Here is a 137,599-nt window from a genome sequence, read left to right as displayed (position 1 = left end):
CCATTTCCTAACTCCCCCACTTCCCCATTTCCCTCTTTATAATCTTCCCACCATCACCACCACCACCTCTCTCTAGCTCTCTAGGCCTCACCGATATTAGAGTTCTTTCAAGAGAGAGGGGAGTGGAGAGCAGAGACGAGGGAGTGAAGAACCTCCCTCCCTCTCTCGCTCTCTCTCTCTCTCTCTCTCACTCTCTCATCGACACGCTTGATTTGGCAAGAGAATGATGTGGTCTCATGAGCCGGCAACCGAGGAGCCGAAGGTCTCGCCGGCTGGACGGAGCTCCGTCGCCAAGCTGACGACGGCTTCCTCGTCCTTGGCCAACCTCCTCTCCGTCTTCCTCGGGGCCACCTCCCCGGAGCCCAGGCCGAGGCGGAGCTTCGACGCCGGCGGGGTCGGGCTCGGCATCGTTGCAGACATGAGCCGACCCTGTCTGGCCGGAGCCGAGCCGATCGCCATCGGCCCCGCGGCCAGGCGCCGTGCGCGCGAGGAAGACGAGCTCTCCGAGAGCTACACTTGTGTCATCACGCACGTGGCCGGCGCCGGCGGCGGCAGCGTCCGCAAGCGTGTTTACTTCGGGTTCGGCGACAGCGGCGGCGGCGGCTGGCTTGTGAAAGCCGATGATGAGATGCCTGCGGAGAGGGCCGACTTCCTGAGCCGATGCTACCTGTGTGACAAGAGGCTTGATGGGCTCGACATCTACATGTACAGGTGAGTGCAGTTCCGTTAATTAGTCTTACAAGAACAAGGCATTACCGTAACGAGAACACAAATAAGTGCCCATCTATTATTTCTTAAAACTTACGAGTAGTTTAGCACTCATTAGCTCTTAGAACTCAGTATTACTTTTAGGGAAAAGGAGCTCTAAAAATCTGTTGTTTATTGCTTCTATGGATAAGGTGTGCGATCGACCTTTTAACTGTTGAGTACTATGCATTCAGTCATGAATCCATGACGTTTTGGACAAACTAAAACATCATGTAATCATGACTACTGGAGGTAGTAGTATCGTAATTAAGTTAGTTAGATATTACCGACAAAAAAAATAAGTTAGTTAGATATGAAGTGTTGAAAATGGAATAACCATATACAACGAGGGCAATGGGTTGTGGTGCAGTTTTTTTAATTTAAAACTGTCCCTTTTCAGTTAGCAAAGATGAAAAAATATAGTTCTATCTAGGTGGTGTGTTATATAAGACAGCCAAGCTGCAACACAAGTATCAAATTTGTATTAATCTAGCAAACCAGATAAATTTGTAATCCTCAGCTGTTAGCCTGAAAATATATTTTCCCCTCGTAGCTCAACTCAACAAGAATGTAAATTGTAATTTTGCCACAAATGTAGCCCCAGATATATTTTAGAAATCTCAAGTCTCAAGATTTTTTATCACAAGCAGCGGTTGAAAATATCAGTTCCTTAAATACTGATTACATATTTGTTCTTGACCTCAAATGGTAGGGGAGAGAATGCCTTCTGCAGCTCAGAGTGTCGATGCCACCAGATGCTAATGGATGACCGTCCTGAGAACTGCAGATCTGAAGTGCATAGAGCTAGTGACTGTTCAGTGTCACCGCACACTGCCCCGATGGCCTACTCACCAAGTGTTGCAGCGGCGTAGTCCACTGGCCCATAATGTCACCAAGCTGCTCCCCAACTAGCAAAGAGTATAGAGATGAAACATACCATTTAAACGAATCGAACATATAGGGTAGTTTCTAAAATGCTTCTTAATTATGACATAAATAAAAGGGAGGAAGAAAATTTTGAGATACTACTCGATGCTAAGTTCTTTTGAGTGTGCTCCCTCTGTACGAAATGGAAGTGATTAGCAAAGAAATTTAATACCATGTTTCAACTGATACCATGCTTTGAGAACTTTGTATTATCTCATGTTCATCGTTGAAGTTCTAGAAAGATAGTATTGGTGCTTGAAAAATGGTTAACTACCTCAGTTATATATTCCCCGTTCTCAATTAAAGTTTCCTACAACATGGCAAATTGATAAAGTGATTTTTCTAAGCAAAGTTTCAAGCTGCACAAATTTATATAGTGTAGGAGCTCATTTGAGAAGCACAGTTCTCAATCTATCAAAATAACTATTGCGACTATTGCGACTATCCACTTACAAAACATGATTGGCATGAAAGAAAGATATGCAATTCTCAAACATAAATATTTTTCTCGATCTTCAATATTTTTGCCCAGGTTTCAAAGGTGTTTACTAGTTTACCATGCACAGTATCAAATAAAAGTAGCTACGATAACAATGGTGCCCTAAACGGTTAAATGTCTTGGCAGAAGGTTACTAAATTTAGATAGACTACTCTGATATCGACTCGCAACAAAATAAGTGTAGGTTATAATATTAGATGGATTCAATATATGAGCAGTGTACCATCTACTGAATCAAATTATATCACACCTCCCAATGTTACTGTCTTGCCATGAATCTTGACCTATGTCCATAGGCAAGTAAAAGCTTAGTACCAACAGAAGAGCATAGTATGGTACGAAATTATTCATTTCTATGCTCAGAAATTTTCTTTGCATTATGGACGACAAATATCTGAAACAAATCCAAATTTTTATCATTTATTTCTGCAAAAAATGAAATTCAGCAAAATTTAGAAAAAAAATAGAGTAAAATAGCTCACGTGGTCAATATAATAAATTACACACAATATGTGCATATTCTGATACATTAAATTGTTCTACGCGCTTGCGGTAAACAGAAATTAATACCATAACAGAACTATGAAGACACATCAATTTGCTTATGAGGTTAATGATTAGATGAATGGGAACCATTATAGCTATCAATTCATCATCAAGGATAAAATATCCACCAATAGATTTTTTTTGAACGTATCAACCGATGGATATGGCTCTCTCATAAAATCAAAATGTCAAAGTTTATGACCTAAAGCAATGAATTCAAAGAAAAACATCCATTTCCTATGATTTGAATGTTAAATGAAACAAATCAACCGATGAGCAAATTACATAAGTTATATGCAGCACAAAATAAAACCAACCATTTTTTCTTAATATAATGATGTGCGGTTCTCCAACGTATCCGAGAAATAAATGAAGAATGAAAAATGAAACAAACAACAAATCACTCACTCAATTGAATTGTATGCAACACAAAATGATAGGTACAACCATTCATTAAAATAAATAGCAAATTTAACCTAGCCCTCATAAAAAGTATATGCTCTGGTGGACCAGCCATATAAAGTATTCCAAAGAATCTATACCATATCAAGATCAAAGAATTAATTCTACTAAAGATCTAGAGCAGTCTTGTCCATTGTTCTAACAAAAGTAAAGATTACCTTATTATCATCATGGCCACTATGGAGACTGCCCATGAAACCATATGAAAGGAAAGTACATGTTGCTTCATGTACCAGAGATGATTCGTGCAGGCAATCCATAATGTAGTCATATAGATATATGAACCCAAATGTTTAATACTTTATATGTATTGAAATAGTTGGTGAAATTCTTACTACTAATCATTTGCCAATAGTTTTGATCAAAATTTGGGCAAGCTGTGTGCAAAAAATGGAAAAAAATAAGTATCCTTATTTTCATTTGGGGGGAGCGCACATAAAATTACTAAATTACTAACCATCATGTTTCATAATCTACCCTCCCCCCTAATAGAAAGGAAATATCAACCGCATCCACAACAAATGGCATAGCATCTACTGAGCCTTCCCATCTGGTGGTCTCAAGAGTTTAGTTAAAAGGTACTTGACATTAATCATCTCAACAAATAACTTATCAAAGTTGCCATAAATGGTATTTGTACAACGATGGTAAAATTGTATATGTGTAAAAACAAATTTAGTGATGAGAATGAAAAAAAAGGTATTTACATTGAAGTCCTAAATGTTTCATATGAAACACTAAAGTGTATATTTATCATAACGATACACATCATATAGCTTGGTCATAAAGATGAACATACATAGATGCTTAAATAAAGAACATGGTTTGGAACGGGAGAAGAAAGCATGTGTCATATGAAGCATGTACTGCAGGTACAAAACATAAGCTTTTTAGTGTGTGAACATATATTATCAAAAATCCTATAGAGAATATAATCTCTTGACATGTTGCCTTATAATACACACTAACAAGCTATCCAGAATTTTTGAAGTGGTCATGATTCTTCAGTCATCATGACCCACATCTTATCCAGAGAAGTTTGAAATAGAGTCTACGTATCAAAACAGCATATGTGAACATTAAAAGCGGATGTGTTTCTATATAAATGTACGCTCATCACCCAAGAGCCCTCTTAAAGCATTCTGCTTAGCTCCACACACAACCCATACAGATGGTTCGTAGTCTTTTGGTGTCCCTAAAAAGACTCAGAATATATTCTGCATTTTTAGCCAGCAAGTTGCTTTCTTTTCCAAAATTAGCACAACAGACCATGAAATACTCCTACCAGTTCATCCGTCAAAGTAATCCACTCTTTGTCCAAATCATATATTTTACATCAATTTCATTTGGTGGATATGCAGCTCTCAAGATCCTCAAGTCACAAGAAAATCCACATACTCTTAAAGACTTAGATTTATTATTTACTTCTATATCTGCATCCACTGTCTCAAGCATGGCTACAGTTGAAATGGAGGATTTCTCAAATAGTCAACTTTGGATGTTGACTATTTTAATGCTAATTAGTGGAGAGGTATTCACTTCAATGCTTGGTCTTTACTTCATGAAGGCCAAATTTGATGCAAAAGGATCCGTCAACAAAACAGGTTACTCATTTTATGCTGATGTTGAATCTGCTAGTTCTGAAAACCCTGGTCCAAACAGCACCCAGGGAACCAAAGTTATGGTGCCAATTTCCGAACTCCGCTTGGAAGACAAAGATCGTGTTGATCACGAGACAATGAAATCATTAGGTTATGAATTGATGGTCTATCTTCTTGTGACAAATTTAGGCGGCTCACTAGCTATTTACCTTTACCTTATCCTCGTGCCAGATGCACAAGAAGTTCTAAAGAGAAAGGACATTGGGTATGTCATATTCTCTATATTTACAGCCATCTCTTCAATTGGCAATTGTGGCTTTACTCCAGTAAATGAGAACATGGTCATATTTCAAAAGAACACCATCTTGTTACTACTACTTATTCCACAGATTCTATTAGGAAATACATTATTTGCCCCATGCTTGAGATTTATGATGTGGTCACTTGAGAAGATTACTACAAAAAAAGAATACCATTTCATTCTTCAACATCCAAAGGCAGTTGGATACAAACACCTTATGAATGGCAGGGAGTGTGTTTATTTGATGGTAACAGTTATCGTGTTCATTATCATGCAAACCATATTGTTTTGCTCTTTGGAATGGAACTCGAATGCTTTGCAAGAAATGAACAGCTACCAAAAGATAGTGGGTGCTCTGTTTCAGTCAGTCAATGCAAGGCATGCTGGTGAAAATATTGTTGATCTCTCGAGCCTATCTTCATCAATACTAGTGTTATACACCATCATGATGTAAGTTCATTACTTAACAGAGCCCCTGCAGACATAAAAATTGTAACCAAGTTCTCATTTACCAACATATTAATATACGGAAGTAGCCCAGTAGTGGTTCTTATTTACTATATTCACCAACCTCCGAATATACCATAATTAAACTAAAATCTAGATCTCATATAGTAGGAATTTAACCTACATATCACCTGGTCATGTCATTTATAAGTTATGATCATTTTTTTAGTTGTGCAGTTACTCCATATTTACACCAACTTGTTGCAGGTATCTCCCTAGTTACACCTCTTTTTTACCTAAAGATAATGATCAGGATTCTAATGAGGGGATGAAATATAAAAGGAGAAGTAGGTGTGAGAATTGGATCCTCTCGCAGCTATCTTATTTGGCTATCTTTGTGCTGCTAATTTGCATTACTGAGAAAGAAGCAATGGCCACTGATCCACTCAATTTCAATATTTTCAGCATAACATTTGAAGTTATCAGGCAAGTCTCTAAATTAACTCTATGATTAGGAGCTCATGATTACTATTACTAACTAGATGTTGATTGCCGCAGCGCATATGGAAACGTGGGTTTCTCACTTGGTTATAGCTGTCAGAGGTTACTAAATCATAATATACACTGCAAGGATGCTTCATATGGGTTTGTAGGAAGATGGAGTGACAAGGGGAAAATGATTCTGATTATTGTCATGGTTTTTGGCAGGATTAAATCATTGAATATGCATGGAGGGAGAGCTTGGAAGCTTAGATAGCATCAACTGAGTGTTGCCCTAAATTTCCTGCACCCTGTAGTCGATAAGTTACATGCAACAAACTACCAAAAAATTGTACGGCGTAGCATAGCTTAACTATGTAATTGCATAAGGAAGATGGTAGGCTATTATTAGCATTGACCGTTTGAATTATATTTACATAAGTAGCTCATATGTATCACCATGGTTTTACATAAAGATGGCCAATCATCATAGTTGTGCGTGATGTTTACTAGCCACAACGAATTGAAAAGGAAGAGAGAGAGAGAGAGAGACAGAGAGAGAGGCCTTCTTTGCTTATTCAAGCACGAATATTGCAAACAACGAGCATTGTTACAAAACTTGAGGACATCAAAGATCCGAGTCTCAATAGATTCTCTAAAAAGGCAACAAAAACCTTAGTGGTAAGGCCAGGCTCCTTATTTGAGACCAGCAAGAGCAGTATTGGAATATCCTGATTTAGCTTTGTGATCGTTTGACACATGCATAACTTAGCTATCTTTTTTATTTAGCAAAGATGACCAAATACAGTTTTCTCTAGGTGATGTGTTATATAAAACAGCTAAGCTGCAATATAGATATAAAATATGTCAAATATCACGAACTAGATAAATTTGTAATCCTAAGTGCTTGCAACTATTAGCCTCAAAAGATATTTTCCCCTCTTATCTCAACTGACCAAGAATGTAATTTTTTTTACCACAAATATAGCTCCAGTCATCTTACTTTTAGAAATCTCAACTTTCAAGAATTTTTTGCCACAAATATAGCTCCAATCATCTTACTGACTCCATAATGTTGCCAAGTTGCTCCCAATTAGCACCGGGTATGGAGATAGAACAGATCATTTAAACGACACAAACATACGGTATGTTTGGTTTGTGCCCCATCTAGCCCTACCAAATTTTGGTCATGACCAAATCATGGGTATTACCAAATCGTTGGCAATGTTGTGTTTGGATTGTAGCCTTACCAAATTTTGCCAATCCAATTTAACTTCTTAATATGACATGTGGGACCTACATGTTATTATTTTTTTATAGCTCAAAATATAGTCAAGTGAACTCTTGTTTTGTAGATTTAATTGCCAGGGATATTAATATGCAAACTGATTCAAGATTAGAAGAGTCATTTGTGAGATATTAGCACATGAACCTAACTCATCTAGCAACATTGGTTGCCATGCGGCCTCTAGTAACTTGCCACATATCTCTTCCTTCCGGCTGTTGGCTGCCAGTTCAGGGGCGAGTGTTTTGCCTGCCCAGATCCGCCCGCGATGCATGTTGATTTTACTTTGGCGCATATTGGCAGGCCAATCATTGGTCGTGAAGCAAATAGAAGCCAAATATTATGGGCAAGCCAAAAAATTGGTTTGGCAAGCATAGGCTCCAAACCAAATGTGCTCATACTCCATCTATCCAAAAAAATAAGTCATTCTAGGTTTATCCTAAGTCAATTTTTTTTTAAATTTGACCATGTTTATAATTTCTTTTAAATTGACCATGTTTATATAAAAAAAGCTACAAATATTTATAGTACGAAATAAGTGTTATTAGATTCATCATGAGATATATCTTCATAATATAACTATTTGAGTCATAAACATTGTTACTTTTCTCTATAAATTTGATCAAAGTTAAGAGAGTTTGAATAAAATAAACTTAGAATGACTTTTTTTTGGGAAGGAGGGAGTATAGGGTAGTTTCTATAATACTTCTTACTCCCTCTATTTCAAATTGTAGAACATTTTGCTTTTCTAGATACATGATTTTTTTGCTTTTCTAGGTGTACATTATGTCTAGATAAATAGTAAAAATTATCTATCTAGAAAAGACAAAATGGAAAATAATTTGGAATGGAGGGAGTAATTATGAAATGAATAAAAGAGAGTAAGAAGAAAATGAGATATTGCTTCTTGCCAAGTTCCTTTGAGTACACTCACTCTTTTCTGTATAAAGAGGAAGTGATTAGTAAAGAAATTTAATACCCTATCTCAAGTGATACCATGCTTCAAGAACTTTTTATTACATCATGTTCTTCTCTGAAGTTCTAGAAAGATGCTTTTGGTGTCGAAAAAATAATAAGTACCATAGTTAGATATTCATGGTTCATTTGAGGTACACATTTGTATATTGTAAGAGCTTATTTGAGGAGTTTAGTTCTCACATAGATATCCAAATAATAAGTGCTTCATAGATGTAATATATTTATATGAATCCGAGTACATTGGATGTTTAAACTTGAATCTTTATTTCTTGATGATGATATTCTGTTGTGACTATCCAGTTACAAAGCATAATTAACATGAAGGAAAGGTCGACAAGTTGTCAAACATGGATATTTTTTTCTCTTTTGTCAATTTTATTGCACAAGTTTTTAGTGGTATTTACCAATGTCAGTTAAAAGTAACTATGATAACACTAGTACCCTCAACGGTTAAATGTATGAGCAGAAGGTACTAATTTTATATATGATAATTTCATACCGACTTGCAACACAATAAGTGTAGGTTATATTATTAGATGGATCAAATATATGAGGAGTGTATCATCGATTGGATCAAATTCTATCACATCTCCCAACATTACTATCTCACTCTAAGTCTTGATTTATGACCATTGGCAAGCAAAATCATGAGTATGGTACAATGTGCTTCAGTTGCATGCTCAAGAATTTTCTTTGCATCAAGAAGAACGAATATCCGGAAGAAAACATGATTTTCATCATTTATTTCTATATGTAATGAAACTCAATAAGAATAAAAGGTAGAGTAGAACAATTCATTAGATCAATATTGTAAATTACACACAATATGTACATAACTTAATATGTTAAACTTTTCACATGATTTTGCAAATAGAAATTAATACCATATATAATAGAACTACAAAGACAAATCAATTCACTTATGAGGTTAATGATGATGAGATTAAGAGAAGCCATTACAGCTATCATATGTTGCAGGCTCAGTAAATTCATTGCCTGGCATGGAAGTTCTACCAAAGAATGTTTTGTTTTGGAACCCATATCAATTGATGGATATGACCTTCCAAGAAAATGAAATATCAAATTTTATCACTTGAAACAATAAGTTAAAAAAGAATATATTTGCTATTATTTGAATGTTGAATGAAACAAAATAATTAATATGAAAAGCACTTGAGTTGTATGCAACACAAAATGAAATCAAACCATTTTATTCTTACAATAATGTTGCGCAGTTCTCTTGTGTGTTCAAGAAAAGAATGAAGAATGTAACACGAAACAAATGGCAAAATAACTCATTCAATTAAATTGTATGCAACACGAACTGATGGGCAACACAAGATAAAACGAAACAATTTTGTTACTATAATGTTGTGCAATTCTACTGTGCATTCATGAAAAGGATGAAGAATGCAACACGAAACAAATGGCAAAACGACTCATTCAGTTGAACTATATGCAACAGGAATGCTAGGTTCAACTAGTCATTCAATTAAAATAGCACATATAAGCTAGCCCTCATAAAAAGTATATGCTCTGGTGGATCATTGCATAAAGTATTCCAAAGAATTTATACCATACTAGCTCAAAGAATTAATTCTATAAAGATCTAGAGTAGTATTGTCCATTGATCTAACAAAAAATACCTTATTATCATCATGTCCACTATGGAGACTTCCCATGAAACCATACAAAAAGGAGATACATGATGCTACATGTACCAGAAAAGGTTCATGCAGTTAATCCCATAGTGTAATAATATGGATATAAGAAACCCAACGCTTTAACACTTTATACGTATTGAAATAGTTGGTGAAATTGTTGCTACTCATTTGACAATAGTTTTGTTCAGAATTTGGGCAAGTTGTGTGTGAACAATTGAAAAATACTACTTTAACAATATCCTTAAATATTTTCAGGAGGGAAAAAGAAAATAATATTATCAAATTACTAACCATCATGTTTTGTACAGCATTGATGGGATGAATTATATTTCCATAAGCATCTTACTTGTATCACCATGTTGTGTATTTTCATAAGTTGCGTGTGAAGAATGAAGCCTAGAGAACGTCGGGCGTTGTTGCCAACTTTGCCATCTCGTGACGGATGAAAAACAGTCTGTGTCCCATGCTCCTTTTTCACTTTCAGGTTCAATCAAATTAGACCACAGAATTCACCACACCGGCACATCCTTTGTGGGCCTGCGTAATGGTGTAAGCAGGAGCCCAGCAAGGGAAAACTCCACCACCCACTTTGCACGTCGATCCTTTTTACGCCTTTAGGAACTGCGAGCCCGACATATTCATGCTGACCCATTTTTTAAAAAAAAAGAAAGAAAGATAGCCAAATCTATTCACCCACTAGTTTTTCTTGCCACACGCTTGTTCCCTCCTGTCTCAATTCTGTCCCGTTTACTACAGCTTCTACTTGAAAGGCTCTAATTAAAGGTTGAGGTATCAAGGTCTGTTTAGTTTCACCTTACTAAAGTTACTTTAGGAATTAAAGTTTAATCTCTTGTAATCTCTAAAGTGCTAAACAGACTTGCTTACGGGGATTAAATTTTAGTCCTAAACTTTAATCATAAGTCATCAAGGGGTTACTTATGAGGACTAAAGTGTACCCTGGACACCCTGCCCTCATTTATGACATGTTCGTGACCCCCTCCCCCCTCACCCCTCCGCACATGCCTGTCCTGATCCGTTTCTGCCTCCCATTTCATTCCCCACCGCCGTCGCACCCTCTGTCCTCCCAGTTGCCGCACCCACTGCTCCCGCCGACGTCCCCGCTCCTCCCCACGCCTCCACTGCCGCGCCCCCGCTCCTCTTCCCCCCCCCCCCCGATTCGTCTTGCGGTTGTCGGCGTCGTCGTCCGCGGCAGCAGCTCCGGTCTGGCGTCGTCGTCCGCGGCAGCAGCTCCGGTCTGGCGTCGTCCTCTTTCCCCGGCTCCATCTCTCCTCTGCTCGCTCCCTCTTCTTCTTTCTTGCTAGTGCTACAGACCGCGGGGGTGGAGGCGAGCGTGGCCAGGAGTGGGAGCGGCGAGGCGCGCGGCCAGGCGCGGGTGGTGCAGGAGGCAGGCAGCGGTGGGTGAACGGGCCAGGGCCAAGCGGCACAGGTAGGAGGCAGGGTGCAGCGCAGGAGGAGGCCAGGCAACGAGCGAACAGGCGTGAGGCGGCGCAGAGACTCGTGTGGTGCAAGGAGGCTAGGGCCTGCTCGTGCGGAAGAAGAAAGGAACAGGGAGAAGGATGCGGTGGCGCTCGGGAGGAAGGAGCAGCAGCTGGGGAGGGAAAAGGGCAGGGGCAGTATTGATTAGGGATACTGAGATCATTGTTCAAGTTATTTAATGCTCTTTAGTCCATACAACCAAATAGGAGGACTAAACTTTAGTCCTAACTAAAGGAGAGTTTAGTCTCTAAAAATAAGAAAGGAGAAACAAAACGCAGCATAAAAAAGATCCCTTTCTTTTTCAAGATATTAGTACAAAGCTTTACACTACACTAAGCTCACAGAATCCGGAACGTTCGTGCACTCACAGCGCTAGTTCTGCATCTTTTGAATATAAAGCTAGTTCTGTATTTTCAAAAGCCCAAATCCAAACTACGTAGAAAGGTAGAGCGGAAATTTGCCCTGTCCTCCCCAAGTCCCCATCTCTGGCAGTCGTCGAGTTGGATCCAGCCTTTTATGCGCAGAGTCATCGACACGCCAACACAGACACACAGTGTGGGCGCGAAAGGAACTTAACCAATAAACAAAGGGGGGATTCGGGGCAGGAAGGGTGGTGGGGCGTGCGGCGCGGCCGCAAGCGGACAACGCCGCCGGCGCGGCCAAGTGCGTCACCTGACTCGGACCGTCCCCTCCCCGTCGCAGGGGCGCGCGCAGCACCATTTCCCCCCCTCCCCGCCGGATCCTCTGCGCCCACCGTCGCGCCTCCGTTTCTCAGGTCCCAGCGCCGCCAGCCGCGCGTGGGCGGTGGCCACTGGGGTCGCGAAGCGTGCGGGCCGCAGCGGCGGGCCTCGTCCCGTGGCCGCTGCAGGGGATCCCGATACGCTGACGCGGACGGGGCTTTCTCCGTAGGTGGCGGCCACGCGACGGTGAGCGAGCCACCGTCCCGCTCGACCTGATCCACATGGGCTCGCTGACGCCGCTGGCCCACGAGGGTGTGGTCCTACGAGTCGGTGGGATGGGGGGTGGAGGTTCGGTGCCTGGAGTGGCGTTGCCCACGTGTTGCCGCGCTGCGTGCCCAGAGGTCGGTGCGGATCCGAATCAGCTGCCATTACTAAGAGCGGCGAGTTGCCCGAAATGCCATCGCTGGTGGCGCGAGGTTGGTTTTGGGGACGCCGCCCCCGCTCCTCGCGCTGTCAGTTTCGCGCCGGCCTCATCGTCTCCCGTTGGGCCCATGACGACGCGAGGCCGTGAAATGCGATAGCATACGTGGGGCCAAGCATGTTCCCGGAAATTCCCCCCGTGTCGATGGATGCTTCCAGAGACGCCTTCCGTGGGTGTCGCGCCAACCTTAACACGCCACCCGCAGATGCCAAATTGCAAATAGGTGGATTTCTTTTGCTAAACTAAAATTGGATGATAATTAAGTTTACCTTAACCGGTCTTTATTTTATTTGCTAATATAGTGGCACCTTTTTGTCCACGATAACAATTATATTTCCTGTATTTTCGCTGCAATGTTGTTGCTACATCCTGTATTTACCTATTGAAGAAAGTCATCGTCTACATCTCGTGCCACTGTTAGACCCATGTCGGGGATAGATCTCAGTAACCGCAAGGAAGGAAGGAAGAAGATAGACTCCAACTAAGATTCTATAATCCTACTACAACTCGTACCATGTAATCTTACTACAACTTCTCCTTGCAACCGACTAGTTATCTTGCTCCCTAGAGTATATAAAGGAGTGTAGGTGTACCTAGATCGGCAGAACCACAACAGGGGACCAAATCCTCAATACCAAACAACACCCAAGCGTAGGGTGCAATTACAACACCCCAAATAGGATGTAGGGTATTACGCTACTCTGGTGGTCCGAACCTGTATAAATCCTTATCTTGTATCCTCGCTTTTACCTTCGAGTTTCAGGTCCAACAATTCCCCACCAAACAATCTACTACCTCGGGATATCCCTCGGTAGGTTGCCGGGTATAAAACATCGACATCTAGTGCGCCAGGTAGGGGTGATCATCGAGATCATTAGGTGAGCTTGAAGGACCTCATCTTCAAAATCAATCTACTCGACGAGAAGCAAGTCATCGAGTTCCGATTCGAAGTGGATACGAGAAGCTTGCAGGAGATCAATCGGTTGTCAGCGTATCTGCATGCAAAAAGCTACAACACTGGTCGCACTGCTATAGCTGATCATCCTCCGTGGCTCCGTACGTCGCTCAAGACTGATGATCCACTACTGCTCCACGCCCATGAGAACGAAAAATACCAACGGAATTATTTTTCTATCTTCGAGTCGAAGTCACCGACAATGCATCTTAAGCTAATTACCTCCAGTTGTCGAATCCTATACTAAAGCAATGGAGGCCAATCAATATTCCATCTACTGCTCGTGTGCGGATCAAGAAAACTATCAGCTCGAGTACTCTTCGTGCAAGGCTACTTTTTGGAATTTCAGTACACGTACCAGGAAGGCCACCAGGAGATCTGTTTCTTTTCACTACACATACTCAAGAAAAACACGTGGGACTTCAACATGCATAACTGCGTTGGCTTCACCAGAACGCTCGGCGACATAATAGCAACTACCTAAAACTTCTCGTCTCGACTACAAACTAGTCGAGGGTGGGTTCCACGTGATCAACAACTAGTCGGCTTCATCAACAACAATTGCGGCTTCACGACGACCGCCATGGCTTCATCGACAATCGTCCACGAATCAAAGCGAAGTTACTTTTTTTAATTATTTTATATAAATTTTTCGGCTTGTTTTCCGCATGCAGGGTAACGTGTCGAGTACTTTTTTTGTGTACGCCTCTCGATGGAAATTACCCTCCAGAGCTACACTTTGCATTCCTAGGGCATGTTAACCGACAGCCATGGGCTTGGTACACCGAATTATGGAGGCTATAGCCACGAGTTTTGTGCACTGAGTTCCGGAAGCTCCGCCAACATGCTTGGTACATCGAATTTCGGAGGCTATGGCCACGGGTTTGGTGCACTTAGTGCTAGAGGCTCGCAGCGGCTACACCCTAAGTAGGCACAAATACTATGCGTGGCAACACACGCTCTCCTCACCAAAAAGGCAGAAAAGTCTCAATGACTACTTTACGTGCAATCGTGCAGTCCTTTTGTCGCAATGCCAACTATTTATTTTAAATGTCTTCTCTTAGCGGTCACTAATCTCCTCAAGCAGAACACGCCTTAATTCGTGAAAGTCTCGAATCTTCTATCATACCTAAACGCTAGGACGCGAGAAAAAGATCTATGTAGCAGTAGTGCCAGTACGCATACACGAGACAAAGATCTCATACGCAATGGTAATGGCTAAACAGAGGCTGAGAGTCTAAATGTAACAATCTAACTACTCGGGAGAAATATGGCTGAAACAAGAGCATGACACACAACATTTACATTCATCACTGAATAAATTTTGGTAGTATCTTCAAAATTCTATAAATATGCTACATAATGTATGCATCTCTTTTTGAAGGTCAAGCTTCAATGACGACTTTCCAGGACGCTCAGCGCACCTCCAGTGGATCCGCTAGCTCCCAGGCTCGGGGGCTAAGCACCAATTACTACTCGAAATATTTTCAATGGCTAAGCTAGCTTCCAAGCTTGAGGGCTAAACACCAAATAACTACTCGATGTGACTCCTATAGTTCACCTGGCTTATTTAATCATTACAAGACTTGGGGGTTGATAAGCTACACCCAATAGTTGATTTTTTTCGAGATGAAAAAAAAAGATTCAAGATTTTATTGACTCTCAGCCTGATTCTTCGATTCAACCTAAGGTTCGGGGGCTTCTCCATATGGAGTGCGACTTTCATCGCCCTCCATATTACATTCCAAATAAGAAGATTACAAAATCAAGACAATCAAGGGCTTGAGCACCTCATAGCCTCGTGGCATCCTTGAAGCACTTTGAAGATTCAGCCAAACAAAGTACTCGAAGAGCACCAGAACTACTCGGTGAGAATCTAAAAAGTACTTAAGGATTGCTACACTCGACTACGAAGCGCTCAGAGCCTTGTCGGGGATAGATCCCCAGTACCCGCAAGGAAGGAAGAAGATGAACTTCTACTAGGATTCCTCTGTAATCCTTCTAGGACTCATACCATGTAATCCTATTAGGACTCCTACCTTATAACCGACTAGCAATCCCACCCCCTGGAGTATATAAAGGAGGGCAGGGGTCCCTAAATCGGTAGGCTAAGGCCTCATAGAACCACAACAGAGGACCAAATCCTTAACACCAAACAACACCCAAGCGCAGGGCGCAATATACAACAACCCAAACAGGACGTAGAGCATTACGCTACTCTGACGGTCCGAGCCTGTATAAATCTGTGTCTTGTGTCCTCGCTTTTACCATCAAGTTTCAAATTCGACGATCCCCCACCAACCAATCTACTACCTTAGGACACCCCTCGGTATGTTTTCGGGTATAAAACACCGACAAAACAACAAAGGAAAAAGTGTATTTTTTGTCCCTCAAGTATTGCAAAAGTGTGACATTCATCCCTCATTTTTCATTAGATGCAAATCAACCCCTTAACTAACTAAATTGGTACATTTATCATCCCCATATTAGTTTAACAATGGCTTAGTGTCATATAGCATCGAGTTAGGTCATGTAATCATTTTACTAATCACTACTTAGCCATACTTAGCCATGTCTAGAGTTGAGTAAATTGCTATAATAGTTCAGTGAGAGTCGATTTCGTTAATTTTTCGGATAAATTTTTATGGGATAGGCAATTTAGATGATTTACTATTTTTTGGGCTCTATATATTCGACTCAGCGTATTACATCGCTAATTAGAGATTAGTCTGATGATTACATGGCATAAACCACCATTAAATGGCACTAAACCATTGTTAAACTAAGGTAGGATAATAAATGCACCAGTTTAATTAGTTAAGAGGTTGATTTGCACCAAATGAAACATGAGGGATGAATGCTACACTTTTGCAATACTTGAGATGAAAAATATTTTTTTTCTTAGACAAATGACAAAATAGAGCTTAAGTCAGGCCAAAGAGGGCAGGAGTAGATTCGTGCATGGCCCCTCTCAACTTTCAAGTTTACTAAGAAATCATTTCGAAAACGGGGAGAAATTTTGATCGAATAAAGAGTGATTATTGCATTTCTCATCAAGTTTTGTCAACCAATCGTGCAGAGCACTTTGCTCGCTTTCTAGTGTTTGGCTACATGGGTAATAGGACAACTAGCATGGTTCATTTTTTCCACCCAAAACCAAAACATTTGCTATGCAGCCTTTTTAGTTTAGATATATACGTACCTTTATAGCGTAATCATTCTTTTCACGTGCAATGTATATTTGCAATTGTGAGAATTTACCCAACAAACGGTAACTAAAATCCATTCTCCTTCGTTTTATTGTTTTATTTATCTTCCTTCCGCTTCTCCCCGAGAAAAAATGATGTACTTTCTTGATGAGGCACATTCCATATTCTTTTTTCTTTTGGACAAAATTTTTACAACAATCACCAACAAATTCAGAATGAAGGTACGAGGCTCATCAACCCAAAGTACAAGAATCTCTCAAAGAAAAAGCTCTCCTACCAAGCTCATGAGCTATCTGATTGGCTTCCCTACTCCAAATTCTTTGTGCACGATATTCTAACTCCCACCCTTCTTCTCCTTCGTTTTCCCATAGCTAGAGGCGAAGCTTCTTGATACCAAAGGGGCGGTGCCCCCCCCCCTCCCCATGCTCATTTTACTTATCTCTTCATTAATTTTGTGCCACATCATAAAAACACAAACATGTCACTATATTTAATTCTCTGTGGATGAAATCCCATAATAACAGACAGGATATAAGTTTATATTTAAATAATACGTAGAACTTTCGATGCCTTAATAAACTTATTGTATACTGATAAGTATTATGTATCATCTAAATGTTGACATGTATTTTGAGTGTCCCATCAATTATGAATCATCCCAGTATACTATTGAGACGCCTGTACTATATATATTACTCAATCCGTCCTAAATTGTAGATCTTTTTAATATTTTCGGATGTATAATTTTTAATATGCATCTATATATATCTAAATATACAAATAAATTTAAAAATTTAGAAAATCTAAAACAATTTAGAATTTTAAACGGAGGGAGGTTGGGATCTCCCACCCAAACAACACAAAAGCCTACAGCAACTTCTCTCTCCTACGCAACCAGCACGGACCGCACTACTGCCGTACGGGCGACACGGCGGCGCCGCGGAGTGGCAAACTCGTAGATACCTCGCGAAAGCAGGCCCCGAAGTCACCGCAATCTGCTTTCCACGCCGGACTCCGCTCCCTCCTTCCTTTGCTTTCGCTTCCGATCACCAAAAAAGACCTTTCTTTCCCGTCGCCCCTCGGTGCCCTGCGTCGCTGCGGCGCCCGTCTCTAAAAGCTAGGCCTTGTGGGCGCCGACGCGGCCGCAGCAGCACCCACGGGAGAGTAGAGGAGATCGGTCGATCGCTAGCTACCTGCGGTGGGACGGCCGGGATGAAGAAGTGCGCGTCGGAGTTGGAGCTGGAGGCCTTCATCCGCAGCCGGGAGGACGCGGCCGCGGCGGCGGTGGCGGCGGCCGAGCACAAGCCCGGGCACGACATCGCCGCGCAGGCGGCGTTCGGTGCGGGCGTGTTCTCCCCCGGCGACCTCTCCGGCTTCAGCTTCGCCGACTCGGTGAGTATACGAAGGAGAGTGCAGAGGAACCTGACGTTGTCTTGATTATAAGCGAACTGGTGACCAAGAGGAGTATTGAATTCTGTGGTTTGTGATTAGAAGTTCCTTTCGCAGATTTCGTTTGTAGGGAGTGTTAGAATTTCGTCTGCTTGTGACATGCGAATGAGATCTTGTTAAGTTAGGGTGAATTTTTCTCACTGGTACATCTCTTCTTGCCACTAACTGATTTTGGCCTAGTTTTGTTTTGTTAGCAGCATGCTTAGCGTTCTTAACTCTGAATAATCTGATCGAGATTGAATATTGATCCATAAACATGTGAAAGCAAAGTCGGAGGCTTAGCATAAATACATAGTATCACGCCAAGGTTCTAAGAACTGAGCGTTTTGTTCTAAAATTTGCATGGAAAATCGGTGTGAGATCTTCAAATATTTTAAGCAACAGAAGTTATAGGTTTCTCCAACACAAAACAGTCACATAGCTAGGGTGTCACTTTATCTTTCATTGCTGTAGACCTTGATATGTGCGGATGAAGATGACTCCATTAAGTTTGCTTTTGTTTTGTCCGAGCAGAACACCCTCAACGGAAGCATTCCTAATCACGTATGGTCCCATAACCACAACGTGAGGCATCCTGCAGTCTCCACGACAATCGAGTCGCAGTCATCAATCTGTGGTATATATTTGCTGCACACGGCTCCTCTTCCATATTTTCAGCCTCTTCACAACCAGTAGTCCAAAGCAAGAAAAATCATTCAGGACTTTGCACAATGCTTCTGTGCTACATTTTTACTGCCTGATAAAATCAGCTGCAGTTGCTAGGCAACTTGGAGAATTGACTATTGACTAGTTAAATAGATGGAATTTGGGCAATTATAGATTTGACAATTGGCTAATCATATAGATGGGATAGAATTTGGGCAAATGGAGATTTGAATAATAAGCCAGTGACAGAAATGTTGCAACAAACAAATTGAGCTTAAATAATAATATTTAAGTTCTTTCACTGTTCTAGCTAGCTCACACTACATTCGATCATTGGCAGCAGCAGCAAGTCCAACATCAGCGACTAACCTATATCTGAAAGAGAGCCAAACTTTGGGGGGCACAAGTGGTTCAGATTCCGATAGCGAATCGCTGTTGGATATCGAGGGTGGTCCATGCGAGCAAAGCACAAACCCACAGGACGTGAAGAGAATGCGACGGTATACCAAGAGCCAGAACAATGCTCTGTCCAACATTTTTTTATTCATTATTTGCATGCCATAATTGTATCAAGAACTGGAAATCGTTTTTTTCCAATGCATGTTGAGCAAAAAAACTTATATATAAGACCAGGATAACCTAAACTCAAATCACAGGATGGTGTCGAACCGTGAGTCCGCTCGACGGTCGAGGAAGAGAAAGCAAGCCCACTTAGCTGACCTTGAGACACAGGTAAACACTACTGCATCGTATTACTATTTTACTACTTGTGTTGTTTTTTCATAATGCTGCTGCAAGTGTCTTAGTACTATTTTACTACATGTGTTGTTTTTTCAAAATGCTGGTGCAAATGTAAATTGTGGTACGTTCCTTGAGTTCCATTCAAACTTACAAGTTATGTCCCTGGAAACAGGTTGACCAGCTGCGAGGCGAAAATGCATCACTCTTCAAGCAGCTGACAGACGCCAACCAGCAATTCACAACTGCAGTCACCGACAACCGGATCCTGAAATCAGATGTCGAGGCCCTCAGAGTCAAGGTGATCATTGTTCATCGCAGAACCTCGCTGAATGTTCAGTTCCACTTCTCTGAAACCATTGCGTTTCTGCCTGTCGTGCAGGTGAAGCTGGCGGAGGACATGGTGGCACGCGGCGCGCTGACATGCGGGCTGGGCAGCCTCGGGCTGTCGCCGGTGCTCAACCCGCGGCAGGCGTGCCGGGGCCCCGACGTGCTGTCCGGCCTGGACTTCGCCGGCGACGACCCGTGCTTCGCGGGGCTGTCCCCGACGGAGCAGGTGCAGAACTCGCCGCTGCAGAGCATCGCCAGCCTCGAGAGCCTCGAGAACCGGATCGCCAGCGAGGTGACGAGCTGCGGCGGCCCCGGCGTCGACGTCTGGCCGTGGGACGGCGGCCTGTCCAAGTGAAGAGGAGCCGAAGCCGGAGCCTGGAGTTCGCACGCCGATGGCAGCTACTGCCCTGTATGCGTATCTATATATATGCACGGTACTACGACCTGCAAGTGTATGTCAGCTGCCATTGCTGTGTTAGCTGGAGTTGTGAACTGAACGGACTTGAGTTTTTCAGAGTCCCTGTCTCGGTCGCTATATTGCCTAGTTCTGTAATACTAGAACTGAGTGGCTAACTAGCTACTCATATATGATTATAGTATGTGCTAAGGGTCTAAGAGACTGAACTCCGAAGCATAATTAGTACTGTGATGAGATATCATGTCATTATATGTTTCTAATCTGATTGCAGTAGGTGTTCTGATGGATTAGATTACCCTGTTACCTTCTGATTCTTCTGATGAACAGAGAGTAATTGTGAGTTCAGGTAAGCTCTCGTACTCCTAATTGCTTTTGTAATTGTGATTTGTGAGTTCTGTACATATACATTTACAGATCCTTTGCACGTCTTGCAGGTTCACAACCGCAGGATTTTAGTTTTGGATCGATTCCTCGTCCCTTCCCGCCATCTCCCTCTCCCGGTCCCTCCCTTCCATCTCCATCTCCAGCACCAGCTCGTCGTACGCGACGACGGCCAAGCCGCCGGCCTCCGCGATGGCGGCCAGCGCGGCGGTGATCCCTTGGCAGACCATCTTCTTCGCCTCCTCCTCGTTGAACCACTCCTCGCCGCCGCCGCGCTGCCGTTTCGCGGCCGTCGCGATGGCGGCCGCCTCCGCCGCGACGGCGTCCACGGCCCTGGCCGCCGCGTCCACGTCCACGGACTCCACCGCGCGCGCCCACCCCACGATCAGGCGCGGCATGTCCTCGCCGTCCTTGACGCAGCTCCGCGCCCAGCCCCAGAGCGCCGCCGCGTACGCACGCTGCGACTCGGCCCAGGCCTCCAGCGCCGCGCGCCAGCCGCGGAGCTCCGCGCCGAGCGCGCCCGCGCCGGCGGCCGCCCGCGTCGAGCTCGGAGGCGGCGGCGGACCCCTGATGCCTCCTTCGCCTGCCAGAGCCGGCCGGTCGGCGGCGGCGGCGGCTGACGACGACGTGAGCAGCGCGGTCGCCTCGTCGGCCGTCCGCCTCATCACCCGGTGCGCGTCGGCGATGACCCTCCACATCCTTGCCAACCTGAGCAACGAACAGGAATGAAACAAAATTTCCGCCGTGATTGCCCTGTTCTTGCGAGATCGAGCACACGTACCCTCGGACGAGCTGCATGAGCTGCGGCAGGAGCTCGTCGTCGCGCACCGCGGTGATCCTCTTCGACACGGCGTCGACGGAGGTGAGGGAGATGTCGAGCTTGGTCCGGAGGTCCCTGATGGCGGCCCTCGTCTTCTCGATGGCGTACGGCTCGGCGCCATTGGCGTCCTGGCTCCTCAGCAGCGCGCACTTCTTCTCGTACGCCAGACGCACTCGCTCCCCTGCCTTACGTTCGCATCACGAAATTCTCAGCTCGTTGATTAATTTCAGCAGAGGAGTTGAATCGAATCAATCCATGGAGAAGAATGCGGGTACCCTGACTTCCTCGTACAGCCTCTTCTCCCACTCGTAGAGCCTGTCAAGGCTCTCCTTGTGGCTCTGGAACAACTCGAATGGCTCCGGGGGAACCTCGGGGGCGCCCTGCTCCTCGCCGTCCTCCCTCGGGGCAGGTGGTTGAACTGTCTAGAAAAGAGCAATGGTCAATGCAAACGGTTTTCCGTCACAGAAACTCTGTGCAATTCCTTGACAGTAACTGTTCTTCAGATAAGAGAGGTTTGCAATGCAGAGAAAGAGCACGTACCTCTCCTATGGTAGGGGACAACCTCCAGCAACAGAGACACCTCACTGGCAGTGTCAACGATCTTCATGAAGTGGCCCTGGATGTCCTTCATGGCCTCCGCCATGCTCGTCGGAGGCCGGTCGACGAAGACGGTGAAGCCAGGGGTGCCATGCTGCTCGACCTCACCACTTACCATCACTCTTAACTCATTGTTCACATGATCCACCTTTCCATCTTCCTCCCTCGGCGGCGCAACCTCCGGTGCTGATGCATCCTCCTGTTCACTCTCCTCTTCGTCTTCCTCTTCCTCCTCTTCCTCTTCCTCCTCTTCCTCCTCTTCCTCTTCCTCCTCCTCTGCTTTGCCTTCTCGGTGACCGTCGCCATCGTCGTCATCGCTCTCCTCCTCCAGCTCCGGTATCTGCTCGTCTTCCTGACCGACCTTTATGCCTTCGACGCCGTAATCCGCATACAGGTGATGATCGGTCGTCGAAGAGAAAGGGTCCCAAGAGAGGTCCCATCTCGGCGGCTGCGGCGATACCGGCGTGCCGATCATCGGATCCATGGATGGGGGACGGAAGAACTGGTGATCGAGCCCGAAGAATCTGTCGATCGTGGCGTTCTCGACGGCTTCTGGGTCCCACTGCTCCACCACCGGATGCACCGGAGCCCCCGCCGGCCTCAGGCGGTTGACGACAAGAACCTTCTTCTCCGGCGAGCTCGGGCGGTGCAGGCACGACGACGATTGCTCCTGCAGGAAGTAGAGGTGCTCGTCCTCGGCGAAGTAGTAGAAGAGGGCCATGGAGACGCGGCGGAGCGACTGGACGTAGGCGACGTGGGAGGAGGCCAGGAGGCCCCGCTGCGCGATCGCCTTCTTCACGAAGCTCTTCCGGTCGTGGCAGGTCTTCACGGCCGCCTCCTCGTCCAGCTTCGACGAGGAGCAGCCCATCGCGGCAGCCTGCTCCTCCTCCTCCTGCTGGATCGGAGCAGGATGCACACGAGGAGAAACTGGGAGTCGTGTGGTGGCTTTCGTTTCGTATCAGATGCATATGGATCAGAGGTATTGGGCGGCGATCCATGGGGTAAAGGTTCGGATGCTTGTTTTGTGTTGGGTTCTGAAGAAAAGAACACTTCTTGGGAGAGGTAACTGGAAGTGCTTGCTTATCAAGAGCTCCTTTCTGACTTGTGGATTACGAACAATGGAAGGCTGCAAGTTTTATCAGATTCTGAACTTTTTTTTTGAGAAACCTACGGCGGATCAGATTCTCAACTTCACCGATGAGGTAGGGGAATTAGAAGAGCTCTCAAGCTGCAAGGAATCTTGACACTGCTGTCTTGACACTCTTTCGTTATATGGTCTGTGCAGTAGTATGAAGATAATTATAAAAAGAAAGACGTTGAGATCATATGATTTTTGTGAGTTATAATTTGTGTGATTGCTAGTTGCTACAAGGTAACAAGCAACTCCAGCAATAGCTCTTGAATCAAAGTTCCTAAAGGTCAAATAGAGGTTCTCTATTTTTTTTGGCTAAAAAATGCTTCACTCCAGCAATAGCCCGTGAATAGAGCTGGAGCCCCGTGAACAGAGGGCTCTGTAGAGACCCAGAAAATAGAGGGTGGATAGAGAAATTTGGAGGCCTCCCAAAATAGGGAGACAAGCAGAGGGTCTGCCGGAATGTGTTTTTTACTTGGCCCTCTAAACTTGGGATAGGGGACTGTTTAGAGGATTGACTGGAGTTGCTCTTAGAGCAACTTCAACAATGAATGACTCCTAAACCAGGACCCCTACAGCAATGACCCCTACTTTGTAGTCCTCATTTTCTTTTGGCTGTGGGACCCCTTTGTCAATCTCTCTCTCTTTCTTCTCCATGCATCCTTTGTCCTTCTCTCCCCTCCCTCTGCATGGAGCACGACAGGCGATGGATCTTCCATGATTCCATCCATGAAGGCCGGCCGCAGTGAGTACGCAAGGCCGCAGGGACAAGGGCCGTCTATCCTTGGAGCAGCTGTCCGTGAGCTCACCTGATGCGTCGAGAAAACATCAGAGAAAAGCTATCATGACAAGTTGAATGGAAGATCAAGAACGCATACATAAAACGATGACACTTTGAGTTAGAAACAGGCACACTCAGCTAAAGAACTCAAATCTTGACGTATGGACGCGGCTCCAAATCACACAAGTTTTCAGCTTGGGAGTTTCACCAAGCAGCTGAGATTGAGTTTAATCTGAACTAGAACACGCACGCAAGCAAAGGCAGAATATGAGTGGTGGCTCGCTGGCGTAGACGTGCACCAGAGCAAAGTGTCGCACCCATTATGCCGAGCAACATTCTCAGGTCGTTCTACCGTGCGCCCGCGTCCACCCTCGCTACCGCTGCCAATGCTAGCGTGCGCGAGATGGAGCTGGCCATGACGGGGACCACCCTTCCCTCCGCGCACTGCCGCCGCTGTGGCCCGATTCGGACGCGAAGCGGCGAGCTCGCGTCCTCTTTTGACGGTAGGGGGACGGGGAAGGCAGCGGACTAGACCCAGCAGCGGCGTGGAGGCAGATGCAGAAGGGAGGCGTGGGCGGGAAGAAGGGGCAAGAGGGAGAACGGTAGGTTGTGGGACCCACGGATGGCGACCCTCTACAGACCTCGTGCCTGGGGCCCGTGGAGATGAATTTGGAGCCCTCCCCAAAGTAGGGGTTACAGTAGATGGTATGCTGGAGTTCGTTTTTTAGTCAGTGGCCTCTAAATTTGGACTTGTTTAGAGGGTCTACTGGAGTTGCCGGAGATCAAGTTGTCATGGAGAAGAGGAAAAAAATACTATTTTTTACCGGATTTGATATAATCATGTTTTTTATAAAAAAAATAATCTGAACCGAATGCTTTGGCATGAATCAAAAGGCCTGTTTTTAAAAATTGATCTCCAGAAAAAGGTAGGATCAAATTCAACCATGAAATTGAGAAATACTAAGTTTTAGATATGCGCTTCTCCTTTATCTAAAAGAAGGATCAGTCGCGTCATGGGGCGACCCTTGCTCGTTTCGAATGGCCATGATGCTCTCAGCCTCTCAGGTAATGGAATTTGTTCGGTCCACCATGGCACCATTACCGCGAATAAACCTCGTCAATGTGGAATAACAACTAAAAAATTGCAATTTAATGTCATCCGTGGATTATTTTTATTTCGAATATTGACCTATGACAACTCATGCGGCTTGTTGTATTTGGCATGGTGCATATACATATATAAAAGATAGTTCATGTAAGAAACCACACAACTTTTTCTTTTTTAGCCAGGTCGCCTTAGCAAAAAAAAAAAGAAAAGGCAATGGAATTCAGAATCTCGCAGTTGCAGGAAACCATATGGAATTTTGGTTACAAGTTGAGACCATGTTAAATATTCCAATCAGGAATGCTTTAGACATAATCTTGCAAATCTGAAACGCTGTCCTTGTCACTGCTTAAGTCAAATCGAACTTTGAGGTAATGTCCCATGCAAGCATCCTCATTCATGCCAATGTAGAACATATAATATATTTGAAGGGTAAACGAGACATATCTCACAACATTGTGAAAAATCTTAGATTATCGTGGGAGCATACATGTTGCCAACGAAAGCGTGAGCCACCCATGTTGTCAGGCAGAGGAAACCACAAAAGGTAAAAGAACAAGTAAAATAAGGTCACTTTGTCTAGTCCCATGCATAGCCACACAGACAGGCACATCATGCTTATATATATGCAGAATGCGCCATCTTCTTGGGCCACGGAAACAAAAAAAAAGGTGCAAATTGAGATGGTTTTTGGCCTTTGCCGGCCACCGAGAAGCTGCCGAGGCCTGAAAATTGAGGACGTCCGTGGATGATGGCCCTGCGTGAAAGGAGGCGGAGAGCGGAATGCAGCCAAGGATGACTTGCCGGAGCGCCGCCCGCCGGCCGGCAAGCGTGCGTTTCAGAATTCAGAGAGAGTTTGTTACTTTGTTTTGTTGAGTGACTCTCTGATGGGGACTTGGTGTTGGTGATCCCGGCAAGTTTGTCCATGGCTACGTTTCGCTCTCCTCCTCTCACGCCAGGCCTTTTCTTCACATGGCATGAGTTTCAACTCCGAAGCTTCAGGTAAGATATCACCATGTTCGATTTGTCCGATGTTTTTGCCAATTGTTACTGGTGTTTGTAGTGGTCGAGGATTTGGGCTGGCAGGGAAGCAGTTACTGTCAGAAGATTTGCAATGTGGAATCATGGGGCTTAAGATTAGGTTAGCTAGCTTCTAAACTACTGAAGAAGTGAAAGAAGGGGGCAGTTAAACTTAGCAAAGTACTCAGTAATACAGTAAGTATGTCATAGTTTTTTTTTAGGGATGGAAACTATTGCAAGCTGTTGACAAGGAAACAAAGTTGGAATACTTGGGCTGGATTGGAACTGGGCCTGATCTGTTGCCAGTTGTATAGGCAGGCCAGCTATACTTTGGGCTGCCTCTCAAAAAAAAACTATACTTTGGGCTGAAATGTGTCGTTCTTCATAGGTTCCCATGTGATGATTTGCTAGAGAAAAATCATGAAAGGTACCCCCGAGGTCATGTCACACTGGACGGTGAAGAATCTTTTTTATTATTTTTTCTCGCGTCTACATGATAATTTGAGCAAGGAGATCGCAAATCCTACAGGTACATATCACGGGCATCATGTCTAAACTTTAAGCAGTTGGGATGATTGAATGGGAGATTGTGACCTGCACATGATGACAAATCAAATTACGCAATTCATTATTTATCCGCATAATTTTGTTCCCTCTGTGATTTGCGTAGAGAAAGCCAACCGTGTTTCCACAAGATTTATATTCCACTAAAACACAAATAATTTGTTAGGAAGGACAGACAACAAAAAGACTGTCGCCCCATTACACTTGCATGCTCAATGGACTCAATTGACAACTCTTACCGTAGCAAAGTGAGGAAAGAACTGTTTTTGAAGAACTTGAGGAGTCATAATAGCTTGTCTTTAACTTCCCCGCAAAAAAAGAAGGGTGGTACCCAACAACTCAATCAAAGATGAAGCTTTGCATTTTGATGTGGAACTCGATTTGGAACTGAGTTCAAACAAAAGTTCCATATCTTAGGCTCCGTTTGTATCCGCTTATAAGCGGCTTATCGGTGGAAATAAGCGAGAATCCCGCCAAACACTTTGCTTATTTCCACCGATTCTCGCTTATGTGGTAAGCCGCTTCAACGATTTGAACTACGAGAAGCGAAAAGCGAGAAAATCTTCACTTAGATTATAATCCAAGCGTGGCTAGGAAAAGCGTATACAAACAACACCTTAGTCAAACAGGTAACCCAATTGGCTTACAGTTCCTACAGGATCCCATCCACAAAACCATATTCCAAACTAATCATATACTTATATAAGCAATACAACTAAAATTTCAACCTTGAACACCCCCAGTTTTACTTTTTAAAACTAGTATATACCACAACATCATTATAGAGCTATAATAACTTTTGAAAAAATTGCTCTTTAAACGCCGTGTCCCCACATGCCAGCGTCCACGTCAGCCACTCCAGCTGCAACACGAAGTAACCGTACCAAGGCATCGTCCAACGGGATCCGATCAGCGATCACAACACATCACGATTTGCTCCATAAAAAAAACAGAGCGAAATAAAAATCGAGGACGACATCTATTTAAAGGCTGAATCCACCTCACCTGCGTGGCCCTCCTCCCCATCGCTTCCTCTCCGCTACTCCCCTCCCCCGACCAGATCGCGACGAGGCGCCGCGCGATCCGACCCAGGCCGAGGCCGACGACCCAACTCGCCGCCGGCGGCCATGGCGTACGGCGACCGCGTCACCACCTTCGAGGACTCCGAGAAGGAGAGCGAGTACGGCTATGTCCGCAAGGTCCGCGCCTCCTCCGCCCTCCCTCCCCCCTCCCGCTCGCATTGCTTCCGTCTAGATCCCGCTGCTCGATTCCGCGCGATCTCTGGTGGGCGCGGGCTGTACCGTGTGGCGGCTGAGTCCGCCGCGCCTCGCGTGCTCGGATCGAGCTGAATTGCTGCCAGATTTGGTTTGCCTGCGAGGTGTCGTTGGGGATTTGGGTGGTGCTGACGGTTACCTTAGTGGATCTCTCGGGCGTGACTGGCCCTGTCAAGGTGGCGCTGGGATCTAGCCCGCATTGGTGGGGAGTCAGCTTGGCCCGGTAGTTTTGGAGATTCGTGGAGTGGTGTTTTGATCGCGGTTGCGCTATCGTTTGATCCGTGGTGTGTGGTTGCTGACAGGTTATATTCTTTCGATTAGTAGATTCTGATGGATTTTGACTAGGTGCACGCTTATGAATTGTAGGTCTTTGGTTTGCATCGCCATGTAATTAGTTGAGTTAGTGTGAGTACATAAGTTTACCGTTTTTGTGGAAGCCGGATGCGTGTTTTGAGCTTCTGATGCCATAATGCACTTGCTTGTACCTCTGATAGTCTGATGCCATAACCTCCTTTCTAGCTTGGCTATTTGCTACCTGTTCGCAAGACATGGCATCTTCTGCTAATGTTCTGCACTACAGTTTCATGTATAACAGCTCTTACTCTGTTTATTATGTTTTGACTGATCTTGTGGCTGGTTTGTTGTAGGTCTCTGGACCTGTGGTCGTGGCTGATGGAATGGCGGGTGCTGCCATGTATGAGCTTGTTCGTGTTGGCCACGATAACCTCATTGGGGAAATTATCCGTCTCGAGGGTGATTCAGCTACAATCCAAGGTATGCAACAGGGTGGATCATCTCTCTAATATATTGTTCAACATGATAGGTTTCTTTCCAGTTGAACAATGTAAAGTAAACTGACCTTGCAAATGCTGTCACTTGTGTGTAGTTTATGAGGAAACAGCTGGACTTATGGTTAATGATCCTGTTTTGAGAACAAGAAAGGTGCATTTTAGTTATCTTCTGATCTTACTATATCTTTTAGTGCCATTGTTTTGCTATCTTTTAACATTGTAACTATTCCCTTGCAGCCTCTTTCTGTTGAGTTGGGACCTGGAATTCTAGGAAACATTTTTGATGGTATCCAGGTAAGCTGAACAAGGCTCATTTATCTGGTCATTTACTTTTGTTACTTCGTATATGTTATCCTCATCCTTCCTGTATTATGTTTGCAGCGCCCTCTAAAAACCATTGCTATTAAATCAGGAGATGTGTACATTCCTCGTGGTGTTTCAGTTCCTGCCCTTGACAAAGATACATTGTGGGAGTTTCAGCCAAATAAACTAGGTAATGCCTTAGTGTAGAATTTATATTATCCAAATGATCTTCCGTGCTGTTTTTGTTACTTCTAAGCTCGTGATGCTATCTAAATACATTTTCTTGTGTTGTGTCTAGGTGTTGGAGATGCCATCACAGGTGGAGATCTATATGCTGTAAGTTCCTATGATGTTGAATTCCATTTATGGCTATTATTCTGAACAATAATAGCTGTTTGTGATATCTAGATGCATGTCATTGGCCCTCATTTATACCCTAATGATTGCCTATTATATTGCAGACTGTCTTTGAGAACACATTGATGCAGCACCATGTTGCTCTTCCACCTGGTGCTATGGGGAAAGTAAGTTACATTGCACCAGCTGGTCAGTACAGCCTGCAGGTTAGTCAGCTCTTGCCTTATACTAAGTCTTATTGATTTAATGTGTTCTACATTTGCTCAATTTTATTTGAAACCTTGCTATTGCTTTTTATGCAGGATACAGTGCTAGAATTGGAATTTCAGGGCATAAAAAAGCAATTTACCATGCTTCAGGTAAAAAACTAATTCTTTTTAGGAAAAGGTCTATTTTACTCCCCTCACCCATTTACTTTGTCCACTTAACCCCCTAAGCAAAATTTAGGCTCACTTTACTCCCCCAAACTATTTCATTTGGTCCAATCTACCCCCTAATTAGATTTCTCTTTTTCGTTTCTTCGCGTACAAATTGAATTTTAATTTCAGATTTTGTCAGTTCACTTATAACATGATGCTCCATGTTAGAAAAATATATTAGAATTTTTTCATGATTACTTTTCGTACAGTTTTGTATATCTAAGATCAATTTCGTATTAAATGTTCCTAACCTATGAAAATAACCATGAAAAATTCGTAGTATAATTTCTAACATGAGGCATCATGTTTTGTATATGCTCACAAAATTTGAACTCAAAAGTCAACTCATACATGAAGAAACAAAAAAGAGAAATCTAATTAGGGGGTAGATTGGACCAAATGAAATAGTTCAGGAGAGTAAAGTGAGCCAAAACTTTGTTCAGGGTTTAAGCGGACAAAGTGGATAGGTGAGGGGAGTAAAATGGACTTTTTCCTTCTTTTTATGAAGATGGAACTCTATAAGGATTGAAGAATTAGTTTAATATTCTTCATTCATTGCCTTGCAGACATGGCCTGTGCGATCACCAAGGCCTGTTGCGTCGAAGATTGCTGCAGATACACCTCTTCTGACAGGGCAGGTTTGTATAGAAGTTACCTTGAGCTTTGTTGTCATAACAAAATGTTTAATACATTTTAATCAATCCTAGTGAAAAGCTTGAAGTCACAACATTTTCAGATGTCTTTTCCTTTTATATCTTACTCCTCCACTTTTGAATGGTTCCAGCGTGTACTTGATGCATTGTTCCCCTCAGTTCTGGGAGGAACTTGTGCTATTCCAGGAGCTTTTGGTTGTGGGAAAACTGTCATTAGTCAGGCACTTTCAAAGGTGATTTCCCCCCACCTTTACTACTACTATTACTATTGCCCCTGCTACCATATAGCAGATTCCTCCTATTGTCTTGATGGTCTCATCTTGAAACTTTGCCAATTGATATCTGCAGTACTCCAATTCCCAAGCTGTGGTTTACGTGGGCTGTGGTGAAAGAGGAAATGAGATGGCTGAGGTTCTCATGGACTTTCCCCAGTTGACAATGACATTGGAAGATGGCCGTGAGGAGTCAGTCATGAAGAGAACAACACTGGTGGCTAACACATCTAACATGCCTGTCGCTGCTCGTGAAGCCTCCATCTATACAGGTAAAACTAAAACCCTGTTGCTTTGATAGAGGGTAGGAAGATAGTCTTGATGGTAGAGGCACATCTCTGTCAGCCTGTCAGATATATCTCTGCTTGGTCCAGTGTAGAGTTTCTGAAAGTCTTATATTGTATCTTTTCCTCTCAGGAATTACAATTGCTGAGTATTTCCGTGACATGGGTTACAACGTCAGCATGATGGCTGATTCCACCTCCCGATGGGCTGAGGCATTGCGTGAAATCTCAGGGCGTTTGGTAGGTTACTCATCTTATATCCTAAAATTGGTGTCTTTCAAAACAATTAAAGGAGAATGAGAGCAAAAAATCAGTTTCTCCAGTTCGTCAAGTGTTGTGCCAACATGATCCTTTAGTGAAGTTGTATTTTCTCATTCTACATTTGTCACTAGCAAATTTGACTTAGGATTTTGATGCTATGCTAATCTGTTGTTAAGAGATAAGAATGACTCTGATGACCAACATTAAGTTGTGAACAAGCATATATCGTTAGAGCGGCTGAGTTCTAAGATATCATTTGGAAATACTTTGAACTCTTGCTTCACTATGTTGATCATTGATCTTTTTTTTCACATCCTGTCTATTTGACTTTATAACTGATGATGCACTTTTTTTTGGTCCAGGCTGAAATGCCTGCTGATAGTGGTTACCCAGCTTATTTGGCTGCACGATTGGCATCCTTTTATGAACGTGCTGGTAAGGTGAAATGTCTAGGAAGTCCAGACAGGACTGGCAGTGTCACAATTGTTGGAGCTGTCTCTCCTCCTGGTGGTGATTTTTCAGACCCTGTTACCTCCGCAACCCTCAGTATTGTTCAGGTAAGGAAGTTGCAAATAACTCCACAACTTGTTCCATCCTGATTGACAGTGTTTACTGTTTCATTATTGTTAAATCATGCCTTGATCTTGTTTGCAGGTCTTCTGGGGTTTAGATAAAAAGCTTGCTCAAAGGAAGCATTTCCCATCTGTGAATTGGCTCATTTCCTACTCAAAATACTCTCAGGTTATTCCCTAACTTGCTTAAACTGTTCTCTCTATTGGTTTCACTCAAAATATGGAGCATAAGAGAAGAAACAAAAAGGTTGCTGAAAATGTCACATTGTTGTGTTAATTGGGCAAGGGTGTTCTATTAGTTACATTTATCCTGAGGAGATGTTTGTCTGCAGGTCTTAGTTTCTCCTGTTAGTGTTCTCCATTGTTGATGTCTTGTGACAATGCCGTTTTCTGCCTTGCAGGCCCTTGAGTCCTTCTATGAGAAATTTGATCCAGATTTCATTGATATTAGGACAAAAGCACGTGAGGTGTTGCAGAGGGAGGATGATCTAAATGAAATTGTGCAGGTATATTTTGTTTATGGATACTCACATGGAATACTGTGATGTTTCGACTTTTGACCTTTTTTTCTTTATTATGTTGCCTTGTTATGCATGCTCTTCTGTCATGCAACCTGCTAATGACTAAAATTCTATATGCGTGAATATACTTTTCATGTCCTAAACATTATAGATAATTGCCATGCGCAACTGCGTTAAATATTTTGTCTGTATACAGTAGTCCTGCTAAATCCTTTCCAAAGGACTCATTTGCCCTCCATGGTATTGATTTTGACTTCTTAATCCATATATCCAGCTTGTTGGTAAAGATGCGCTGGCAGAATCCGACAAGATCACGCTGGAGACAGCAAAGCTTCTGAGAGAAGATTATTTGGCACAAAATGCGTTTACCCCGTGAGTGCCCTAGTTAATTCTACACATTTTGTTGCTCGTTTTCCTCCATGCTGATTCTGACCATGTTATTGTGCTGCTTAATATAGATATGATAAGTACTGCCCATTCTACAAATCTGTTTGGATGATGCGCAACATTATTCACTTCAACACATTGGCAAATCAGGTAAGCTCTTGGTGGCAGTACTAATATGGTTTCCAATTTATTTTTCCGCTGGTGGTTTTGGCATGACCTAGAAAATCATATCACACTTCTGAATATTTTCAAATCATGTAACGTCACTGATGTATGTTATTGTTCCACCTTCTGGTATCCTTGTTTTTTGTTTGTCGAGATTTTTAATGATAATTGCATTTGAATGCAAGAATGGTAAATGAATAATTAGAGCTAAATTAATATATAACTTGTGAAATTGCATATTTATATGTTTGTGTCATTTGTAGGCTGTGGAGCGGGCAGCTGGTACTGATGGCCATAAGATAACATACAGTGTCATAAAGCATCGCTTGGGCGATCTATTCTATCGCTTAGTGTAAGCATTTTTAATTTATTTTCAATACTACTTTTGATGGCATCATCACTAACAGTTCTTTATGTACATTACAGATCTCAAAAGTTTGAGGATCCTGCGGAAGGCGAAGACGCATTGGTTGCCAAATTTAAGAAACTATATGATGACCTTACCGCTGGGTTCCGCAATCTAGAGGATGAGGCACGGTGAACTGTTGTAGATTTTGTGTAAACAATAAGGACTGCCAGATGTTTCATAAGATACGGAAGTTGTAGATTGAGATCATGTATGAGATTTTTCCGCGCCGCTACTTCGCCATATCACTGTTTTGGCCATCTGTGCTCGACGGACACCCTGTTTATTTCTATGTATCATTTATTGCCATCATCATTGTAATAAGCGATGGGCATGCGTGTAGTTGAATAAGTACAATGTCCATGTATTTAAACCATCAATGCCATCTTTATTTGTTTGTTGAAAAATTATGCTTCTTACTTTTTTGGGTATTCATTTGTGCTGATTAAACATATTACGTGAGGAGCGACAGCCGACAGGTAATTATCATCTGACTTTATGGCAGATGCTTCTATCATCTAGAGCCTTGTACAAGAGGTAAATAAGCGAAGATGCGTTTACACATCCTGATCGTAACTTGTACAACCTCTGGCTGCACAGATTGAGACATCAACGTTAACTCCTTTTTAAGACTCATCTTTTGTTAAACATAAAAATTAAGGTGTTTACTTACAAAATGTTGAACAGAGGTGGTATACTTTTCTTTACGATGTATCACCATGCATCAATGTATCATTTCATGAGCTTTTAGATGTCCAAGCGTGGTCATGGAGTTTACAGTCCCTTTATGACTTTATCTCCAACTACAATTGCATAGGATGGTTAGATAAGACACTATACAAGTGAAATTAATCTGAGTGGTTGACCAGGATGGCCTGTCCTTTAACTCTTCTGCTCTCTAGTTTTCTAATCGTGTTTAGGAAACTACCTTTAATATGCCTAATCATTGGACCTTTTTAATACAGTGCACATAGACGCGTTCGACCTGTTCTGACGTGTTTTTGTTTGTATGGACAGGATGTTGTTGGACTCGATCCATGTGAAGGATTTCCAAAAGAATTCCGCACCAAATATACAGAAGGAAAAAAAGTAAGATCCCTTTAGGAGGTGTGTGTAGAGTTAATATAAAGAAGGGAAAAGGAAGCAAGATCCCTTTTAGGATGTATTATAGAGTTAGTAGCTTCCTTATCCATTGCCCAATTGACAATTGTTGTATTATAACTACATTCCTTGATTCCTTCCACCATTCCTGTTTCGTTGGATTCTTCTTTAGTTATGCGCATTGTTTGAGGACTCATGAATTGAAATCACATTTGTTTACGGCTTTTGTGTTCACCAAAGAGCACCTGTTTTGCTGTTTTTTGTTAAAAAAACAAAATGCATGTAAGTAATGTTTGGACTCGACCAAGCATGAATTCACCAAAGAGCACTCTGGTTGACCATCATTATGTTACTTACCAAGGTGATTCCTCAAATTTGCACATTGATGTCAACATCTAAGGGGAACTGAAAAAATATTTTTATAATTACCATATTTTATCATCCACGGACAAAACAAAGGTCAAATATAGTGAGTGGTTGTCAGATCAAGTAATCCAACTATAAATTTCTCCAACCGAAGTCAAGACCAAACATCCGGCACTATTTTATGGGCATGACCTTAGTAATTAGGGATTATATAGAATACGAATACGTAAAGCTATTGTACTAGTTTTTATTTTATTTTGAAAAATTTATTGTACTAGTTTTTATAGAATAATAACATGGTCATGTATGCAATGTTACAAATACGGGTTCTTCAAGTTTAGAAGATTAGAAGAAATCTAATTAGTCACTCTCAAGCTTATCAATTTTTGTCTAATTTAGTTCCCACTCTTAATTAGAGTTTTCCAAGATAAGTATGTTATTAGGTGTTTTTGACAACGTATTACGTTCGTGACATCAATGTATATCAGATTAATTTTTTTGAAAGGTATATCAAATTAATTTTGTAAAACTTCTATAGTCCGAAGATCTAAAATACTCCTATATGAATATTCAATTTAAAAAAAAACACATTTTCCTATAACTTTTTGTGATACCCCTCGACAACCCATCGTCATCCGCCCGCTCCTCTCGACTCTCGAGTTATGCGGAAGGTGGAAGAGAGAATTCTCTATTTGACCCGTTCCTTTCTTGACCCTCAAATTTTTTTCCTTCCTTATTTGATACTGACTTCAACTTTTATTCCCAAATTGACACTCCGTTCGACTTTCCATCCGACCACCGTTAAATTCCCGTGAAAAGACCATTTTCCCCTGGGAAGAACGTGGGCCCCATCGCAACCACCCTTCTCCTTCCTCCCTCCGCTTGTCTCACCATCGCATCAGCTCGCGCCCGCCACTGCACCCGCTCCGGTCGACGCCCCAGCTTCTACGCTCGCAGCTCTTGTTGTGGTAGCAGCAACGGGGCCTGGAGCTGTTGCTCCTTGGCCTGCCGACGCAGCCCATGAAGTAGGCTGGGGCGGCGCCGCTGCCATCAACCGTCGCAAAGCTGTACCGCAGTGTGCGGCAGTGGCACTGGGGCAAGTGGCGGAGATCTACCTGCCCAGGAATCGGACGCAGCTGTGGCTCGGCACCTTCGACTCTGCCGAGGACGCGACGCTCGCCTACGACAAGGCGGCCTTCCGCCTCCGCGGCGACACGGCACGCCTCAACTTCTCGTCCCTCCACCGCGGCGGCGCGCACCTTGCGGGTCCGCTCAACGCCTCCGTCGACACCAAGCTCACCGTCATCTCCAGGGCCTCGCCGCCACGTCGGATTCCAAATCCGCCACCGCTACCTCGAATTCGCCCGAGGCCTTGGCGTCCACGACCACAATGGAGGGCGACGAGTCGGTGCACTCCACCGGCTCGGCTCCTCCTCTCGTGGCGTTCCAGAAGCAACAACAGCAAGTGGTGCCACTCCCGAAGATGGTGAGCTTGGACTTCACGGAGGCGCCATGGGACGAGTCCGCCGCCTTGCACCTCAACCAGTACCTATCATGGGAGATCGACTGGGACTCCATCCTCTCGTGATCAAGCCAATAAGCAGATTGCTCAATCACGTGCCGGGTCGACGCGAGGTATGGCGACGACGGCATAAGGACGCCTGGCGGGGCGCGTGGTGACATCAAGCGGGCGGCGGTGTTGCACAGGGACGCCCTGGGCTGTTCAAGCCATGAGATGGGGAGGAAGGAAGAGAAGGGTGGTTGCAGTGGGGTCCACGTTCTTCATAGGGGCAAAATGGTCTTTTCATATGGAATTTAACGGTGGTCGGATGGAAAGTTGAACAGAGTGTCAATTTGGAAATGAAAGTTGAAGTCGGTATCAAATAAGGAAGAAAAAAATTTTAAGAACCAAGAAAGAAATGATTAATTTTTTGATGTTAAATAGGGAGTCCTCTCGGGTGTGGAAAGCCAAAGCCAGAGCCAAAACCCCCACGGTCAGATGCTAAAAACAGTGGAGGCCTTGCGGTAAACCCACCCGTGTGGAGGCCTTGCCGTAAACGCCTTAACAAAATAATTAACCCCACTCCGGCGTTAATTTAATCCCACTGCTTAAATCCCTCTCCTTCCTCTCCCCTTCGCCTCCACCACCTCCAGCTCCACCTCGTCTCCCACCACCGCCGCGCGCGAGCCCTAGCCCGATCTCGCCGGCACCACGCCTCAGATCCCGCCGCCCGTGCCGCCCAGGGACGCGCGCCGCCGGATTCGCCGCTCCTCGCGCCGCAGCGCGCCCTGACCGGACCAGGGTAAGTCCTCCGCGCCGGTTGAGCTCGACCAGGCCCCCCTGCTACCCTCCTCGCATTGGGCTGGGGTTGCTCCGGGGATGGGCTCGTCCTGCAGCGGCTTGATGCTTGCTCGTGTTTGTCGGGGTCGTGCTGTTACGGTTTCCGTGTGAATTATCGGGGCGATTTTGGTGTGGGCGTGTGATTTGCTGTGTTTGCGAGTGCTCGTGCGTCGGTTTCGATTCGGAATGCGGTGCCGGCTGCGGTTGGGGGCGTGAGATTTGGTTAATAGTTGACTTTTGGATGCCACCTGTTTCGACTCTTCCACCGTCTTTGGTGGGCATGATTTGATTTAGGCAAGAGGGATCGCCAGCTGTTTTCGTTGTTCTGATCGATGAGACAGTTGGACGATTCAGAATCATTTGTTTGTAGCCCGCCCAGTAGTCACACAGCCAAGCAAGTAGGAGCATGGGGGAGTAGTTACAGAAGTAAGACAAGTAGCAGATCTCGTAGGTTAGCCTTTGGATTAGTAGGGGGTGATTAGCTATAGACTTGTAGTGTTTCATCTTGCTCAAATTGCTTACTGTTCATGATGGCAGTGTGATTTGTAGCTTTCTCAGTCCGTAGACTAATACTGTGGTTACCTTGCATTGCAGCAAAGAAGGCAACTCTGGAGGCATAGCACAATTCATCCTGGCTGGAGGTTCCTGCGTGGCATGCAGTATTGCAGTACTGGTGGAGGCTGTCATCACAAGGCATATATTGTTGTGATTTGGCGATGGCAAGGAGATGAAACAGGTGTGGCAGCGGAGCAGCAAGGACATGACAGCCATGCCCCCTCCGCGCCACCGAGGCGCTGCTAAGAAGCCCATGTGGATCATCGTGCTATTGTCTTTGGTTTGCGTCGCACTTATGGGGGCCTACGTCTACCCACCACGGCGCTACTCTGCATGCTACTTCTTTGCTTCAAGTGTCTGTACTCCGTTCAAGGATTGGCTACCTAATGTTGCTCGGGAGAGAACTGATGAAGAGATTGTTTCATCTGTGGTTAATAGGGACCTCCTTTCAATGCCTATGCCTGTGTCAAAAAATCCAAAGATTGCCTTTATGTTCTTGACACCAGGTTCATTGCCTTTTGAGAAATTATGGGAGAAATTTTTACAGGTTTAGTGCTTATATACACCCATCATCTAATTTTTTAGTTTAAAGTATCAGTTTGTCTTATGTCTGCCTGTACCATCATCATGTAATGGTTCATTTAATTTGTTCGAATTTTTGTGCACAGGGTCACGATGGGCGATATTCCATCTATATCCACGCATCTCGTGAGAAACCTGTACATTCTAGCTCTCTGTTTGTTGGCCGTGAAATTCGCAGTGAAAAGGTACTCCTTCCCACCCCACTTTATATATGCTTTTCTTGGTTAATGCCTTGGTTTCAGTCAGTAAAAATAGCATCATATCTTGACCATTTATGTGATTATTGAGAAAGAAGAAAACTGTGTTACAGCTTTTCTGTTTTGTGCCTTTTTAGTGAATATCTTGCAACACTAGATCAACTGTTTTGTTGCCTGAAATTTTATTAGAGCCTATCTGTCTAGGGATGCCATTAGGTACGATATGGATAACTCTAAGCAGAAGGAGACGCACTGATGACAGTTAAAATTCGGTGTGATTTCAATTGATGTCTATTCAATAGTTGAGCATAATTATCTAAGTTGTGAATAATAGTAACTCAAATCAAACAGATAGTTTCTGATATTGAATCAAGTAACTATCAAGGGTATAATTTGAACTGTTCAGAGGTACTAAGAAAAATAGGTTTTATGCCGCCCATCGTAGTAGCCAAGTTTCTTAGCATGAAACTAACCATATATGACATGTATAGCGTAAAGGTTTCTTTTTTGAGTTCGTACTATTAGGTGTTTGTCTTCCATGCTTTATAGAGCTACATTGGGATTTAAATGAAATAATGGATCTGGTTCTGCGAGACAGGGGAAGATTATGTAGTATAACACTGGGAGTTGGCACACATAGAGAAACAAAATTACTTTGCAAAGGCCAATATGAGAGTGGAAACTGGAAAATCTAAAAACAGTTGTTAGTTTTCAATGGCTATAAGTGAAATTACTTTTGCAGTGAATGAATTGAAATACGGGGTTAGCTTTTAATATAGCTTTGACTTTTGTTTTAGTCTTTATGGAATGTAAACCTATTAAACTATGTCTTCTAAAGTTTCACTAATTTACATCTAGCTTTCCCTTTTCCTGAAACACCATTCTATTGATTTGTGTTTCATTTTTTGTTTATATGGAACTAAAACATTAGAATGACCCTGAATTGCAGGTAGTATGGGGGAGGATTTCAATGGTTGATGCAGAGAAGAGGCTATTAGCAAATGCATTGGAAGATGTTGATAATCAATTTTTCATCTTGCTTTCTGACAGGTTCTAAATGATTTTACATGCAAAAGATTTTTTTTTCAATTCTTTTGCTAGTGATTTTAATTAAAAAAAATTCTTTGTATGACAGCTGTGTTCCACTACATACATTTGATTACATATATAATTATCTGATGGGAACCAATGTCAGCTTCATTGATTGGTAAGAACTCTGTAAGTGATATTTCAGTTCTTATGTAAAGAATAAGCAGATACATGAAACTAGTGTTAAGAGGACATAGTTCTTCGTAACTCCCCATGTATTGAGGACTAGACATCTATGTCAAATTCAATTGGAATCCTATTTTTGTGGTAATAGTTGTGAATCTGGTAATTAGGAATGCTTCTATGATGCCCATAAATTTTTCAGGGACAATGGTGTTCCTGGCATATGTTACTATAAATATAGTAAGGATAGTCTGGATAAGATATGTATTTTGTTCTGAAAAAAATAGATCAAGGAGTTATCCCAGTTTTATTAACTTATAACTGGAGTGAAAAAAAGAGCTTATGTGTTCTTCTGATTTTGTCATATCAGTTTCCTAGATCCTGGCCCGCATGGAACTGGAAGGTATTCCACGGAAATGCTTCCTGAAATAGAACAGAGGGACTTCAGGAAGGGTGCCCAGGTAAATGTTTGCTATACTAGTTCTCTATTTTTCAGAACATATGATGCTCCATAGTATAGGCACTCATATATATCCATAATACTGTCGTGTCGTATAGGCCATCTTACAATCAGGACATGGAGTTTTTATTGATGTATGATTATCATATTTTTTTTTCATGATTTTGCTGAGTATTTTTTTTTTTGTGCTTGCTGCAGTGGTTTGCTATAACACGAAGGCATGCTTTACTGATTCTGGCAGACAACCTTTACTACAATAAGTTCAAGCTATATTGCAAGGTATGTTCCCCTCACATACGTGTTTTTCAATTGAATGTAACTGGACTCAAGTTACGCCTTCCAAATAACATGCTTATGTTCTTTAGGTCTGTGATTTATACCTATCATCATGAAACTTAAGTACAATAATATTTAGAAATGACCTAAAATTTGGAAAATCAGGGAAAAGACTTTTGTCTCATAGCTCCAAATGTGTCAGGCCATAAACCTTTTGGCAGAATGCTATGAGCGTTCCCTCACAAATCCTTTTCATTTCTTCTCAGTGTGAGACTACAGCACACAGGCTTGATTTATAACCGACAAAGCTTGAGCATGTTACATTACATCTCATACAAATAGTCACATGACAGTCTGTTAGCATTATGTCCATGTTACATAATAGCTGTTTCCAGAACAAATGATCATGGGTTTATTTAACCTTATTAGAACAATTCATGGTTTCTTAAAACTTGGTTTTAGCTAAGCAATGCTTTGCTTTTGTGATTTGCAGCCAGCAGAGGGACGCAACTGTATTGCTGATGAGCATTATTTGCCAACCCTCTTCAATGTCAGTAATTGTTTTGAACTGATATTTGTCTTTGCTTTATTCTTGGTCCCTTGCTTTTCATTTTTGATATATTTGGCTTCAACCTTCAGATGGTGGATCCTGGTGGAATTGCCAACTGGTCACTTACTCATGTTGATTGGTCTGAGGGAAAATGGCATCCAAGGTCATATAGGGCTGCAGATGTTACCTATGAACTCTTAAAGAACATAACGGTGTGTTTTTATCTTGCTAAATGGAAAACATATTTTTGCCACTTGTCGTTTTCATACTGATTTGTTTGCTTTACTTTTTGCAGTCTGTCAGTGAGAATTTCCACATTACAAGTGATGATAAGGTAAGCATATTAATTCCTCCCTGTCTCCCAAACAGAACTTAGGAATGTGCTATTACTTCTTTGCTGGGATTTGGTCGTGGTTACTGTCTTACTTTGTACCGTACTTGTCTGAAAACACCTGAAAATATTTTTTTCCCTCGTGTGCCTTTCGCTCAAGGTATCAGTCTTGACCTTAGTTTTTGGATTGTTAAGCAAGGCAACTGTGACCTGTTTCATGTAAACTCTTTTCTGATAGTGTGTTAAGATACTTTGTTCTAACCACTAGCTGGCATGCTGAAGAATGTCCCACGCCAATAATTCTTTGAAGTTGAAAAATACTGTGTTGTAGCATCTGTCTGGATTAACACGTATTTCTTTATCTCCATTGCAGAAAGTTGTGACGGTGGCCCCATGTATGTGGAACGGAACAAAAAGACCGTGCTACCTTTTTGCTAGAAAGTTTTACCCAGAAACTCTGAACAACCTATTGAAGCTATTCTCCAGTTACACATCAGCTTGAGTTCTACATGATTTTTTGTCTTTGGCCTAGGAGATTCACCTAGGATTTCTTTCCTTTTTTCTCTCTCTGTTTCATGTAAATTGTGAAATTGATACTTAGCGGCTTAACACAGAGTCACAGATCCAGGGCCAGAGACATCTTGTAATTCTGAGTCCCTTGGTAGGGCTGAGGTGCTCTTTGTTTAGTATTGACACTGCCCTCCCTGTAATTCGTGGTGCCCTCTGTATGTTTCTGTTAGCCCTTCACTTCACCTTTCACCTCCTCTCTCATATTCTTAGATTCCTAGCTACCATTTCCTGAGTAACAGGGGTTTTGTCAGCACGAACTGTTATTATATGATTAATTCTTTTGTAGACACCAAGTGATTATGAAATGAGTTACACTTTATAGTTTAATCCTGTCTTGTTTTGAGTTTCCATGACACTTTTACCATTCTGGCATGCATGATCATTGCGGATTGGTGGATATTAATTTCATGTAGTTATGAGTGTTCCGTTAACTGATGCAGTTTTATCAGCTTGATTAAGGGCCTGTTTTCTTCCACTTGCTAAACTTTAGCACCCGTCACATCGAATATTTAGATACTAATTAGGAGTATTAAACGTAGACTATTTACAAAACCCATTACATAAGACGAATCTAAACGGCGAGACGAATCTATTAAGCCTAATTAGTCCATGATTTGACAATGTGTTGCTACAGTAAATATTTGCTAATGATGGATTAATTAGGCTTAATTATGCTTAATAGATTCGTCTCGCCGTTTAGATTCCACTTATGTAATTGGTTTTGTAAATAATCTACGTTTACTACTCCTAATTAGTATCTAAACATTCGATGTGACACGTGCTAAAAATAAGACACGGGAAGAAAACGCCCCTAAAAGCTACTGGACTTTGCTCTCCTCCCCGCACTCCACGACGAAAACTGGACGCGTGGCGATCAGCCGCGAGTCCTGGTTGTTTTTCAAAAAAGTTCCTTAGCTTTTCTAGGAATCACAACTCAGCCTAGCTCGTCCAGAACGCACACTAATTGCGTTCATATTTTTTTCAAATAAGCCCTCAAACTAAACTTTATTTCGACACGAAGGAGGAAAAATTCGATAATACTGTCGTATTTGCAAAGAACCCCCCGCCAGGCAGTTTTTCGTAAAACCCGCCGCACCCCGAACGCTAGCTCCCTCACTTCCTCCCAGCCGCCCTCTCGCTCTCCCTCTCTCCTCCTCCCCGCCGCCGCCCTCTCTCTCTCCTGTGTCTCGTGATGCGGCCGCCGCTGATTTCTCTCTCCTTCTCGGTTCTTGCTTGCAGGGGTTCCAGGGAGGGCGGGCAGCTGGGCATGGGCGGGAATGAGAAGGCCCATACGGCCCACATCCCAGCCGCGATCCAAATTCTCGGTGGCTACCCTGTGCTCTCGGCGAGCTCGGACGGCCGCGGCAGCAGCGACCCGTCGGCGCCGGCGACCTACTGCCTCCGCCCCGCGGCCTCATCTCCCTCAACTACCGCCCCTCTGCCTGAGCCCAATCTCGCATCGCCCCCGACCAGCTCGCTAGCCATGGACGCCGGCGGCGGCGGCAGCGGCAGCGGCCAGCTCTTCTCCGTTGACCCCTTGGAGCGCCAGGCCGCGCGGGGCCACGGCGTCGTCACCTCCATGGCCGCCGGCAGCGACGTCATCGTCCTCGGCACCTCCCCCGGCTGGCTCGTCCGCCACGACTACACCTTCGAGGACGCCCACAGCAAGTCTCCCCACCCCACTTCCCCTTGGCTCCTTCCCCTTTCTCAAGGCGTCGTGTCATCTCCCTCGCTGCTTTCCTCCCCTCCTCGTGTAGATCTCGACGGTGTAAAGATCTACAGTTGATGAATGAGAATATGGAGGTTCTTCAAAGCCTGAAACTGGTGTCTACGGAAAATGAGAATAGCAACAAGGGCGATTCAGTCCTGTTCATAGTATGTGAATAAATTGAAGCCTCAAAGTGCAGGTGAGCAAATTGTACATTTCTGTATGATGTGATTACATGTGTCTGATGGAAACTAAGAACCATAGATTTTGCTGCTACCATTATCACACGGTCACTGAAGACTGTGGTAACTGTTTCTCTTTAATTTGTTCTTGGCTTAGTTACATGCTTTAATTTCCAAGTAAAACTGTAAAAGGATGAACTGATGTACACTTTCATTCGTTTCACTGCATGGAACTTGACTGCTTGAATAACAGTTTTCTACTTTTTCCCGTAAGCAGCCTTTTCTTAAGCAAGAAATGGAGCTTTCCTTGTTAGGGCTCCAAAGTGCTGAGAAAACATCACTTGTGAATGCCATTGATGTAAGTATCACGCATTCTTTTGGTACCACTGATATACTGGATACATTTTCCCATGGATAAACATGTATTTTAGCGAGGATAAGATCCCTAAGGATTCAATATGAGAAAGGTAACAAAAGGAAATATCACAATAAAATTGTGGGATCCTGGAGGCCAGCCACAATTTTGGCTGAGGCCTCATTTTGGCGCAGAAAATTTCTCAATTGATGTGTAAATTGAACTGTTTCATGTGAACTTTGAACTGATGGTTTATTCTTAAACTAAATTAACTGACAGCCATATCCTCTCTGAATTTTCTTTCAACTGTGGCTATCACTCGAAGTTGACAAGGATGCTTGAGACTGCACACTACTGTGAGCTTGTGGTACTAATTACTTTTATCACACACCATCATGTGCTAATGTTCACACTTTCAACTGGTTTTTGTGTACTTAATTTGACATGTATCCATGGTTGAAATAAGATTAACGAAAAATGGTATTTTGCAACAAGCTTTGTGACATGGGAATTTCCGGGTTTATGCATCAACAGATCACTCATTTAGCTGCTTCACATACCAATTCAGGTGCTCTTTGAAATGTGCTTCCAAAAATATGTCTCCCATTATTAGTGTTAGGAAACTAATTATCACATTTATAATGCCTTTTTCACCTGTTGTATGTTGATGATGCTGACTGGGATGCTCCTGTTCAATGGAGATCATGATTATAGCCCAGTGATCCTGTTGTCACATTCAGCAACTCATGCTTTTGAGAACCTCTATGCTTTTGATCGGACGTCCTGAGAGTTCCTGTCAAATGATCAATTTCCAATGGATGTTCTCCTACATTCTTTCTTGAGGCCTCTAATTTGAGATTGGAACTCAAGCTTGTTACGCCACACCAGCTACTGAGTTGAGTCTGCTAATAGTGGATAATTCTTTTTGCTTATGTCAGGTGGAGAGCAGTGAAATAGATGATCTGCCATTGTTGCCTCCAAGCTTGCTATCCCACAGCTTCACAGAAAGGTGTTTGCTGCTGCTGAGTGGGGCGTCAAGTTATTGCAGAGGTATGTTCACCTTCCCTGCTTGATACAACCTTCTTTTCTCTGGATTTGGTGGAGAGCAGTGAAATAGATGAATGTTTGATAGGTGGTGATGGATTTGGTTTGGTTAGTCCTTTGTGCTGTTTGAATAATGTGTAAGCTGAATAATAGCTTTTTCTTTTTGCTGAATGAGACAGTGTTAACCCAGTCATCAGTCTCTGGTTTTAGTTTTTGTTCGCTGTTACCCTATTTTCTATCGGGGGTTCAGGACATAACGTTAAAACAAATTGAGTTTACCTCCGGTATCCTGAAGTTATCAAATAAAGGAATACCTTATGTTATTGACATTTGTTTTGCAATCATTTAAATATTTGTGAGGTACAGTTAGTGCTTATTGGTGCCTTTGTTGGGTATTCACTAACATATTACTGCGCCTTTTTGGCCTAGGTCATTGCTGGAGCATGTTGCAGCAGGGGATCACGCTAACCTTTTTACAATTCAAGATTCCAATTATGATCCTCATCTTTTCTGAATAATTGTTATTGTAACCTGCAGAAGTTGCTTTCTCTGGATGACGATCAGGAAGATTCAGATGATCTTTGTAAGTTTCATGAACTTTGCTGCTTACACTTTCTACTGATGCTTCTCTGTGTGTTTCCTGATAGCAAATTTCATTATTATCAGTTTTAGGTGACCAAAAGCATTCTTCCAAGACTGTAGAAGTGCTGACATGATTTATGGATCAATTCGCATGAATGAAAGCTTCAGAAACACCTTTGTTAGGACAAAAAGGAAACAAACATGGAATTTATTTCCATTTTTTATTCATTTGTGCCAGAACTAGGTGAAATCATAGCGAGGGATTGTATACTTACTGCTGTTGAGATGTCTGTTCATCAAACGTTGATAACTATAGGAACCTATCTATTTACCTTTTTGACAATAAAGGGTGAAGAATGTTCTAGTTTCCTGTATGGCAGCATGGTTTCAGTATAAGCTGAACTTGTTCCTGCAAAACTATTCAGTATAGTAAATAAAACACTATAGCATTGGTACTAATCATGTTATATTCCAAAAATGTGGATATCGCACAAGAAAGCGTTAATATACAACATCTTCACTCAGCAAAGAACCTCATGCTGTACAGGTTTGCTGATCTACTCAACTGAGAATGATCAGAAGTAGCAACCAGATCAGAGAAGACTTGAGTTGCTATGTTTTCCAGGAGCAGCCACTGCTACAAGGTCACTGAAAGGATCACCAAACGGATTTGGAGCTCCGGAGGGAGGCGCAGCGTACTGATATTGGTGGTGGTACATAATCGGTGTTGGCATCGCCATGATCTGTTGCTGCTGCTGAAAATGCTGATGCTGCTGTGGCTGGAAATACTGCTGTTGTGCCTGGTAGTAATGTTGGTGCTGCTGGGTCATCAGTGCCAACTGCACATTAGATGGTGGTGCGAAGCTACTGGACATGGCAAACGGGTCACTGGCATTGGCTTCGAAAGGGTTAGCTGCGCCAAGGCTACCAGTGTAGGTCACGCTGGCGATCTGCTTCCTCCTCGCTTCGTCCTCGTAGAGGCTGTCGAGTAACAATTTGTCAAAGCCTCCAGCCTGTTCATCAGATGCCGCTTTATATGTAAGTGGTTTATCTCTGGGTTACTCTTAATTTGCAGTAGTGATGACTCATGAGCAATGTCTCTGAATTTTGCCCCAAAAGGTGGATATCTGAAAAGCAGGTTATGGAGTAAGGGTTGCACATACCAAGTTAGTCTTAACTGGTTGGCTTGTATGGGTGCTTGGAGCAGTGACCAGTGCCAACTCCCACCCAGATGAATTGACGTCGAACAGATTTTGAGATGCTGACCCCTTGTTTTGGTCATCTACATGCAAGACCAGAGCAACTGATGACATTTCCTTCTCATTGCATCACTTAATATCATCTGGACAGTTTGGTATTCAACGTTTCAACAATAGCACTTGTAAAATTGTGATATATATACCTGGAGCTACAATTGCAAGTGCCAATGCATTGCTTTCTTCCAGTTCTGTAACCAAAGGGTTCACCTCTGCATCCAGGTTCTGCATACATTGCAGACCCAAGAACGTAAAGGGGTTCAGAAAAACATATGCTAGATTTATTTTTAGCAGAAACGAATCAGGTGAAAGACTAGGAAGAATACTAATAGATCTCCAGTTGTTTGCTGTGGTTGGGGTTCTGGTTCAGGCTCAGGTTGAGGCTCTGGTTCTTGTTCAGGCTCTTCTTTCTCCTCTTCTGCTGGCTTTTCGGGTTCCTCTGGAGCTTGTTGGTCATAAGTCAGAAGCTTTGGCTCCTCACTCTCCTGCTTTGGAAATATCAAGAGTCACTAAACACAACAGTACAACAGAGCTGTTCCAGTACTAGGTTCTCAAAAAGTTAGATAGACTCAAACATGTCGGTGACTCCAAACATGGTGGGACCCACATGTCGGTGCCTCAAAGATAGAGACCTCAAAGTTGGAGGATCTCGTTCCAAAAGTTGAGAAGTTCTTCACTCACCACACTCTTGATTGAGGGGCGGGGTGCTTCTCTGATGTACTCTTCCATTGTTGCAAGGAATGATGGGGGTGGCTGCACAACAGTCGTGATGAGTACATATTAGAATTTGGTCATCATAACAGTCTGGCATTTCATTGGGTCTAAGCCTGTCCACTGATATTTCTGCTATTCCGTGCCGATTGAGACTTTTTGGTGTTGTAAGCCTTGTAACTGCTATGAATCAAGATGGCAAGATGCAGAGACAGTAACTAACCTGCCTGAGAGTAGGAAACTGGAATGTCCTGGCCAGCTCAAGTTGTTTGCAGAAGTCATAGAAATCAGCAAGGTTTTCTGCCTGCGAATTTTGATAAATCTCAAAACGATTTTCTTCTGACAAGCAATTGGTAAGCTTGCTAAGCTTCAATTCAGTACAACAAAAATGCAGCTACAAAAATTGAGGCACCTGCAAGCCAGCTCGTTTGTAAACAGCAAGAGCTTTGATAGCATCAAACTTTGGCATATCGAAGAACTGCACCCGATAGGTTGGAGTAAGAAAAGTATGAACATGATTCAGCAACAGAGAAAACCATGAAAAAAAAATAGAGAAACCATGGTTCATGTGGTAGAATTTCTACTTCACCATATCAACAAGATTGATGATGCCATCATTAATAGCACAATAGATCTTAAAGCTCTCCTTCACAACCTAATAAATGCAGGAAGACCATAAAATATCTGACAACAAAAATATCTTGCAAAATGGGAAGAACCTATGCAAGAAATGAAAATGCTTGCAGCTTACCAGGGCTAGTGCATACTGAATAAGGTAATTCGAGCAGGCAGCACCTTCAGGCTGCAGTGGTGAAAACAAGGATGCAACTAGTGAACGGCATGCATTCAACAAGCTTACAACTTACAAGAGCTAGAACTTGGGCGTATCAAACCTGAACTCCAACAACCCTGAAAAGCAGCTGCTGCAGTGCAGGCAACTGCTCCAAAAGATCTGGGCAAGGTAGGGTCCTGGTTTTACTATGTCCCTGTATTGTCAGGATCACAGAACGCAATCATGACACAAGCTCTATATTGTTAAACTGACAAATATCGAATTCGAGAGAGACAAAATTACCTTGCTAGAACACTGGGGTGATCTCATGAGACGCTCAGTTTCGATGTCGTATTTGAGAACCCTAAAGCACTCGAGCCGTTCCTCCAGGAAGAGAGCATAAGTGCGAACCCACGCGGAGCAATCCCAGGCTGTCACGCAGAAAACAAAACAGATAAAATTGTGGCATCATTTAACAGGACATACTGAATTAGAGATTCCCCTGATGTTCAGCACTGACCTAATTGGCTCGAGTCATCCTTGAAATTTGCTATATGCAAAATGTTTCCCCTGTATGTGTAGGCCAGGAACTCCTCTTTGAATGTGGGATCACCTTCTCTCAGAAGCCTATGTACCACTATCAATGTCTTCAATGCAACCTGTAAGATGCTATCAAATATTATTATAATTAAGAAAAATGAAAAATGAATTCTACACATGGTGATTGTAGAGGAGGGATTAAAGAAAAAGGAGGAATAACACCCACTATCCAGTTCTTTGTCTTGGACAATCTTCTTGACAGTGCATATATGCAGTACGTGACGTCTGCACGAGGGCGATTTGCTGAGGTTGCGAAGAATATTTCTGCGGTACGAAATGGAATTATAAGGATGCTACAGAAATTGGGGCGTGGGAATAGATTGGCAGATTCAAGGTAGAAGATGGAGAAGGAACATGATGACTACTCACTTCTGACGTGCCGTTCCTTGGGAGGGCATTCAACATGGTTGGTTGCCTTCACAATTGCAATATCCAATTCCTTTTCTCAGACAAACAAAGAACATCAAACAGCTGATGAGATTGAACCATCAAAGAGAACGTTCACGCCAGTTACAGGTAAATCAGAGGCGAATTCAGAATCCACACAATTCTCCATTGAAAATAACCGCAAATTGAAAATTCCAATCGAGTTTACATTTTACACAAATTAGACAATCAAGGATAAGATAACCCATGAAAATAAACGAGCCGAAATTCCCCATCCTGATCATCATTTCTACATTGCCTCAGGTGAGAATTGAGAAAAAAGAAAGGGGGAGCAAAGAAAACGCATCAATGTTTCCTGGTCGTGACCATTCTGTTCGCCGCCATCACCATTGCTCACCTTGAAGTCGCTGTTGACCTTGGCGAGGCCGACCTTGGTGGAGTCCTTGAGGGCGCCGTAGGCCTTGCGCCACGACCCCATCGAGGCCGTGATCACCCAACCCACAATGCGCCCTCTTCCTCTCTCTCTCTCACCTCGCCTCCTCCCTCCCTTCCAATTGCCAAGGCCACCCCGCCGCCACGCCCCCCCTGCTTCACCATGTCCTTCCCACCACACATGCCTCTCACTAATTTTAGCCTGCGGTCGGTGCTCCATTGCCGCCATTTGCATCTGCCCGGTATGCGCGGGAGGAGGACGATAGACCGCCATCCATCCTCTCTGCCAGGTGGGCCGTCACGTGCACCTGCTGGCCCAATGAACTAAGGCCCGTGAAGGAAGATGCTAAGCTGGTGAAGGCCCAGCCCACGAAGCTTTCTGCTCCCTAAAACCCCGCTTCTGCTTTCCCCTAACCGACCGCCGCGCTAGCTACTCGACGCCTCGCCCCCTCACCGCCTCCGTCGCCCTCGCCTCGACCTCGCGCCCGCGGCGGCCGCTGCTCGTCTGCTCCGATGGCGGTAAGAGCAACTCCATCCCACCACTCATCCCACTCCCTCCCTACCCGGGCCGATCTAGAGAGGGGAGTATCGGAGAGAGAGAGGAGCGCTAGCTTGCGGCCCCACAAAGCAGCTGCCGCGGCATCTCTGTAGCTCGGTGCCGGCGAAGCTGCGCCGCGCCGTTGCCCCATGCGCCGGCCCATACGTCGGAGGAGGGGGAGGCTTGCTGCTCCAGGGTCACGTACGCGGGCGGCGGGCGGCGGGAGAGGGGATCTGGGGATGGGAGGTGCCTCGGTGGCTGCGGACCGCCTGCTGCCTGCGTTCCCAGCCACCAGCGTCGTGCGCACGGCCTGCCACCTTCCTGTGCTCCCGCTGCGATACAGCTGCCAGAGACAGCAAGAAAAACTGAAGAGTAAGGGTGCGTTATTCTCTGCTGATTCTAGCAGGAGCTCTGTCAAACAGTTTTCCAGAGAAGTGATTCTCTGCTGATTCTGTAAAGTGATTTTCTAAAATGAACTAAGAGGCTGGGAGCAGAAAAAAATAGCTTTTCCTGATTCTGTGAAGTGATTCTCCATCCTAATTTTAAGAGTTTATACTAGAGAATCAAAGAGAAAGTGAGAATCACTTTCAGTCACGGAATCACTTCTCTCAGAGAATCAGCTCCCATAGAGAATTAGAATCAGATGGAGCTCTACCAAACGCACCTAATATGGAGAGAGGGGGGGGGAGGGGGTATTGATTCATCTTTTTACGGAAGCAATGCAATTCCTTTTTGCATAGCTTCAATTTTGCAGCCCATTCTTCTTTACGTAGCTTCAATTTTGCAGGGATTTCTCCATATTACTGATCTCTTTATATTACTTATTCCTCAATTTTGCAGCAATGATCTAGAATTTGATGAGATCATATGCTCATGGTAGTTACTTTATATGAATATAAAATATTGGAGGGTTCAATATAAGAGGGCAAGTATGAGGGGTTTGTTGGAGATCATTGTGAAGTATGAGAGAGAAATTGGATGAGAGACTCTCATTCGGGTGGAATAGGAGGCCAAAATTAGGAGGTGGGTTGGAGTTGCTCTAAGCTCCCTTACTTTCCCTGGCTCGCTCTCGATCCCTCTTTCTAGGCAGTTTGCATACTAGATCTGTTCGCACTTCTGATTAGTCGTCGTGTGATTTGGCGTCGTCGACTATTCTCTACCTGGCTAGTTTGTGTTTCATGCACCCGTTAGTCTAGAGTTGAGACACCTAGGTTGAATTCCTGGAAGATAGATACTAGATAGGTCATAAGTGAGGTCTATGGTTTGGGATACTTGAAGCAATCAGCTATGGAATCTGGGTGTGGGGGAATTGTTAAAGAGTAATTTGATGGTGCACCAGAGTATAGGCATCAGGAGTTCAGAGATTACGAAGGGATGCTACTTTTCACCTGGATCTAGTAATCCTGGAATGCCCTCATGTTTGGAACTCACTGGGATAGATTGACTTCCCTCGCTTGAATTGGGGTTCCTTTTTCTCTAACATGGTTTCCGTACTTTTTTTCGCATTGCCAATATCCTGGGTTGAGTTCTGGATGGATTTTTTTTCCTGTTTTGCCTCACCACTGTACTGTTGTATCCATATAGCCGATGCACCTGCTAAGTTGAGCCTAGTCCTTTCACCTTTGCCAGTACCATGGTAGTCTCGTATCACGTTTGCAATTGTTTCTGCTAGCTTAGTCCAAAGGTGCATCCATATTTGTCTGTAAGTGTGCACATACACAGTTGATTACTGTTCTGTACTACTTCAGTTAATGAATTTAATTGTGATTTAACATCAGGTGAAAACTGAAAAGCATCTATTCTTAATGAGCTAGGCAGGGTGTATGCTGCTAGGCTCAATTCCAAGTCTTGTAGCTGCAGAATAAATTTGAAAAACACTAAGATAATCATCTAGATAAGCAGATAATTGCATCTGATTTATTGTTGACTTGTTTATATATCTTTGCCATGATAGTTGAGTTTTGGTGGATGATTAGTCTGATATTAATTAAGGCTGAGCCATTGGGATTGTCTTGCAGGCCTAAGATCTTATTAATGCACCAGACTGATGTGGTGCCTTGCAGTATGGTATCATGGTTTCATTACCATTTCATAATGGAAATATGTCATTTAGTTGACCCATGGAATTCACTAATGAACTAAAGAAGTCCAAAGAATGCAATGAGAGTTTATATATATATATATATATATATTTGCCTGTCACAATAACGCATGACATTCTGGTACACTTACTAATGGATTCTTGCTTTGTGCAGACTGTGCCAGTTAACCCAAAACCTTTCTTGAACAACCTGACAGGGAAGCCTGTAATTGTCAAACTCAAGTGGGGTATGGAGTACAAAGGTATTCAGTTTGTTTCAGTTTTCAACGGTTACAATTTATTATTTTCTAGATACTGTGCCTACCCTTAACCATACTTATAAGCCTTTATTTTACATTCTCAGGATATCTTGTTTCTGTGGATTCTTATATGAACCTTCAGGTACGAATTTGACAGTTTGGCTATCTTACTATTAGATCTACCAGCAGTTTTTTTTTACAAAAATAGCCCATTATCTATTGAATATGAAGCGACCTACAAAATTCATTACTACTTTTCTCTACTGCGTGCAGCTTGCTAACACAGAGGAGTACATTGATGGGCAATTCTCTGGAAACCTGGGAGAGATTTTGATCAGGTAGACTTTTTGATCCTTTGCTTCGAGCATGTGCCAAGTACTGTTGCCATGTAAATCAAGATAACCCAGGAAAAGCTTGCATGCTGTCATCCCGTTGCTCTAATCTGACTATACTAAGGGTAGTATGGATCTGCAGAAGTTACATTTCAAGGAAAGCTAGGGGTCCTTAAAAAACATAATGTCTTTGAACTTTTTAGAACTGGGGTGTTGGGTCAAATAGTTGGGAATCTGGGATGCATCTTCATGTCCAGTCTTTTGCTTCTGGTATTTGATCAAACTAAGCTCTTTCGCATTGCATATTCAGTTGGCTCTCGTATGATTCATTTATGCTTGTTCAATCTACAGGTGCAACAATGTTATGTACCTCCGAGGTGTTCCAGAGGATGCGGAGATAGAGGATGCGGAGTGAGAAGACTTGAAGCATGTTTAGATTGATTGATGTAATATGATTCTGACGTGTGCTTGGGTGTGCTGGTGACAACCTATTCTGCCAAATCCTAGCTTTGAACTTAATGAGTGGTGAAGCATGTCAGTCTACTTTCTGTCATTCTGCTGAATGTTTGAACTGAAAGCTAGGACTAGAGGTGTTATTCAAACTTCTTTCAGTTAAGAGTATTGCTGTCATTCTGCTGAATGTGAGAATTACCAGATTTTTTAACCAATTGCTCTTCTGCCTGCCAAATGAAATTATCTGAATGTGAGCTTACGTGATGGGTGCGACATCATCCCTAGCCAAATCAACCTATATTTTTTATGCGATGCTATCATTGGATCAGTTGACATTTGCATGTTGCAGTTCGTAGCAAACTATCTACAGACTACTGTCGTCGCTCCAGCACAGAGAGAGACGCGTTGCCGCCATCTGCATCTGCCCGATAGGCGCGGGAGGACGACGTCACCATCTGCCTGGTGGGCCTCACGTGCACCTAGTGGCCCGTTGAGGCCCATACTTCCTCTCAAACACACAAACACACACACGGCAGGCAAGAGTCAACAGCGGCCCAGTTCGGCCCAACAACCTCCGCTCCCATTTGCCGAACAAATTCCCCTTCCCCTTCCTCTCCCCACTCCACCCACCCACACGCCGACGAGCAAACCCTAGCGAGAGGCGAGAGGGAGAGATCGGCCATGGCGCTGCGAGCCCTGTACAACGAGATCCGGGGCATGAAGGTCCGGGAGGTGCCGGCGTACCTGAAGCCGCGGCTCACCTGGGAGAACGTCAAGAAGAGCGCCGACCAGGCCGTCGACCGCTACATCGAGAAGTACATCGAGACGAGCAAGCCGGACCCGCTCTTCCACGTCTGCTTCGGCGGGATGGCCTTCTCCTACCTCGTCGCGCTGCCCTGGGAGCGGGCCCACCTCGCCCACCTCGAGGAGATGGAGAGGACCGGCGGGAAGCACCACTAGATCCACCGCCCCCGTCCGTCGCCGGCCACACCGAGGTGAGTCCGCGGTTCCCCGTCTCGTCCTGTACGATCTGATCCGATCCAGTCCTGTCTGACGAACGTGGGTTTCCGACCGGCTTGCTGGTGGACGAGTTCAACGGTTGTAGATTTTGGCGCGTTTGGTAGGTGCGGAGCAATGTCGGCTGTAGATCGGGGTCTTTGTGGTGATTAGTATTGCTTGTGGTGTCTTGTTATAGCGATGATTGTTTGCCTGTATTTGTGCTGACTGGTTGAAATGTGAAATGGGACAATGCCCCTTTTATCTAGAAATTTTGAGCTACCCTAATGCGTCCACTGTTTTGCCTGCTAGGGGTACTGAGATTTAGTTGATGAATGCAGATACAAGTTTAAATTGGGATCCTTTTGGATTACATGGAACTATTCGCTTGCGATTACATCTTTCCTTGATCGTGGTGTTGTCTTTTTTTTGCCATTTATATAGTCTGTAATTGTTCAGGAAACTCAGCCATCTGATTGCCTCATCACATCACATCAATGAAGTCCTACTTAATATGCCCTAATTTACAAAGCTTAATCCTTAATTCACTTCAAGGTTTACCATTCAGTAGATTGTATTTGCATATGTATTGTACTCTATTGGGGATGTAAGTTAACTAGGTCTAATCGTCTTACTGAGTATATTGGTGTGCTGGGTTAACGATGGAAGATATTCTCTTGAAATAGTTAAATTGAAATTACTAAACTCGTTTACTGCCATTTGAACTGGAAAACAGTTCTTTTGCAGAATTGCTGGTTCGCTTCCAACCAAGTGAGAAAATGAATCTGTATACGTCATAACCAAAATTCTTTTGAACTCGTTTAGTGATAGCCTGATAGACCATAAAGCTTAGTGTGGGTTATGAAAGAAGCTAGCTTGTAGCTGAAAATGCTGCTCCACTGTGTACTTGAAATGTCTTGGATCCATTGCTAAACATTATTTTGAAAATACTTAAGAGATTGCTAAACATGATTTAGAAAGTACTTCAGAGATTAGTGCGAGGTCATTTTTTTAGTTAAACTTGGAGAAGGATCTGACTATGGTGATGCAAAAATGTGTTCAGGCTTTGGCAAGATATGGTATTTGCTGTGATTGTATGTGCCTGTTACTAGTTCACCACTTGATTTTTGATTTTAGGTTTAGCTACCTTTCCAATTATTAGTGACACCCTTGTTTCTATGTGTTTCAGGACTGGTGGCTTTTCTGGGGTCCATTCTGGATAATGGCTTATATTTTCTTCTACTGATGAGCTTCTGGAGTCATGTTCATTTGGTGCTTTATTTTGTACTCAGACAGCAAGAAACTGTCCAGCTTATCGTTATGTTCCTCAGTATTGTCATAAGCAACTTCAAACTGAGAAGTGCATGCATTGTGATTAAAAACGTTTTCAGTAATTGAGTACAAGTCTGTTTCGAAATACATACTCTAGTAATTTTTTGATGCATCGCTGGACAATTGTGGTGTCTATTCGTCTCCCCACAGTTGCGATATGTGCATTTGATTGCTGTTGCATAATATTCTTATGTTCACTTTGTGCAGTGTATGCATTTGAAGGCGATATGTAAACAATTTGATGTGATGATTCAAATACACTGCCTTAATCTGCCGAGCCAAATGAGCCTCGATATGAAGAAAAATGTGCAATCACTATTGAGCAAGATAAGGAGGCACGCGCTTGGGCGATTTGCTGGTGCAAAATTAGCGCCTTTATTGCCTTTGGGCTCTCTTTTTTTCTTTCACACAATCCACTAAGCCTTTGGGCTCTCTTTTTTTCTTTCACACAATCCAGAGGACATGTAATCCGTTTTATCTTTGTATAAATGGAATAAGCACTGAAGCACTGTCCCTTGCTTATTCGTTCAAAAGAAAATTATAGATGCCAAAACGCAACCTCAGCAAAAATAAATTCAAGCGGTTTATATACAGTAGCTGATAAGTGTATGCTTCAAATTCATGCCAACATCACAAATTCACAAAGCAAGCTGGGCAACACAAATACCGACTGATCATTTAACTATTTGTTCTTCATTGGGGTTATATCATCCGTAACTCTTACAACAAAAATTCACAAACATTTCAATTCTGCCACTTCCTGAAATTTTCTTACATGCTCACAATTTCACCAGCCATATTTTGCTTGAGTTTCTGCTTTCGTAAGAATGCCCTTCGAGCGCCTCTCCGCAAGCTCCATCTCCTTTGACTTCATGTCAAAGTACAGAGAACCAATCTGGTGCTTCCTTTTGTGCAACTTGGATGGTTTTCCTTTCGCAGATGGGGCAGGCTGTTCACAAGGTAGAAATCTTGGGTAAGGACCAAAACTACATTGATGTGTGCAAAAGTTGAATGAAAGTGTTTTTTTAAGTAAATTCACCAGCGGTCCTTGAACTTGTCCCGAGTTCTCATCCCGCTCCCGGTACTCTCAAAATGCACATAGCAGTCCTTAAACTTGTCCCGAGCTCTCATTTCAGTCCTAGTACTCTCGAAATGCACATAACAGTCCCGAAACTTGTCCCGAGCTCTCATCCACTACAACTTTGCGTTGGATTTGAACTTGATTTCAAATCCTCATGAATTTTTGATCAATTTTGAATGGGATTCGAACTTGGTTTCAATTCCTCATGAATTTCAGATCGATTTTGAGTGGGATTTGAACTTTTAGGATTTTAATCCCACTCAAATTGATCCAAAGTTCATGAGTATTTGAAACCAAGTTTGAATCCCATTCAAAATTGATCAAAAATTTATGATAATTTTAAATCAAGTTCAAATCCCACTTAAAAGTTTTAGTGGATGAGAGCTCAAGACAGGTTTATGGACCTCGATGAAAACTTGAGACAAGTTTATGGACTTTTATGCGCATACCGGGACTAGGATGAGAGCTTGGGACAAGTTTAAGGATCAGGATGAGAGCTCGGGACTAAGTTTAAGGACCTTCATGGGCATTTTGAGAGTACCGGGACCGGGATGAGAACTCGGGACAAGTTCAAGGACCGCCAGTGAAATTTACTCTTTTTTTCATGCAAAAAAACACTAATGAAGTTAGTCATTCAGTAAAACAAGCCTACTGTTGTACTAGGGAATGCTGGATCCAAAAAAGAAACATGGTTCTCATTGGGAAACCATGTGATCCTACAGGCCCTGTGAGTACATGCATATGTTTCCCCAAGTACCATATTACTGAAACTGGAACCCTATGACAATACATGCTGACCCTCTATTCCACACTAGAGTAGGCAACCAAGCCCATTCCTTTCGCTACACCGACTAACCTTTGCCCATGTACCAACTCAAAGAAAATCAACTGTATACTGTATGGCCTACACCTAGTTGTGTCTTTATGCATCATCAGTTCCTCCATGTATCCAGGAAAAATATATCAGAATCATTAGATTTGAGTAACATATACTTGGTTACACTCGTTAAAAAAAAAAATACTTGGTTACACGCAGTCAGATCTACAAGGTATTTCAGTGCTACTCCCTTTGAGAATTGCACATATCAAAATTCACATAGCAAGATTGGATTCCAGCTGGTTAGCCCTACGATTGCTTCAAAATTTGTGCAAATCCATACAAATAGAAGAGGCATAGCATCAAATCATCACTGGCTTCGTTTTCATTTTGTGATAATGTGGCTTACTTAAGCATAAAGCTGTGTTGTCAGTTAAAAAAAAACATATAGGCCACAAATAGAAACATCTTCTGTCTGTAATTCTATTTGAACCATAATCAAGCTAAACAAACATAACTATTTACATGACACATTTTCTAAAACGAAGTGTGTGAATTGACTGCTCACTTATTTAAATCATTTAAGTATAGCAGAGATTTCTACTTAGGAACTGCCACCAAACAATTGGTAATATCTACAGCCTAACAGAGATTTCTAGTAATCAAGTATTGTCACTCGCTTCCTGATGAACTAAAATTGTAATGGAAAAAAAAAAATCGCATGTCTCTACCTATTTTTAAAGAATCGTTGCTTGGCAGCAAAGCACCAGACCCGTTATTGCTTCTAAGCATGAGGCATAAATACTATTGTGTGATTGTGTTGGTGTCCTTTTAAGCATGGAGCCAAATGATATGGAGTAGCTATAGTGTTCAGGTGTTTGACCAATGAGCATAGTGCAAATAATCTGGCCTTTTCATCCCATTCTATCTACTCGATTTGGTACTAAGCTAGCAAAACTGTTCAAGCATAATAATAAGCTAATAACACAAAGTGCTCAACAAAAGTAGTACAAAGTTAGCATTGGGCGATGGATCTGTACCTGATAACTAGGACCAAAGGCCAGTCCAGTAAGCTTGGACGTATCCTGCTTAGGTCGATTCTTCATCAGCTCTGCCTGATCTACCTCTAAAATCTGCGCTGGCATATCATTCCTGCCTCTCTTCCCGCCAATCCTACCCATCTCCGGTGGCAATACTGGTTCTTGCGTTGGTGCTGCCACCTCATGGACACACCCTCCAGTATAATCTACTCCATATGGCGCTGCCGCAACATACTCGTATCCACCACCATGCTCCCCTCCGTGTGAATGAACATACCCACCACTTTGCTCTCCTCCAGATGCAGCATACTGTGCTCCAGCCACATAATTTGGATTGGCACTAGGATCCCAGCCATAATTCGCACCATATTGAGCATAGTAGTTTGGATCCCACGCATAGGCTTCATATCCACTGGTGCTCCCGGCTGCTGCATAATAGCCTTGCTGTTGCTGCTCTCCAGCTGCAGCTTCGAGACCCTGCTGTTCTTCTTGCCCCTCCTCCAGCTGCTCCGGCACAGGCATGTCCTCCTCACTGCCACTATCCTCTGAATCGTCGTCATCCGAAGCAACATCAGGCTTCTCAGGCGCTCCAGTGTTGGCAATGGAGCCTGAAGGCACGGGCGCGCCGAGATTCGACCTCTCCGGCGCAGCCGTATCGATAGCCGACCTCCTGGCGCCGGCGCCCAAGCCGGAGCCGAGCCCAAGCGAGTGCTTAGGTGGGGGGAGGAACGAGGACACGGGCCCCGAGCCAGCAGACACGGGCGGCAAGCGCGCCTCGGCGGCGCTGGCGCGGCGCTTCTTGGCGTCGTCCTCCTCGTCGTCGGAGCTGTCGCCCGTGGGCTGCCGGATCGGCTGCGGGCGGTACTGGACGACGCGCTTAGGTTTTCCGGTGGAGGACTTCGGGGCCGGGATTGAGGAGGAGGTCGGGACGGCCGCGGGGACGGGGGCGGGGGTGGATTTGGGCGCCGGGAGGGAGGAGAAGAGAGCCGCGGACTTGGGCTGCGGGAGCGAGGAGAAGATTCCGCCGCCAGCGGAGGAGGAGGTGGGGGGCTTCCCGGCGGCCTCACCGTCCCGGGTCGCGCTGGGGGCAGGGGCAGATTTGGGCGGCGGGAGGGAGGAGAAGAGAGCAGCGGACTTGGGCTGCGGTAGCGAGGAGAAGATTCCGCCGCCGCCACCGGAGGAGGCGGTGGGGGGCTTGGCGCCGGCCTCCCCGCCCCGGGCCGCGGCGGGGGCAGGGGCAGGTGGGGCCTCGTCGGCTTCGTCGTCGGAAGAGGCGTAGCTGGCGAGGAGCGAGTCCATGGCGGAGCTGGGGTGGCGGCTGACGGTGATAGCTCGCCGGGGAAGGGAGGGAAAGGGGATGACGGCGTCGACGAAGGGGAGTCGGGGTCGGGTACGAACGGGGGCACGAGGCCGAGTCGTCGGCGTATCCGTCTGGTGGGGGTGGGCCGGTGGGGGTGGGCTCTGGGCGGAGCCGCCGCGGAGGCGCGGAGGGAGGTGGGTGCTCTCGTGGGCCGGATGCTGATTTACGGGCTCTTTAAATGAGTTTTTTTTATCATTGGTGGGCTTCTGGGCCTTTCCACTAACAGGCCTAGATAGGCTGGGCGGAGCCGCCGCGGAGGGAGGTGGGTGCTCTCGTGAGCCGGATGCTAATTTACGGGCTCTTTAAATGAGTTTTTTTTATCGTTGGTGGGCTTCTGGTCCTTTCCACTAACAGGCCTAGATAGGCTAGCTCGTCGTCAGCTCCGGGATGAATTAGCGAAGACGAACCCCTCTCTTTTTTTTTTTTGGCTCCTCTCCTTTTTGTTCGCAAAGTAATGTCTCTACAAACTAGAGTGTCAATACACTCAGACACAACTTGTACTCGACCGTATGGCTAGATACCTCTCCTTTTGACTAACACTAGACTACTGTTGTAATCTTGGATGCGGCGATGCCATCACTAGCTCTGGACTCTCATCTTCCCACATGACAGTATGACACCAACAGGCGGGCCGCCGCGCCGGTGAAGCCAAGCAATCCGGTTTTCTGCTTGATTTTTGCTAAATTCCAATATACGTTTTATTCCGTATTGTTTGTCCCCCCTGCGAGAGTAATTTCATTTTGTTGGTTCAGAAACGAAATGGAGGCCGGTGTGCGAGTATATGACCATGACCTTGACCAGATGCAATCTCAGAACAGTCCAAAGATGCACCCAAGATCTTCCCGCAAAAAAAAAACGCGGAAAAAAAAAAGATGCACCCAAGATCGAGAAGCCCATGCTGTTGCAGCTGGAGATTTCAGCTTTCACTTTTCACTGGAGTAGCAACTGTCTGAGCACTAGCTTTTGCATGCCCCCCCTTGATGGCGCCACCCACAGCATACACACGCGCACACATATGACATATCGGAGAAGGGAGAACTACGAACCCTGGCATTGCAATATTGCATGCAGCGTTTCAAAAGTGGATGTGTATACTGATATGCATGAACCTGACAAAGCTGCGACTAGTTCCAGGCACGCCCTTCACCTTCAGGCTGCAGCTGCCATGATCAGTCCTGGCCCCGGGATGGCTGGAAGCACAGACCTGTCATCTGTGGGACGCATAGATTGACCAGCCTAGGTACGTACCTAAAGTCAAGAGACATCACACAGCAGCAGCAAGAACACACACGCTTGAGATGACTAGATGAGACTAGACATGCTACTCTGCACATCATCATACAGATACGATATACGTACGACAGCTATATATCTAGCAAATGGGCGTTTGACTACATACATTGACATGCCCATCGTGTATTCGTGTGCTAGCTCGGTACTTGCTCCTAGCTCCTCGATCGTTCTAGCAAGAGGTTGGGAGGCCGGATTCGATTCTGATCGTTCTCCGGCCTGCAGGTTTCTTTCGTCTCTGATTCCAAAAGCCCATGGAGCCAGAGAGTGTGCTATATTGCCTTCCTTAGTTAAGCTATCTACTTGCCCAAGGCCAAGGGTTTCTTGGCTTCAACTCAAAAAACCGTCTTAGATTCGACCGTAATATGCATGGGATAGTTGAAAAGACTCCAATGCCATGTGGATACATGCAGAAAGGGAAACCCTACATCTCTGAACTTTGTAAAGGTCCAGCAGATTGTTTTAGAATTAACATCTCGTTTTAAAATTTGTCTAATTGTTAAGTTCATGCGAACTGCACTCTCTAGTTTACTTACAATGATAACTAACGACCAAATTATTTGAACACAAATCAATATAGCTGAAAAGTTTTCCCAAGTGAAGCTATTGCATTGGTTGTTACGACTTTGGCAAAACGATACTGAATTGGTGTTCGTGATACTAATAGACTAACGGTCTCAAGATTGCGCATGAGAAATTGTTGGTTTGCAAAATCCTAATAAATTAAATTCCTTGCACTTGGCAATATGCCATAGGCTTAATTAGCTAATAACTAGTGATCCTTTAACAGAATCTAATCACATCACAATTAAGTTAGCACATAAAAAGCCCGTTTTCTTTCAGAAACGGCAGTCAAAAGGTGTAGGCCAAAAAATGATCTCGCACGACGACCTAACCGGCCGCTAGTTGACGATGTCCACCCCTTGTATGGCTTGCTTTAGCACGTCGGCGGCGTTAAGTTGCCCGTAGTCGACCACGGCATCGGCGAGGACTATGGACGGCACGTAGCTGCCCACCTCGGAGATCAGTGCGGCAGCCATGGCGTGGAACTTCCGGCGGCCGCCGTATAGCATGTGATCTGCAGCAGCCTGGCGTTGACCAGCTGGCGCGTGGCTGCGGTGTGGGCGCGGCGGAGCTCCACCTGAGCCTGCTGCCGCATGCGCTGGGCACTTGCGAGCTCCAGCCCAGCCAGCTCCGCCCGCCGCTGCGCCTGCGCCCGGGCCTCCTCCGCCGCTGCCTTCTCTGCCATCGCCAGCAGCAGCTGCTCCCGTGCCTCCTCCACCATCAGCCTCACCGCCGCCGACGCGGCGTCGCGCTCGAGTGCGCCGCCTAGCCCGAGCGACAGGTCGAGCCGGGGAGTGGCAGAAAAGGGCCGATCCGGCGGGGCGCGGCGGGTGACGGCAGCGCAGCTCCCGACCGGAGGCATGAGCTGCAGCTCCAGGTTGAGGGCGCCGGGACGGGCGGGCGGCGTTGGAGGCGCCAGCGACGCGCCGAGTCCCGCGATGACGCTGGTAGCAGCGGCGGCGGCCGTGGGGCTCGCCATCGCCGAGCTCACCACGAGGCCGTCGCTGGACGGGCTTGCTGCGATCTCATGCAACTGACCCTGCTGCTGCGACGTGGAGGTAGTCGTCGCCAAGCCCAGCACGACACCGCCACCAGAAGCCGCCGGCGGCGGCCAGCTGGCGCCACCCGTGTCCTGACGCTCGACGTAGCCCTCCAGCTGGGTTCGGGCGCCGCAGGTCTTGAGGTGAGCCTTGTTGCAGTCGGCGCAAACGGGGCCGCGGCCGCACGCCCACAGCCCGTGGCGGCCGTGCTTGCGGCGGAAATGCTTCTGGAGGGTGGGGAGGTCCGCCAGCGCGCGGGAGGGGGCGTGGTACGGGCAGTCGGGCTCCGGGCACACGAACACCCGGCGCCTCCGGCTCTTCGCCGGCGCAGCCGCCTGGGCCTGGCCGGCCTCCCGCCCGAGCAGGTTGTTGGACGGGCGCCGGAACCCTCTCCCGCAGGCCTCGCAGCCGTGCCACCGGTTCCACCCGGCCAGCAGCGCGGGCGGCGACAGCGCCACCACCTCCGCGTCCTGGCCTGCGCCATGGCAGCGGGCAAGATTAGTCGAAAGGAGGAGAATGTGCGCTACGTACACATCTGATCGTGGCGTGTGATTATACCAGGAGTACCGCGCAGCCGCCGCTTCTTCGTGGCGGCGCCGTCGATCTGCAGCGACGGCTGCCGTGGCGCCTCCTCCGGTGGCGGCACGGCCGTGGGCGCGCAAGAACTCGCCATGGTAGGCGGCCGGCCGGCGCGCACGCACGGGCACGAGTCTAGGCGAGAGCGACAGATTGACGATCCCCTCTCTCCTCGATCAGCTGGCAAACCCTTCCTCTCGGTCCCTGTCCGGCTATCCGCCTATCCCCCTGTGTCTCCCTCTCGGTCCCTCCTGTGCCTGCACTGCTGTCTGCTGGACAGGCTGCAGGCCTGCAGATATGGCGATGCGGCAAAGGGATACGGGACACACAGGAACAGTGCATGTTGACCTCGCGCTTCGAACTTGGAGCCAGAAGCGGCATTGCTACCGTTACAAGTTGAAGGAACGGGAGTACGGGACGGGCCTTTTGGACGAGAGGCGAGGAGAGGAGAGCTGCATCCGTGACATGGCACGAACACGCCAAAGAGATTTCAGTTTTCACGGAACTGGAAACTGTTTGACCCACAGCTTTTGGTTGCCCCCCTTGATGGCGCCACCGAAATAGGCAGGTCCCGAGATTCTTCCGGAAAAAAATTCTGATCTAGATGGCGGACACGTGGACACCTAGACGATCAGACGGCACATCTCTTTTGCACTCGGCACACTCGCACGCTCGGCTCCTCCTGGCTTCACGCATTAACTCGCTCGGCTCCTCCACGCTCAGCTCCGCTTCTAGGCTCCCAGGCGCGGCTCGTATCCGGTCCCTCGTCCCGCGATCTAAAACCCGGCGTCTGATCTGCTGATGGCGGCACCGTGTGCCTAGACGCCGCACAATTGTGATGATTCTACTGCGTAGAAGTCACGGAGGTCGTCTCAGCCATCACTGATGCCTCCCGATGATACCCTGCTGCAACATACCTTGCAGCCACCATGGATTGTTCAAGCACGGGTGATCGATGATAACACTTGAAGATTCTATTTTGCAACAAATCAGAAAAAGTATCATTTTTTAACGCATCCATCTCCTTTTTAACGCATCCATGCATATCTGTACAACTGTAATTTGATGACTACAATATACAACCTGAACGAAATGGGCATCATTTAGAAACACAAGCAGCTACCTTTACATAGAGATCCATTCATTGCGGAACTTTCTTCACATGAACCTTAATTTCTGAATTTTCAACATATTCAGATAATACATCCATCACAATGCATCTGTAATCTGATCACTACACTAGCCCTGCGAGGGCCGCTGACCAATTCCAAGCAAAATCAACATCTTCTAAATTGATTCGGCCTTTCTAATCAGCAGCCAATTTGTCAGCATGATCCGAAACTGAAATAGACAGTACATTTCAGTACTTGATTCTGAAAATTGGATTGACGCAATGTACTATAGTTTACTGCTAATGCAACGAAATGTTTGACAAGGGAAACAATATATCTAAAGCTACTTCTGATGATAAACTACCCACATAAAGTATTTGCATTTTGGTGGTGCAAAGTCTTAAGTTGTGCACTGGTAATAAATCATGAAATCGGAGGAATTCGTGCAAACTGAATGAATGGATTAGTAGAGAACTTACGCCCAGAGCACAGTAGCAGGGAGTGCGCCGATGGTGCGGCGCACGCACATCGTCGTTCGCTGTTGTGCGCTTCTCCGCCACAAATGTTGAAGCAACATCTGGCAGACGAACGAAGACAACTGCCAACTAGGTAAGGCGGTGGCTGGCTTGGAGCCGCGTTCTCCCGCTGATCATGGAGCCACGTTGATCGCGTCGCAGCCTGTCCTTGGATACAAGCGTTGTCCACGTGTCAAACATCTAGACCAGGGCTGTACCGGGAGGGCTTTGCAGCCGTCCACACACAAATTTTTTTCCGATTCTTCTGCCACCACGAGAACACCCATAAAACCGGGCAAGAGTAGTGGGGAGATGGACTTTTTAGCTTGTGTGCAAACTGTGCAAGTAGCGATGCCTGAACCGGCAAACCCTACTGAAGGAGCACACTGCATGCACTCTGCAGCTACAGATCAGTGCTCTGCCAACCGTGCATCGATCAGCGGCTCAGCGTTGCGCTAAGCGTGAGCTATTGCCAAGCGCATGCCTATGCTTGGGATTGACCGTGCGACACCAGACGAGAGCCCGCCCAAAGTCCCCACCCCACCCCAACTCCGGCTAGGCCGCGTACCCAACTCTGGTGAGGTCGACAGTCGCGACCTCCCACCCTACTCACTGCCCCACCACCCAATCTTGAAATGGTTGTGCACGGCTCAACGCTACCTCACCTCACCACTACCAGTGCCTGCCGCTTTCCTACCACTTCCTTCATCTATTCTCACTGGGTGGGGGATTCCCTGCCAACCCCGGCGGCCGACACAAATCTAAAGCAAACCCTAACGGCCATTTCCGGACGCCATCGAAGTGCTAGAGTTTGTAAGGCAGAGGTGCAAGTACAATACGAAACAACAGATTGAGAAATAAAATGAAGTTGCGGTGAATCAATATTGGTACCATGTATGTGATCGGCTTCACGCTCACAATCAATATTACCCTAAACGCTAGCCGGTCACATACCGTTTAACTCTTTATTTGGATTAAATAGTTAATTAACCGGGTTAAACGGTCATTAAATGGATGATTAAATGGACACGACTAGGCACTGTGTAGCATTTGCACGTCGTGTAAATGACCGTGTAGGCGAACGTTGCTCGCAATTGATTGATCATTAATGTTGGAGTGATGATGGTACATCACTAAGTATTGACCTTTCCCTATAATTAATCTCAAATAGTGTTGCATCCAAAAACTCTGATCTAATGTTAGATGAATAGGAATTCCCAACAAAAATCGAGCTAGGAACAACTACAGTAGGGGCAAAAAATTGACTAAGGGGCATATGCCCCATTAGATCTCATATGGGTGATCCTCAGTTTCTTTGCATGCTCGCATTGAGGACGAACAAAATTTGGGATTGGTTGGCTATGTAACCAATGAGCGGGTTAATCTTAGGATGGCTCATCCAATTACTTCCTGTAGAACGCAGTCATGTGACGCGAACCAAACAATACAGTCAGCTTCTTTATAAAAAAATCAATAGTCAGCTTTGGGTTTTTTTTAATCAAATGACTTCCAACCATCCCACCTCGCAAAGCCAGACACGTTATAAATGTGTATGGTACTCAATATCCTACTAGTTAATAATGATTTCTCGTTAATCTAAAATAGGCATTTCACTAGATTACATATAATATTTTACTAGTTTTAGTAGCCATGTTCCACAATAGTATATACATAGTTTCATGAATATTATGTATTATTAATTCTTTTCAAAATACAATACAGACACAAATACTCACAACACGCATGCACACTCAGCAGCCTATGAGTACACTCACATAACCCTACTCCTATAAATATCTTTATTGGACTAGAACCGCAGATCTTGAGATTGATGAAGTCATCATGGAAGCCTAGATATCGACGTGTATATCGGCTGAGAATAGAGTAGTTAAAGCCTAAAAATAAATTCAGAAAAATAAGACACATGTGTCGAGTTGAGGAGTCAACCTGGATGTACATGTTGCACTACAAGAAATTTAACTAGCTTTTACTTTTGGTTAAAACTTTTGCTTTCTTCCACTGCTCCAAGATTAAACGAATACAAGTAAAATAAAATATATGAATCTAAAATCAAAAGAGTAATTAAAAAGGTGAATGATTTGTTAATAGAACTTTAGTACGTATAAGAAAGTAAAATATAAAATAAGTGAAAGACGAGTTCAATGGGCAAACACTGTGGGATCATAGAAATTAGAAATTTAAACGGGATTAGGAAAAATGAGGAAAGAAATGGGGAGGCTGGGCTGGAAAAGAGGAGATACGGAAAATAAATAAAGTGGACTGGGCTGCCAATTGCCAAACATGTTATATTGGGCCGATGAGGATGCACGCTAACGGGCCTAAGAAATGCGGCTGAGATTTCCTGGAAATCCCACCCGGCTGTGGTGGCTCGCGTGCGGACTGAACAAAGCCGAACCGAGTCAAGCCGCGCGGTCCCTCGCCGGCTGCCCGTCGTCTGCCGCACGCACGCGACTCGGTCAGTCTGGCCACGCGCGCGCGTTCGCGCGACGGCGAGTCGCCGACGGCTCGACGCGTTCCCCCTCTCGAGTCGTGTGGCTCTCCGGCCGTCAGCGCGGGCGCCTTGTGGTGAGCGAGCCCACCGGTGCGGTGGCATGCACGGATGCCCCCCGTGCGGCCGGGTGGTTTCGACGCCACCGCGCGCCGTGCCCCCGTGCGCACGCGTTCCCAGGGCTACTACGTCTCTGGCTTGGCCGTTCCTGTGCTGCACCTGCACTGCACTGCTCTCGTATGCTGGTGTTTTGCACGATTTCCATGTACCCATCCTACCATCGTCATATCAAATTCCAAGTCCACGCTGCAACCACTACCTCAAAACGAGCGGCTGGGGAGGACAGGTTGGACGGTCGGCGAGAACTCCTGGATGACAGACGACAGCGAGGTTTTCCCCCTTAAAAAACCATGGACAAGAGCATCCGGAAAGACCTCTTGCCATTGAAGCTAACACGCGCGGTCCACATGTGGTTTTCGTCCATAATCCCGATTAAGGACGCTCATGTGTGCACATTGGTCACGCAATTGGAAAACAAAATATCCAGCAGCTTTGCCTTGGTTGGCCTTGGCCTTGGCCTGGCCCCACTACAGCATCATCTCAGACCACATGAGTGTAATCAAATCAAATCAAATCAAGTAGCCTTTTTGTTAACCACAAGAGAGAGAGAGAGAGAGAGGCAGCCACCACCTTACACTCTCATGTCCCCATACCAGCCATTTGGACCTCATCTTGGCCCTCCTAACCACAAGATTCCTGGACCCTGATGGTATTGTTAATTCTTAATTAGGGAGGGAGGAAAAGAACAAACGAACGTTGCCCACATGATGTTGCTACGCGCAGCCTATCTCAGAGGATCAGGCTCGGCCACTTGCTGGTTCAGCAACAGCAATGGATGGGCAGTGGGCCATGCCGCCATGGCAGGGCGCTGGGCCCTGCGCGGATAGGTCGGTTAGGAGCACTCGGCCCAGCCCTCCTCCTCCTCGGCGGCGGCGGGCGTCGGCCGGCTCGCCGCGGCCGCGCGCGCCATCCACGACGCCACGGTGAGCACCAGCCTCGCCGGCACGTGTGCGGTCGCCTCCAGCCGCCGGAGCAGCGCGGCCTCCCCGCCTCCCTGGCACGCGCCGCCGGCGGCGTTGGCGGAGGTCTTGATCTCCGCCCAGAGCGCCGCGGCCATCGCGACGCGGAGCGGGACGCGGGCCGCGGCCACGCCCCGGCCCAGCGACCGGAGCGCGCGCGAGGCCGCCGCGGCGCGCCGGCGCGCGGGACCCGCCGCGAAGCCCACCCGCTTTGCCCACCCTTCCAGCACCGCCTCCGCGCGCGGCCGCCGCCGCTGCTTGCGCCCCACCCTCGCCGCCGCAGCAGCAGACGGCGACGCCGCGGAATCGGCCGTGGACACGCAGGAGCTGCTCGACGCGGACGACGCCGAGGACGCCCCGGACCCGGCCGCCGCGGGTGCCCCCAGGCGGCGCCTCAGGTGCCTTGACGCCAGGAAGTTGGCGCCGTGCACCTTGGCGTCGCAGCGCAGGCAGAGGAACGCCGAGTCCGCGGCGCAGTGCACGGCCGCCGCGCCCCCGCAGAGCTCGCACCGCATCCCGCGCTTCCCCGCCGCGCCAGCGCCGCCCATTCCGTGGCCTATAAATTCCTTCGCGCTACGCCTCTTCGGTGTCTTCCCCTCGAACTCCGGTGGCTTGTCTGTCGTAGCCGGCGGCCAAGACCTCCGAGCACGCGGCTATATAGATGTCGCCACGAGGCGCTTCGGGGAAACCGGGCGGTGCAAGTGGCGCGGGAGTGTGGGGATGTGGAGACGGGGGTGGAAACCGTGGGCGCGGAGGCTTCGGCTGGGAAGAAGCCAGGGGTCTGGAGGCTCTGGGCGCGCGTATGGCCGGTATTTAAAGGGGCCCCGCACCGGCCACCGCTCGGCGGCAAGTCGGCTACGACCACTGGCCACCGTGTGCTGCTAGTCGTGCTCACTCGGCGGCCACCACATGTCCTAAAAGGTGTCGCGGTTGGACTTTTCCCTCTGACTCTCTCGCTCGCTCGCTCGCTTCGTTGGTGGAGAGGAGGAACCGGGAAAGAATGTGGCGCCAGGTGTGGTTAGTTTTCGGGCGTCCAGTGAGCCCGAGGTTGAACGCGTCCTTGTGTGGTCTCGGTTTGGGAACGTGCAGGTCGTGTCCATCACCGGCGTCGGCGTGTGCGGTACGATATTTCAGGGAAAGGGGCGGGGGGTTTGACTGTTTTGCTGCGATATTTGATGTGTCCACCCATGACATCCGTACGCAAGTCAGCAAGTGTGGGTAAATAATTTGCTCGATCATCAGTGAAGTACGTGAAACACGGTCCATTTCAAACATCACTCCTACTTATATATTGCTCTTGAGAAAGTTCATCAGGCGACGGCGTGCTAGTTCACGGGGAAGGGATCATGCCGAGCCGGGAAGAATTGACCACTGGCGGCGTGGAGGAAGGTCCGGGGACGACAGCCAACGTCAACGATGGTTGCAAGGGAGATGTCGGAGCAGTGAGGTAGCGGGGAACGGCCAGATGAGTTAGCGATAGGACAGTGCTGGCGGCGGCACGAGATTAGCGACGGAGTGCCTCGCTATTACGGATTCAGTGATATCTAGGTTGCCAGTTGAAGACGACGGGTGGAGGACAAGACGAAGTTATACGTGCACAAATGGGGAGAAAATCGATTACACGGAGAGGAAAAGATCAATCGTTTAATTCAGATCTTATAACTGTCATCCTTCACATACAAAATTATTGATTTTAGCCCTCTGAATCATCAAACATCCAACTTCGAAGTTCCCATCCCTTGATCCTTTCCCGTCCACGCATTAGCCTCTGATGCAGAAATTGAAAAAAGAAACCGCCACTTGCGACCAACAAAACCGGCATTCAGGTGTACTTTTCACATGGCACTTGGACTACAATATTCTGCCGTTCCGTGGCCTCTTGCGCTTGAAATGACCCCTCGAATAAACTACCGAATTGATAAGCGGCCACGGTTAACCCATGGGAAAAATATGAGTATAATTTGGCGAGTTGGCGTGTGGCGAAATGAAGGTGAGACGCAGGAGAGCCGTTGGTTGGGGGGAAGGCAGCGATCGTAGAGCGATCCCTGTCCACAAAACCTCGTCCCACTCGAAGGCCCCAGCCAGGGCCCAGGCTAGAGTTTCTTCCATTCGCCTCTTCTGGAAGGCCTGCCAGCTCCCCACTTCCTTTCCGGTTTCCAAAACCTATCCCGTTTGGGAATCTCTCCGTCCCATCCCTAGCCTGTATTATTGCTTAGAAAACGTTATCTGCCGTGAGATCAGCCATTCGGCTTCATCTGTAGCTAATCTCGATTAGAAAAAAAGAAAAAGCTAATCTCGATTTCCTTTTTGATCATGCATGCACATGATCATATTTTCCCCCCCTGGATAGAGGTGAGATAGGCTTATTTTTTAAATTGGGGTAATCGTCTCCTTTCCGTTTTAGGATATGAAGATTCGCAAATCTTTTCAACAGTGATTTACGGAGAGCATGCAACAAGCAGTTCTTTTTTTTTCTGAAAGAAAAAGCAGTTTTTTAAAGTTCTGATCGATCTGCTTCATTTTAGTGTCAAATTCGTCTCTAGAAGGTTAGGCGAATCGGCAGTTTGTGGTACGATCGATGCCATACCATATGAATAATTTTCTTCATCCGAGAGCTAGCAAGTTACGTCAAGACAAAGAACAAAAAAAATATCTAGCGGAAGAACTAACACCATGCATGCATGCCATGGCTGAGATCGACCAGCCAATGGCGCATCATGTGTGTTAGGCACGGGGCGATCGTGGTCGTCGTGGTGGCCTCATCCCTGGCCAATTCTCAAACCTACACAGTCTACTAAAGTTGTGGACACTATAATCTCGAGGCAAACCTACTTGTTCAAGTCCTGTCCTCCTTTCGCAAAAAAAATAAAATAAAAATACAGGTACGTCCTGTCCTCTGTGTGGCAGTGTGGCGTGTCGCGTGCAGGCCATATATAGGGGTCATGCAGTATGCGCCATTGTGTTGTCTAATCAAATGCTAACTAGCTATGAAAAGTTAGGCGCCGTTTGGATACTTTCATAACTAGGCGCCGTTTGGATACTCGCTAAATGGATACCCGCTAAAGTTAGTATCTGTCGCATCATATATTTTTGATGTTAATTAGAAGTATTAAATATATACCAATTACAAAACTAATTGTAAGATGGAATCTAATTCGCGAGACGAATCTATTAAGTCTAATTAGTCCATGATTTGACAATGTGGTGCTACAGTAACTATTTGCTAATGATGGATTAATTAGGCTAATAAATTCGTCTCGCGAATTAGCACAGGGATTCTGCAATTAGTTCTATAATTAGCTCATGTTTAGTTCTCGGAATTAGCATCCGAACATCCGATGTGATACTGCTAAAATTTAGCTCATAGTATCCAAACAGGCGGAACATTCTTGTCTTGTCCTCCAACTTTTTTAAAAACAAAATAACGGTCATCTCATCCACGCCTTAATAGTCTAGATTCACGTTCTAGACTTCTGGTCCCTAAAGAAACAATAACATCTCTGCTCATCATTTTTTTACTTGGAAAATCAAAAACACTTTGAACACTGTGCTATTAGATGAACCATGGGAAGTGTAATCTTTTTTATTATCTTTTAATATATGATACGGACTAATGTACTAGCTCAACAAACGAAGACGGTACCAGAGGCCAACCTGCCTCGAAGGAAAAAAAAAATCCGACAACTAACCAGCTCGTACGTGGTACGTACTTTCTACTCATCAATCCAATAATTCATTCATCATCACCGGAGCCGTACGTACCAGGCAACCCAACCCCGCGCACGCGACGCGAACCCACCAGGCAACCCAACCCCGCGCGATGCGGTGGTGATCCCGGGGGCCAGCGCTCCCGTCGTACGTGTGGCTACGCCCGCGCGCACGCGCTCCGCTCACAGATCACGCACCAGCCCGGCGCCCCCCGCGCGCGCGCGGTGATCCGGCGTTCCGCTCCGGTCGCGGCGCCGCCACAAATATCTATCTCCGCGGCGTCCCCCACCCGCGCGGCGCCGTGTCGGGCTGACTAGGCGGCCGTGGGCCGTGGGCCGTGGGCGCCTCGCGGGAGATGTGGCCGTGGCGTGCCCCACCTGGGGAAAAAAAGAAAAGAAAAGGAGTGAGCGCGGCGGCGGCCAGGTGGGCGATGCGGCGGCCTTGGCGTCGTTGGCTGGGCGACGCGGACGGCTCCTCGTCCGGTCAGGTCGCGGGCGCCGCGGGCTCGCGCCACGTTCGCTGCTCCGGGGCTGAGCGGCTGGCTTGGCCTTGCTTGGACGCGAGCGTGTGGACCGGCGCGTCGGTGACGGGTCCCGGTCCTGGTGCGCCGTAGGAGTTGGCACCTGTCGCTCCTGTAGAGTTCAATCTCCTCCACAAGCAGAAGAGCATGTCGTTGTTGGTTGAGTCGGGGATAGGAACTGTACCGGGCCCGGCAATGTAGGCGCTAGCGGTACTGTGCTTTGCCTTTGCTCTAGTACTAGTACACGCGCACGTGCATGGGCAGCGGGAAATGACGACCGTGCCCTCGTTCGGCAGCTACAGACTACAGTAGCGCGCTACGAACAGCATATCCCGTGCGGAAGATCTTTTGGCTTTCTCTGAACAGTCCGTTTCTCGTCGTGCTCTTTCCCCGTGACCCGTCTTGTTGTGCTCCCGTCCAAAATGAACGGAACCTTCTGCTAAAAAGATCCATCGGATGCGCAGCGGACACTCGATCTGGGGAGATTGGGTACAAACAAATTTCCGTCTAAGTTTCTCATTCTTTTGTGTTGTGGGTTCGGGAAGTCCATACAAGTCGCCTCGCGTTGCGCCTGCGTACCCAAAAAAATGGAGAAGATATCTTGTGGATGCAGTGGCACATATCTTGTGGATCCAGTCCAGTCCTTATATAATTTTTCCCCCAAAAAAAATCTTCGATTCCAATCCTCGTCAACCCGAAAGGACCCTGCACGCTTTGTAGATCCACAAGTCAGCGAATGTATTGGTTGGTAGTCTTGCGCCAGATACATCGTCTACCATGCCGACCACCCGGATAAACTCAAAACGAAAAAAAAAATCTCAGAGCAGCTGCAGCACGATATCAAACACTCGCAAATTGCTAGGGGTTGGTGTCAAGAAAAGGGGCCACACACTCACACACAGCCCGGGAAAACCAGGCACCCAAAACTGGCCACAAGAGGCTGGAAAGAAGCGGCGAGAAGTTTTCCAGATTCCTGTTTCACCCGATTCAATGCATTGCTCACCACAACAGCGACAGGTTTTCATGTGGGATGCATGCAGTGATAGCATGGCGAGAACAGGAATCCCCACTTGTGCTTGCGCAGCAATGGGGGTGACTGGTCGGTCTGTGGATCGGAGTGCCGTTCGACGCCACAGCTGAAAGTGGTTCCTGCCGCCCTGCGAAATCACAGCGAAGATATGCAGGATCAGGGTTCCAATATTTGGCAACCAATGCAAGTGTGATCCACAAAGATATGTTGTGACAGCGAAAGGGGAGCTGATACACAGATTCAAACTGATCCGATACATTAGAATCAGAGTACCATGTGATTTGTTGTAAATTTAGTTACATTTTGCACAAGAATGTATATGATCACATTTGTTCTAGAATTCATAAAATTTAGAGATATCTGATCTGCCTGGTCACTTAATCACGAAATTTCATGTGAGCTGATACGCAGATTCAATGCTCAAGGAACTAACAAAACTCTGATCTACTATGTACTGGTCGCTTAAGCAGAGATGTATATGATCACATTTGTTCTAGAATGTTCTCAATTATTGGATGCAGTTGAGTGACTCGGATACTTTGCTGATGGGAAGCTGTTCAATGCATCCTGATGCATGTCGACGGCAGCCACAGGATAGTGTGATAGCTCTGGACCAGCACACATACATCAGGGAGGCCATGTCAGGCATCCTGATAAAAATATGGACTAGAGAAACAGGACCTGATCAACATTAAATTTCAATTCTATTTTCTTGGCTGAGGTTTAGATGGGGAGAAAGCGAGGGGCTGGCACTTGGCACAGCCTCTGCCTGAAACTCTCGCCAGCCTCACAAAATGGTTCGTGCATTGCACATCTACACTACTTGCCCAGTTGCAACCAGCATCATGGCATGATAAAGATAAACTGCTCTCTAAAAACATGAACAGTTCTCGACTCTATGTGCCCAACCTGCAACTAGCCTTTCCAATGGCCAAACAGATGGACACTTGTTGCAGTCCTTGTGGAATCTGCGAATTTTCATGGTTGTATAGTGCACAGATTGATTCAAACTGTGTTCAAAGTTCAAATAAGTCATCTTCCTAGAAAAGTGATATGAAAGCAACAACGCCTAGGGGGTTCATTATTTCTCCAAATTGTATCCAATAAGCTTGGTCACCGAACATTTAACGAAGAAGACAGGAAGCAGCGTAATGATATCGCAGTTTTGTGATATAATTTTTCTTTTGTTCTTCTAAAAGGTAAAAGATGCTAAGCTAGTTTTGTGATATAATTTTTCTTTTGTTCTTCTAAAAGGTAAAAGATGCTAAGCTATTAGTTCAAGCATACAAAAATCTAAGTGAATAGACTTTTGGTACTAGAATTGACTTTGCTGTTACCACTTACCAGTGTAAGCTACAAAGAGAAAGGAAAAAACACACTCAAAAGTGCCACACAGCAAGAAGTCTATAAAATGATTGTACATACTGTAAGCCACCATGACAGATCAAACAAACTTGTAATCAACCACAGGATGCCATCTACCAATTAAGAACAGATCAGTATAAAAGTTTATCTAATGCCACTCAGCATGATTGACCATAGCCATAATTTACGTCTTAAAGAAATCACAGGAAGGAAAGACAGCAGGAACTGAGTGCACAATACATACCTAATATAGGTACTTTTGCTTCAGGGAGGAGAATCTGCATGTCCAGGTCGGCAGAAGACACCAGGTACGTGTCTTTTTTAAAGATCCATGTCAAGTGGGCAAGTTCATTTGCCTCTGTAAAGAATCTCTCTAACAGTAGGTTTCTAAGATCAACAAACCATATGGAGTTAGCAAAGCCAGTTTTCCCCCTCCCTGAGAATGATGAGGTCCAAGTCATACTAAAAGGATCATATTTAACATAACTAGCTATAGTGTAATAAAGTAATAAAAAATAGAATTAGTTACAAGAGATACTGCCTACAGGTGGAATTATAATGTCTAGCAGAGCACAGGAATCTGCTCAATAACAATGCGAAGCCAATTCTCTCTGGTTGTACCATACTACTACTGCTACTACTACAGTCTACCATCTTTCCAAAAGTAAATGAGGCTCCAAAATGACATGTACATCAGCCGATAATCTCGTCCAGGAAAAATTCTGATAGGGTTCCCCACCATTGTGCTCAAGATGTATTCACTGTGCGTCTTGATTGGCTGGCCTTGCTGTTCCTCCTTGATTTGTCACTCCAAATCCTCACCAGTAGCATCTACAATCCTAGCTAGGTATTGGACGATTGCAGACATTGCCGGCCTGCACTCCGGTTCCGTCTGCATAATGAAATTTGAGGTTAGTCACATGATCCTTAAATTCATCCCAGCTTGTTGTTCTTAGAAAAAAAAAGAGTTGAATAAAACTGGAATGCAATAGTGAATAGATAAGCAAATACCTCTCCAGAACATGATGAAATATTAAAAAAAAGATACATGCAGTAGAGTTTTTTAGATGGGAAACTTTGTCAATAACAAAACAAAGTCCCGGCCTCTGCAACAAGCCAATACATGCAGCCATATAGTAGTACATGTAACAGAATAAACTGACACCAGAATAAATTGACACATTAACACATGATTTAAAGGCGCTTCGGACCTAAGTATGATTAATTATAGACTTATAGTACGAGTAAACTCTTGCAAGTTATCTGATTGATTATGATGGCTCTGCCCTAAGTAAACAGCTTTAAATGGAAATCTGAGAATTTAAAATCTGAAAGATGTGCTATGAAAGCAGAACATGCATTATTCTGTATTAGCTTAAGAAAGTGGAGGCTTAGAATTACCTGAATGCATTGACTGATGATGTATGCAAAACGTGACAACTGTATCTCAGAACACTCTCCTCGAATAGCAGGATCGACCATCTTTGATATGGATTCAATGTCATGAAGCTGAGAACCAGCCCATCTTACAAGATGTTGTTCAGCACGTGGACGGGAACTGTGTGTTCCAACATAAAGAAGTAGTGGCATGAGATAGTTCATTCAGATATCCTTTTAAGAAATAAGAGAACTAAATAACTGCAAAAGGCTACTTATTAACGTTCAGATTACAGTGAATCTCCAACCTGTCATATGGTCTACGGCCAGTGAGAAGTTCTAGCATCACCACACCAAAACTATAAACATCACTTCGATCGGTAAAAGGCCCAGATTCGTGGATTTCAGGTGCTTCATAATTGAGTAGAGCCCGCATGCGACCTGAGAGCTGAGATCAAAAGGAACACCATTATACGGAATTTTGTATTCATATTTAAGGAAGTAAAGAAGCATGATCACCAAATAATCTACTTGTAGATAAGTCAAGTTCCAATTGTTTCTTCCAACAGATCATGGCATGCAGTAGTTAAGTTGTGGTAAAGGCTATGCAAGTTTGGAAGGAAATCACTGACTAGACCTGATAGCTTTCACAGTTCTGGAGCTGCTAGCTACACATGCATCACTATTCTACACGGTTGGATGGTATGCAAGCATGCTCGTGCACCTTGAAGTTGTTATGCTCCATGAGTTCAGGTGTTTCAGTCACACTGTATGGTATGCTTAAGACAAAGTTGAAGCATTGCAATCACACTACACTAGACAGAAGAGATTACCTGTATAACAGAACCTGACAACATCAATTCTGCCAGTCCACATTCAGTGACACGTACTGAGCATCTATTGTCAAGGAGCACGTTGGCTGGTTCAAAATTCTGGTGCACTACTGGAGGTTCACAGGTGTCATGGAGATACCTGCAAGAAAAGTGTAATTAGTAAATATGAAGTTTTTACTGGCCGTCTATTGACAAGCGAAGTTAAACACACATAAGGTCATGAATATAATATTTAAGTTGATACAGCTTACTCTAAGGCTTTTGCTGCATGAAGAGCAACCTGGAGGCGAGCATTCCAGGATAATGCATCATCTTGATCTTCCCTTGCATGCAGTACATCATGTAGTGTTTTTCTACTGAAGTGGTTATAGACAAGTAACCTCTGTTCATACTCAGCACAGTATCCAACAAGCTCGAGAATGTTAGGGTGTCTAATATCTGATATACGAGCAACCAGCTCTAGAAAGTCATCTACTGGTATTCTTCCATTAGCATTGTCAATCTTCATAACTTCCAGTAACTGCATAGGACAAAAAAAAAAGATGATCACACATTTCAGTGTAAATCAACTCCCGAGTAAAATAAGCAGTACTTGATACATACTTTGCCTTCAGGAAGTTCTGCCAGATACACTTTTCCCAACCTACTCTCCCTTATCAAATTTTGCTCCTCGAAGCTATTTGTATATTGCTGAAGTGATGCAACAGAAAAGGATGTCGCAGATGTTGAGGGACCAGTCCTTGGCGGAGTGCTAACTCTTTTTTCTGGCCTGACAATGGGATTTACAGTTACTTTTTCAACAGGAGGTGGTGATGGTGGTGATGGTGTTGGTGGCAGCGGCGGCGGCAGGGGAGGAGGAGGAGGTGGAGGTGGAGGTGGAGGTGGTGGAGGTGCTGTAGCAAAGATCTCTGATTCTGTTCGCTCCAAATTAATTACATGCTCTTTTCTCTTTTCAGGAGGCTTCTCAAGGGCAGCTGCCAAAAGTTTTTATAATTATTACACATCTATACTTGTCAGGAAAACAACATCACAGTAAGAAAGAATTGATTGGTCAGATTTACAACTCGCAAGCATATATACCTGGTACTGTTAAATTTATTTCACGAGGCTTCTTTCTATCAGAATTTTCAGCTGAACCTGTTAATGAAAATTGTAAAACATGTATCACGATACGAAAATAAATGAAGAAAACACATAAATACATTTCACGCATATGTACCTGGTACTGTTAAATTTATTTCACGAGGCTTCTTTCTATCAGGATTTTCAGCTGGACCTGTTAATGAAAATTAAAAAACATGTATCATGATACAAAAACAAAAGAAGAAAACACATAAATACATTTCACGCATATGTACCTGGTACTGTTAAATTTATTTCACGAGGCTTCTTTCTATCAGGATTTTCAGCTGAACCTGTTAATGAAAATTTTAATCATGTATCACGGTACGAAAAACAACAGAAGACAACACATAAATACATTTCAAAACGACAAATGAAATTTGACCTTTTTTGGCATCGTTTGTTGACTGCACCGAAGCTTGCTTGATTTTTGGTTCCTCAACCCTCTGACGCACCCTCCCTAATTGACTTGTGGAATACTCACGTCTCTCTTGCCTCTCTTGGTACTTGGACAGGCAAAATATCACCAGCAGCACTATAACTATGAATAGCACGATGGCAAGAAGAACATATCCAACAGTTCTTAGGGTTGAAGACTTGTGCTTCTTGGATGATGGAGAGCTGCTATCTCGTGCAGTAGATCCACTGGAGTTTGACGCTGTACTAGATGGTGGAGGAGCTCCTGAAGAGGATGATGGTGTTTGTGTTGGTGTTGATGTTGGTGTAGAGCCAGTAGGTGTCGAAGAGGGTGAAGTAGAGGGAGTTGTGCTGGTATTAAATGGATTCCCATCATTTCTGTAGGAAAAAGCAGTTAATCATTTTATGAGTTATATGTAATTGATTCAATCATCAAAGTACTGAAAAGTATAAAGGATATGACCTAATCTTTTATGTAGAAAAAAAGGCACTGCATGGATAGCATCAAGAAGTCTGAAATAGGTAAAGGGAAGAGTTTCTCACTTGAAATTTGGTATGTTCAGCAGATTTTGAGGAATTGGCCCAGAGAACATATTATTCTCTACATTTCTGTTTCCAGGTAAATAAATTATCAGAAAGAGGTACAAATATTGAATCATGACAGAAAATTTAAAATGACTATAGGGTAAGCTAAACTTCCAGAGCATGAAAGCCTTAGAGAATACTAAATTGCTATGTCAAGGAAATTCAAGGTGACTTCACTAATAAAGTAGAGATTTTCAGTTACATTGCAATTCTACAACTGGTGCAACTATATTAGTAAAGGACTTATTAAGAAAAAAATTGAAATAACTAACTTTGTCAGCAGTCTTTTTCTTTCCTGACTAGCAAAACAATGCTAAAGGTGCATTGTTATTATTATTACAATGACTATAGGGTAAGCTAAACTTCCAAAGCATGAAAGACTCAGTGAATACTAAATTGCTATGTCAAGGAAATTCAAGGTGAATTCACTAATAAAGCAGAGATTTTCAGATACATTACAAGTCTAGAACTAATCCGAGTCGCCTGCATCATAACTCGTAGTTTGAATTCTATACAATAGACCTAAAGAATATTACTATGAAGCAGTCATTTTGCATTAAAACAAACAATAGGAAACCTGCAAAATAATTGCGGGTGTTCTGCCTAATTTGTTGATTATTATGAGCTAAAATAAGCGAACCAGTTAACTGACAACAGATAAGAGGGATGGGGACATACAAATCTTTGAGAGGGAGATCCTGCAACACATTAAGGGTTCCAGTTAGTTGATTATCTTGCATGTGCCTGTAAAATAGCAGATCATGAAAGAGCAAATACAAGGTAAGGGAGCAAAAAACAAAACAAAATAGTCGTAGAATTACAATGTAGTCAGTGATGTCAAGCTCCCCAATGAAGGTGGTAATGGACCACTGAAGTTGTTGGAAGAAATATCCCTGTGATAAAAGGTCAGATGTCATCAAACAGCTTGCAGAGACATAGCGAATGGGTTCTGGGGGTTAAGCTGAGTACTTACAGATTTACAAGTCCCGTTAGTGAATCAAATGCATCTGGCAATTTTCCATCTAGATGGTTACCATTCAGTGACCTGGGAAGAGACGGATCTTGAGTTAGTTCATTGATGAAAGTATAAAACAGCGAGGTAAGGTTCAGCCATTGAGGAAGGATAAGAAAACGAAATTACATGGCTGTTAGACTGCGGAGGTTTGATAATGACATTGGGATGCTTCCAGTGAGTTGGTTATCTGAGAGAAAGCTGCGGCAGCAAGGAACAAAAATGATCCATCATCTAATCACAACTAAAGAAATCTCAAGAGCAAGGATAACACATACAAATTCTGCAGTGTGGCAGGTAGATCTTCCGGTATAGTTCCACCGATATTATTGTTGCTAAGATTTCTACAATGACAAGAAAGTAAATATCACAATGATCGATCAGAATACGAGTACAACATAACTTATAGCAGTATATAAAATGTTCCCTGTTCACCTGTTGAAACAGTACAACATAATTGACACAGCCATCAACCACGAGCAAGAAAATTGCAAAGATCATGCCCTTACATTTCAGTTATTGATGTGAATTTCCCCAGGCTGCCTAGCTGTCCTCCTAAATTCGCAGCATTGAAAACTCTGCAAAAAGTGAGTTAATAAAAGAACAAAATATAAAAGTATTATCACCAAAAGGTGTCATATAGAATAATTGACGTACATTGAGGTTATACTTGAGCCAGTACATGTGACACCCTGCCAACTCTCACCACAGGGATCTCCACCACTTGCAGACCATCCAGGCAGCTTTGGTGATTCAAGTGCAACATAAAGTCCATTTATAGCAGAAACTGCATGAAAGTAAAGCAAAGACAAGGCATTAGCAACACAACAATGCCTCCCTAAATATGCAACCACACCAAATGAATACATACTCTAAGATACTTAATCAAATGAATCTGCATTTATATAATCTGCTTCATGTGTTAAACGCTCTGTCAATTCAACTACTTCAGACAGAATGCTGGATTGTACTAAAACAAGTATGGAGCACAGTGCCATGAACTCATTTAGTCATTTACATTTGGTATACACTCTCTGCCACTCATTCCTCTGTATATAAATTAAGTACTGAGCACATCGCTACGGAAGCAGTCATCTAGTTGTTTCATATTCAACCAGCCACTGAATGTAAGGTCTGTATTAACACTTACAAACCACTGAGAATGTAAGGTCAACCAACATCAAAGTTCCGATGTACACAGAGTACCATCAAAATCATCCATCTATTTACCCTGCACTATTTTCAACAGCCGCTGAATCTGCAGGGAGCAGTCGTGCTCCTCCCCCATTGCTATCCCCGAATAGATGGTATTAAATTGGTATCATACGAAGCTGATGGCACAAAGTCACACAAGGACCATAAACATCGCTCTCAACCCCCCTAGCGAAAAGCACATCCCGATTGCCGCGTATCATCACTTTGGTTGCTTCCACAGGCTGGCAGGCACGAATTCAACGGCACCATCAACTCCCCGAGTACAACACCAGTACGCCGTGAATCCGCACCACCAAAAATGGTTTAATCAACCAGCGCAACCAAACCAATCCGCATTTCTCACCACCCACCCCAATCCCCAGTGCAACAGTACATAATCAAAAGTCAAAACCAATTCCTCCCCTGATTTCTCGTGGCAGTACACAGATGAATTTCATCACCCTCCGGAACAGTAAACCCCAATCATCCAACCAGGTACACAGTGAGCAAGCACGAGTGTATCCGTGACGTGTGCGTGCTGCTCGTGCTAACGCTCAACCAACTTTGAGGGAGGCGAGCAGAGCAAAGTAGGGCGCATTACCGTCGGCGGCGTCGGTGACCGCGAGCGCCCGGCGCGGCAATGCCGCAGCGGCGATCAGCAGCAGGACGAGGACCGGAACCCCGGGCCGGAAGCGCCGGCCGCGCCCCGCCCCCATCGCTCGCTCGCGGGGTTCAGAGTCTCGGACTCCCGGACCAGCTAACAGCGCAGCACCACCAGCTCCGCGGAGCAGCACGGGAGCATCAGCCGCCGCGCCGTCGCGGTGGGACGAGGCAGGAGCACGAGCGGCGGCGGCGATCGCGGAAACCGAGGCGGCTTGCGTAGATCTAGAGAGAGAAGGGAGAGCGGAGGTGGATACTCTTGAGGGTTGCTTTTCCGGAGCACGATTGTCCCCTCTGCGCTCTGCTCCCCGTCTGTTTTTGTTGGCTTCTAGAATCTAGCTGTGAGGAGTGGATAGAGAGGAGGAAGAGAGAGACTGGGGGAGTGGCGGCGAAGTGAGAGAAAGGGAGGTGGAGAGAGATGTAGAGAGAGAGAGGGGGGAGCGTGAGCAAGCAACGGGCGTGAAAAGGTAGGGAGAGAAAGAGTGGGCGGTGTGCGCGAGTGCTGATTGGTGGTGTGAGGGGGAAGGAGAGGAAAGGAGGAAGAGGGGAGAGAGAGAGTGTGTGTGTGTGTGTTTTCCCAATTTTTTGTTGGGAAAGAGAGAGGGAAAGGGGTTGGGATTTGTGGGCAAAAAGCCCGGGGAAAAAAAGGGGAATAGGCTTCTGGCTTTCTGGGTCCTCGTCATTTTTATTCTCACGGCACATTGAATGGAACTGCGGGGTAGGGGAGCGGGGGTGGAGCCCTGCTGACGTGGTGCTCCGCTGGATCCGTTGGGAATTTGGCCGTGTTAGCAGGCGTGCGCGCTTTATGTACTGTTCGGCTGGACATGTAAGCTGATTGGAAAGCTGAAATAGTTAATTTTTTAAAGAGAAAAATACTATTCGGTGGCTGATAAGCCGGCTAAATAAGCTGAAGCGAACAGGCCTACATCGGTATCATCTACTATGCAGTCTCGTGCATTGATATCACGGATTATTTTATAAGTTGTCTCGTAAAGATATATAATTCCTTAATTTATGCATATGAAAGAAAAAATATTACGAGTTATATGGCAATAACAACTCGTACAATGGTTGTTGAGTTGTCTTGTAGTCCTAAAATTTAGCTCATGAGGCGGTTGTTTCGCGAAACAGCGACCTCTTTCTCTCTCCTCCACATCATCAAAAATCCTATGTGGTATTGTATGAGACGACTTATGAGATCCCTAACATGTAGCAACGTACTTGCTTTGTTTTGCAATTTTCTTACCATTTGGGTACAACTTCTGTAACCTTGTTTCTAGAGATTAGATGGTAGGCACTGAGATGCATATGCAAGCAAGCCATTGCTAGGTAAGCGAATCGGTAATGTTAACTGTTAACCAACATAGATTTAGTTTAAGCAGATAATGGGATTCACCGAAGAGCCGTTACATTCTGTCAGAGTAACAAGTCACCGCTACACTAGTCTCTGGCTCTCTTGGAGCCGTTGGGCGGTAAGAAAAAAAAATAACCATAAGCAAAAGAAGAGTAAAAAAAATTTGCAAGGAGTCAATGTACCTCTGCAGCAACGGAGATTCCGCGCGCCCAGGACGTCTCGTCAGGTGGCCGAATGTGCGCGAGGCGATTGGTGTGAAAGCAGCAGCAGTGGCAGCAGGGCGACCGGCGGCGGCATCACGTCACATGGCCTTCCCCCCCGCAAGCAGCCAAGCAGGCGCACACCTGAGACACCAAACGGTCATCACTGACTTGATTTGCGAGAGGAGTCACTGACTTGATTTGCGAGAGGAACACCAGCCCGGTATTAACCAAAATCAAACCAGACCAACCAACATTTGACAAACTTTAGTCGAAATCAGCTCCTCGTTCAAAAATCGAAATTAGGGGGTGTTTGATCCCCGAGCTAAATTTTAGCTCCTATCACATCGAATGTTTAGACACTAATTAGGAGTATTAAACATAGACTAATTATAAAACTAATTTCACAACCCTTAAGCTAAATCGCGAGACGAATCTATTAAGCCTATTTAGTCCATGATTTGACAATATTGTTCTACAGTAAACATTTATTAATGATGGATTAATTAGGCTTAATAAATTCGTCTCGCGATTTAGCCTAGGGGTTCTCCAATTAGTTTTGTAATTAGCTCATGTTTAGTTCTCCTAATTAGCATCCGAATATCCGATGTGACACGAACTAAACTTTAGCTTCAGGATCCAAACACCCCCTTAGCTCCTCAAGTCGAGAAACCAAACAAGTGCCGTCCAATCTAATTCCACCAAAGCAATAATCCACAGTGGACTGGTGGTAGCAGCAGCTCTGAAAGCTTTGCCTTGGCCGTCAAGCCTACACCTGCCGCTGTCATCAAGAAAAAAAACATAATAAAACAGTGATCGACAGGGCAGCCTGCATCGCGGTAAACACCGTTCCCGTGCGCTGTCGTCTCCTCGCCCGCTAAGCATGGCTTAGAATGAGACAAGTAATTATCTGCCGATCCTTATCTGCAAAGGAACCAAGTGGCCACACGAACGAAAGCCGTTGATAGGTGCCGGTGTTAGGTCAGGGGAGCAGGGGACGATGTCGATGGACGACGGGTGATTAATAATCAGGGGGAGGAGGAGGCTAAGCAGTTGTCACATCCGCTTCTCGCAAAAGCAAAAACGTGCTGGCGACTGATGGTAATATAGAAACATGTTTTGTGATGCGGCGATGGGGATGTGAGGTCACATGGATGATCACGCTATCATCTCAGTCTCAGTCATAAAAAAAATAGAGCATGGATTTTATGAATGAAAAATTTGGAAACGTTTAGTGAGTAGTGGCCCCAGACTACTGGACGTTATCATCGTACTCCCCCCGTCCTAGAATATAGCTACGTTTAAACTTTTTCAAAGTCAAATCTTTTCAACTTTGACTGCGAAAAGAGAAATAATAATAGAGACTAATAATATAAAAATAATATAAAAATAATGTTAGTTGATTTATCATGAAACCAACTATTATAATATGTAACTTTTTCTATTTGAAATAAATTATTTTTAGAGATATTGTTGGTCAAAGTTAAAAAGTTTTGACTTTTGAAAAAGCTAAACGTTATTTTGGGACGGAGGGAGTATATTCATACTGTAGTCTAAATGGAAATGGGCCTCAATTTTTCTAAATGAAGTAAGTTACAGTACCGCGATGCAGGCTGCGCACGGACGTGCAGGAGTTGCTGACTGGTAATTGCATGAGGTCACTAGGCAGAAGCTGGTGATAAAAAGGTTACCCCTGAAGAAGTGATGAACTGAGGTGGGCCAAAAACTCACCGGAAAATTTCTCTGACAGATTCCATGGGATGGACCCTCCATCCTCCCAGCTTCCCTCCAAGATGCGCCCGCCTTGTGGTCTTGCGGAATTGATTGAGGTGAGCACTAGTGCAGTAGTGCACCGGTGGCCCCAAGCGTAATGAGCAGGGCGCCACCCAACTACTTCAGCCGTGATGATTCATCAGGAAGCCAAGAACAAGCACTTTGTACCATACCATGCCTGTGAATTCAGCACCGCAGCTATCATCTTTAAACCGTCAGCGTCAGACCGTCAGTAATTAAATTCACCGCCACAAGTAGAAACAACCGACAGCTGCTGTACTTACCGGAGAGCAGAGATTCAACGGCCACTTCGTTCTTTTTTTCCTTTTTTCTGCTAAAGAACTTCTTTGCAGACGTTGAGGAAAGACACCTGATCTGCCGTACGTGTGTTTCTACGATGGATTTTGCATCCTAGCTGCTGACCACACTTTGCTGGGCACTTGATGGTGAACTTAACCTGCGTGAATTAATGCCAGCGCGTAGCTTGAAAAACAGTGGATGGAGACCATTAGGGCACCGAACTGGTTTTGTCAAAAGCTGTAATAATGGTACCTGTGACGTACGAGTAAGCCGGCTGAACGAAAACAGTAGACATACCTTTCGCACTCTTTGATTTGACCCCCGGAGTGACAAAGAAAGATTCCTCTAGACGTCTCCCTCCCTAGTCTACAGTGATACAATTATACAATTACAAACTGTATGATAATGAAGTCAAAAGTTGCCTTGCACGCAGTGCGTAATCCTCAATGTTCTTCAATCAAGGGAATGATTCATCGGTAGGCTTCTCAGCACAACATCAACAAGCAAACCACCGGTTGGTCAGTGATCAGTTAATCGCAACGCAACGGCTGTGCTCTTACATAATTCAAGGCTTTTTTTTTTTAGTTTGGCAGTCACTTTCAGACGTTCCACGTTTTTACAACTGGCAAAATTCCTGCCTGTGTTTTGCTCCCCAGTAGAGCAATCCTACCGCAGGATTCTACTCTCTTTTTTCCTTTTCTTTTTTTTTTTGAGACTCACTCCCGTTTTTCCAGTGTGTCTACTGTCAAGTGCTGACACAAAATGCATCATGGGCTGACTTTTTGTGTCGATGTAGATTTTGGCTATGGAGAGAATCCTAACAAAAAAGGTCACATACTTTTCTAGCCGCGGCCCGAAACCGGCGGCCGCTCCGCAAGCCCCCTTGCCGGCGCGCGACGTTATTGGGCCTCACTCGAGCCCAGCTGCTCGTTGGGATTGGTCCAGGTAGAGTCCGGCATCCATCCACGGCCCATGACACGCGTCGCTCTCTGACTGGCTGGTTTAGCTGGCAGCTGCCTATAAGACAGAGGGCTCCACGAACCCTAAACCCACCGTGCTTATTTTCTCCCGCCGCCGCCGCCGCCGCCGCCGCTAGACTGCTACGCCGCGTTCTCGGCGAATTCCTCTCCATTTTCTCCTTTTGTTACCCTCTCTTTCAGATCTAGTTTTTGGGATACTGCTCTAGGATTTGTTCGATTTGTTCGCTATGAAATTTGCTTGTGCTTCTCGGTAGGGATTAAATGCAAAGATTCATTTTTCTTTTTCTGATTTTCTTTTTCCGCTCACGATCCGAATTCGAGAAATCGGGCTCTATATTATGAGTCAACAGCAGGCGCCGTTCGATGGCGTCCTGACTGCCGCATGGAGCCCAGATTGACGCCAGGAGAAGATTGTTTGGAGATCCATCTTCTTTTAGTTCCAAGCCACAATACCTGGCCACACAGCAACACAAACACACGCCCAAATAATCGCTTTTTTTTCTTCTTTTTCTTCTGCGTTTAGTAGAGACCATTGGGGTTTGGATCTGGTATTTCTGCTGGAACTGCAGGATTTGGTGTTGGGACGGCATTATTAGACGAACGGGTGCCGTCTCTTCCTCCATGGACGAAACGCCCTTTGCAAGGTGCCCAGATCGACGCCGATACACGATTGGATGGGGCGTCGTGTCTGTTTCTGCCCCCTCCAAATTCAATGCGGCCACAGTTTCAATTGCACAGTCCAGTCTCTGGTTCTTCTCTTTGTTGGCAGCTCTATTTTGATTCTTTTTTTTTCCTGTTTGTTGGCAGCCCTGTTTCGATCGTTTACTGTGCTCTTAGTTTTGCCCCGTGTTTTTCTATTCGACTTGAATTCATACTGATTTAAGTTCATTTACCGTCACGGGCTCCTCGAGGCATGAAGACTGGACGAATGTTAACAGATAAGAACACACCCGTGAAGCCTGAAATATGAGAGTTTAACCGCCCAGTCGTAAGACAGAAACCTGATTGCCACTATCACAACGCAAATATAGTGGTTAATTATTTTAATATGTAACATATATACGAACCTCACAACATGGGCGGGGATAGCTGAAATTTGGAAATAAAAACAACTCTGAAATGATAATTATTTGTACTGGAACGAAGTCTTGCGAATATTATGAAACGGTTCTGTGTAATCAAGGGGCAAAGTATCACAGTACAGTAATTTGACATCACACAACGTTCCACTGGGTGGCCACACCATAATATGCAGCTCTACTTATCTGTACATCCACCAGTTCATTCCCAGTACAAGGTTGAGGTTGAGAAGAAATAGACACAAACATGTAACAGATGGGCGTCTACACTATCATCACCAGAGCACCTGTAGTTTTGAACTAAACTCCAGGCCAATGAGGCAATGCCACTACTTCAGCAGGGTCCTTGCAGTTTTGATCTAAACTCCAGACCAATGACACTGCTTCTTCAGATGGGCGGGATGTTTGAAAATGAGAAGCCCTTGTAACCTTTGTATGCATAGTACGCGATTCGTGTGTAGTAGAACCCAGGGATGAACATCACAATGCCAAGAATCATGAAGAAGATTCCTGTTCCAAGAAAAGAAAACAGGCAAGTTCAGGTAAAAATGAAGAACAAGCTCCTGCATATGAAGCACATATTTAGATCGATGCATCTCAGAGGTGTTGTCTCATGAAAGCTACTGAAGTAGTTCACAATTTCACATTGCAGCCGTACTTAATAAAAGGCAAATTCTCGAGTTTCCACACATAAATCACAACTAGTTCCAACTACAGATGTATGACACATCAGATTCCTAGCATGAAACCAAAATCTACATCCGTGCATAATGGCATTCAAATGCACTCGTTCGGTCAATCTTGTGATGTCATTTTATACGTACTCTAAACCTCATGTAGCTTCTGATACAATGAATTTCAGAACCTGATAGGCAGATAAGCACCTGCATTTCCTACTGTTGGACACAGGACAGTTCACCCGATTGCCGACAAGTAAGGCGTGGCACCAACCCCCAAATGTAAGCATCCCAACCAAATTCAAGCTCGGAACATATGCTAATAGATAAATAATTAGGAAAATAATCAAAACATTATCTCTTTGTCTTGTATCGTCACCATACTCGCGCAAGCTAGTGACAGAAACAATCAAATTACTTTCATAGAATTGGCACCCGAGACACCACTAATGGCGACCAAGTCAATTTCTCGAACCCTAGGCACCTAAATCAAACCCGGAAGCTAATATCCCCCAGAGATCTGGTAACAAGGATTCGAATCCCAGGCACATCAAAGCGCCTCACGGGCGCGCACGCAGGAAGGAAACCTAAGTGACTCGCATCGAGACGAGGTAGCGGAAGAGCAAGGGGAGGCGTCTCAGCCTGAGACTCACTCACCGTGCGCGCGGTCCCCTCCGACTTGGTTGGCCGCCATGAAGAGGCCCCCGACGGCGCCGAGCGCCCCGAAGGCTAGGAGCGCGGCGGCGAAGGCGATCTCCTTGACGGGCGCGCCGCGCGGGCCCCCGACGGCGCCACCGACGAGGTCGTCCTCGTCGGAGATGGAGAAGGCGTGGTCCACGTACGCCATGCCCCCCGGCCGGCGCGCGAAACCCTAGGGTAGGCGGGGAGGGGAGGGGAGGGAAGGGAAGGTTCTGGAGCTGTGCTGTTTAGGTTGGGGGCAGTCCGGCTGGGAAAATGAAAGCGGAGGCGAGCACGGGAAGGAAGGCTCTGCGACTCTGGAGAGAGAGAGAGAGAGAGAGAGAGGGAGAGGAGAGAAGAGGTCAGTCTCGAGCCTCGGGTGGGTCGCTTTACGCTACGCAATTCCGCTGCTGCGCGGCTCGCGGATTTGGGGATTCGGTCAACCTCGGCTGCATCGACGGCGGGCCGAGGCGAGCTGGATGGGCTATGCTGGGCAGTCTTGTTTGTTCAAAGGGCCGACTGATGATGATGGGCTTTGGGGTGCAAACAGCAGCAGACCTGTTGGGCTGGATGACATGCGAAGGCATGTAGTAGATGGGCCGAATGTCTAGACCTGTTGGGCTGGGGTCACCTGTCTTCCTCAGGATCTTCTCTAAAGCAAGCTTAGGGATTGGGCCGAATGGCTAGACGTGCTGTAGATATAGCCCAGAAGAAGAAATCAGGAGGTTCTCACTTTTGTGAGGCCTCGTTATGCAACGCTACTCCTGTAGCCATTTGTGATTTCACACTCAAGCTTCAAAGATGGGCATGCAGAGAAAGCGCCTTCAATTAGGCGGTTAGGCCCTTCATTATCGCTATGATGGGCAGCCATTGTTGACTCACACTAACGCTCGAGTGCACCCTAAGCTACCAAGTGTGTTCAAGTTCATCCTACACTCCTAATAGAGGCATAGGACCTTCTAAAGAAACTCACTTTCCATCTTCCATGCCTCACAAGCCACTGGCTTAAGGGTGAAATTTCAGCTGCAGCCTGCAGCGTGGTACTAACTGGTAACTGCCACCTCCTTTTGTGTGTATGAAGGGAGGAAAGAAATGGCAGCGTCATTATTGGTGCTATGAGGTGGGGAAGAACATAATTAAAAAGCGAGCTCTCTCTTTTGTGGCCAAGAAAAAAGGGGTAGTAAAAGGAGCCGGTAAAAAGGGCCCATGCCCAAAAGAGAAAATGCCTTTTACTTATTACCCAAAGGCGTAAATGTTTCGCAATATACATTACGCATGCAATGGTTGGTGGGGGGACATACGTGCATGCGCACACAAATTGCTGTCCAATATCAGTATGTGCCCTTGCTGTTGGTCCTGAAAAAAAAATTAAGTATATACTCCTATGCAAGTGTGTGTATGTGTGCCACGTAGGCACGTAGTACGTGTACCCCACCACCACTAAGCAATTTGCAGGCAGAGAAGGATACTGTGCAGCCTCGAGATGAACCTCGAGACGAAGGAGAAACATCATTTATCACGTAGCTGCGCCGGCCATTATGCCTGTCGATCCATGGATATCGATCGATCTCACCCATGGCCATGGACAGTCACTTTCACCTGCAGGGAGCCTAGGGGCACTGTCACTCTGTCAGTTCAGAAAAATGGTATGAGTACCCATTTTGTGCTGCTGATAAAAAAGGGGTGTACTGAAAGTGCGAAGCTTCACTGCAAATAAACCCGGAGCAGTTCAGAAAATGGTATGGGTACCCATTTTGTGCTGTTGATAAAGGGCTGTAGTGAAAGTGCGAAGCTTCACTGCAAATAAACCCGGGTACGTGCCACTGTTCTCTTTTATAAAAGGAAAAAAAATCATTTAAAAAACTAAAAAATGAACCATCTCATATACTACTTTATTCTAGTACCTTTAACACAAAAGGCTGCGAACTTCTCCAGCGTATTGAGATTTTTTTCCTAGACGATATTGGTAAATTTATCAACTAGAAAAAAATGCCATTACTAAACAATCATATACATGTGGAATTTTGTATGACTTGTACTCTACTGCAGTTCAGTTAATTACTCGAAGTCTTTTTAGAGGGTGCTGCAATGCTACTCCTATAACAAACAATCTGTGGGTTTTATTTAGGAACCACAAACATTTTTAGGTTTTACAAAATGAGCACACATAGATGATGGACTTTCACTACCAACCAAGCTGAACTTTCTGCCATATGCTTTTCCAGAAAATGCAGCACTAGCAGTTGAGCACAGACAGAATCATTGAATCCCCTGCAGCAGTGGGCCCGCGGAATTCAGATCTGAGTGGCATTAACCTCCTTTTCCCTCCAGATCTATTCTCCTGCCCCCTCTGTGAATTGCCCTGCCCCTGCTCATGCATGCATCCCTTTTTAGGTATCAAAAGTACCATGGCAAGAGGACACCCTTTGGAAGCTCTGCCAGGCCCCTTTCCTCTCCAGCCATTACCTGCAAGTTCTTCCATGCTCCCTCCTCTCTCTCATGTAGAAAATAGACCATCATCGTGCTTAATTGACATTGTCAAATCAGCCTTAGAACTTAGAAGAGAAACACAAGAGACAACTAATTTGACAACACAAAACATAAGAGAATTCAGTTGATCTCAAAATGGCCTTGCCAGCTTTGTTTTAGAAGATGGATTTACCTGGCCCTGCAAAAAGCTCAGGGAGCAAGATCGCGTCACAGGATATCATGTCATAGCACAACATGAATTCAGCTAATCACAAAATGGTGACTAGGAGAGCTAATACACAGCAAAAATCATATGTTTCTAAGTCTACTCTCTTATATATAATTTTGCTTAAATTGACATTGACTAATAATCAGCATGCTTAGAACTTAGAAGAGAAACACAAGAGTCAGTTAATTTGATAACACAAAACATAAGAGAATTCAGTTGTACGTGGTTGACCTCAAAATGGCCTTGCCTTGTTTTAGAAAATGAAATTACCGGGCCTCTTGCATTGCAACAAGCTCATCAAGGCTCAAGAACCATGTCACTAAATTATCATCTCATAGAACAACATGAATTCATGAAATCACACAATGATAACCATGAGAGAGCTAATAATACACAGCAAAATCATATGTTTCTAAGTCCATTAGTTCTCTTATCTCATATCATCATGAACTTGCTGAGCTACTAGCTTAGTAGGAGCCAGAGTTGTTGGGTCAGCAACAATACATATACAATTGTAGTCATTCAAACCCCAACTTTTAAACTAGACTGAATTGAAGTAATTAAGCTAATAAGCAGCTAGAGTAGTTGCATGCTAAACTAAACTAGACAATGCTGTGGTCATCGCTTCAGCTCTCCTGGCGATCCAAGAACTGCATGGACGGCTAATCCAGGACGCCATGGACGACCTCAATGCATCTGCATGCACCTATAGAACTCGACCAGCTACGATCAAGGAAGCACCGTGCACGTGTCCGTGTGGGTCTGTCAGCCCACGACGTGCACGCGGATCTTCTTGCTCGCCGGCGGCGCCGAGGCGGCGGGCCGGGCGACGAACACCGCGGCGAGGACGTCCTGCGGCACCGCAATGAACCACCGCACAGGCGCGGACCGCAGTGCCGTCGGTCCGCAGGGGCGCCCGCGGCGCTGCAGCTTCCTTATCTTGGCCACCGGCGGCCTCGGCTTCCTCGGCGCCGGCGGGCACACTAACGGCGGCGGCAGCACGGTAGCCGCCAACGTCGGAGTGGAGCATCCATCGAGCACGGCATTGTCGTCACCGTCCAGGCTCGCCGCCGCCGCTGCCGTCCGTATCGGCGGGAGCTTGCTGGACAGCAGCTCGAGCTCGAGGCCCATCAATTAATTGACCGAGGAAAAGGTATGGTGGAGTGATCGATCGATGGCAATGGCGGAGGCAAGCAAGAAGCAGGGTAGGGTTGCGCGAGTGGCACTTAAGTAGAAGAGAAGCGAAGAGAGGAAGCAGGCGTGGAGGGGGAGGAGGGATGGCAGTGATGATGGCGGTGATCCAGGAGTGAGAAGCGGCAGTAAAGTGGGAGAGAACAGAATTATATTGGCCGAGGCAGCCTGCACCCTGCGAGGCGAAAGGCGTTTGATGGATGAGAGAGAGAGAGAGAGATGCGAATGATTGCGAGAGGAATGAAGGCGGGTGGTGAATGAACTGGGGAAAGAAGCTCGAATTTTACCCTCTTTCGAGGCGATCGGATTGAGATCTATAGCTATGGCTCTTGAATTGGCGCGGTAGAAAAGAAATAAAAGTTTCTGCAGCTGATCAGTCTGCTGGCATATGCGGTTGGTTCTTCGCTGACCAGGCAGCTAACTATTCCGTTCCAAATTACTATTCGTTTTGCTATACACGTAGATATATACTATGTCTAAATACATAATAAAAATTATATATTTAGAAAATTCAAAACGAATAGTAATTTAGAACGGAGGTAGTACAGTACATTTTATCGTGATATATATAGTCAGCCACTACAAGAATCTACTTCATTCCCTGCAGTTTTTCTTATACGGGCAACAGTGCCCACCACCATCATTGTTTTTCTAAGTGACCCACAGGTGTGTAGTATATATATCGTTTCCATCTTTTTCTATAGGTTTAATAACTGCTAATCCTTGATCAAATACACTATCACTGTTGGCCGCTTATGAGAAGATTCAGTTCAGAGTGGCTACCGCGTATTGCATTGTGTAAAGGAACTCAACTTCCTTTTCATATGCATAGATTTTAATAGTAGTGGTTGGTTAAACCCTTGTCCCGGCGAAACGAAATAGTACGATGATGTAATTTTAAATAGAGATTGAGAGAACTATGGAGTAGACCAGAGCAAAAGAGTTCCATCCTAGCCCGATACTTATTTAGGGTTGGGCATAGCGCTAATTTTCACAGCTCGAAAAAATAGGCAGGCTCGAGCCTGGCCTGAATAATAAAATCAATTATATCTACACTGGAAAAGGATGGACAACCTAATGCGAGTCTAAGTCCAGCTTAAATTGGATCTAATTTTGTTGGCCCAATGGAGTTAAAAGGGCAGGTTTGGATGGAGATTTTAGTTTCGAAAGGAACCGAGCTTTTTTGTCAGCCCGACCTGAGATTTGCTCAGCTCTACTGTGGATTAATCCATCTCTGGTAGTTTCTGAAAACATTGGATTCGATGGTACGTATAGGATTCGATTTTCGAATTTAAAATAGAGCAAACCGCGTCTTGTCATCTAAACCCTCCATACCGCGGCGCTCATTGCAACAAGGACCAGGCCGACACATTGAATGGCATCTGGCTGCTGCCTGCCATACTAGTATGTCCGCTAGCGATCGCCTCGCCACACATTCGTAATTTCGTATAGGAGCAGCAGTACGTGCACACGAGCACGTGTATTATCTATCCTCTCCTCTGCGTACGACCAGAACATTTACGTGTAGCAGCTGCTACGTGCGCATTCAACCATTCCCAGCGCATGCATGCAGACACTACTGCTGCTGCTGCTGCTCTGGATGACGACGACGAGCAGCGAGTGAATGCACGCACAGGCACGGGCACAGCAGCATCGGGCCGTACGGGTCCGATCCTGAATTCCTGGCAGCCCGGCTTGCTCGTGCGCGTCGCGAAGCTAGCTACAAGCCACGCCCACCAACCAGCCGCGTGCATGCGTCGCCACCTGCATGCATGCATGAGGGAATCCGATGAGCGGCCGGGCCGGGGCGCGGCGCGGTGTGCGCGCGCGCGCGTGTCGTCTGCCAACCCGAAACCTCCGAACCGATGGATCGTGTCCCTTGTCGATCACCGCGCCGTGCCCCCTCCAAATTCCGGCTGTCGCGTGCTCGATGCGTGGCAGCTAGGGAACAAAGGATTAGCTGCCGTGGGTGGATGGGTGGCGCTACGCGTTGTCTTGGTTCATGCATGCGTCTAATGGCCTTCATAAATTCTCTCTTTGTACGTGTCTGTGGAGTGCAGACGGGTAGCGTTTATCGTCGTTAATTTGGGAGCAGATGAATATCCACTCATGAACCGAGCAGAGAGCAACTACTTCTCGGGCAGGAAGGTTGCTCATCCTGCACCATTAACCAGTCCTACGGGCAATAAACACGCATGACCAAAACACCTAATGCCAATTTTGTTTACATGATCTCCCCTAAAAGGAATCTACATGTTTCGTTTTCCTTTATCAGTTTGTCTCAGTCTCATAAATGAAATGTGCTCGTGTTCGTCCGGAAAGAAAGCCTTAATTTCCATTTACGTTCAGGAAAAAAAAAGTGTGCTAATTTGCTATTATATATCCTGCCGTTGCAGAGCAGTGATAGTACGTTCTGGTTCTAACTTCAGTCCTCTGTCCGTCTGTCGCCTGCTCCCAACAGCCTGATGCATGCCTACATGGTTCCCTTCTCCCTCCCTGGTTCCTGCAGCCCTGCAGGCCGCAGCAGCAGCTCCTTGCATTGACGACTGATATTGGGTGATGGCAGCACGCATGCATGCATGCTCACAGTTCTCTCGTCAGGTACAAACATGAAACATGTCCGTACGCAGCTACGCACGCCGCAAGCAGCATCCGGAGCGATGATGAGAGATCCAATGCCCATTGATCTTGTTAATTAGCAATTAGTACTACTATAGAGTACTATCAGCATCAGCACTCCATTTCAGTGAGCTAACCAAGGTTAGATGCAATAGGATCCTCTCTTAAGTCGTGTCCTAATCTCCCTCGTTGTTCCCATTAGCTCCACTGCTCCCACTAATGGAAGGCATCTCGTGCTGGGAAAGCAAGCATCATGATTTCCGCTGGGGGAGGCATGGCCACACCATGTGCCCTACTTATTGGCTCCGGGACATGCTTAGGCACGTCCCCCGTAAACAAATCGAGAGGCAATTTGCACGCGATGCATCCCTCGCCCGCCTGTTGCTTTTTGCAAAGGCCTCGTTTGGAATTTTGCTGCCTCATGCTTTATGTGATGGAACCCTTTATAAAATTTGCACATAGCCAGCCGATTCTGAAGAAAAAAAAAAGAGAATGGCTTGGGAATTTGCATCGTACTGCCTGGGTAGTACAAAGCAAGGACAGCATGCATGTCCACGACTGTCAATGAAAACTATTGGATGTTTAAAACTGGCAAAGGAGGCATGCAGGATAAAAAAACAAATCATACTAAAGTGATTCTGTATGCCGTGGACTCCAGAGGAAGGCTTGGGAACTTGGATGACCGTACCTTGTGCTTGTGGCTAATCATAGTATCATGCAAAGATTTGGGAGCCCTGTGTCTCATGAATGATGACCGCCAATACAATTTATCTCAGAACACCATTTGTGCATTTCATTTAACTGCTAAAAGGAACCTTCAGCCAGAACATAGACACTACAATTCACGACTTAAGAAGTATGCGCAACCAATAGCAAGTCAGCAAATGTACATTGCGAAAGTCAAATCCTTCAATCGCACCCAAGTAGCATTCAAATATCAGACTTTACACCGAGCACCAGTGTCCGGTTAGACAAAATGTTCTAGAGAGCAACTAAAACCAAAAGAATATAGGGAAAACGAGCTACACTTCATTGTTTTTTGCGACTTCCCCAGATCAAACCAATCTAAGACCGCCGGCACAACTTGTGTGCAATTAACTACTGGAGGTCCTGAACTTCGTTAGGCTAAGGATGAAATATTTTGTTTACAATGACTTCAACTCTAGATCATGAGCCAGCGAGGATGTATTATCTCCTGGATCGCTGACCAGCCTCAGAATTTATAGCCAGGGATCAAGGTAGCATGGTTAGAAGAAATCAGCACCCAAAATTAACCAACACCATCTCTGTGCACCAACACTATATTTCAGCATCCGATAATTTTGAACACTTGCCCAAGCAGCTTCACACCTGTGATTCTGCCCGTCTCTCATCCTGTCCCTGCTGTTCTGCTCTCTCATTACCTGCACATTAAGAGACCCAACACAAAATAACTCTGATCATTCCAATAAACAAGCAACAGAACGAAGCAAACTGCAGCTGGTGCAGATGAACCATATTCTCAATATCTGACCCAAAAAAGGAGAGAGTAGGTCAGATCCTTACGTTGGGGCCAACACCTTAGAATGATATCCTTCAATTCAGTCTTTGGAACTGGGATGAATTTTCCAACAAAAGCCAAGGGCCAACTGCATTACCAGGCAATAGTTAATTACAAGCAAGCTACAGTCAATCCTCTAGGGCACCCATCAGAAATTAATTCCCAGTGTTTTCAATTCAAACTGCTTGGAGATAAACAATTAGAAAATCGAATGATCATAGAAAATTAAGAAACTAAAATGCTTGAACCACCACAGCCGCCGAGTCAGATCACGGGAGGCTGCGGATGAGGACAATAGAGCCATTTGTGCGAGAAGAAAGAGAAGAATTTAGTGGAGTCCTGGGGGGTGGTGGGGGTAGGGTGCTTAAGTTGGCTCTGACATGGATTTTCGAGTCATAGCTACAAATTGACCAGACCATAACACTTCACAAGAGGGGCACATCACGCGTCCATCACCCATCAAGATAGCAAAAACCACCAGGACCACTGGCTTAGGCTAAAATGTATCTGATTAAAAAGTTCAGGAGTAGGATGTCTGATTTTTTTATATCAGGTAGTTGGATGCACTTTGCTCAAGTTCAGGAGCTTATCTAGACTTTTTCCATCAAGTTATTCGGGAAGCATAACTCATCCCTACAACACAATGTTGGTTCTTAAAGTGAAAAGTATCTTACCTTACAAAAGCAATAACTACAGAAACAAGCCAAAGCTTCCAATTCAGTCTCACAGTTGATGTAAATTTCCCAAGGAACTCAATAATTATCACCTGACATAAAAATGGCATGCCAGTCAAATGCTATTTCCTTAAACTAAAATCATAAATTTACTGATACAGTTATCTAAAATCCTTCCATACCTGCAATACAACGGTTATAGTCACTACTCCCAAAAAAAGATGATTTCTTGAAACTCCACTGAAGATGTTCAGTTCTTCTGGTTTACGAGAATTGAACTCATTAAACACCTGTTGGAAAAGTCAATGTTTTGTCAATTCCCAAAATGGCTTACCCATATGCTATAAATTACTAGCATTTTATATTCCTTGCTTCAAATGGAGATGAAAAAAAGCATTCACAATGTAACTTTAAGGTCAGAAATATGCCTCCAAATAAAGTAATAGAGAAGGCACTTATCCAAAAAATAGTTACCTGACACAAGACAAATGTATTGAATATAACTGTATTTTTCACTTTACTGGAGTAATCTAGTGTGTCCTGAGTCAAATGCAAAAGATTCCGGCCCCTAAAGTTGAGAGTAAGAAGAACAGCAACTTGAAAGACAGCCTGTGGTTACATAAACGTCAGTGCCCAATATAAAAGTAGATCATTAACAGTTCCAAGTTAGTCAACATCTGGCAGGACCTTAATACCTGAATAAACAAGTTTCTCCACATGATATTAGTCACAAGAGGTTCTCTGCATCAAATGCACATGAATTTTAGCCGTTTAAACATGCACAACAATTCCGTCAACAAACAATTATGAAAAGAATGCAATGGTCAATGGATCCTTTTGTTTCAACTTAATTTGAAATGCAAATAATACAAAGAAACACTACGCGAATAATACACACTATTTCTTGGGTGCTACTTTCACCAGAAAATTACATATTCAATGCCAGCACAATACTGCCTTAACACATGCCAAGCTGAATGGTGAAGGTCAGGGAAAGGTTACAGAGCCCCTGATAAACCAGTAACAAGTAATCAACTAAGAAAAAGAGTGGCAAATATGTACTAACGATAAACACAGAATCCTTACTACTTCCGTTACAGAAATACATAACAAAAAGAAAAAAAATAAATCAACCTAGGAGGAACCAAGTGGCATCCATTGTGTCCACTTGACCCCCTGAACTTATTTAGATTCAATTAACTCAACCAAACTATTTCAATTGGTCCAATTTACAGCCTAATGAGATTTGGGCGCCCCCCCCCTTTTTTTCCCCGCGCACAAGTTGGGTTTTAAATACAAATCAGGTGATAGTCTGATAGAGAACATGATAGCCTATGTTAGAAAATACTTTAAGAATTGCCCATCACTATTTTCCATGCAATTTTGCATCTCTAAGATTAATTTATTATCTGACGGTCCTAACCTGTAAAAAGATAGTCATGAAAATCTTAAGGAAGTGAATCTTTTTTACAGTTTGGTGCAAACTTTAATAGGCCAACAATTTTCTTTCCGTCTTACGAATCATTCAGTACCTATCTGGGTAAGTGGATAACTAAACCAAATGTTGGACCCAATATACAAAGCAATAATCTTGAACATGTACAGATGCACGCCTTACAAACTGATTCAAGTATCCAACAACCTTTGTTAGCAGAAAGAGAGCTATGGGATCCACAATTATCTCACTCTAGGATGATTATTGAATATTTTAGACACAAAAGGCTGACTGCTAAGTGCTAACCAAATAGAAGATGATATTAACAGAAGAATAACATACAGTTACTGTTAGACAGATTGTATAGGCTGGCCCTATGGGCCTTGGGTGCTGGCCGCACCAGCCCATTACTGTGCGCCGCCCCTAGGGTTTAGATAGGTGTTATCCTATTAGGCTAGGATCTCCTGATTGGTGGTGTTTCTATAAACCCTGGAGACCCTAGCCTATATACGTAACCCCCCCGGTGCTTTGCATCAATACATCTACTATTCCCGAGCCATATTACTTTCATGGTATCACGAGTCCAGGCTACCGCCCCGATTCACCTTCTGCTGCCCTAAACCCCGCGCGCCACCCCTTGGCTGCGCCACCCATGGTCGGGTCCTCCCCCCCCCCCCCCCCCCCCCCCCGCCCGCGTGCGCTCCCAGCTGAGCGCACCAACCAGTTCAACCCAAAAGCTTAAGCTGATGGGGAAATGTGGGCAATTCACTTATACTCCAACACTCCCCCTCACGTGCAGACTCTCTCAGGCCGCATACGTGGAGATTGGAGTGAGCTGCAATTATTTTATTTAATCGCGCCCGTCAGGATTCGAACTCGAGACCTCTAACTCTGATACCATATTGAGTTGCATGCACCAACTAGTTCAACCCAAAAGCTTAAGCTGATGGGGAGAGGTGGGCAATTCACTTATACTCCAACAACTTTCAGTTACAGATAATGTTTCAAGAGTAAAAGACCTACCTCCGTCCAACAGGTGACCGCCTCATAAGTTGATCTGTTGGTGGTTCAGTAGCCAATGCAAGAGCACCAAGTGTGTCCATGATGAGATTAACCCAGAGAAGCTGTATCCGAAACAAAACGAAGCTAGTATTTGTTGATGTCCAACTCAATAAAAGCTTAACACTTTAGCTACACTTCTGTTCATAAACAATTTGATTTGGCCCATGGCAAGTTGGCAATATTATTTTTGCAGTGCTCATCCTTGACATTTCCTTGTACATAATTTTTGCAAAATGATGGGCTTTTACATGGCATTACTCAAAAAGAAATTATGCTATGACATTTGCAAACATCACATTTGTGCACACTGGCCATCTTCATAAGTTACCTTTGGATTATGTTGCTCTATAACAAATTCCTGTTTATACATATACCTCTTAATTTACCAAATCAAAGAGCACTACAATAAACTAGCAGGATTCTGTTCACAATAGTAGCACAGAATGGAGAGCAATTAGACTAGATTACAATGCTAGCAATCGCATACTGATGTACAATCCTTTCTAAAATGATTCAGGAAACTGCATGTTGGGGAAACTGGGCATGGCAAGACTAAGTAAACTAGTCTCTCAGTATTCAAACATGGATACCAGTTAAAATATCAATATGGATTGCACTAAATATCTTGGTATGGCAGAAATGATAGGAAAAGTATACTGCAGATGTTTATACAAACCTGAACAGCATTTAGAGGAACATTTCCTGAGGAAACAGCAGCAACAACATTTATGACAAGAGCCGCAACATTTACAGTGAGCTGGAACTGAATAAACTTTTGGATATTTGCATAAACAGAGCGACCCCAGCGAACTACCTAGAATATAAAATATGAAGAACATTTAAGACAACCATTGTATTAGGTGCAAAATAGGAAGATTGTTAGATTCTACAAACTTTCCTAACCTTCACAACAGTAGAAAAATTATCATCCAGAATAATTATGTCTGAGCTCTCTTTAGCTACTTCTGTTCCTTGGATGCCCATAGCAAGACCAATATCTGCCTGAAAAATGGGAACAATGATAGGTTGAAGGGGTGAAAAAAGAAGAAAGAAACATCATCATGTTAGTAGTACCATAGTACCAAATAGTACAGTATACAATCACATGCATGGCTCATTCTTTTATTCATTCAAATATGAACTCCAAATTTGTATGTACCTCATGCAATGCAGGAGCATCATTTGTTCCATCACCAGTAACAGCAACGACATGGCCTCTTTTCTTAAGAGCCTTAACTAGGAGAAGTTTGTCATTAGGAGAAGATCGCGCCATCACCTGCAATGTATTGTTGAAATATGGTTAGTTTCAGTAGAACAGTCAAGTCAACAGCAAGAGCACACATTGAACAATATAAGATGTGTACTCCAAGGACCAAACAAGAATACCTGTTGTACTTACACGATGAAACAAAAAGTCAGAAATGCCTCAACAAATTCAGCTAGAAAGCTAGAGGATAACCAAAAGAGGATGATACGGCCTATTTATTGATATAAGGGCTAATGCAGGTAAATCACAACTAACTCGCCCTCCCCTTGGGAGGCTCTGAGATTAGAATGATCTTTCTGCTTAATCTCTAAAAATCGCCATCAGGCAGTACATATAGGACTCTCAACCTCCTAACAACTTATCCCTAACTTGCTGGCCAATCCAGCTACTAACAGATTGAATAGAAAAACTAACTCAACAAACTTATCTAACCACTAGTGGACGCCTGGGCCTTCTTCTTCCTGCGCATGAACTGATTTCCGAAGAAAGTGTCCATAACAGAGGACAAAGTTTTGTATCTTACTGGTTACTGGAACACAGATTCAGTTGTTTCAAATTTTCATATTTTTATCTACCATTAACAGTCGCACATGAGATATCGTAACACAACTACAGAACATAGGATATCTACCTATGCATCAGAAGTTAGGAACAGTGATATTAGCAGCAAAACTAGAGAAACAATATCAACCACAAGAAGCAAGATTTGCAATGAGACCAACACCCCACTCAAATATCCTTGAATCTGATTTCGAAGTTTAGAAAGTTGTAGATGAGTCGATGAGATAAATGCAATCAACCCAAACTAATATGTTGCATAGTATAAAATACATATTAGTAATATGCATAACTATGAATGCCAAGGCAAATGACTCCAATAAAACTATGCAACATGATATCAAATATATCAACAATAGGTCCGGTACTTTTTTGTTCAACCGAAACAGACAACAAGGTAAGGCAAGACAACATGCACAGAATATTTACATCTGAGAATGATGAATCAAAATGCCCTAAAACATGTTCTCACATTGATAAACTAGGGATGTCCCTAATTCGTATATATTTTTTCAAGCACAAATGAGTTGTGGTCTTACAGAAATCTTATCGGCAACATCCTCCCTTTCAGTATCATTGTAAGCACGGAAAACTCTTCCCTCTATTATAGCTTGCGCAGATGCATCAGAGTCCTCGAGTATTCCACACTCAAGTGCTATCGCTCTAGCTGTCTTTAGATTATCTCCAGTTACCATCCGTACCTATTTATTTAGAAACCGCGTAAGTCATGCTAGAGTCAATGAACAGGCATTTCAGTATTGCAGACGAAAGTTTAGGAAAAGTTAATGGGACCAAAATTTTTGTGCCTTTGCAACCATTAAAAACAAATAAACAGCTTGAGTTCCTTTTGAATATTCTATTGAGTTGCATCTCAAAATAGAAAAATCGAATTATCAAACATCATACTGAGCTACCCAGTAAAATAATACAAATTCATGAAAATTTTAATAAAATCATATGATAATGGAGCTTAAATATATCTAAACTTGCTTTTCTAACATAGGTACTGAGTATTATATGATTAATAATATTTAATAATGAAATGTTTTGTAAGAAATCTCAGCACACTTATTTTCTGAGACAAATATGGCTTGTATTCTTTATAAAAATCCCCATGCCGCTATAGACATGAATGCAAAACACATGCACACCTTTACACCAGCCTTTTTGCACAATTCAACAGCTTCTCTTACTTCAGGGCGGCAAGGATCCTGCAAATAGAAGGGGTAACTCAGCAACAGGCAGGGAACTACTAGAGCTAGAATCTGCAACATAATTCACCATTTGCAAATTCTTGAACATATACCTTCATCCCTGCGATTCCAATAAGAGTCAGGTCATCATCTGGCAGTTGCCAGCTGATTCGTTGTTCCTCACTTGGAACATCCTCCAGATCAAGATTTCGATAAGCAAAAGCAATACATCGAAGACTTTGTTCTGCCATATCTTCTATAAATTTCTTGAGTTGATTAGCCTGAAAGGTCAAAATGGAGATGATAACTTCCCAAATACATCTTCTGTACTGACATTCTAGCTTTCTTTGGTTGTTTCTGAGACAATTTTTACCATATTTTCCTTATGTATTCCCCACACCTCCCCTTCAACATGTTTTTCCCAAGACTATTTACTACAATGGAGGAGCTTAAAGATCATCCCAAGAGCAATAAGTAACCTGACAAAGGCTCTGCATGAAGGTACTATATGTGCACATTGGTTGTTGTACTTGTGCAAGATCCAAGAATGACATCTATTTAGGAATGGAGGGGGCGAATCTGAAAAGGGGCCAGTATTTCTACCTTATCAGGTGTCATTTCATGATTTGAGCCATCCACATCAATCCAACTTTTGCATAAGTCAAGAACAATTTCAGCAGCTCCTTTCCAGTGTACATGAATATCTGAATCTCTCTGAAAATGCCACATGAACAGGTTTAATGCTCTCTTGAGTTGAAATTAAGTGCCTCTGAGAATGCTTCAAGTCAAGATAGTTCAAAACTGGCCAACGATATATTTGAGAACTAATAGATCTTCAATACGAAAAATTATACAAGTACATTTGTCTCAAGAATACTTCCATTGTGGCATATTATTAAGCTTTACAAATTGCTACAACAAATGTTGGCTGCCAAAGTTATATTTTTTCCTCTCCCAAACAACGCTTGTGGTCAAAGGGCACATAGTGCAGCAAAAAACAACTCTTTAAGATTATGGAAAATAGTTGCACTGGACCAAACAAAATTAAGAAGGCAATATAATTGCACCTATGTTATTGTTTGAAAACTGGAGCTCTAGCAAACAACATAGACATTGTGAAAAAATGAGGGTGAAATTACCACAGCCACTGCAACCCCAGCACGCTTTTTTTCAGAGTTGAATGGAGAGACATGAATTATAGCAGATCGTGATCTCTCCTCCGCAAATTTCATCCGAAGCTATAGCAAGCACCAACAGATTACCAAAAAAAATGGATATCAGAAATGAAAGAGATTTTAACAATATCAGCAGAAATAGTAGTAGCTAAGGAACTGTACTTCAAGACCCCAAGCAAGGATGGCCTTTTCCGTTGGTGAGCCAGTTATCTCGACGCTACCATCCTGATAAGTCACAATTTTGGATATTATGGAAGGGGTACAAATACGGAAATATGAGATTTTATATCCAAAGAAATATACCACTGTAACTAGCACAAAAGATAGCAGAAGCAGTAGAGGAAATCGAAGATGACAATTCGCTAACAATTTAGACATGCCAAAAGCAGAAGACAAGAAACATCTCAGAAGAAGCACCTCGACAGCTTCGACTATCACCAGCAACCAAAACTGAAAAATTGTATCCTAGTATGCTAAACTGGAAATGAGATCATTTTCTACCGTATTGATAATACACATAACATTCTTGAACTATTATGGTATGCTGAGGTAGATTAGGGCAGATCCCCTCACGTCATCAGGCTTCTTACGTCAACTAGAGGCTCTGATGAAACCAATTTGGTGGGTAAAGTCTTTTACAGAGATGACTTGACTCCTGAGTCCAACGTAGCATATCTCTACTATACTAACAAGCCATATGTCTCTTAAAGATAGGATTCCAATGAAGTGGTCTGTGTTCTAGGAACTATGCAATTAGATACAAAGTACTTGGGTACTATTCATGGGACAGTGCCAGCTATACTAATAAGCCGTAACATGAACAGTGCAAGTTAAAAAAATAAATGAAGTAGCTGCAGTTGACTCACAAAATTATTTCATAAACAGCAATTCAAGATCACATACGAATGCAGTAAAAGGAGAGCATGCAACGTTACCTGAGCCTCAAACACACTGCCTGAAGTATTCTGTGCAATTCCTTCAAGTAAAAGTGAGACTACAGTAGGTGACAGGTTATCAACATTAGCAGGAGCTTGCAGCTTCACTCCGCCAACAATCGATTGCACAACGGTCATCTTGAACAGCAAAAAGTTCCGGAGAGTCAAATAATCACAAAACCAGAGACATTTACTACCTGCTAAGTACAAGGCCCATTGAAATCTGTGAAAAACTAACCTGGTTTAACGTTAATGTACCAGTCTTGTCACTGCAAATAGTAGTAGCCGAACCCATTGTTTCACAGGCAGAAAGCCTCCGCACCTGAAATTGACATGTTTAGCAACATGTGATAGTAACCAAAAGGGTGCAGCATAAACTAATCTGGAGAAATATGTACCAGTGCTTTGTCAGCCATCATTTTCCGCATGGAATAAGCCAGACTGATGAAATAGGAAAAATAGACGTTGAGAAATTGAAAAATGGAATATAAAACAGTCAAAAATATATTAACTCACGTTAGTGTGACAGCCAGTGGTAAGCCCTCAGGTACAGCGACAACAACAATGGTCACCTAGATAATTCAGCGCAGTATAAGATTTAATGAAAAATAAGTGCCACAGATACACTAAAAATACCCACTACATACCGCAACAGTTAGTATTTTTATTGACCCAAATATTGCAGATTTCACACTTGTGCGCCCCTTAACAAACTGAACAGAGCCATCTGAATTCGTGGTATGTCCTGAAAAATATCTGGAACAAGAAAAGGATTCTAATTACACATACATGCAGTGGATATATATGGCAGAAAGAGATTTGTGGTATGTCCCTGCTTTGAATCCTTGTATAGGACACATATCCATTACATCCAAGATCTACATATAATTTTAAGTATAATCTAGTCAAACTTTCTAATATCAGCAACCTTATATTTTATCTGCACTCATATCGGAAACAATGGAGGAAAGACGAAAAGAGAAAGAATAACCTTAATTATCATTGTAATAAAGTCTAATATCATCTATTTCGCATAGAACAGTTCATATTAAGCCATATGTCACTTAAGAGATAAGGAAAATTATATTGTCAGTGGTGCCTGCAATATGCATTGTAGCGCTTCAGCAGTTCCAGAATACTAAAAGAAGTTTAGTATTGTGAGTCTGTGTGAAAGTCTGCACTTTGATTCTGGGGGTTAATTACCTGAGCTATTCAAATTTAATCATCAAAAAACTTCCAGACATTGTTATTACCTTGCAAAGAGGACTATGAGGACCATAGCAGCAACAGAAAGCCCTACGATACCTATGAATGTTGCTACTCCATTCAACCGTACCTTAAAGAGAAAAAATAAAGCCATGAAGTAAACCTCGTAGCTGATGTTTAATAGTTTTATATCACAATTCCTGATCAAACCATCAGTAAAAGATAAAAGGGTGAAACCTGCAAAGGAGTTTCTTCGTTGTTATCTTCTGAAATGCTGGCCATTAATAAACCCCATTCAGTGTTAAGGCCAACTGCGGTTACCTGCAAAGGACTGAAAAGGGTCATATACACAAAACACCCAGGGCCTCACAACAAAGACTGTTAATAAGCACATATCTTAAGGGTGCCAGGACCTAACATGCATTAATTTAAAACCCACAGACACAAATGAATAAGGAATATGGAATAGGTCCGTTTAAAATATCCCATCCCCCCCCCTACCCACCCCACCCCCAAAAAAATGTAGCCTTCGAACATTCGAAGATAGGAATATTGCACCCTGATATGGTTGTAGGTGGCAATTTTGCACCATGAATCCAACTCAGGCTATTTTGTCCACATTTGCGATGATGTCTATTAGCCAATAATCAGCAAAAGTGGCCCAAATAAACAAAAAATAACTACTTAAATCAATGGCAAGTTGGCAACCATGATGGCAGGGTGCAAGAAGAACACTAGGAGAGGGACTGAAGGAGGCCTACTTCTTTTTTTCCTCGAATATGCAGGAGAGCTGCGTATCATTGCATTGAGATAGGAAAAATGGCCAAAATAGCCACACAAACACACCCTGCACACGCGGTTTTAAAGGAAGTGGAGGCCTACTTGCAGATGGCCAGGCAGGGGAAGCATAGCTAAAGTGATAGAGTCACGGAGCTGCTGGAGTCATACAATGGTACCTCACGTTCAGGTAGGAACTGGCCTGGACGAGCCTCCTCTGCAGTACTGCAGAGGGACTCATCCCACTGACACGAGGGCCCCACTATGACATGACCCACACGTCAGTGAAGAGCGAGTTCCTATGCAGTACTGCATATTTCCGGCCTCTTTTTCTTTCGGAACATGTAAGTTTCAGAAGAAAACAGAAGAATAAGCAAGGAGGCCTAATATGATGACTCACCAACATGGTACCATAACCATCAGCAACTTTGCATCCAGCCATTAAAAAAGGAGTCTTCTGATCCTTCATAACCTAACAGAAGAACCGTTGTTTAGTATGTTTGCTAAGCGTGGGAAAACTGATTCTAGGTAGAGTGTAAACTGCAACATGTCACTTACAATCTTGCTTTCCCCTGTCATACTGGACTCATCAATGGCAAGAGAATGACTACTGATTACAACACCATCAGCTGGGACCTAAAAGTTCATTTGGATTCCAATATAAGGTCAGAAACACAAACATTGTAGAATAAAATCAAAGCAAAATATGTTTGCTTGCTTACCTGATCACCAATTTTTAAAGCCACTACATCACCAACCACAATATCAAATATTGACACTTGAATCCTTCTGCCGCCCCTAATAACCTGAATGCAACGAAACGATGGGACTAAATTAGAGTGTTAAAATCTATGGACCCCAATTTTGCTTGGTTGTTTCATATCACAAACCTCCACTTGTATATTTTGCTTCTCCTCGTTGAGGTGTTGGAACTGCAGGGACTGCTTATAGTCACTGACAGCTAGCGCAATAAGAGAAGAAAATAGTTAGGGGCAGCATTTTTATTCTCAATGGATTATCATTCAGCAAAGGCAAAAAAAAAATGAAGAGTACAAGAAAACACTGTACAACAATCTGGCAGCGAAGATCTGTTATGTATTATCCAAAACCAATACAAAAGGCACAAGTGCAAACATATTACTGAAGGTGAAGGATAAAAACAAATCCATATTGTATCTCCCAAAACTACAGCATTTGCTCAGAAAGCTCAAGAACCATAAGTAAGCCATGATTTGCATCATCCTACTGACATCCCACTATTTCATTGCTAATAGAAAATCAATAAGTACAGATAGAAGGTGTGAAAAAAAGCATCATACCTGTAACAACTATCACAAGAAACACCGCAAATGCAATACTTGTGCCATCATACCATCCTTCTTTGATACCCTGATGAAAACTTTGAGTTAGAACTAAATATTATATATGATTAAAAGTGTAACTGCATAGGTAAAGTGCTCAGCTAAAACATCATTTATGAAAGCTTATAAAATAGATTTCAAACACACAAGGGGGTAAGCATAAATAAAAAACAATCGGCAAAAGATAGCACATAAGGAATAGGAAAAAAAACATAAAACAGACTAAAGGAATCAACCTCTGTTGCAATGCCCAATACTAGAGAAATTATTGCAGCTATGATAAGAATAACTAGCGTCATATCCTGGCAGGCCTCCCAAAGAAAAACCTGTAGCCACAAAATGAACCCCCACCAAAAGAACAAAAAAAGTTAGCCATTGAAACAGCAATAACTTAAAGTAGTGTAATCACAGTTAAATTGGGTAAAAGAAGCTTGCCCAAAAGCTTCTTCCTTTCTTGCGAGGATATCTGTTAGCCCCAAAAGCATTTGCCCTGCATGACAAATCTGCCTCATCGCCATGAATTCCCTTCTCTGAGTTGGTTTTCAGTAAATTTGTAAGCCCTTTAACCTAATTTTCAAAGAAAACAGGCATGCCTTAATTGGCTGTCCATAAATTGGAGGCTCAATTTTACATTCAAAGATGAACGATACATGCCCCTCCATATTCTTGCAGAGCAGAATAATTGTGATCTCTAGTCATCACTGTCAGCTGCTCCTCTCTGATTCCGAACCCCCGTGGGAGAATTTCTGCATAAAAAGAAAATAATGAAATACTAAAAAGTAGTATTGCCATTTTTGCACAGCTACATATCAAGATGCAGTTAGGTCCCTAACTTAGCAGCAACCAATCCTTGACAAAGATATTGATCGTGGGAATAAAAGTTGGTGAAAATTACAAGGCATCCATTCTCCAAAGCAGTTACCTGGTAATTCCCTGTCACCATTCTGCTTTTCACCAGCCTCTTTGAAAAGTAACGCAGCCTGATTATATTCAAAATTAAATTCATCAAACACGAAAATTGTAGCATCATATAAAAATACATTTCAGACATAATATAGAAATTAGAAACTATACCCGTATGACTTGAGCATGGGCCCTAATCTTCCTCCTTATTTGTTCTTTCTCCTCCTCCTTTTTTAGGTCAAGCGTATATCTGAATCGTCGAGAAGCATTGAGGACAAGTGCAGCTTGCTGCCAAGGAAAAAAAACATAATAATAACGTGTAAAAAATAGTGCACAGATTACAAAAGTTAGACTACATTTGCAGTAGCACACTAGTTGAAATGAATATTTGGAACAAACATCTCAAAAGCATTGAAACTATGCATGAACTCATTAAGAACTTAGTTTCCCTCGATTGTTGTCTGTTAAAATAAGAAGGCACTCCATCTTGTCTAAAAAGAAAGGGTGTTTCCCTGCAACCTTTGTTATCAGAATCTGTGCACTCCAGCTATTCGGCAATCAATCTAAATTGGTCTTAGGCCCATATGCAAACTATAATCGCTAGATGTTAAGATATTTTTGTAATATTATAATGTTATCAGGTTCTACTAACATATAGTTATTAGCTGTCAAAGTCATATCTGAGAGAGCATGAAAAGTCAATCAATAACATCAAATGAGGAAAAAAAAAAGGAGACTGATTATTAGCCAACCACATTACCACATTCACATTGGTTGAATTATGCAACAACGTAGCAGATTAGAAGCACTCAGGCTGAGATTTGACACTAACATCATATCTCAGTTATAATAAGTAACGCTAATACAGTTAATTTTTTTATGGATGAATGCCACGAACATCATATACTTCATCCGCAAAGAAATCAACATTTCTTGAAAAATAACGCTAATGTCAGTTAGACAAGCCCTCGTGTATGGGTGGACTTGTATCTAAATCACAAAGCATAAAAGATGTTAACAAAACAAATCAACTAGCTACCCTTTGGTGCTTTGACTTTAATGATACCATTTTTTCCCAAAAAAGTGCAGTTAATTGTATTTTTCTTTCCAAGGAGAGGACATATTAGAGATGGAAAATAAACAGTAAGAGTTATTTTAAAAGAACACCTTGCACATAAAGCATCGGCCCTTCGAAAATCAAAATGGATGCTCTGAATTTAGGTATACATTTACAGCATCAACCATCAAGTCCTATGGTTTCTCATTGTGTCCATTCTAACTTATTCAGATGGTTTTGTGGTGCAAACTCCTATAGTTCCTCTGCCCCAGATTGTATCCATTCTAAACCTTAGTTCTTTTTTTAATCTTATTAACAAGCAGCAACACAGTATTTGGTTCAGGTGTTTAGTCCACCCAATAGACTAATACGATCAACAACCAAATTCTGACTTAGTAGTCCCTGCTGTTGGCTCTACATAACACATGCTCTCAAAGGGCTATAGAGGTGTTGGGATGCGCAAAGAGGACTCGCGGAATATACATTTCAGGATTTCTAGGGGAAGTGGTGAAACACTTCAAATATCATCTTGCCTCAGTCTTTTCCTTCTCACTCATGTTTACTTAATCCAAAGTATCTCATCAGGAAACAAAAGCAATAGTGCACCATCAGGCAGTAGCCAAAGAGAGTCTACTGTTACACTTACCAGTGCTAGTTCATCTCTCTAAATTGTGGGTTGGGATACCACCAAAAACAATGTGGGTTGGATGATGAAGTAAATTGGACAGTTAAGGTCTATAACATTCAGTGCTACAAGTAGTTAACTTCCTAACCAGACACAACCATAACATATGCTTCTCTAAATCAGATATATATACTAATAATAGCCAAAATCCCGTATGAGACCAGCACATTCTTAGTAATGTGGACAAAATTAAACTGCATTGCATAAAACTATGCAAAACGGCTACACCAAAGCAAGCATTCAACTCAGCATCCTCGAACTACAGCAGAGGCAGAGGGCACACAGCACAGCGAGTTCAAAATTGCGGCCGGGAATGGGGGTCGGGTGTACTCACCCTCCAGCGCCGCAGCCGCTCGACCGGGGCGCGCTTGGCGGGGATGTCGAAGGGGTCGGCGTCCGGGCCCCTCACGTCGACGCCGAGCACGTCCGCGCAGTCGTCGTCGATCTCGTCGCGGCGGCGCTGGTAGCGCCCGGGCGACGCCTCGGGCTGCTGCCCCCCGGCCATTGCCGCGCCGCTTCCTCAGGAGAGATGACACCGCACCCCTCCCCGATCTGCAGCCACATTCCACAGCCACCAGCATCAGCAAACCACGAATTCAAAAAAAAAAACCCAACACAACAAGGAGCAGAGAGCGTCCGCGAGCGGCGAGCGGGTTACAGTACGGCAGCCACCTCGGGACGGGCGGGCGGAAGGGTGAGAGCTACAGGGCTCCGGCTCCGGCGACGCAGCGGAGGCGGAGCGGGTCCCCGTGGCGGTGAGTGAAGGGGAACGGTAAGGGCAGGCGGTGGCGAGGTGAGGTAGTGGGGAAGAGGAGGAGGCGTGCGGCGGAGGAAACGAAGCGAATCGGGCGCTTGTCTCGCTCGCTTTCCGGTTTCCGCGTTGCTTCCCCGCTCGCCTTGCCTTTTCCCGCTTCACGCTCCCGAAGCAGCAGCCCTCGCTGGGCTCGCTTCTCTTTTGCTTTTGGCCGCTGCCGCCTTTACCCCCCGCGCTCGAGCTCGCGGCGCGGCGGGGTTCGGGTAACGGATCGGGCTCCCTTTCGGCGCGGCGCCGAGAGAGACGAGACGAGACGAGACTAGAAGAGAAGGAAGGCCGGCGAGGGAAACGGGCGGGGGGACGACGACGCGACGCCGTTGGGTTGCCTGGTGAGACTGGACGAGTCCAGTCGCGGTCGTGGTTGACGTCACCGCGCCGTCCCGTCGTCTCCTGCGACCGAACCGAACCACCAGCGCGGTGTGGCGTACGTGTTGACTCGCACTAGAGGGGACGCGCTCTGCGGCGTGGGAGGGGACGCGCTCTGCGGCGTGCTGCCGTGTGTGGCGTGGGTCTGTGGGTGAGGGGATTGGGCGGTTTGGATTTTGGTTTGCCCAGTGGGAAGTTGCATGTCACGCTTGCGGCATGGGTTTCGTCTGATGGAGATATAAAGTGGACATGCGTGTATTGGTCTTATGCAAGCGAGTCCAGTTATTTAAAAAAAATTCCCCGTTTTTCTCTTTTCGTCTGAATGGCGTCGTGTGGCTAACCAAACCATGCTTTGAAGTTGTTGCTATGCTGTTTGTAACTGTGCGAGTGGTGTTCTTGCTGCTTTTTGAGTTCGGTGGCCAGTAGGATTTCCTACTGCACTTGAAACGTTCAGTGATGTAATAAATTTTGAATTTGAACCTGAAATCATAAAGGAATAAGTGTCCCCTTTTAAACTGTTGCATAGCAATAACAAATACGTAGAAGTAAGAAGTTCCAGATAGTTTTCAGACGCAAATCCAACCTGCAGGCCCAAAAGCGCGTCGGCTGCACGTGACCCCTGTTGGTTATCGACAACAGTGCAGTAGGCAACTTAATTTGCTGTAATATATTTCGAAAATAAAAATAATGAGTTCTGCGATGTGTCAAAGCAAGAGGGCTCCAAGTAACATGGAGCCGGAGCAAGGTATCTACAGACTGAATAATCTATACTATAGTCCAGTCTGACATGTGACCAGTATACTAGTGTGCACGTAGTCGCCTGTCGCCCTACAGACCAGCTGCAGCTGGGAATCAACCATACGCCAGGTCAGCGTCCATCGTGCTTCGGCGAGGAGACGTAGGAGCCGCCCAGCGAGGAACTGACCGAAGTGAGTAGTATAATCAAGAGTGCCTAATAAGACTCGGGAAGAGACTGTCAAGCAGTGATTAACCTTAACGACCGAGGCTAGTTCATTCTGAAATGTACCTACTACCTAATAGATAGATGTGTTTCCTTAGCTGAAACTAGCACAAATAGCCATGAATTTCGAAAAATATTTTCCTTGAAAATGTTTCTAAAATACGGATTGAGTATGTGTAGAAGTCTCACTGGATTATCTAAAAAAAGTCTCACTGAAAATTAGTAAAATACTAGTAAGTATAGTAATCCGTGGGCTCCCAGCTTGGTGGCCCGGTTACAGTTTTGGGCCAAACCAATCCACCAGAGGGGTCGGTCAGAAACAAGTCAAGCCCAACCCACCCAACCACCCTCAAAATCAGATTATCGTATGAAGAACACCGAACTGCTACGAACAACGCCGAGTCAAAAAGAACACAAAACTAAAACACAAGTTCGTGTGCTTTTACTGTGCCTAGTGGAGTCGCTTGTAAATAGGAAATAACGAACGAACTGACCCCAGTACGGGTCGCTTTGATTGGATTTGCGCCTAAGAACGAAACCTCTCACGGCGATCGATGCCTGTCCCCATGATCAAGCAAGATCATCCTTGTATCCACCTCGATTCATAAAGCGAACAACAAAGCAAAAGGCAAGACGGAAAAGCAAAGAAAGGAATCGTAGCCGGCCGCCCGGGTGGTCACCGCTACCGACGCCGGCGCTACTGGATCGGATCCGCATGCCCGACGAGCGACGACGACGCAGCACGCGCGCACATGGCATCATCATGCGGTGCCGGCCGGCAGGCCGGGAATGAAACACGGACGTACCTGATCGGTTAGCTTAGCTAGCTGCTCGGCCGCGGCGGTGGCGTCGCAGGAGCTCTGATCAGGAGGAGGAAGATCACCAGCTGGACGGCTGGACCGTTCGATTTGCTCTCGATCTGCTAGCTGCTCTAGCGCCGCCAAGCTCTTAGTCGGAGTAGTAGCGCGCGTACGGGGTACAGCGTTTTCTATATGTGTGTAGTGTGTAAAGGCAGCTTGTTCAGTTCAGCTGGAAGCCTCGGTTGTTGGCTTTGATTCTGTGAGTGCAACAACTGGTCCAAGCTGCTACAAGAAGGGAGCTTGCTTGAGGAGGTGAACAAAGAAGCGCCATGGCTGCCGCTCTCTGCTGGCGTCGTCGCCTTTAGGTTGCTATACTGCTTGATGGTAGTTGTAGCTTTTGGAATTTCAGGTTGCTGGCCGGTGTCCCCTTTTTATAGACGACGCCGGCCCATATACTGCTAGCGTTGTTTTCAGTCTACATCGGTGTGGCGCAGTGATATACGGTCTGTACATTTGCACCGGTTGTGTTGATTCACTTGGTAGTGTTTTGGTGTTTAGTTATTCTTCATCTGGGATGCTAATGTTAATGTGACTGGAAAGGAATCTGTAAGGTTGAAGAGATGGAATCAAGGAGGAATCCTAAACTTTGTACGGTATTGATCGGCAAAATAGGATACATCTTGTCAACAACATGCATGCCAAACGCAGTATACACTTCATGTGTCGTATTTCTTTCAAAAAAAAACCCGTCATGTGTCGTATAGTCGTATGCGCCGGCGGCGCATTATGCGACGGCGTTTCTTGGCCGCCATGCACATTGGATTCCAACATATGATTGAAGTTTCAAGCCAGTTACCCGCTGAACCGATGAAGTTGCATCGTATGGCCGGTTTTGTCCGACTCCTGTCCGACCACAGTACCGTCACCAAGGCAGAGGTCCCACAAGAAAGACAAACTCAAGACGAACAGGACTCTGGACAAGGGCGGAGCTGAGGTGGTGTTGAAATGCATGGATTAATTTTTAGTTCGGGTCACCTAGGATATTTGATACTAATTAGAATAACTAAACGTGAACTAACTATAAAACTAATTGCATAAGGCGTGGCTAATTCGCGAGATAAATCTATTAAGCCTAATTAATCCATGATTAGCACATATTTACTATAGCATCACATGGTCAAATCACGAACTAATTAGACTTAATAGATTCGTCTTGCGAATTAGCCTTCATTTATGCAATTAATTTTATAATTAATCTATATTTAATGCTACTAATTAGTATCTAAACATTCGATGTGACATAGACTAAATTTTAGTCCCATGAACCAAAACTCAGCCGGACGTGCAGAAGTTTCGTGCATGGTCATCGACTCATCGTACCATACTACCGTCGGTACAAGGCTAGTCCCAGTGCAAGATTTAATAGGCTGTCCTCAGCATTTATTAGTTACATGAGGTTGTGATCAAGTGTTCCATGTGATTATGTAGCCACTTGTATTTGTTACTTGAAATATGATACACATGAAGGATCTAGCAACATAGTGAAATTTAAATATCAACCAAAAGTATTTAAAATTAACTTATATCATACGAGATAAATTGGATCACATATATTAAATAAATTACATATATTGTAACCCAAACTCAAGGTATGTTTGGACGGGACCTTGACCTTCGCCAAATATGCTCAATCAAATCTTTCTTAAGTTGTTTATGGGTTGAGGTATCTCGAATATCAGCATCTAGTATTCTTTCAAACGAGACGTAATCTTCAGGGGAGAATGCTGGTGCTTCAACAATCGTTGTACTTGGAGCTTCATTCAAATCAAGATTCTCTTCAATATTGTCTTCTGTTTTTTCATCTTCGACTGTCATATTGTGAAGTATGATGCACGCTCGGATAACTTTCTCAAGTTCTCCTTGATCATATAGACGAGCTGGTCGCTTCAAAACGCAAAATCGATGTCGCAAGACACCGAAAGCTCGTTCAATATCCTTTCTCTTGGATTCTTGTTCCTGTGCAAATAACTTGTCCTTCTCGATGATGGGCAAGGATATTGATTTCACAAACACAGCCCATTCAGGGTATATTCCATCAGCAAGATAATAACTGGTGTTGTACTGATTTCCGTTGACCATGTAGTGCACCCGAGGAGCATGCCCCTTTAGCTCTTCAATAAATAGAGTCGACTGGTTAAGAACATTGACATCATTATTTGAACCAGCAACTCCAAAGAACGCATGCCAAATCCAAAGATCATGAGAAGCTACAGCCTCAAGTATTATGGTCGGAACTTTTTGATCGCCCTGAGTGAATTGGCCCTTCCATGCATTGGGACATCTTTCCCAATGCCAATGCATACAGTCAATGCTCCCAAACATGCCAGGAAAACCTCGACTCTCACCAATTTTAAGCAAACGCTCAGTTCCACAGTAGGGCGCCTCAAATAGTGTCCACCAAAAATTCGATAACACCTTGGAGAAACATCTTCATCGCCTTTAATGCAATACTTTCTCCAATTTTTAAATATTCATCTAGATGATCTGCAGCACTACCATTAGCTAATTGACGAATTGCCGGTGTGCATTTCTGCAGTGGTGTTAGGCCTTGACGATTAAGAGCATCCACCTTTATAGTGAAATAATCGGACCACTTGCCTAACTCATCAATGATGCGTAGAAAGAGTGTCCTGGACATACGGAATCTCCGTCAAAAAACATTTGCTGGGTACAGAGTTTTGCTGGGTACATAGGGTTATCTGAGAAATAATCATCAACCAAATGCTGATGGTACTGCTCCCTTAGCCTTCTGATGTACTTCCTCGGACCACTTCGAGGATCATATGTGGCTTCTTGGAGATCTTCTAAACTTGACTTAAGAATTTGAGTTGCCTCATCGATTACATCATTAATAATTTCCTCCTTGGTGAGGAAGTCATCCCAATCATCAGAGAGGTTGCTTGTTGAGTTAGGAGAGTGGTCGGCAGAGAAAGAATCATCCTGTTGCTCCATAAATAAAGTGGCACAAATGTACTATGTTGGTGTACCATCAGGTTGCATATATAGGTAGCATCTCTGTTGCTGTTTCATACCTATTAGTTCAATTCAGCATTCACACAATCAGTTCAACCATCAGTTCAACATTCACACTATCAGTTCAGCATTCACACTAGCATACACACATACAACCATCAGTTCAGCATTCACAGAAATCATGCATTCACACTATAAACAACACTCATTCACATTGAATAAAAACAACATTGGTACTAATATTCAGAAACCACCAAAGTTTAAAAACAACATTGGTCACAGATTAAAGACTCCCATGGTTGCTGCAGAAATCACCACAGTAACAGATTGCTCAATAACAAAATAAAAAACAGGGATACACAAGTATTCATCACAGCAGCAGCATTGGTCACATATTGATCAAGAACAAAAACACTTCACACTTCATCGTTGTTACTAAAAAGTTTCTTCTCCATCATCGCCAGTGTCTTCTCTCTTCTAGCCTTTGATTCTTCTATCTTCTGACTAGTGTCTTGGTAAAGCAATGAATCATAGACTTGAAGCATTTTTGCTTCCTTTTCCTCTTGTGCTGCCTTCAGTCTCATCCTTGAGATTTCAAGATGTGCCTCTGTTGTCTTCGCACGCGCCTGCTTACGCTCTTAAGTAACCGCAACTATCTTGTCTATATTACCTCCTAAGATTGCAAACCCTTCAATCACCTCTTCCGTCTTGCACTTGCTATTGCGTCTTCCGCTTGCCTTGGCTGCATCTCTCCCAATTGGACGCTCGGTCTGTATGTCATCATCAACATCAATGGGAAGTTGTGATTGATTCTTTTCTTTCTCTAATTGGGCAACATGTGCACACCATTTAGGTTGATTCTTGAGAGTCCTCCACCAATGGATCAAAGTGAAAGGCTTCTTGTATCGTTCTGTATAGAGTGCAAGTGCCTCATCCATCATGTGATCATCAGATGCCCCACTTTTGTTCACTCTATTGACCTTAGTCCAACATCCATTGAAGTCGGCGATAACTGTCTTCAAGCGTGACCAATGAATCTTCAGTTGATTTGTGTCCCTTTCACAACCTGGTGTTGCGTTCTTGTTGAACTCTTCAGCGATATCCTTCCAAAAACTATCGTATTTCTTGTCATTCGTTCTTATTGGGTCATTAGAATTGTTCAGCCACGCACTCACCTACAACAAGAAATCAGAACTACTTATGACAAGGAACTTCTCTTTGCTGTCCTACTCGCCTACAACAAGAAATTAGAACAGCAAGAATGAGACTATTACCAATCGAACTTCCTCTTCATGAGACCAATGCCTTCTCTTTGTTGTCCTACTTGTCTCGACACCGTTGTCGCCGTCAATGTCAATGGAGACTTGAGGTGTGGATTGTTCTTGTGCCGATGGTGGTGGTAACGGAGAAATTGGTACAAAGTTATTAGTAAGCCCAATGAAATGGAAATTTTGTTCCGGTGCAGCAAATGGTGGTTGTTGTAACATATTACCATAACCTGCCCTGAAATATAAATACATGAAGGATCAGAACAACTGCAAAACATAGCAGTAAAGACATGGTTTGACAGAGACTGTGACAATGGCTACTATAGTATGTAAGTGCACAAACACAGGGAACAGAGATATGCTTCTTTAGTTTTCAGATAATCTGTATATAATAACTGAGAGGCATTTAGACCTTGCAATGTTCTGCATGTCAGCTTAGTTGATGATAATGGGACATGTGCAGAAAAATAATCAAGAGTTCAAGACCTTATAAAAACACAGGTAAAAACATGAATAAACAAAGAAAATAGATCTCTTTGCCTCTGAAATTCGACCAGTGAGTCATAATACTTTCACAAGCAGTGTATTTTGTATAAGGGGTAATTTAGTTCTTCCTTTCAGGTCATCAAGACAAGGTGAAACAGAGTCGACAAAACCATTGAGCCTTCAAGTGATTCACCCAGGCTCAACAGCATGAACAGTGGAACAAATATGGCACGAACAGTGAAACAAGTATTAACACAGAGCACTTGTTAGCCAGGCTGCAAGCTTCTTTGATAAATTAACCCATCTCCTAACGCAACTAATTACATGTTCAATTGGTCACCGATGATCATAAAAACATTGTTCACAAACAATCATATTTATCTTACCAGGGATTTGTGCATCGGTTAGATTGTGGTGAATGAATGACACCAGCTACGGCCTGCCATCCTGGAGGAATCATATGCGGCGGTGTGGCGGATCCACTTCGGATTTGCTTTGTTTAACATGATTTAGCCGCCTAAGATGCGACACTCATGCTTTAGCCAAGTAAACACGAAGTGCCGTCGGATTTCATCCGATTTAACCACTTGAACAGGACCGAATAGCAAACCCACGCGAAGGTGAGCGGTTCCAGAGAATACAACAAGTCCACTGAGTTAACAATTTAACCATTTAGTTTGGCCATAAAAACAATATCAGAGTTTTACAAGGTTCAGCAGAAAAGCAACAAAAGGTGAAACAACTAGCGGAAGCTGACTCGTCGGGGTCGGACATCCCTGGTGAGGCCAACCGGGACGTCAATGATCCCTCTCCTCACCGTCCGAGGAGGGATCCCACTCGACCGTCCAATCCGGAGGGAGTTGGGGCAGCCAAGTGCCAGCAGAAAGGGGCTCAGAAGCATCAACTTCACCTGAAAAATAAGAGCCACAACAAGGCTGAGCTACTAAGCTCAACAAGACTTAACCGACAGGGAGCGTGCTAAACTACCTCTTCTAGACATGCAAGACTTTTTGGCTGAGGGGTTTGTTTGCCAAAAGCGCTAGATGTAGACCTACTTTCAAGTTTTAGCTCCGATTCTAAGTTCATTATCCGGTCTAAGTTTGCAACCTATTCTAAGCAATCATAGAACAAACCAAAAGGTATATATCTCATCAACAAAACCATGTCATCATCAGATTCCTTATTTACTCAGGGTGACATAGCGATCAAGCAGTCTCAAACTGTGAGAGGCAGACGAATCGATTCGAGTTTCTGAACCATGCATGGCGAACCTAATCTCACGACATCTGCGCACCACAAGGGTTGCTTCCCGTGTCGGCCGTACCCATCAATTCCCAGGCGCGTGTCAGGTCCAAACTTCCCTTGGCATGCAATGCTCCACAGTCCCGGCCTCTACCGTACTGTGACCGCACTTGCACCCACATGATGCACCATGGGAACCTCGTTCCAGGGACAGCAGGGGTATAAGCCACGCCCTAGTTCAATCAGGTACTAGACTTCCCCATCACATACTAGGTATGAGATTAGTACTTTCAAACACTTGATCACGAACACCACCACTGTCGAGCCTTAGCAATTTTTCATAGACAGACGGGGCGATCAGCCAACCACCAAAGAGTTACCCAAAACCCTGCCCCGTCCATCGTCCTTATAGTTGTGACAGAAGGGTAATCATCCAACTCCTACAACTCGCGAGTGACAGGGAATCACTCGGCTTTTACCGTTTCCTATTTAAGCAAGCATCTACTCGGTCCAACAGCTAGTGTTCAGATCAGGGGAGCTAAGTTATGCATCTAGGGTTCCAAACAACTCCTATACGTAAATGCACAAGCATGTTAAAGAAGGCATGCGCAAGTCTGGTAAAACATAGGGGAATTTCATGCATCCGGGGTTGCCTTTGAGCAAAGAGGAGGGGAACTGCTCGACTTCTGGGGCAGCTTCGGCTTCTAGGGGCAGGAGCTCAGCTACATCGTCGTCTTCTGGCGCCGGGTGCAGCTCGTAGTAGCCGTCGGCGAGACGCAGCTCTACACGAATGCAATGCATTGGTTAGCATAGACGATTATTTCAACACCAACACTTGCAAGTTTGAGCCCAGAAACTTGCGACAAGATACAGGAGGGTGGGGAGGTTCAATGGAGTTGATGGAGATCCAGAGGTAAGGGTCGGAGGGAAGGAACTTATGATCTGACCCTTAATCTAGAGGGTTTGATGTACTAGGGGTCCTCAGACTCAACGCTGAAAGGTCCCCAAGTTTTGCACATACACCCTCGGTTCAAAGAAAAAGATACAGCCGAGCCCTCGGGCGAGGCGGAGAAGGGTCGGCGGAACAGACAGGGTCGGGCGAGACGGAACCGGGGTCGGGCGGATAAGAGGGGTCGGGCGAAGCGAACAAGGGTCGGCAGCCTACCTTCGTCTTACAGAGGAGGCTTGGGCGGAAGAACTAAGGGCTTGGGACGGCGGCGAGAATGTCCGGCAGTGGCGGTGCTTCCTGTGGATCACAAGCAAGCTCTTGGGCAGCACTGAAAGCAGTGGATGGCGGATCGGGGAAAGCGGTGGTGCTTGAGCAGAGAGGAGAGTTCCTCAGACTTAGGTGGTGGCGCTGTGAGCTCGAACATAGAGCAAGAGAGATGGCAGCTAGGGCAAGGGGAAACTCCGGCGGGGCTTGCGCATCCTGTTTTATAGCTGCGCGGAAGAGGGAAGGGGGAGCGGCGCAAAGGCCGGGGAAGAAGCGATGGAGTGCTCTGCCCGGGCGGCGATTGAGCGACGAGGGCGGTGGAGCAGGACTTCGGGGATGACGCCGACGGTCATTGGGCATTGACGTCAGGGCAGCGCAGGCGCGGGTTTGCCGATGGTTGAGATTTGGCGGAGGCGGGCGTCGTCGTGCGGTGGATCTGATGGAAGTGACCGGGAAAACGACGCTAGGATCGAGGGCGCACAGGTGAGAAGACAGGCGGCTGCGGGCGCGCGGGCGAGCGCGGAGCAACAGATTGTCGGGGCGGCTTCTGACAGGGCGGAGAAAGGAGCTGTCGCTGCCGCGATCTGGGTTGGCGGAGGAGGAATCGTCGTGTAGCGAAGACCGGGGCGGCGCGACTGTGGCGAGGTGACGGAAAAGACGGGCGGCATCGGGCTCTGCGTCCGGGATCTGGCGATGTGATGATGGGCGCGGGCGGCGAGGTACTGCAGAAAGGGTTGGAGAGGGGCTTCTGCCGCGATTGGGGAAGGGGGCGCGAGAATCCATCTGGTCGCGGGCCGGAGACGAGGCGGAGCGGCGGACGTCGGAGAAGTTGAGCCACGCGGCGGGGACAAACTGAAGCGGGCATGCAACTCAAGTGCGCCTGTCGCGGGAGATCGGGGGAAAAAGATCTAGTGGGCCCACCGAACAGTCTCGGTGGTCCACTGCTCGAACTGGAGGGCGATGCTGCGGGATGGCTTAGGGAGATCCGACGGTGGGTTGGGGGTCGGCGGGGTCGGAACTGGAAAGACCACGGCGAGGGGTCGGATCGCAGGGGCCCGAAGAGCTGGAGGTTGAACATTTAGGCTTGGAAAAACTAAGACAGGTGATCAGGGGCTCGGATTAAGATTGACTCGAAGGGTCTTTGTCCGAGGCTGTCACAGGCGGCTGCCCAGCAGCAGGCAGCAGCGGCAACCTAGAACGAATCGGCGGCGGAGGCAGTGGCGGTTGCCCAGCAGGAGGCGGTGGCAACAGTTGCCCAGCGTGAACCGATGACCGTGGAGCTGGTGATGGCGGGGGCGGCACCTTCTGTTTCCTCTTCTCCCGAGTCGGTGGTGGATCCATCGGAGCTGGGCGCGGAAGCTAGATGGGAGAGGGCGGGAGTTGGCGCGGGAACTGGGCGGGGGAGGGTGGGACCTAGGCGCGGGAACTGGGCGGGGAAGGGCGGGAGCTAGGCGTGGGAGGGTGGGATCTGGCCGGCCGAGGAATTTCTTCTGCCGTCGCACCGGATCCGCGTGATGAAACGAAGCCACCCCAGTGAGGTGTCGTGTGCGTACCGAGGGGCTCGGGTGCCTGGGTAACGATGCGTACCTCGTTTCATCTAGATGAAAATGGTACTATCTCTCTCCTCTTCAATTTCTTACCACATCATCATAAAAGCTGATGTGGCAGGCAATTAATGTGCATGAAACTCTACACTGGGACTAGCCTAACGAAGATGAATACCGTGGTTGCTTTTGGCACCGTGTCGTGATTATTGACATCCAAACACCGAACATTACAGTGATCAATCACTTAATGATCCTAGGGCACTGTGTTTCTGCCCTAGCAGCCTAGCTATCTCTTGGACGTTGTGACGAATAGACCGCAGACTGAACAGTCAAGCATGCGGCTGCAGAAGTGCAGAGAATCCTACGCAGGAGGCACCGTGGCAGGCTGAGGGCCCGTTTGGTTCCCTTTGCTTATTTTTAAGCAAGTATCACATCAATGTTTAGATACTAATTAGGAGTATTAAACGTAGACTATTTACAAAACTCATTACATAAGTGGAGGCTAAACAGCGAGACGAATCTATTAAGCCTAATTAATCCATCATTAGCAAATGTTTACTGTAGCAACATATTGTCAAATCACGGACTAATTAGGCTTAATAGATTCGTCTCGCCGTTTAGTCTCCACTTATGTAATCGGTTTTGTAAATAGTCTACGTTTAATACTCCTAATTAGTATCTAAACATTCGATGTGACGGGTGCTTAAATTTAAGCAAGTGAACCAAACCAGGCCTGAATCTTTATACTATGCAAGTCGTCTGCCAAGACCTCGAGAAAGTTCCGAGTAATTTTTGCGTACTCTCTCCCTCCTACCGATTTTACAACATATTAGTAGCCGGTCATTGCAGATAAGAAGAAACTTATTTTTAGTAATAAACCAATCAACTACTCTTATATTGTCAATTATAGAAAAAATTAAATAGCATTCATCCAAATATGACTATAATACCTTGTATTTGAGAATAAAATTTGAACACTTGAATACCATGTATTTACAGGATGGAAGCCAATAGTCACCAATATATTTCCTTTTAAACCAGTCTGCCCGCCCTGCAGTATATATTGCCGCCAATCTCGTAGTTTTAAAAATCATGATATTGCTATCCTTTTAGAGTTTTAGAAACTCCATGTATACTTCTTTTTCTTAGAAACGGTGGTATTTGTATATGTTTTTTTTAACTTCTAATAAAACTACGATTTTATTGCTATCATGGTTTGTCAAAACTACAGCATCTCTTAAAAAAAAGGCGCATACTCCTATAGAATCATAAAGAACAACCAATAACTTAGATGGTTAGTGGAAGATCAAACCTTAAGTTTGATGTGATTATTTCTCTCTGTTCTAGACGACATGTCTTTTGACAATGAGAGCTTAGCTGCGGGCCTGCGGCAACTTCATGTTCAATCTCAAGATCCAGTCTTCTGATTACCGACGATCTTGGAGCTGCCCGGCGTACCCCAAAACATATATACACTGAAGCACTACGTACGTACCACTATTGCTACTGCTACTCCTTAAAAGTTTTAAACCGATACGCACGCAGGAGCTCCACTTGTTACGTCGCTCGCGCATTTATATATCCCACCTCGGAAGTTCGCAGAAGCTTCGCCGTCCATGGCATTTGTGCAGCAGATCAGGATATGCCGACAGAATAAAGGCGCTTGACTTCGATCGTTGACGAGAGCTAGCGCATCCTCGCCTTCCTAGCTACCTCATGCCTGGTACAGTCTCTGCTTGTACTGTAGCTTGCAGGAAGGAAGCACTGCATTGCGGTGCACCAGCCTGCAGGTAGAGTCTCGCACTCCAATCTAGTTTTGTTTTGTGCTTTTTGAGCCTCTTCGCTTCAGCTTATCAGTCGGCTTATCAGCCACCGAACAGTATTTTTCTCTCACAACAAATCAGCCGTTTCAGCTTTTCAGCCGGCTTATAAGTCCAGCTTTTGGCGACGAGTGCAACCAGTAAGTTTTTAAAGTTTATCCTTCGCAACTACTCCTACTCATGAACTGGGCTGCCAGTGGTGGTAGTATAGATTCGGGGGCAGATATATAAGACCTGGTTTGGTTCCTCTTGCTTATTTTTAGCACGTGTCACATCGAATGTTTAGATACTAATTAGGAGTATTAAACGTAGACTATTTACAAAACCTATTACATAAGTGGAGGCTAAACGGCGAGACGAATCTATTAAGCCTAATTAGTCCATGATTTGACAATGTGTTGCTACAATAAACATTTGCTAATGGTGGATTAATTAGGCTTAATAGATTCGTTTCGCCGTTTAGCCTCCACTTATGTAATAGGTTTTGTAAATAGTCTACGTTTAATACTCCTAATTAGTATCTAAACATTCGATGTGACACGTGCTAAAAAATAAGCAAAGGGAACCAAACTCCTAATACTCCTAATTAGTATCTCAATCGTGTTGTAATTAGTATCTCAATCGTGTTGCAGGTACAGAAGCACTTGTACCGTAATCATATCATCAGATTATTGCAAAAAGAAGAAGAGTGACACCGCATAAAAATGGCGTATACCATAATCATATCATCAGATTTTGGATGTGTTGCGTGCTTCATGTTTAGGATAAGTTGTAAATTTGTAATAATGAACAGTTATGTGCATTCCTCATTGGAGCGACAGCCAGAGTAATTTTTATTTTATTCTTTCATCTAAAAAGATAAGCCATGATTTGGATGCAAAGCAGGCATACTAGTGCGGGTCATATGGCGATAGGTAAGTCACGGCCTCACGGGGCACACAGCACCAAGCAAAAAACTACAAATAGGACGCGGATCGGATGCCCTAAGAGGCCTGACACAGCACCAAGCACTTTTCCATGTGTTTGCATTTAACCATATGAAGTCATTTTACTGTTAAGTTCGGCCTTTTTGTTAAGTAAAATTCTAATTTAGTCATTGATCAATATTTTTAAAAACAATATCTTGGAACACTATAACTCTATTACATGTACAGCCATTTCAACTCTCAAGATCCAACGTTTAAAAGCACTTGGATTGAAATCCCAAAGATTTAATGCATTAGATCAGTGATTTAGATGCATGGTCTTACTCAAAGCGTTTAATATATTTTCAATGTCTAGTGTTGAGATTTTTGGTAATGGCTGCCTGCAGGTGGAGTATTATGAAAACTCATCTTAGTTCCGAGCTTAGCATTTTTTTTCCATGTTTTTGCATTTAACCATATAAATTCATCTTATTGTTAAATTTGGCCTTTTTGTTAAGTAAAATTCTAATGTAGTCATTGACCAATATTTTGGAACACTATTACATGTACATCTATTTCAACTCAAGATCCACCGTTTTAAAGCACTTGGATTGAAAGCTCAAAGATTTAATGCATTGGATCAATGATTTAGATGCATGGTCTTACTCAAAGCATTTATATTTTAATGCCTAGGGCTAGTGTTGATTTTGTGGTAATGGCTGCCTGGTGGATCGACTAGACTTGCTGTCGATTTATTAATACTTTCATATGATGTTAAAGCTTTTTTCTGGACTTGACAACGAAGTATCTAACACAGTTCTTAAAAAAAAATAGTCTCTGATGGTCAGGTTTGTTAGAAAACTGACATATGGTGATATTTATCCGTGGCAGGAAATCAGGCCGTATATCTATGATGGTATTGGAATACCTCTCACGATTGCAATTAAATTCGTGGCAAATGAGATCTTCTGGACCGTCTTTTTTTTTAGCAGCGGCGATGCATCAATACATCAGCCTCAATGGCAACTTCCGATCAGTTTCCAAGAAAGATAAGATGAGCTCACGGGCGTCTGCATCAGGCCACAAGTTCATATATATACTCCACCACATGAGTTACTCTTAGGGCCAGTTTGAAATGCCGAGATTTAATCTGGAAATTTTGATGAAAATAAATAGACCCACATGGCCACGTGCATCTATATATATATCGATCACCAGTCCGCAAGTACGTAAGCCGATCGATTTGAGATAGGCATTGTTCAAATAACCCGGTTGGTTTCGATTTTATAAATTAGAAATAATATGTTGCAATCACGAACTGAACGTGTTAACATATCAGATAAAGATTGGTGATAGCATCGAATCTATTGAGTGTAACCGCACGACTTAAACTTAGTTGACTTAGGCGATGCCAATGGCTGTTTTGTTGGCTCGTAAACATATACACCAAGATTATATTTAACCCATCATGTATCAATAGTAGCAATATTTCAATTTCATACATGATTGCGTTAGAGTAGTTTGGCTTAAATTGTCATCTTGCATAGTGTAGCAACCACTCCGTTAAAAGTGCAGGCACGCCGCACTTCCCAGCTTGCACCCTGCCCAACTGCTCTGTTTTGGTGATCGAGCTAGAAAATCAATCAATGTATTGGCCATCACCACTCATTTTTCATACACACACTTTGAACTTTAATTAATTAACTAATGTTGTCATCTATCTGAAGCACAAGCGGAGTAGGAGATTTGCTTGCTTGCTTGATGACGATGCTGCAACCTGCTGGCTGCTGCAAGTGCATCCTCTCAGGGACACACAGCCACATGCTCTCACGCGTTTTCTCCCTGACGACTTGCAAACAAAGGATGAAGTTAAAGGTGCGAGGTATTATTTTTTAAAAAAAAAGTTAAAGGAGCGAGGTGGTGATAGATGGAGTAAAAAAGGTGAAAAGCAGCTTGGGGGGCCACGCAGCTTCACCGCCAAAATGCGCGTCCTCTTGGCATCTTTTTCCCAAAGAAAAAAAAAGACATGTTCGTTTCAGCTTATAAGCCGGCTGAAAAGTTGAAACGGCTGATTTGTTGTGAGAAGAAAACACTATTTGGTGGCTGATAAGTCGACTGTTGAAATGAACAGGTCATTAGGTTCGTTGGAATCTCAGACTTGTGTTCCGATCCGATCCTGGGCTTGCTTGGATATAGAGTGTTTATCCTCTTCAAAAAAACAAAATAACAAGCCATCGAGTGCATGCATGTGTCACCTGGATATGTGTGCCTTCGTTCTTTCCTTGTAGTTGCGTCGTATCTATGGATCACCCTGAATTGTTATCCATGCATGAAACAACTGCTCCCCGCTGTCGTCAACTGCTCCCATGAAAAGTTACGGGAGAATAAACAAATCCCAAACTACCAACCTGCCTTATCCGATCACATACACAGGAGTTGTATCTATATGTTCATGGCGCCATAGAGCTGGCAGCAGCCAAGCTTTATTCTTCTTTGGGAAAGCTGGCCGGCGAACCTGCAAAGAGCTACGGCCGGTGGTGCTGTGCTCGCGTTTGGGTGGGGCAAAGCGAGTCGGAGCCCACGCTTGGCTGCCCTGTCCCCGTACGTAACGGATCTACGGCTGGCCCTGCAGCAGGGTCACCTTTGGAGAGCGTGGTCGCCTGACCGTAGGCGCCACTGGGTGTGTGCTGCTTCCAACTCGGCAGGCACGGGACTCTGCCGCAAAGGGACGACGAGCCCCAACTGGATGACGCCAAGTGCTTCTCGCTATCATGACTCGTGAAGTTGTGATCCATGGCGTGGTGTGGAGGAGGGAGTGAGGGACGTACGTGATGCCAAGTGTCACAGTGGATGGCGCTGCTCCGGTTGAGCGGGCTGCCACCAAGGCCCGAAGCAACGTATAAGAGGAAGGATGAGTTGTTGGGCTTGGGCCGACGTCGTCAAAGCTACCAGCCCATCATGACGACGGCGACGAATTGATTAGATTTCTTGCAGTTCCAGTTGCCTATTATACATACCTCGGATACATGTCCGTTCGTAGTCATGCTGCAGCCGAGAGGATTGGCATGGCATGGCATGGCATGGCAGGTGGCTCATCTCATCTGGGTATTTTCGAGCTTTCTAGTTTGGCACTGTTTCCTTTTTCTTGATGAACTGAGATTTTTTTTTTAGAAAAAGAGCCCGAAATCTGCGGCGGTTCGTTATGATTGTTTGATGGATGGGACGACTCAGGCCTGGTTTGATTTACCTGCTTATTTTTAAGCACCCTAGATACTAGTTAGAAGTATTAAACGTAGACTATTTACAAAACCCACTACATAAGCGGAGGCTATGCGGCGAGACGAATCTATTAAGCCTAATTAGTCCATATTTTGACAATGTGTTGCTACAGTAAATATTTGCTAATGATGGATTAATTAGGCTTAATTAGGCTTAATAGATTCGTCTCGCCGTTTAGCCTCCACTTAAGTAATGGGTTTTGTAAATAGTCTATGTTTAATACTTCTAATTAGTATCTAAACATTCGATGTGACACGTGCTAAAAATAAGCAAACGGAACCAAACAGCCCCTCACACCCCCCCCCCCCCCCCGTGAAAATGACCAATCTGCTGGGCCTTGTTCCGCCCCATCTCTCGACTCGTTGCTTCAGGTCTCAAAAGAAAAATACGTCACATGGCAGCAGTCACCGGTGAAGAACTGATTTTCGATGCGCCCCCTTTTAATCCCGGTTTAAAGTAGACCCGGTATAAAAGGGGTGCGTGGAGCTTTACTCCTGGTTGGTATTTACAACCGGAACTAAAAGTCACCTTTTATCCCGGTTCAAAAATCAGCCACCCGTGAGGGACCCTTTAGTCCCGGGCAAAAAAATCAGCTACCCGTAGGGACCCTTTTATCTCGGGTGGTAAGAATAACCCGGACTAAAGGTCACCTTTTTAATCCCGGTTGGTGTTACCACTCGGAACTAAAGCTCACGACACCAACCGGGATAAAATAGGGTCTTTTATCCCGGTTGGAAACTCCAACCGGGATGAAAGGGTCCCTCACGGGTGGCTGAAAAAAGAACTAAAGCCCTCGGACCCTTTTATCCCGGTTTGTAATACCAACCGGGATAAAAGGGGGTCTTTTATCCTGGTTAGTGTTTCCAACCGGGATAAAAGGGTCCTCCACGTGTGGCTGGGGCAGAACTAAATTCTTCGAACCCTTTTATCCCGGTTTGTAATACCAACCGGGATAAAAGGGGGTCTTTTATCCCGGTTGGTGTTTCCAACTGGGATAAAAGGGTCCCCACGAGTTAGTATAAAAGGATTGGATCCCCTATATAGTTAGATGTGGTGTGTAGGTGGGATGGTAAGGAAGCTACACGCGAGGCTTGAGATTGTGGGTTCGAATCCTACGAACCGCGCACGCGCATATTTCGCGTGAACCCCGGGAATTTATTTATTTTTCAATTTTTTTGCAAAACCATACCAACCGGGATAAAAGGGGTCCTGTATCGCGCCTGGCGTGGCAGGGACTAAAGGGTATCTTTAGTCCCGGTTAAAGGACCCGGGATAAGGGCAAGTACACTGCTACACGTCAGCGGTCTCATAGGTCGTCTCATGCAGTGCCACGTAGGATTTTTGATGATGTGGAGGAGAGAGAGCGAGGAGAGAGAAAGAGGTCGTTGCTTCGTGAAACAACCACCTCATGAGCTAAATTGTAGGACTACGAGACAACTTAACAACCATTGTATGAGTTATTGTTGCCATGCAACTCATAATATTTTATTTTTCTTATGCACAAATTAAGAAATTATATACCACTACCAGACAACTTATAGGACAACCCATTGTACAGGTTGCCTGTTAAATCGTCTCAAGATTACGTGTCAATGCATGAGACTGCCTATTAGACGACACCAATGTACTTGCTCTAAAAGACACCCCCTTTTATCCCGATTGCTTTATCCGGATAATTTTTCGAGAGATTTGCATCTTTCCAACTGGGACTAATGCTCAGTTTTCTACTAGTGTCCTGATATCCTCCTGCGACGTCGCCGACGAGGGCCCACCCGTGCGCGTCCGGGCGGCTGATATCATCGCGGGAGCAGCCCGTGCGCCGTGCGCGTAGCCGACGAGCATTCCAGCTCAGGCAGCCACCACCTCCAAGTCCCCAACCTGCTCGGCGGGCGCAACGTAACGTGAGATCGCCGTACCCAAGCGCGGCGGTACCTGCCCACGTACGTGCTCCTGGCATCAAGACCCCCCGCGCCTTGATTGCCTTCCGTTCCGTCGCCAACGACCGGCCGGTCCCAACCGCCGGCCGGGCTCCAAATCAATCTCCATCGATCGCGCATCATCATCAATTCATCATGCTCGCGCATGCGATCTCAGTGCCCCACGGCCCACGGGCCACGGGGATACACGTACTCCCTAACGCACACATGGCACATAAACAAACAGATCGCGCGCCCCGGCACGTGAATCTCGACTCGCGATCCGCCCGCACATGCGCGCCCGATCCGACCAGACGCGCCCGCCCCCGTGCGACCGCCGCCCGCCGGCCTGGCGGGGATCGCATCAGAAGCGAACCCGCAGCGAACGGACCGCGCCACCGGCTCCGGGCTGGTAGGGCGAGCGTGTAGTTCTCGCGAAACAAAGACAAAGAGGCGGCGGCAGCGGCAGCGGCATTGATTAGTGGCACTGTGGGAAGGGCCGTGCGAGTTTAAACGCCCGCCACGCCATGTGATCCTGGATCTATATAAAGTAATCCGATGCTCCATTAGCAGCGGCAGCGGAAGGAAGTGTGCAGAAGCCGTGCATCTGCGTCAGGCGACGAGCGCTGGTCAGGTCGCGCGCCTGGGCGCGAGCCGAGCGTGCGCGCGCCGTCGGTCAGGAGGAGCCACGGCGAGGCTTGGAGGCCGTGCCCGGCGGCCGGCGGAGCCGCGCGGGGCGGCGCCGAGGGTCGCCGGGGGGCGCGCCATGGCGTGGTGGCGCGCGCGGGTGGTCGCGCCGGCGCGACGCGCCTGGCTCGCCGTCGTCGCGGGGCGCCTCCGCGGGCGCAGCAAGGGCCGTGCCGGTAAGTGTCTGCTCATCGCGTTTCAAAAAAAAAAAGTGCCTGCTCATCGAAAATCCGCCTCGTCTCCTTGTGTTCTCCGTTGATCACTTCCTCCACGTGCATTCCTCGATCGATCTGGGCGACGACCAAGAGAAACAGGAACAGAAGGAATCATGCTAGTGATGATTCAGTTGGCGCGCCATAGTTTAATTCTTTTTGTTTTTCAAAAAAGTTCAATTCTGTTTCGAGAAGTTGGTCGTACACGGAAAATTCGATGCGCAATGCTGCAGGAGTTTTGCAGAATCGCAGAGACACTCAGACACATGTTGCTTCGTAGTACGATCTAGCTGCTTCCTCAACATTTTGATCGTCCCAAGAATCTGATGGACATCAAGATCTTGTTTAGTTTCCTAATAGATCTTGTTCCCAAATTAGGGGTGGCAAAGTTTGAACTTTGCTATAAATACGCAACTGTAGCATTTCGTTTGTATTTATGAATTATTGTCCAAACATTGACTAATTGGGCTCAAAAGGTTCAACTCGCAAAGTACAACAAAATTGTGCAATTAGTTTTTGATTTTGGCCTGGTTTGGTTCACTTGCTTAAATTTAAGCACCCGTCACATCGAATGTTTAGATACTAATTAGGAGTATTAAACGTAGACTATTTACAAAACCGATTACATAAGTGGAGGCTAAACGGCGAGACGAATCTATTAAGCCTAATTAGTCCATGATTTGATAATGTGTTGCTACAGTAAACATTTGCTAATGATGGATTAATTAGGCTTAATAGATTCGTCTCGCTGTTTAGCCTCCACTTATGTAATGAGTTTTGTAAATAGTCTACGTTTAATACTCCTAATTAGTACCTAAACATTGATGTGACACTTGCTTAAAAATAAGCAAAAGAAACCAAACAGGCCCATACATTTAGTACTCCATGCATGTACCGCAAATTTGATGTGATGAGAATCTTCTTTTTGCATAGTGTCAAATTAGGATTTTAGGGGAACTAAACAGGCCCAAACTGTGTCAAAAGATTTTATCTTTCAACAAGAAGCGACAAGGACGGACACTCCTATACTAAGCCCATCTCTGGAGACCACCAGTAATTCGACGCACCCCATTGCTTTCAACGGCTTTGTTTGGCCATACATGTTCAGTTTCTGCCTTGCCTTGGAGCCCTGGCCTAGCCAATTAGTACCTTGTAAATTACTATGGCTCTCCACTTGTTAATCTTTTCCAGTTTGTCAACACTCTCGTCCTAGCATAAAAGGAGCCATTTGGCACTGCTTCTGTTCTGCCGCCCCTAGTAGGAGTGGAGGACCCATTCCTTTATCTACAAACGACACGCAAAACTACCCCTTCCATTCACTAATCCTCGTTAACGATGATCATGAGTTCTTGACACGGTCAATTTAGGGATTTATCTTCTCTTTCCAAAATGTCCGGTCACTAGTGCTCCGCACTAACACTTCCTTTTCTTTGCACATTCTGCAATGCAGAGAGCGCTGGGATCGTCGACCTCCACAGGGACGTGCAGACCTGCGGGTACCACGACGTCCAGGTGATGTGGGACATGCTGGGCTTGGAGGCCACCGGGGCGTCCACCGTGCCGGAGCGCCGGAACCGGGCGCCGCCGTTCTGGACGCCGTCGTTCTGGCACCTGCTATCGTCGCGTCGCGCCGCCGTGGCGCGGTGAGCTGCGCGCGCGCCGGCGTGGCACCGTAGGACACATAACTAGGTTGTGCTGTGTTGACAGTGCGCCTCCTGTGAAAGGTCCCACCACTGCGATCATGTCGAAGATGTAGATGCCTAGGGGTTCTGGCCTTCTTTCTGGGAGAGATTAGTTTAACTAGGAAATGCTGTGTTGTGTACTTGTGTATGTGCAGCTCTACTGAGCGAGAACAGAAACTACATAAACAAGTTTCAGCTTTTAACTTCTCAATTTCCTTTGGCTCCAAAATTGTTTTGCTTTTGTTTCAATATACTTTCGGTGATTGACTAGTCGCGGCACCGACATATCAGCAGCGCATCTTTCATGATTGGATCTGACAGCGGAGTTTGATGTGAGGCGAAACTCTGTGCCAACAGAATCATCTGATTCGGCCTTTCGGCAACAACGTGATGCATGACTGACAGCAGCTTTTTTTTTAGAAAATGAAAAAATATTCAACCAAATTTTTACAACATTCTCAGCTCATAAGCTGATCACAAGTAAAAGGTATAAGAGCACGCAAACGATAGGAAGGAATCAAAAGCAAAACCTATTATTGTTTTTCCATCCATTCTCGGCAAATATATCCAAGGCGACGACCTCCAGTGCTCTACTTGCCAAACGGATAGTCTCTCTTCTACCCTCACCCTCACGCTGTAGCAGGGATCAGTGGCGGAGCCAAGGCCCGGCCACCCTGGGCCGCTGCTCGGGCTCCCCGGAACTTGCAGCTAGGTGTTAGCTTGTATGTGCATGTATTAGTCATCAGATATGTTGTTAGGCTAGTGGTTTTGGTAGTTGTTCAGGTACTGAACATGTTGCAACGGCAGATTGGAAGGGAGCGGTCTTAGGCTTCCGCCCGAGCTCGGTTTGATCGCTAGCTCCACCACTAGCAAGGATCAAAACCGCGGCCAGTACGCTCCTCTGAAAACAGCCTGCATAAAAGAGATAAATTATTTTTTCTCAAAAACCACTTCATTACACGTGTACCAAATTGTCCACATAAGAGCTGCAACCCCAACAAAAATCAAGTTTCTATCATTCTTTGTTATACCTGTTAACCAATATCCAAGCATATGCCTTATTAATTTTGGTGGGGTTAACCCAGTAGCTATATTAACAACTCTCTAAATTATCTTGGCATGTTGACAATCAAAGAAGAGATGTTTGGGCAACATTTTTGATTTCCGGACTAGTTTCTCTTAGCTAAGCTATTCTTTGTTAAAATAACACCTCGTTGAAGGTACCAAAGGAAAATCTTTATTTTTTAGAGGTATTTTTAATTTCCATATAAATCTATTATTGATGAAAGGCTGATACATAGATCTTACACAGTAAAAATTCCATGTCTATGCAAATCCCATATAAATTTGTCCCTCCCATTAAAAAGTTGGTAGGAAGCTATTCTAGCTACAAGGTTACGCCAAGCAGTCAATTTATCCCCAATTAAAGCTCTTCTAAAAGAGATATTCTATAGCGTTTGACTTATAATATTTGCCACAGTAGTGTGAGGATAGTGGACTATATTATACAAGTCAGATAGGATCTAATCCTAATCGATTGTTACGTGGAAAACAATCTGAGTCGGACTATAACATATATCCCGCAATATTCGAACGGAATCTGTTTGCCCGGCTTCCGGACTTGCGTTCCACGTATCTTCATGTCTTGGCCCGTACGGCGTGATCGGGTGGGCCCACCTGTCAGAACCGATTAGTATCCTGGTCGATGGGGACTCGTGGGTACCTTATCCCTTATCCCTTATTGTTGTATCTTTGTTGCCTCTTTTATTTTTGGAAGTAAAGTAATTACTCCAAAATTAAGGCTATACAAAGGGATGCGTCCAGCATAAAAATCAGCAAATAGTGCCAGGAGATCTAATTTTATAATTTCCCAGAAGACTTGATAGAATTTTACTGGAAAACCATCAGGATCAGGAGACTTGTTATGCTCCATTTGGAATACAGCCTCTTTCACTTCCCTCTTTGTGACCGGTGATTTTAGGAAATTAGTTTCATCCGTAGTCACCTAAGGTATGTCATTATTTTGCATTTCTACCATGCTAAAATTATTATCTTCTGGGGTCCAAATAACCCCTTATAATAGTGGTGATATAAGCTTTCAAATTCAGCGTCACCCACTATCACACCATCTTCTTGCTCTAATTCGAAGATGTGTTATTTTCTATGTTTACCATTAGCAACCAGATGAAAATATTGGGTGTTATTATCACCTTCCAAAAGGTCATTTGCTTTAGCTCTTTCATACCATATAATTTCCTCCTCCCTCAATAGTTGAACTAATCGTTCATTGAGGTAGCCAGAGAGCATCCTATTCTCAGCTTTTTTTTATCCAGATCATCAATCGTATAGATTAATTTCTTCTTTTCCTTTTTATTATGTCCAACTATGTTTTTGGCCCAACCCCTCAAAAATTGCCGAAGAGTTCTTATTTTATTCTGTCATCTATCCATCGCAATCGTTCCTTTGGTTTCGGATCTCCATTTATTAGCAACCAAATCATAGAAACCATCTCGAATAAGCCATCCACGTTCAAATTTAAACAGTGGTTGATGTCTATTATGAGAAGAAGCCCCTGTGTTTAATAAAAGGGGTGTGTGATCGGAATTACTTCTATCTCTTGCATGTACCGCTGTGACGGGAAATTTATGTTCCCACTCTGTACTTACTAAGACCCTATCTAGTTTCTGAAAGGTTGGATCATCCCCGTTACTCGCCCAAGTATATTGGTGACCTAACATTTCAATCTCTCTTAGATCAAGATTTTGAATGACCATGTTAAATAAATCTGGCCACTTTGCATCAAAAAATTGTCCTTATTTTTATCTTGAGGATAACGCATAATATTAAAATCCCCACCAATAACATATGGTAGCGATTCTTTACTACATACGTGTGCTATTTCTATCAAAAAAAATTCTTTATGTTCCTTTTGTGCCGGACCATAAACTACAAACAAAGCCCACTTAAAGTCATCGTTTTTATTTCGAAGTGTGAACTTAACATAAAAGTCCCCTTCATCGATGGAACCAATATCAAATACCATAAGCTCAACTCCAAGAAGAATACCCCCAAAGTGACCATGTGGCGCCATATAATGCCAAATAAATTCTTTGCCACCACTTAATTTTTTAAGGGTTCCATCCGGGAATTGATCCCGACCCGTTTCCATGAGAGCAATAAAATCAATTTGCTCCTCTTTAACCAAATCTTCCAAATACAC

General features: G+C 44.7%; 15 protein-coding genes and 2 pseudogenes across 26 annotated transcripts; 8 read left to right on the top strand and 9 right to left on the bottom strand.

The window, feature by feature from the left end:
• The first annotated feature begins 26 nt into the window (after window positions 1–26).
• Window positions 27–1,860, top strand: LOC117864436 (FCS-Like Zinc finger 13). The gene is made up of 2 exons (XM_034748546.2): window positions 27–711; window positions 1,460–1,860. Exons 1-2 carry the CDS (start codon window positions 224–226, stop codon window positions 1,617–1,619), a joined length of 648 nt encoding a protein of 215 aa, XP_034604437.1. The 5' UTR covers window positions 27–223; the 3' UTR covers window positions 1,620–1,860.
• A 1,537-nt stretch (window positions 1,861–3,397) lies between these two features.
• Window positions 3,398–6,519, top strand: LOC117864427 (cation transporter HKT1;3). The gene is made up of 3 exons (XM_034748535.2): window positions 3,398–5,533; window positions 5,798–6,016; window positions 6,089–6,519. The coding sequence occupies exons 1-3, from the start codon at window positions 4,353–4,355 to the stop codon at window positions 6,285–6,287; spliced, it is 1,599 nt and encodes a 532-aa protein (XP_034604426.1). The 5' UTR covers window positions 3,398–4,352; the 3' UTR covers window positions 6,288–6,519.
• Window positions 6,520–17,794: 11,275 nt separating this feature from the next.
• Window positions 17,795–20,629, top strand: LOC117853007 (bZIP transcription factor RISBZ4). 2 transcript variants are annotated; one of them, XM_034735359.2, is made up of 6 exons: window positions 17,795–18,151; window positions 18,722–18,824; window positions 19,197–19,353; window positions 19,510–19,585; window positions 19,767–19,892; window positions 19,974–20,629. In XM_034735359.2, exons 1-6 carry the CDS (start codon window positions 17,972–17,974, stop codon window positions 20,274–20,276), a joined length of 945 nt encoding a protein of 314 aa, XP_034591250.1. In that variant the 5' UTR covers window positions 17,795–17,971; the 3' UTR covers window positions 20,277–20,629. The 2 variants fall into 2 exon arrangements, with proteins under 2 accessions (XP_034591250.1, XP_034591241.1); XM_034735350.2 differs by having other exon boundaries at window positions 17,798–18,151; window positions 19,194–19,353.
• Window positions 20,630–20,680: 51 nt separating this feature from the next.
• Window positions 20,681–23,338, bottom strand: LOC117852999 (uncharacterized). Its single transcript, XM_034735341.2, has 4 exons — window positions 22,081–23,338; window positions 21,816–21,958; window positions 21,502–21,725; window positions 20,681–21,428 (listed from the first exon to the last, which is right to left on the bottom strand). Exons 1-4 carry the CDS (start codon window positions 23,003–23,005, stop codon window positions 20,792–20,794), a joined length of 1,929 nt encoding a protein of 642 aa, XP_034591232.1. The 5' UTR covers window positions 23,006–23,338; the 3' UTR covers window positions 20,681–20,791.
• A 4,414-nt stretch (window positions 23,339–27,752) lies between these two features.
• Window positions 27,753–33,823, top strand: LOC117857404 (V-type proton ATPase catalytic subunit A). Its single transcript, XM_034740053.2, has 19 exons — window positions 27,753–27,938; window positions 28,661–28,787; window positions 28,900–28,955; window positions 29,042–29,098; window positions 29,186–29,297; window positions 29,406–29,443; window positions 29,569–29,670; window positions 29,767–29,823; window positions 30,450–30,521; window positions 30,668–30,769; window positions 30,885–31,080; window positions 31,226–31,332; window positions 31,716–31,910; window positions 32,008–32,094; window positions 32,327–32,431; window positions 32,721–32,818; window positions 32,905–32,983; window positions 33,262–33,350; window positions 33,425–33,823. Exons 1-19 carry the CDS (start codon window positions 27,867–27,869, stop codon window positions 33,537–33,539), a joined length of 1,866 nt encoding a protein of 621 aa, XP_034595944.1. The 5' UTR covers window positions 27,753–27,866; the 3' UTR covers window positions 33,540–33,823.
• Window positions 33,824–36,987: 3,164 nt separating this feature from the next.
• Window positions 36,988–42,272, top strand: LOC117833946 (glycosyltransferase BC10). Its single transcript, XM_034713539.2, has 11 exons — window positions 36,988–37,174; window positions 37,807–38,314; window positions 38,436–38,534; window positions 39,496–39,596; window positions 39,682–39,753; window positions 40,129–40,219; window positions 40,417–40,497; window positions 40,988–41,044; window positions 41,134–41,256; window positions 41,340–41,378; window positions 41,749–42,272. The coding sequence occupies exons 2-11, from the start codon at window positions 37,940–37,942 to the stop codon at window positions 41,875–41,877; spliced, it is 1,167 nt and encodes a 388-aa protein (XP_034569430.1). The 5' UTR covers window positions 36,988–37,174; window positions 37,807–37,939; the 3' UTR covers window positions 41,878–42,272.
• Window positions 42,273–42,409: 137 nt separating this feature from the next.
• On the top strand, window positions 42,410–48,030 carry LOC117857692 (uncharacterized). Of its 7 annotated transcripts, none has more exons than XR_011897469.1 (7): window positions 43,003–43,852; window positions 44,113–44,193; window positions 44,516–44,557; window positions 45,129–45,240; window positions 45,772–45,817; window positions 46,364–46,854; window positions 46,936–48,030. XR_011897469.1 is itself a non-coding variant. In XM_072291747.1 (6 exons), exons 2-5 carry the CDS (start codon window positions 44,131–44,133, stop codon window positions 45,789–45,791), a joined length of 237 nt encoding a protein of 78 aa, XP_072147848.1. In that variant the 5' UTR covers window positions 43,014–43,852; window positions 44,113–44,130; the 3' UTR covers window positions 45,792–45,817; window positions 45,901–46,184. The 7 variants fall into 7 exon arrangements, 1 of the variants encoding a protein (XP_072147848.1); XR_011897466.1 differs by having other exon boundaries at window positions 43,037–43,852; window positions 45,664–45,817; window positions 46,936–47,260; XM_072291747.1 differs by lacking the exons at window positions 46,364–46,854; window positions 46,936–48,030 and adding an exon at window positions 45,901–46,184 and having other exon boundaries at window positions 43,014–43,852.
• On the bottom strand, window positions 46,266–50,248 carry LOC117857751 (putative clathrin assembly protein At5g57200). Its single transcript, XM_034740594.2, has 15 exons — window positions 49,940–50,248; window positions 49,525–49,594; window positions 49,322–49,419; window positions 49,076–49,214; window positions 48,859–48,986; window positions 48,677–48,769; window positions 48,535–48,585; window positions 48,373–48,438; window positions 48,196–48,261; window positions 48,007–48,087; window positions 47,754–47,825; window positions 47,399–47,557; window positions 47,219–47,297; window positions 46,980–47,098; window positions 46,266–46,829 (listed from the first exon to the last, which is right to left on the bottom strand). Exons 1-15 carry the CDS (start codon window positions 50,246–50,248, stop codon window positions 46,410–46,412), a joined length of 1,950 nt encoding a protein of 649 aa, XP_034596485.1. The 3' UTR covers window positions 46,266–46,409.
• A 107-nt stretch (window positions 50,249–50,355) lies between these two features.
• LOC117857738 (probable small nuclear ribonucleoprotein F) lies at window positions 50,356–53,852 on the top strand. 2 transcript variants are annotated; one of them, XM_034740572.2, is made up of 5 exons: window positions 50,356–50,493; window positions 52,768–52,855; window positions 52,957–52,994; window positions 53,126–53,190; window positions 53,536–53,852. In XM_034740572.2, exons 1-5 carry the CDS (start codon window positions 50,488–50,490, stop codon window positions 53,597–53,599), a joined length of 261 nt encoding a protein of 86 aa, XP_034596463.1. In that variant the 5' UTR covers window positions 50,356–50,487; the 3' UTR covers window positions 53,600–53,852. The 2 variants fall into 2 exon arrangements, with proteins under 2 accessions (XP_034596463.1, XP_034596471.1); XM_034740580.2 differs by lacking the exon at window positions 50,356–50,493 and adding an exon at window positions 51,241–51,535.
• Window positions 53,853–54,239: 387 nt separating this feature from the next.
• LOC117857729 (uncharacterized) lies at window positions 54,240–56,052 on the top strand. The gene is made up of 2 exons (XM_034740560.2): window positions 54,240–54,632; window positions 55,823–56,052. Exon 1 carries the CDS (start codon window positions 54,319–54,321, stop codon window positions 54,595–54,597), a length of 279 nt encoding a protein of 92 aa, XP_034596451.1. The 5' UTR covers window positions 54,240–54,318; the 3' UTR covers window positions 54,598–54,632; window positions 55,823–56,052.
• Window positions 56,053–56,535: 483 nt separating this feature from the next.
• LOC117857685 (uncharacterized) lies at window positions 56,536–60,316 on the bottom strand. 2 transcript variants are annotated; one of them, XM_034740492.2, is made up of 2 exons: window positions 58,904–60,309; window positions 56,536–56,914 (listed from the first exon to the last, which is right to left on the bottom strand). In XM_034740492.2, exons 1-2 carry the CDS (start codon window positions 60,200–60,202, stop codon window positions 56,753–56,755), a joined length of 1,461 nt encoding a protein of 486 aa, XP_034596383.1. In that variant the 5' UTR covers window positions 60,203–60,309; the 3' UTR covers window positions 56,536–56,752. The 2 variants fall into 2 exon arrangements, with proteins under 2 accessions (XP_034596383.1, XP_034596393.1); XM_034740502.2 differs by lacking the exon at window positions 56,536–56,914 and adding an exon at window positions 56,986–57,641 and having other exon boundaries at window positions 58,904–60,316.
• An 8,169-nt stretch (window positions 60,317–68,485) lies between these two features.
• On the bottom strand, window positions 68,486–69,738 carry LOC117835440 (uncharacterized). Its single transcript, XM_034714813.2, has one exon. It carries the CDS (start codon window positions 69,494–69,496, stop codon window positions 68,822–68,824), a length of 675 nt encoding a protein of 224 aa, XP_034570704.1. The 5' UTR covers window positions 69,497–69,738; the 3' UTR covers window positions 68,486–68,821.
• Window positions 69,739–76,031: 6,293 nt separating this feature from the next.
• On the bottom strand, window positions 76,032–83,346 carry LOC117850752 (protein STRUBBELIG-RECEPTOR FAMILY 3). 2 transcript variants are annotated; one of them, XM_034732614.2, is made up of 19 exons: window positions 82,713–83,346; window positions 81,575–81,704; window positions 81,427–81,495; window positions 81,196–81,261; window positions 81,047–81,118; window positions 80,879–80,950; window positions 80,727–80,798; window positions 80,584–80,649; window positions 79,864–79,929; window positions 79,289–79,698; window positions 79,140–79,196; window positions 79,001–79,057; window positions 78,862–78,918; window positions 78,385–78,755; window positions 78,033–78,301; window positions 77,782–77,920; window positions 77,257–77,396; window positions 76,973–77,129; window positions 76,032–76,463 (listed from the first exon to the last, which is right to left on the bottom strand). In XM_034732614.2, exons 1-19 carry the CDS (start codon window positions 82,825–82,827, stop codon window positions 76,377–76,379), a joined length of 2,472 nt encoding a protein of 823 aa, XP_034588505.1. In that variant the 5' UTR covers window positions 82,828–83,346; the 3' UTR covers window positions 76,032–76,376. The 2 variants fall into 2 exon arrangements, with proteins under 2 accessions (XP_034588505.1, XP_034588514.1); XM_034732623.2 differs by lacking the exon at window positions 79,001–79,057 and having other exon boundaries at window positions 82,713–83,345.
• Window positions 83,347–88,533: 5,187 nt separating this feature from the next.
• On the bottom strand, window positions 88,534–90,186 carry LOC117841602 (uncharacterized). The gene is made up of 2 exons (XM_034722029.2): window positions 89,792–90,186; window positions 88,534–88,967 (listed from the first exon to the last, which is right to left on the bottom strand). Exons 1-2 carry the CDS (start codon window positions 89,979–89,981, stop codon window positions 88,846–88,848), a joined length of 312 nt encoding a protein of 103 aa, XP_034577920.1. The 5' UTR covers window positions 89,982–90,186; the 3' UTR covers window positions 88,534–88,845.
• Window positions 90,187–97,190: 7,004 nt separating this feature from the next.
• LOC117844746 (calcium-transporting ATPase 5, plasma membrane-type) lies at window positions 97,191–115,478 on the bottom strand. Of its 2 annotated transcripts, none has more exons than XM_034725532.2 (35): window positions 115,096–115,478; window positions 112,483–112,700; window positions 110,578–110,694; window positions 110,426–110,483; window positions 110,158–110,249; window positions 109,939–110,070; window positions 109,740–109,829; window positions 109,462–109,531; window positions 109,033–109,103; window positions 108,865–108,948; window positions 108,701–108,778; window positions 108,543–108,614; window positions 107,603–107,686; window positions 107,413–107,495; window positions 106,807–106,915; window positions 106,676–106,731; window positions 106,558–106,600; window positions 106,398–106,481; window positions 106,160–106,297; window positions 105,387–105,449; window positions 105,189–105,287; window positions 104,653–104,763; window positions 104,163–104,330; window positions 104,008–104,067; window positions 103,396–103,557; window positions 102,191–102,307; window positions 101,935–102,033; window positions 101,708–101,845; window positions 100,993–101,093; window positions 99,230–99,275; window positions 99,009–99,143; window positions 98,717–98,824; window positions 98,535–98,626; window positions 97,866–97,948; window positions 97,191–97,723 (listed from the first exon to the last, which is right to left on the bottom strand). In XM_034725532.2, the coding sequence occupies exons 2-35, from the start codon at window positions 112,651–112,653 to the stop codon at window positions 97,665–97,667; spliced, it is 3,273 nt and encodes a 1,090-aa protein (XP_034581423.1). In that variant the 5' UTR covers window positions 112,654–112,700; window positions 115,096–115,478; the 3' UTR covers window positions 97,191–97,664. The 2 variants fall into 2 exon arrangements, with proteins under 2 accessions (XP_034581423.1, XP_034581416.1); XM_034725525.2 differs by lacking the exon at window positions 115,096–115,478 and adding an exon at window positions 112,821–113,389.
• A 1,255-nt stretch (window positions 115,479–116,733) lies between these two features.
• On the bottom strand, window positions 116,734–117,787 carry LOC117853214 (uncharacterized; annotated as a pseudogene).
• A 751-nt stretch (window positions 117,788–118,538) lies between these two features.
• LOC117853205 (glutathione S-transferase T2-like) lies at window positions 118,539–119,819 on the bottom strand (annotated as a pseudogene).
• Between the last annotated feature and the right edge of the window lie 17,780 nt (window positions 119,820–137,599).

The sequence above is a fragment of the Setaria viridis genome, chromosome 1 (assembly GCF_005286985.2).
Source record: "Setaria viridis chromosome 1, Setaria_viridis_v4.0, whole genome shotgun sequence".
Lineage (NCBI taxonomy): Eukaryota > Viridiplantae > Streptophyta > Magnoliopsida > Poales > Poaceae > Setaria > Setaria viridis.
Note: the sequence above shows the minus strand (reverse complement) of the source record. Positions and strands in the feature narration are given on the sequence as shown.

Coding starts and splice junctions, on each gene's coding strand:
- LOC117864436 (XM_034748546.2), top strand. CDS start 224: ATGATGTGGTCTCATGAGCCGGCAACCGAGGAGCCGAAGGTCTCGCCG. Junction 712..1,459: donor CTCGACATCTACATGTACAG/GTGAGTGCAGTT, acceptor CTCAAATGGTAG/GGGAGAGAATGCCTTCTGCA.
- LOC117864427 (XM_034748535.2), top strand. CDS start 4,353: ATGGTTCGTAGTCTTTTGGTGTCCCTAAAAAGACTCAGAATATATTCT. Junction 5,534..5,797: donor GTGTTATACACCATCATGAT/GTAAGTTCATTA, acceptor AACTTGTTGCAG/GTATCTCCCTAGTTACACCT. Junction 6,017..6,088: donor ATAACATTTGAAGTTATCAG/GCAAGTCTCTAA, acceptor TGATTGCCGCAG/CGCATATGGAAACGTGGGTT.
- LOC117853007 (XM_034735350.2), top strand. CDS start 17,972: ATGAAGAAGTGCGCGTCGGAGTTGGAGCTGGAGGCCTTCATCCGCAGC. Junction 19,354..19,509: donor GACGTGAAGAGAATGCGACG/GTATACCAAGAG, acceptor CTCAAATCACAG/GATGGTGTCGAACCGTGAGT. Junction 19,893..19,973: donor TCGAGGCCCTCAGAGTCAAG/GTGATCATTGTT, acceptor CCTGTCGTGCAG/GTGAAGCTGGCGGAGGACAT.
- LOC117852999 (XM_034735341.2), bottom strand. CDS start 23,005: ATGGGCTGCTCCTCGTCGAAGCTGGACGAGGAGGCGGCCGTGAAGACC. Junction 21,959..22,080: donor TGTCCCCTACCATAGGAGAG/GTACGTGCTCTT, acceptor TTTTCTAGACAG/TTCAACCACCTGCCCCGAGG. Junction 21,726..21,815: donor GGCTGTACGAGGAAGTCAGG/GTACCCGCATTC, acceptor TGCGAACGTAAG/GCAGGGGAGCGAGTGCGTCT.
- LOC117857404 (XM_034740053.2), top strand. CDS start 27,867: ATGGCGTACGGCGACCGCGTCACCACCTTCGAGGACTCCGAGAAGGAG. Junction 29,298..29,405: donor GTTTCAGCCAAATAAACTAG/GTAATGCCTTAG, acceptor TGTTGTGTCTAG/GTGTTGGAGATGCCATCACA. Junction 30,770..30,884: donor TTAGTCAGGCACTTTCAAAG/GTGATTTCCCCC, acceptor TGATATCTGCAG/TACTCCAATTCCCAAGCTGT.
- LOC117833946 (XM_034713539.2), top strand. CDS start 37,940: ATGAAACAGGTGTGGCAGCGGAGCAGCAAGGACATGACAGCCATGCCC. Junction 39,754..40,128: donor AATGTCAGCTTCATTGATTG/GTAAGAACTCTG, acceptor TTGTCATATCAG/TTTCCTAGATCCTGGCCCGC. Junction 41,379..41,748: donor ACATTACAAGTGATGATAAG/GTAAGCATATTA, acceptor TCTCCATTGCAG/AAAGTTGTGACGGTGGCCCC.
- LOC117857692 (XM_072291747.1), top strand. CDS start 44,131: ATGGAGCTTTCCTTGTTAGGGCTCCAAAGTGCTGAGAAAACATCACTT. Junction 44,194..44,515: donor CACTTGTGAATGCCATTGAT/GTAAGTATCACG, acceptor TATCACTCGAAG/TTGACAAGGATGCTTGAGAC. Junction 44,558..45,128: donor CACACTACTGTGAGCTTGTG/GTACTAATTACT, acceptor TGCTTATGTCAG/GTGGAGAGCAGTGAAATAGA.
- LOC117857751 (XM_034740594.2), bottom strand. CDS start 50,248: ATGGCGGTCTATCGTCCTCCTCCCGCGCATACCGGGCAGATGCAAATG. Junction 48,586..48,676: donor TCAGGGTTGTTGGAGTTCAG/GTTTGATACGCC, acceptor TCACCACTGCAG/CCTGAAGGTGCTGCCTGCTC. Junction 48,088..48,195: donor ACAAACGAGCTGGCTTGCAG/GTGCCTCAATTT, acceptor CAAAATTCGCAG/GCAGAAAACCTTGCTGATTT.
- LOC117857738 (XM_034740572.2), top strand. Junction 52,995..53,125: donor ATTCTTATATGAACCTTCAG/GTACGAATTTGA, acceptor TACTGCGTGCAG/CTTGCTAACACAGAGGAGTA. Junction 53,191..53,535: donor CTGGGAGAGATTTTGATCAG/GTAGACTTTTTG, acceptor TTCAATCTACAG/GTGCAACAATGTTATGTACC.
- LOC117857729 (XM_034740560.2), top strand. CDS start 54,319: ATGGCGCTGCGAGCCCTGTACAACGAGATCCGGGGCATGAAGGTCCGG.
- LOC117857685 (XM_034740492.2), bottom strand. CDS start 60,202: ATGGACTCGCTCCTCGCCAGCTACGCCTCTTCCGACGACGAAGCCGAC. Junction 56,915..58,903: donor CCTTTGGTCCTAGTTATCAG/GTACAGATCCAT, acceptor CCTTGTGAACAG/CCTGCCCCATCTGCGAAAGG.
- LOC117835440 (XM_034714813.2), bottom strand. CDS start 69,496: ATGGGCGGCGCTGGCGCGGCGGGGAAGCGCGGGATGCGGTGCGAGCTC.
- LOC117850752 (XM_034732614.2), bottom strand. CDS start 82,827: ATGGGGGCGGGGCGCGGCCGGCGCTTCCGGCCCGGGGTTCCGGTCCTC. Junction 79,197..79,288: donor AACAAACGATGCCAAAAAAG/GTCAAATTTCAT, acceptor TTTCATTAACAG/GTTCAGCTGAAAATCCTGAT. Junction 76,464..76,972: donor TCATCAGTCAATGCATTCAG/GTAATTCTAAGC, acceptor TTCATTATGCAG/ACGGAACCGGAGTGCAGGCC.
- LOC117841602 (XM_034722029.2), bottom strand. CDS start 89,981: ATGGCGTACGTGGACCACGCCTTCTCCATCTCCGACGAGGACGACCTC. Junction 88,968..89,791: donor CGGAGGGGACCGCGCGCACG/GTGAGTGAGTCT, acceptor TTCTTGGAACAG/GAATCTTCTTCATGATTCTT.
- LOC117844746 (XM_034725532.2), bottom strand. CDS start 112,653: ATGGCCGGGGGGCAGCAGCCCGAGGCGTCGCCCGGGCGCTACCAGCGC. Junction 110,695..112,482: donor AGCGGCTGCGGCGCTGGAGG/GTGAGTACACCC, acceptor TTTCCTTGGCAG/CAAGCTGCACTTGTCCTCAA. Junction 102,034..102,190: donor ATGCTCCTGCATTGCATGAG/GTACATACAAAT, acceptor CCCATTTTTCAG/GCAGATATTGGTCTTGCTAT.